The sequence below is a fragment of the Anabas testudineus genome, chromosome 19, assembly GCF_900324465.2.
Source record: "Anabas testudineus chromosome 19, fAnaTes1.2, whole genome shotgun sequence".
NCBI lineage: Eukaryota > Metazoa > Chordata > Actinopteri > Anabantiformes > Anabantidae > Anabas > Anabas testudineus.
Genome location: NC_046628.1, coordinates 16,726,227 through 16,864,553, shown reverse-complemented (window position 1 = coordinate 16,864,553; position 138,327 = coordinate 16,726,227). Strand labels below are relative to the sequence as shown.

The 138,327-nt window shown below is 42.3% G+C and overlaps 9 protein-coding genes across 14 annotated transcripts; all 9 read left to right on the top strand.

Annotated features, from left to right (window-relative positions):
* The first annotated feature begins 3,577 nt into the window (after window positions 1–3,577).
* gprc5c (G protein-coupled receptor, class C, group 5, member C) lies at window positions 3,578–13,531 on the top strand. Its single transcript, XM_026351792.1, has 5 exons — window positions 3,578–3,790; window positions 5,373–6,419; window positions 9,516–9,616; window positions 11,079–11,210; window positions 11,876–13,531. The coding sequence occupies exons 2-5, from the start codon at window positions 5,432–5,434 to the stop codon at window positions 11,906–11,908; spliced, it is 1,254 nt and encodes a 417-aa protein (XP_026207577.1). The 5' UTR covers window positions 3,578–3,790; window positions 5,373–5,431; the 3' UTR covers window positions 11,909–13,531.
* Window positions 13,532–20,004: 6,473 nt separating this feature from the next.
* On the top strand, window positions 20,005–21,829 carry oxld1 (oxidoreductase-like domain containing 1). Of its 2 annotated transcripts, none has more exons than XM_026351516.1 (2): window positions 20,005–20,184; window positions 20,805–21,829. In XM_026351516.1, the coding sequence occupies exons 1-2, from the start codon at window positions 20,134–20,136 to the stop codon at window positions 21,135–21,137; spliced, it is 384 nt and encodes a 127-aa protein (XP_026207301.1). In that variant the 5' UTR covers window positions 20,005–20,133; the 3' UTR covers window positions 21,138–21,829. The 2 variants fall into 2 exon arrangements, with proteins under 2 accessions (XP_026207301.1, XP_026207300.1); XM_026351515.1 differs by having other exon boundaries at window positions 20,763–21,829.
* Window positions 21,830–26,121: 4,292 nt separating this feature from the next.
* On the top strand, window positions 26,122–26,549 carry pde6gb (phosphodiesterase 6G, cGMP-specific, rod, gamma, paralog b). The gene is made up of 3 exons (XM_026351720.1): window positions 26,122–26,267; window positions 26,351–26,391; window positions 26,473–26,549. The coding sequence occupies exons 1-3, from the start codon at window positions 26,122–26,124 to the stop codon at window positions 26,547–26,549; spliced, it is 264 nt and encodes an 87-aa protein (XP_026207505.1).
* Window positions 26,550–28,639: 2,090 nt separating this feature from the next.
* nploc4 (NPL4 homolog, ubiquitin recognition factor) lies at window positions 28,640–40,566 on the top strand. The gene is made up of 17 exons (XM_026351657.1): window positions 28,640–28,809; window positions 29,445–29,525; window positions 31,130–31,239; window positions 31,462–31,698; window positions 31,785–31,833; window positions 31,958–32,052; window positions 32,136–32,259; window positions 33,353–33,532; window positions 33,688–33,774; window positions 34,991–35,062; window positions 35,155–35,281; window positions 37,235–37,395; window positions 37,480–37,551; window positions 37,640–37,732; window positions 38,177–38,293; window positions 38,567–38,669; window positions 38,995–40,566. Exons 1-17 carry the CDS (start codon window positions 28,795–28,797, stop codon window positions 39,153–39,155), a joined length of 1,884 nt encoding a protein of 627 aa, XP_026207442.1. The 5' UTR covers window positions 28,640–28,794; the 3' UTR covers window positions 39,156–40,566.
* A 4,970-nt stretch (window positions 40,567–45,536) lies between these two features.
* rnf213b (ring finger protein 213b) lies at window positions 45,537–71,668 on the top strand. 2 transcript variants are annotated; one of them, XM_026351314.1, is made up of 64 exons: window positions 45,537–45,953; window positions 46,037–46,659; window positions 46,739–46,894; window positions 47,213–47,376; window positions 47,462–47,736; window positions 47,836–48,083; window positions 48,270–48,476; window positions 48,567–48,783; window positions 48,858–48,913; window positions 48,996–49,161; window positions 49,241–49,390; window positions 49,493–49,591; window positions 49,721–49,849; window positions 50,143–50,308; window positions 50,400–50,567; window positions 50,667–50,816; window positions 50,937–51,565; window positions 51,708–51,867; window positions 51,967–52,184; window positions 52,284–52,427; window positions 52,559–52,711; window positions 52,929–54,213; window positions 54,437–54,621; window positions 54,725–54,877; window positions 54,973–58,764; window positions 58,857–58,993; window positions 59,079–59,177; window positions 59,281–59,393; window positions 59,475–59,588; window positions 59,705–59,733; window positions 59,844–60,006; window positions 60,264–60,399; window positions 60,639–60,827; window positions 60,917–61,050; window positions 61,150–61,325; window positions 61,413–61,616; window positions 61,770–61,957; window positions 62,041–62,161; window positions 62,274–62,374; window positions 62,502–62,678; window positions 62,862–63,007; window positions 63,108–63,207; window positions 63,364–63,475; window positions 64,186–64,390; window positions 64,517–64,707; window positions 64,788–64,910; window positions 64,988–65,089; window positions 65,263–65,505; window positions 65,968–66,052; window positions 66,150–66,184; window positions 66,274–66,377; window positions 66,476–66,620; window positions 66,722–66,887; window positions 66,973–67,067; window positions 67,170–67,427; window positions 67,749–67,881; window positions 67,964–68,047; window positions 68,284–68,461; window positions 68,742–68,943; window positions 69,040–69,117; window positions 69,328–69,525; window positions 69,984–70,073; window positions 70,362–70,540; window positions 71,035–71,668. In XM_026351314.1, exons 1-64 carry the CDS (start codon window positions 45,843–45,845, stop codon window positions 71,171–71,173), a joined length of 15,276 nt encoding a protein of 5,091 aa, XP_026207099.1. In that variant the 5' UTR covers window positions 45,537–45,842; the 3' UTR covers window positions 71,174–71,668. The 2 variants fall into 2 exon arrangements, with proteins under 2 accessions (XP_026207099.1, XP_026207098.1); XM_026351313.1 differs by having other exon boundaries at window positions 68,281–68,461.
* Window positions 71,669–71,793: 125 nt separating this feature from the next.
* Window positions 71,794–87,145, top strand: cep131 (centrosomal protein 131). Of its 2 annotated transcripts, XM_026351315.1 has the most exons (30): window positions 71,794–71,975; window positions 72,879–73,075; window positions 73,245–73,339; window positions 75,443–75,554; window positions 75,866–75,993; window positions 76,408–76,512; window positions 76,657–76,836; window positions 76,927–77,044; window positions 77,130–77,246; window positions 77,475–77,661; window positions 77,777–77,871; window positions 77,962–78,072; window positions 78,211–78,394; window positions 78,537–78,631; window positions 78,737–78,916; window positions 79,012–79,203; window positions 79,411–79,548; window positions 79,654–79,779; window positions 79,882–79,998; window positions 80,244–80,273; window positions 80,888–80,990; window positions 81,624–81,825; window positions 82,327–82,434; window positions 83,075–83,192; window positions 83,316–83,390; window positions 83,644–83,786; window positions 84,047–84,224; window positions 84,353–84,549; window positions 84,658–84,718; window positions 84,808–87,145. In XM_026351315.1, exons 2-30 carry the CDS (start codon window positions 72,890–72,892, stop codon window positions 84,877–84,879), a joined length of 3,753 nt encoding a protein of 1,250 aa, XP_026207100.1. In that variant the 5' UTR covers window positions 71,794–71,975; window positions 72,879–72,889; the 3' UTR covers window positions 84,880–87,145. The 2 variants fall into 2 exon arrangements, with proteins under 2 accessions (XP_026207100.1, XP_026207101.1); XM_026351316.1 differs by lacking the exon at window positions 80,244–80,273.
* Window positions 87,146–87,998: 853 nt separating this feature from the next.
* Window positions 87,999–98,909, top strand: st6galnac (ST6 (alpha-N-acetyl-neuraminyl-2,3-beta-galactosyl-1,3)-N-acetylgalactosaminide alpha-2,6-sialyltransferase). The gene is made up of 10 exons (XM_026351655.1): window positions 87,999–88,143; window positions 89,240–89,612; window positions 92,822–93,131; window positions 94,583–94,748; window positions 95,123–95,297; window positions 96,052–96,190; window positions 96,283–96,386; window positions 96,486–96,569; window positions 96,730–96,829; window positions 97,242–98,909. The coding sequence occupies exons 2-10, from the start codon at window positions 89,476–89,478 to the stop codon at window positions 97,410–97,412; spliced, it is 1,386 nt and encodes a 461-aa protein (XP_026207440.1). The 5' UTR covers window positions 87,999–88,143; window positions 89,240–89,475; the 3' UTR covers window positions 97,413–98,909.
* A 2,223-nt stretch (window positions 98,910–101,132) lies between these two features.
* Window positions 101,133–106,439, top strand: LOC113155967 (BTB/POZ domain-containing protein 17). Its single transcript, XM_026350732.1, has 3 exons — window positions 101,133–102,453; window positions 103,581–103,875; window positions 104,432–106,439. The coding sequence occupies exons 1-3, from the start codon at window positions 102,390–102,392 to the stop codon at window positions 105,504–105,506; spliced, it is 1,434 nt and encodes a 477-aa protein (XP_026206517.1). The 5' UTR covers window positions 101,133–102,389; the 3' UTR covers window positions 105,507–106,439.
* An 891-nt stretch (window positions 106,440–107,330) lies between these two features.
* Window positions 107,331–129,641, top strand: map2k6 (mitogen-activated protein kinase kinase 6). Of its 3 annotated transcripts, none has more exons than XM_026350920.1 (12): window positions 107,331–107,682; window positions 115,404–115,464; window positions 116,063–116,111; window positions 116,683–116,796; window positions 117,340–117,459; window positions 118,450–118,566; window positions 118,678–118,729; window positions 119,870–119,997; window positions 120,120–120,197; window positions 121,454–121,593; window positions 123,411–123,456; window positions 123,680–129,641. In XM_026350920.1, the coding sequence occupies exons 1-12, from the start codon at window positions 107,592–107,594 to the stop codon at window positions 123,755–123,757; spliced, it is 1,074 nt and encodes a 357-aa protein (XP_026206705.1). In that variant the 5' UTR covers window positions 107,331–107,591; the 3' UTR covers window positions 123,758–129,641. The 3 variants fall into 3 exon arrangements, with proteins under 3 accessions (XP_026206705.1, XP_026206707.1, XP_026206706.1); XM_026350922.1 differs by lacking the exon at window positions 107,331–107,682 and adding an exon at window positions 107,830–107,846; XM_026350921.1 differs by lacking the exon at window positions 107,331–107,682 and adding an exon at window positions 107,910–108,010.
* The last annotated feature ends 8,686 nt before the right edge of the window (window positions 129,642–138,327 follow it).

The following is a 138,327-nucleotide window of genomic DNA, read 5'->3' as shown; positions in this document are numbered from 1 at the left end:
CAGGCGTCGATTAAAGTTTAATAGAGCTGAGCTGCAGATTTCACACATCTACATCTACTGTTAGGGAGGAGAGAGGTGAGGACACTGAGGAGCAGGTAAATCCCACCAGTCTGCCACCTGTTCCTGTGCCTGTTTAAACACCTGGTTATGCCCCCCCTCCCCCAACTCTGCTCAGCAGGTGTCAGAACACATCAAGTCAATCACCAAAGCACCACATAGAGAGATAAGTGTATCCCATCATGCACTTGTCAAAACACAGGAAGCTCATACTTCATGGACATGTAAAGGAAGTACTTATCTTAGAAAACGTCCTCCCCAGAAAAGGGAACGCGTCGGCCGTCGCTCAAAAAGTGCACATCCTGATATTCTGTGTAAATAATGTTCGTAGAGCAGAGGTAGTTTGTTCAGACAGTTTAAACTAACATGCAGTATGTTTCCAATCAAGTGCGGTGATGACCGCGTGATGTTCCTCCACCCTGACAAGTGAGGGACGGGGGTACGAAGCATCTGATAACACTGTGTCCACTATTAAAAGTTGGCTTTAAATCTGAAAACACTAAATGGAGACCTGTGATTATGAATTAATGCCGCCCACTAACCCTGCACCCTGTGTAACTTCATGATGATTAGGAAGATTCATAACTGAGAAAGGTTGTGCCATCTCATGTTCAGCACTAAATGGTTTTGCAAAGCACACAAAGCTCAGAACTTTGACATGTTGAGTTTACAATTTGTAAAAGGTGCAGACACAGAATTATAAAACAGCTCCAAGAGTGCCAACACAAACAGTGTACTAGATTACATTTACTACTAACATAACGACCACGTGTTCACAGTTCACATAAACGATGATAAACGATCTCAAATACACTGATACTTCACAAATCAACACACAGGAAACTCCTCAAAAATATCCAATCTTGCAGTTTAACATTCAGTTTTGTGACTACAGCATTAATAACATTTCATATGGTTGGAGTCAGACACTCTGAGTTAAGACAAACACAAACCGAGTGATTTCACACCCAATACCTTCATTTGAAAAGCTCTTTCTCTAACCCTAACCACAGTGCTTCTGATGGCGGGACTCCACCTTCCACTCCAACAGCTTCATTCATTTGAAAAATACATTGCAACACAACATCATTTGCATCACAGGTTTTTATAAACATGAGAACTGAAAACTGTCAGGAATGTTCTTTGATTCTGTGTTGAAACTGTAAAATATGACTGTACAGGTTGTTTGTACCAGCATCATCATGTAGAATTTAAACTTAAACTTTTAAGGGGGCGAGGTTTGGGTCAACAAGACCCTCCTACAGGAGGCTGGAGGTTAAGTGCAAGTTAAAACAACCTTGTATTGTTCTTAACCATGTTTGTAGCATTATTGTAGATGATCCATTGTGTTAAACCAGCCTCCATTTTGGTGGGGTGTAATATCAGGAGATGCCTGCTGCCGTGGGGGCGCTCTTTCTTTTGTATGGGTCCCATAAGATGGTAGGGATAAAGTATGTACACGGTAATTTAGGTTGTGAAATAGTCTGAAAAAACAACTGGAAATCAGAAGGCTGGTGTGAAGTGCTGCAGCGTAACCAACACAGTTTGTCGTTTATGGGATAAAACCTTTAAAATCACTGTTGGAAGCCTGGAACAATCTGGTAGGAATCATTTGGTGGGTGTAGAGTCAGAAGACATTGTGTTCTGTGTTTGTGTGAACTGGGAGAAGAGGTCCGGCCTCCTGTCGTTGTTAAAGTGGTTCATGTACATTGTTTACATTATTTTTCAGTTGTTCTTGCCACATGTTGTAACGTGGACTGAACCTGTCTGTAAGCACTGATCACAGTTTTATACAGAGATGAAATAAACACTGAACTGCTACAGTTTCTTTTAAACACTGTGGATCCTTTACTGTTAAACTAAATCCGTTTCTGCTGCTGAAACTTTATCACACTCTACTCCTGCGTGGTGCATAGTGTATTTGGTTATTTTATCTTGGTTCAACATCTGCGTCTGTCCTCTGTTTTTATTTTTTTAAGGGCCCCCTCCCGTAAGAAACATGTTTTGCTTATAAGTTACTTCCTTGTGTCGTCCTTCATCGTTCATTTGTGATAAATGATGCTTGTGCAGATTTTGAGTCTAACAGGCAACTTAATCAAGTGTGTGTGTGTGTGTGTGTGTGTGTGTGTGTGTGTGTGTGTGTGTGTGTGTGTGTGTGTGTGTGTGTGTGTGTGTGTGTGTGAGTGTGTGTTGTTCCTGCTGAACAACCTCATGATGTGAACACATCTGACAGGACAAAATAAAGCAGCTCTTTCCCGCCTTTTGTGAACTGAGGTGAAAAAGTAGTGACTGGGTCAAAAGAAAGGTCGGTCAGTGATGACTCCAGAGTGAAGGACCTGTCTCTAACGTCTCCCTCGGGTTTTGACTTGATACAGAAAGATCCTATAAGACCTCCACAGACTGCACAGTGTGGACTGAACTCTGGAATGAGAAAGACTGGAACTCTGATGAGACGACGGTTAAATCTGGAAACGGACACGAGGATCCAGATGAGTGGAAGAAATGCGTAAATGCAGCCCAGTTACGTTCACGGAGCAGGTGGAGGACTTAATCACAGAGAATGGAGAGCTAAAAGCAGCACTTCCCATCAGTAAGAGCCAGATGGAGGAGCTGAAAACAGAATGAACGTCCAAACAAAGAAGCTGTTCACTGTGCAGAGATCAGGTGGAGGGAAATGAAGCAGGGAAAATCAGCTCTTGAGCAACAAGTGTGAGTGGGAGTCTGAAGGAACATTTAAAGAGCGGGGGAGCTTCTCCGGGTGGACTGGTTCTTTAATCATTGACCATTAAATCATCTCACACAAACACGAAATCCAGATCAGCATTTTACAGCCAAGAGAACAGAGAGCGGTGGATATTTAAAATCCTGTCTCAAGTAGCTTCAAGATCATCTCAGCTTCCATCCATCCGTTATTATTCTTCCTGTTTTTAAGTGAGAGGTGGAATTAAGTCAAACATTATCTCATAATTTCTCTAATAATCGTGACTTTTTATCTCAGATTTTTTAGTGAAACTGAAAAAAAATTAAATGGTAAAAAAGTGTTTCTGAAAAGAACATTAATTAGAAATAATCATTTATTCAAATGAATTGTATCAACATTTGATATGAAAAAGATCAGTACTCTACAGTTTCATTGTGTTTCTATCTGACATTAAGGCCATAGAAGGAGACTTAAATAAAAGTGATGAAAGACAAATACTCCAACCTGAGTGAGAGAAAACACAGCCAGGGCCTGTTGAAAATGGAAACTGCAGCCTCTTTGTGCTTTGCTGCCACCTTGTGCAGGATTTCACACTTTCCACCACCAGATGTCTCCACACGTCCACGTCCACTTCACTCAGACGCTCGATGCTTTGGTTTAATCAGCGCGTCAATTTATTATTATTTATTAATTAAAATCCATAAAACAAGCTGCTCAACACAGAATCATCACCTGAGCTGTTAGATAAAACAGGCAGACTTCTTACAGAAGCTCTTTTATGTGAGAAAACTGAATGTTTGAATTGAGGCGTGTGCGTAAAACGGAGGGAGGGTCCGACGGAGCGGGCACAGCGTGAACACACGCTCGTACCGGGACTGAACCTTCCTTTAATTAGAAGCTAAGTGAGCTGGAGCCCGTGTGCTGAGATGTCCTGTCACATCTGACACACTGGACAAACTTTTTGTCCCACTCTCGATGATTTCTCATCAACTGTGTTTGGAGCAGACGGAGACGAACAACCTCCACCTCCAGGTAGGTCCACAGACCAGACTCACCTGAATGCACTCGCGTTTTTAAACTTAGTATTGAGAGGTGATCAGTTTTTAAAGGTGCATCCTGTGAAGGTCAGTGGTCTCTTCAGTCTTTTCATGGATCAGATACATCAGTGCGCTCCTGTTCACATCAGCCTCAGATAAACAGGAACAGTTCAAAGACACAGCTCCTGTTTCTCAAATGACTTCTTTCCTGGTTATTGAAGTTCACAGCTTCAGTAGCTCCTGCACCTGTGTGTTAGTGTCCTAAATATGGAAACAGTTTTAAACAGAGGAGATAGAAGCTGTATCTGGGGTTAGAAACCAGTTTTAGAGTCAGGAACTGAAGGAAGTCTGTGAATCTGCAGGAGTGGCCTCACTCTTTGTGATTTCAGTGTATATTGTGTTTCAGGGGAAGTAAGCACATTTCTGAGTAATCAAATTACCAGAGTCCACACAGCGGCTGGGACCTGGGACCCTGAGGCAGGTCTGTCCTTACACAGTCGGTTTGTGTGTAGGTGGATTCACGGTGTGCTGTGGTTAGAGGTTAGATTATTATAATGATGAGTTCATTGTTACTTAACCGACTTTGTTCAGTTTGTCTTTGCTCTGATCTTTATCTGTGTGAGGTTGTTGACCTGCTGCTGGGTCCAGTACTTAACATACAGTATGTGGAAACTGGGGCCTCGTTCATTTAGTTTTAATTTAATTAAATTTAACATTGAAACAGTACAATATGCAAAACAGCACCTGAACCTTGAGTTCTCAATAATAAAATGATTTCTATTGAAGAACCGTGTTCATACCAGTGGTGAGAAGTACATTTACTCAATAGTTCAGTTTTTAGAAGCTCTTACTTTTACTTAAAGCTGCAGTACGTAAGTCTTTTTTTTTTCAATATGTTTATAGTTAAATATAAAAATAAATGTGTTTTACTGTTGTTGATGTGTCTCGTCAGACTCACAGTTGCTGGATCAGTGAAGAGATTTCTAATTTTACGCGTTTCTCAGATTTGCGATGAGTATTTCATAAAAACTATTATTTATCAAGGAGAAGACAAAAGTCACTGATATATTAAATAGTTAAACCGTCCACCGCCGCACTGCTATCGATGTGGCTCAGAGACTCGTACTGAATGATTCCATTTTTTCAAGTCCAGCTCAGATGTGATGTTGTTCAGTAGAAACCTCTGAACCAGGTGCCGCTGATGTTCCACATACTGATTTAATAAGTGTTCACAGCTCACAACACTCTCACCTCATTGATTCAGGGGGAATCTCAATGAGCAGAAACAGTATTTGATTTTTGTTAATGATTAACATCAGCGCTGGGAAAAGTTCCTGTAATTCCTCTGATATTTTTGGTGGCTTTCAGCTCAGAGTAGGTAAACAGAATGACAAAGGTTATGGTTAGAATCCTCTGTGTGTACTGTGTGTACTGTCTACTGACTCATGCAAGTGTAATGTTTGCTCCACTGGGTGTAGACTTCAGTATCCTTATCTAACTGGTGATGTATTGAGAGTTCTTGTTTAGATCAACCACCGACAGACCTTTCTCAGACTCTCCCTTTTCTTCCTGAACAGTTTCTGTCGGGATCCCAGAGCAGCGTGTTCAAAGTGAACTCCGGTTTCTCCTGGTAACAATGGCTACCACCGTCAGCCCTGAGGGTTGCGGCCCTAACTTGAACTCCCTGTATTACAACCTGTGTGACCGGAGTGCCGCATGGGGCATCGTGCTGGAGGCGTTCGCTGCAGCTGGAATCGTCTTCTCCTTCGTGCTCTTCATCTCGCTGCTGGCCAGCATTCCTTTCATGAAAGGCGAGAAAAGCAAGGGTTCAGTGGCTCTCAACACCTTCTTCCTGATCTTCACCGCCGGCCTCTTCTGTCTCACATTTGCCTTCATTGTGGGAAAGGATTTCTCCACCTGTGCCTCTAGGAGGTTTCTCTTCGGGGTGCTGTTTGGCGGCTGCTTCACCTGCCTCCTGATGCAGACTGTGAGGCTGAACATCCTCACTAAGAGGGACAGCGAACCCCGGGCTTGGGCTTTGTGCCTTGGGGCGCTGGGGCTGTGGCTGGTGGAGGTGATCATCAACACAGAGTGGCTGATCATTACAGTGGTGCGGTACCCACAGGGGCCACTCAACGCCACAGCAGCAACTGGCAGTGCCACGGCTACACCTTGCAACATCGCCAACAAGGACTTTGCCATGGCTCTGATCTACGTGATGACCCTGATTCTGGCAGTAGTGGTGTCGAGTCTGGTTATCATGTGGGGAAAACACAAGCAGGGGAGGAGAGAAGGAGTCTGTATCCTTCTGACCAGTGTGCTCTCTGTGGGAATTTGGGTGGCGTGGATCGTTATGTACGTCTACGGGAACGGTGTGCACGGGGGACCCAGCTGGGATGACCCTACCTTGGCCATCACCTTGGTGGCCAACGCATGGGTGTTCCTCATCATCTACACCATTCCCAAAATGTGCTGTTTGATGACAGATGATAAAAGCCAGCAAAGCTACAGAGAAGATCTGTATCCAAACCGCGGAGTCGGCTACGAGACGATCCTGAAGGAACAGAGCTCGCAGAACATGTTTGTGGAAAACAAGGCCTTCTCCATGGACGAGCCAAACCAAGGTACGTGGAGTGCGACGTCTCCCTCACTGAGTTTCATGTGTTTGGCTTGTTTACGGATAAGATGGATTGAACGTGGAGTTTCTGTTTGAAATGAGTCTGCTCCAAGGGTCAGGTTCTCATTTATTCTTGGTACAGTTTCCTTTCACACGAGTGGACTAAAATACATCACTGCAGGTCACATGAGAATATTCTGGTCTGTTCATTGGTGAAATGGATCTGAGGCAGTACAGAGGTAGAAGTAGAAGAGAGTTAGTTCTGCACCAGTAAATAATAGTATGAGTGTGAAACATAGAAGTGCACAGTTGGTACTTTCTCATAAAGGATACATTCTGCAACAGACAAAGGAAAACTGGGCAGAATGTTAAACACAACACTGCTTCACACTGTAAAGAAGTTGTGATGTCAGCTAGATATCTAAACCCTGCAGATTTTAACCAGGCAGAGATCAGATCTCAACACATAGTAACCACACATCAGCACAGCACACCGGTGTGAACCATGTCAGTACGAATAAAACCCATTTAACCACTTCACACATCAAACGACTCGTCCACACCTAAGTCAAATACACCACCGTCACCTGTGTTTAGCTCCACAACTTGTGTATTCAGGGACTTATTGGCAAAGTGACAGTACACAGTCAGTGTACAGGTTAACAGCTCTGTAGGTGCTAACACTGAGGTCTACATACAGCAGGGCTGAGTGTTCCTGTGTTAAACATCTGCTTACAGGGAAATTTCACCTCCTAGGGGAACCTACACAACAACATACTGTATTGCTTTTTTTGTCAACTTTGATATATTACACTAATTACAAAACTCTGTCAACTCAGGTACTTTCACATTTGTCCACAGCAGCAATTTCACTGCACCCGACATGAGACCCCAGATTAATTAGAAAATAGTTCAAATCAATGAATTCATACTGTTGTTAGGAATGGTTTAGGATCTGGACACAGTGAGTCCATGTTCTCAGATATAACGAACCGTACTGTCATGGTTTTACTGATGAAGGTGAATGAATCACCATCACTCAGGATTTAGCCCAGAGGCTGGAGTCCAGCTGCCAGAGTGAACTCTCATGAGGAAGAAGGGTCATCACTGATTGACTCTTGCACAAGTTTGATTTATTTGCCAACAAAGGTCTTTGAAACAGCTAAATGTGTTAGAACTGTTCCCTTCAATATACCACACAATCTAATATTGTGCTGGTTGTGATGTAATGACTAGATAGGGAGGTTCAGCTCCTTTGCATGATACATTAGTCTCACACTGACAACATATAACACAAAAAGTCCAACTGAAGTGTAAATTAGTCTTTTTTCCTGCAACGGTTGTTTAAAAATTTCCTCATAAAGTAGTTTTGCATCTGCATGATGATGCTGCAGAAAATGATATGGCTGCTGTTTCAGTCCTGACTAGGATCTGATGTTGCAGTAAAAAAAAAAAAAACATCCAGACTGAACTGGACACCAAGTCCCAGTCTGCAGCCTGAACTGTTGTGTGGCTGCTGAAGTCCTGAACATTACACAGGTTGTGTCAGTGGTGTAGTGGTGAAAGGAACTGTGACAATGTAAGAAACCCTAAACAGTCAATAGTAATCATCAGCTCGAGGACAGGATCGTTCAATCAAACATCTGTGAACTCTGCTTTCCCGGCGTTTCAGCTATCAGAGAGGGTGTGCCTTCAGAATGACCCCTGTTAATGAATATCTACTGTGTGACTGCATCCCTAAGCTCTGTATCACACATGCAACGCTCCCTGTCGCTGCTCCCACTCTCCCTCTGATTCCCACCAGCCACATCACACCTTGTGTTTGCACTGTGTCCATGGCCACTGAGGTGTGGCAGCAGTTTCATCCAGGGGGAAAAATGTTTGACGTTCGGAGCCACAAAGTGTGACAGTCATCTCTCACATCTATGTGTGCAGGGTGTTTCTGCTGGATGCGTCACTGAGGGTGTAAACGAGACAGAGGGCAGGTTTTAATGTGCATTTTCAAAGAACTAAATAAATAATAAATAGATATCTCGTTTATTGGTGCCTGAAAGTCTGATTCACTTTAGACACAAGGCTTTGACTCAGCCCTGAACTGTGGAGTGAATCTATTAGCAGCTTTATAGTTTATTCTTAAGAAGCTTTTACTGTGCGTGTTAGTGAGGTGTGGTTCCACATACACGTAACAGACTCTTTGTAAAAGTCGAGTTTCTGTCATCACTAATGACCAGGACCTGGTGGCTTCAGGATCTCTGACAGGGGAATCTGTGGAACAGTGAAATATGTTTTAGATGCACTATAATATGAACTAATACTAACTTTTAACTTAGTTTGACTGTTTCACACGAGTCTCAGCTGAACTTTGGAGTTGATTTTTGCACATCTTGCCGCGGATATCTCTCAGTCTTGATACAGCACGTTTAACGACAAGAGCTCCTTGTAGCTGCCAACATGTATAAAGGTTCCTCGATATAATATCAAGAACATCTTATAAGAACACCAACCATTCTTTTAATGTGTGTTTTCATTCATTTCTATAATTTAAAAGCTGGTTTGTTGAGGTAGACGGCTGATCAATTATGCAGAAACAAAAGCTCAAACTCTAAAACTATTAATTTCATAATAAAACTATAAAAACTGCCTGGAAAGGTTTCTTAGATAAATGTACAGTGGAAACAGATACGCTAGAAGAAATATTTCATCATGTTGTGAAGTTGTTTACAGTACAAATCTCATTCACCGGCATGCATGCTGACCTTGAGTCATGGATATTATTAGTGTGCACAGCTGTTGATAGATTAAACTATGAGGGACATTATTTCCTAATGAAGACACAGGTAAACCCAGTACACCGGCTCCTTCCTGTGTTTTTTAAAGTGCTGCTAATATGACGAGACAAATATATAAGTTATTTTAAATTTTGAAATCTGAGCCTCAAGATCTCAGGTCACTGTCAGACGTCGGAGACAGTGTGAGGTGGAGCAGTTCACAGAATGAATTCTAATTTTAAACAGTTATTTGTGGTTTGATTATTTAATCTAATAACAGATATTTCATGTCAGGTGACTAATGAATGGTTTTGTTTTTATTTTGTCCCTCTCAGGGTCCAAGCCTGTGTCTCCGTACAGCGGCTACACCGGGCAGCTGCGCAGCTCCGTCTACCAGCCCACTGAGCTGGCTATCATCACCAAAGCAGTGGGAAATGTGAGTTAACGCACATGTGGTTTGTTCACAGACACATTTGCATATGCATTTCCTGTTTTCATTATTGAAATGAAGGAAATTCAAGTAAAAACACACAAATTAGGTTTGTGAACAGGGTTCTAGGAAAATAGGATTGGATTTGATGAAACACTATATTCATCAATAGTTATAGCAAATGTGTTTAATACCAACAGGTGAGCTACTGTATGAGCCAAATGGAAGAGTGCCATGTTTAAAACGAACTACAGGTCTCATAAAATGGTTTATAGCAAAAATTGTCCTCATAACCAAATGAACATTTGGATACCCATTAGATAAAAATGTAAAGTTTCTAGTTTTAATGATCTCGGTGTTGAAGTTTATGAGTTGTTTCCAGGTTTGCCTACAGGTGCACACGTCCATGAAGTTTACTGCTGAACTAAGTGACATGTTTAACACGTAACCATGTAACCTACATGTGAAACCAGGAAAAATATATACATTCAATGTGTAAATTAAAGTAGACATGAAAATAAATGAATATATATAATCAATAAAACTAAACAATTGGTTGAGTCAGACTAATTATAAGGCTGCCTACTTATTCTTAGCGTTGGTGCTCAAAACAACAACCACGTCCTGCACTGAACGTCATTATCAGGGAAGCATGAGGAGTTTACACTAAAAAAGAGAGATGTGGTCAAATGCGTCCCAGACCGTCTCAGCTGTTGGTTTGAGTGATCGGATCACCATCCATCTCGGTGGCCATTGCATCTTAAGACCAGGTGCACACAGGGTCCCTCACATATCATATAGTTGACGCTAACATTAGCAGCTCAGTCTGCTAAACTCCACCCAGACCTGTCACCTGAGAAGGTGCTAACCTGTTTGTCCTCATGCTGAAATCCAAACAATACATGAAAAGTCTTGATGGTTATTTGACAATCTAACCTGTAACACGAGACCAGTGGTGACCCTCGTCCATCTACGTCCTCCTTCCAGAGCATCAGTGCTGAGGTTTCACCTGGGACATATGTAATGTCAGCCTCAGTGTCTTTGTATGAGCATTTACCATTTACACTGTATTTGAGCAGGAATTTCTTACAGCGACAGTGTCCGTGATTTTGTGAAGGACCTACAGACATGTCAACAGACACACAAAAGTAAGAGCCAACTCTGTGGAACTGGTTTCAGCTCCAAACATGTGACTCAACAGACGTGCACAAACGTGGAATAATGAGATATTCTGTTCTGTTATTTTAACACACATGATAGACAGTTATTGATTCAGTGTTAATCTAAACAGTTTTCAGATTTCAACAGTTCAAGTTCAGATTCACCATGAGAAGTCATCAGAGGCTCATTTAAAGTGAGTCATAGTGACTCTGAGCACGTTGAGTTCAAGCAGCAGGTTGTTTCAGATCCTCTCCCTCCTTCGTATGTTGGATGCTTTCATCACGGTCCATGTTATAACTTCACACAGAACCCTGTGGACCATTTTGACATTACCCTTCCCAGAGCTTCCCTCAACTCTGCAGCCAACAGCGGGAGCAGCACCCCCTCAACGCACGCCGAGACCGGGAGCGCTCCATACACACAGGCCAACGGAAACGGTGTAGGTCGTTAGCTGAAGAACCGTGACGTTCCTTCTCATCACTTCATCTCTCACACCTCCAGATGCTTTTCTATCCCCCTGCCTCTGTGCATGTCGACCTGTCTGCTTCCTGTGTTCATAGTAACTTCTTCTACAGGTTGACTATGAATAACGTCTTTGTCTGGATTTCTTTTATTGTCTTGTGGAGCCGACTCTCTCAAGGCCTCGTCATTTACTTCCTCTGGTGCTGTTCGGTCTCCCTTCGTCTTCTCTTATCAAAACACAACAAATCCATTTGTTTTAATTCAACTAATCAAATTTCTCTCTGATTATGGTACTTTCTGTACCAAACATTCATCTTCTAAACCTTCGTCTTGACTCTAAGATTTTACGGTGACTGTGAAAAGTTTGAAGGTCTCAGTCATGGACAGAAACTGTATTCGGTTTGGATTTAATTTGTGTTCAGAACGTTAACGTCACCAATATGAACACTGAAACAGGTTTAGTTTGCTGTAACCGTGCTGATTCACAGCTGCCGTCCTCCATGAATGAGCTGCAAGCTTTTTCAAGTCACCATTCAGTCCTTCACAGGTTGTTGGTTTCATAAATAAAACCTGTTTTGGTGGAGTCGTCTTTTACTGAACATCCTCATCATGTTGCTCTGTCACCTCTCTCTTCTTCTGCAGGCCAATGGTTTGCATAGGACGACCCAGTGGTGAACACGCTACGCCTCTCAACATGCCTTCAACATCGCTTCACGCCTTTTCATTTGCACTTGCTGACTCTGCTGTTCGTGGTTCTCTAAGCTGGTTCTAAGAGGAACTGTCGGCCCCGACACGTGGAGGCCGTCCACAATGGAAAACAGTTAAACCATCTATTGATTGATTTCGCACGTGCCACTGGGTTTCAGACAGTGCAGAGCTTCATTTGGAAGTCAAAGCGAGGGGATGAAGCCGCAGCTTTGCTGCAGAACAAAGACTTTTTGCAACGTCATCGTTCACTGAGTGTGAACTGTGACGTGTGCTCGACCCGGCAGATAAAGAGCGATGCTGCTAATATTAACAAGTGCCCCACACACACCACAAACAATAGCTTTATACCTGGAACTGCGGCGGCCACTGCCCATTAATGGAACATTTCCTACTCGGTTTAACGTGACCACAACACAGGCTGGAAAAAAAACTAACTATGGATAATTACAGATATTTCAAAATATACTGTGCACAAGTGTAATTATAGTATAGTCTATATATATTTTTGTGTCAGGATTGTGAATGTTAATAACCACGAAGTTCACATGTAAAACTATATTAACAATGTTGAAATAATGTATATATGTTGTTAATGTGATTCTACACTGCATGGAGGCCTTGGATGATTCTATTTAATACTATTTATAGTTCTGCTGTATGCTATCTAATTATTTGATCTCATTTCTACCAATCAGACAATCAGAAGAACACTGTGATAGCTGAAGTCCCATATGTGATTAGTTTTCACTAGATTATAATGTACTAGTTACAGGTTTCTTTTGTAATTATTAAAAAAACATAATAGTAGAGTTGTGCATCTATATTCTTAGATAAATATGTATCTAGGACTTTACCTGATCGTACCCTGCCCTCAGAAACGCTCTGCACCTAGTGTTTTATTTCTAACAAGCTCCTCGGACAAATAAAAGAGACGGTTATAAAGAAATGATGTGGTCTGGTTAAGAGAATGGGACTTAGATCTAACTTACTTAGATAAAACTTAGATTTCTTTTTGCAGCTTTGTCTTTTGATAAATGTCAAAAATGTCTGTGCCTGTATAAAGACTGCTGACACATGTATATACTATTTACAACACTGATGCAAATAAACTTTGAATAATTTTGCATATTCTGTCAGTGAACCTACAAGTGACAGACTCTTGCAGGACCAGTTGCTGTTAAGTTTGAGGTGCGGTTTTACATGAGACGAATAACAGGAGACAAACAGTCATGTGGATCAGCCTCACCGACATCAGATGAATTCATCAAGGTCATCAGAGAAGACGGAAATGATTGATCACGGTTTCAGTTTCTGTTTCCCACAAGACCAACTCTTCTGATTATCTCTCCCAGAGCAGTTTGCTATATTTAAATCACTGAACATCCACTCAGTTCTTCAGCACTGAGACTGATTCAAGCAGAGACGTGTCTCCAATCAAGAAAAACTCCAGCAGGAAAATGACCCTAAACACAAAAGTAACTGTACTTTAAGTTGTGCAGGTCTGATTACCCATACAGGAAGTAGTAGTACTTGTTTGAAGTCTTTAGGAGTAGGGAGGAGACTGATTAATATCATTTAGAAAGCGTTTCAAAAGCAAAGGAGAAAAGACACAGAGGGAATATTCTGCAAACACAGTGAGACAGAGAGTAAATGAAATGTTGTACAGATTATTATGTAATATTTGTTACACCATAATAAAAATATTGTTTTTTATTTACACTTACATTCCAGATACTATACTCCAGGTTGAACCTGGACTTTTATTTATAGTCTTTTATTTTATTTGACCTACTTGATCTAAAGACATTTGTCAATATTTATTGCAGTTACGGCGTCATTAGTCACTGAGATAGATCCCTCTGACAATACAAACCTCTCCCATGTTTGTGTCGTGTGTCTTTGCTGCAGAGGCTCAGGCTCCTTCCTGCAGTGGTAAAGAGGTTGGGCTGTGATTGATGACCCGAGTGTTAGGGCCTGATAACCTCTGTCTCCTCAGGATGTGACTCAGCTCTGTTTTAGTGCGTTTTTATCTGTGATTCACACCTTTACGTGATAAACAAACAAGAAATCTGCAAAACTGCAGCTGCAGAGCAGATTACATATGTGAGATAAATGGAACATACGGTAACACGCCTGGTCTCGAGTTACAAAAGCTCTGAACAGTAAAAGGAACCAGTTACAGGACTAATGTATTAGGTTGAATGGCTTCAATTATTGTTAAACATCTAACTTTATGTTCTGCTAAATTTTCTTATCTTAAAATAAACCGTGTTATTTTCCATTTGAGATTCATTGATTGGACTCCAGGTTAATTAACTCCAGTTACAGTTGCTTTAGAATGAGGATGAATTCAATAATAGAGAATCAAGAACAATACAGTGATTTGTGTGTTATAAGTTGTCTTATGTGTTAATAGCACACTAGTTAAAAACTACTGAACCTGTAGTCTAGTAACAGGCTGCACTTCATGATCTCACAGATGTCTGCTGTCTACCCAGAAGGATGATCTCTTAGTCTGAGGCAAAACCAACATTTAAATCCAATGTTTCCTCAGACTGTAACGTCGCCATCTGCTGCTTATCGTTCCCAGATTGTGTGTCCGCTGTGCAATGAATGGTGCAGTCTGGGAAAAATTGTATTTAAAATATCACAAATATTTAATCTCTCCAGGTAGATGAAGGACTCCTACTGGATAACTACTGAGTAACGTGCACAGCTGCTTAGACAGGACAAAACTAAAAAGACAAATCTGTACTTGAGTCCAACTCGAGGTAAAGACACTAATGTAGCTCCACCCAACGTGTTTCCTACATTTACACACAGTCAGAAACACACACTCACATGCAAAACAGAAAATGAGTGAAACTAAGTCCATCTGAGAGATAAACCCTGAAGTCTAATGTGTGAAAACACTTTTTGAGGGTGAAGTGTTTCCGACTCTTGTCTGATTGGAATTAAAATATGTGATGGTGAAACCAGACTGGAGCATTGAGTGACCTGTGTGGGCCTGTTAGTCTCAGCATGTTGTCTCATGTTAACGAAGGATGAACTGTGTCCAGGAGGAAAATGGAACAGCAGCGTCAGGAGTGTGAGCGACGTCTCACTGTGAGCTAATTGGTGCTAGAACCAGTCTGCGTCCTGCTGCTGATAGAGCAGGTGTCTGACACGCAGAGCGCTTCGTACAATCAGTGGCACTAACACAGCGTTAGGTCGAGCCTGAAAACAAACTGCAGTATGCTGTTGATGGAAACTCCCACACCACTGTACCAATGTTCCTTTATGTCCAGCAAACAACATACAAGTACATACAGTACAATAGAAGTGAAGTACAAGAAGTACTTACATGTAGAATTAGTATGTATGTTAGTTATTAGTTATTATTACAGTTAGTTAAAGCTGGAAAACTGAATCCAGTGGTTCTAAACCTGTGGACGAGGATCCATCCTACGATTAGCAAGAGACATTTGGTCGTGAGATATTTCCCCAGTGTGGTCAGGTGTTATTCTACCTCTACCTTAACTTTCAAAGGTGCATATTGTAGCTGAAGTTTAGGAAAAGTATGAAGTAAAGTAACTTAAAGCTTAATTCATACACGTTGCAGCTTTGTGTTAACATGGCTGCAGCTTTAAAATAGAAATACTACTGCAGTAAATGTACCCTGTTATTTCCCAGTACCACACGTTGTTTGTCCCAGTTAGGTTCTGACTGATAAACTCAGTCCAGCACAGTTGGCCGTCAGACCAAGTCCAGACCTCTGGCACTTCACAGTCCAAGTCAAAGCACCTCTGTCTCCAGAATAACACTCACACTTCCAGTGAGGCAGCAGCCGCCCCTGCAGGGTTCACTGAGGCGCAGTCACACTAACACGTTCTTGTTTTTACATTTATGTAAAAACCTATTTTATGATTCCCGAAAGTAAACGGACTGGTTGTTCATTAACAGCTGACGTCCTGCTGAAGTCGGCTCGAGGTTGGAGCGGTGAAGGTGTTTAGTGACTCTGGTGTTAACATCCAGGACCACTGACTTTCTTATTAGACAGTATTCAGGTCCCGTTTGCAGCTGCTCAACCATCACAGACCTTCATGTGACTTTGCCAACAAACGAAATAATGATTCACCAGCAGTTTGAACATTATGTGTTTGAAGTAAACACAGAGTTGGGTGGAAGGTTACGGAGTCAGTCGAGTGTCATAGTTCATCTGTGTGTTAAATTAGGAGTTCACGCTGCATCAGGGGAAACGTTCACTTAGGTTTTGATTTATTTCAACCTGTTTAAAAAGACCTGAAGTTGTGCAGTGGTTCTTTGTTAACAGCGGATGAACTCAGGACTGTTCTCACTGGAAGTTCAACGTACTTCTACTTTAGCAGTTCCTTCATGTTATTGATTTCTTTGAGGAATATTTACTCCACTACATTTGTCTGACGGCTGATTATTGATCAACAGATGAAAACTTGTATTCTTATTCTGATTCTGACAGTACAACTTGACCTCTTACAGCTTTTCTCACACACTGGTCACATAAGAGTAAAACATTTTCTTTGAACAGTTTGGTGTTGTGGGATGTTCCCAGTACAGACCTCCGCGTACTGGGAACATCCCATAACACCACTGGGCTCCATGTGCGGTTCGGATGGTCTGTTGACTTTTATTATATAAAAAGAAAGATAGAAAACAGACTAATAAATATTTCCTTTTGCTTCATGACCTCTGAAAACACAACACCAGTGTCTGTTTTCTCGGCTCTCTCTTTACTGGAAACGATCCTTGTTTTCCTCGTTACTGTCACGTCCTCTGAGGGAAACGCTCTCGTTGTTTTGTCTCATTAGAATCGTAAATTGCTCTGACTGTGAGGATGAAATTTGACTTTCATTTGTTCACTTTTTCTGTTGTTTGTAAAACGAATCTTTTACATTCAGACGTGTTTTGTTTAATCAAGCACAATTTAAATTCATTTATTTTAAACTTTTAGTTTCTGTTTGTGACACACACACAAACAAGCTTCTGCCAGTTCTGACAAGTTGCTGTTTGAGGTGTCATTTGCTTATCATTTTGCAGCAGTGGCTCTGCTGCCGTACACTCGGGGTAAATGAACAGAGGGGTCTTTGTTTGCTCGGGACAAAGCTGGTGCTGTGAGTCGGCCAGAAAGACCTTGAGGAAGGACACCTGAGCACTAAACACCTCCCCGCTTTCTCTTTAACATCCATCCTGAGCTCATCTTCGCAGAGCCACAAATGTAAGTAGTTATGTGACGTGCTACAGCCTCTGAGAGGTTCAACTCAGTTCCCACTTCTCTGCATTTTGTGAAACTCGAGGGAAACAGACTGTTGACACAGCTGCAGCTAGAAAACACCTCTGCATTGACACCATTACTTTACCTGAGGGACAAACACGAGCTCAGATAACTCACAACCATGTGCTAAAAGCTCCCGGAGAGTCAGAGCATGTCCTTTGCCTCTTATTTGCCTCTCGTACACAAACATGTATGACTACAGTTACTATTCTACTGTATTAGTCCACACTTGATACTTTTTCAGTGTCATTCAATTCACAAATTACAAAATGGAAAATGTTCAATGAAAAGTTTGAAAACTGTAAATGACAAAAACTCATTGCTGCTTGAAAGCTTCATTATGCTGTCAGTAAGATTTGTGTCTTTAAAGATGCAGATTATTAGTATAACAGCTTTATAAGTGCAGCTTCAACATGTCTTTCTCTTTAACCCCATCTCCAAGCAGGGGGCCCCTCAGTAAACTTAGAGAGAAACCTAATCCAGCAGTGGGACTGTGGAGGGACCGTGGAGGGAGGCTGGTGGCCCTCAGTGTTCACATACCTGGCATAGTTAGGAAATCCTCTGAGCTTAGCTACTCAGGCCGACACCAAACACTGCTGCAACATCTCAGCCATGACCTAGTTTACATCCCATCGTCAGTGAAGGCAACAGCTTTTTATGTGCTGCTGTTGTCTGTGATCCTGAATCAGAATCAAGTTCTTTATTTGTTTTTCCAGTCAATGTTCTAAAGGAACAAATAGTACAAACACATTTATACAAAAAGGCCACTGAAATCTAAAAATAGCAGCTCCAGCAGTTTCCATGAATGCAGTGCAGATTCATGAAGACACGCACACAGCACGGTCAAAAAAGGCCAACAAGCTGATCGACGAAGTGATGGATTTCTACTCAACCAGTAGATTTAGATGTGTCAGTGTCAGCCACATCACAGCTTCACGTGATGTGGATGTTGTTCTGTGTCCTGCTGACATGTTAACAGGCAGACGTCTGCTAACATTTAGCCTCGTCAACGTCTGTCTCCAAACATCAGCAAATTCAGGTTCAGTCAGAGCTGAACTGATGCTACTGGAAATACCAGCTGCTCAATTCAAGTGCGACACGACTGATGCACTCAGACAGCTGCTTTATTCCCATGTATGGAATAAAATCTATTCATCATCAGACACTACCCATAAAACCTGAGTGGAATGGAAACTAAACCTTTATCATAAGACCAACACTGAATCATTTGGGTTATTCAAACTGAAGCCTGTGGTCATCCTGCCGTCTGTGTACATATGTACCTTCCACAGTCTGTCACTTTGTTCTTTCAGGACAATATCAGCTGTATGTTGAATGGGCTGTTTGAATAGAGGTCTGGGTTTCTATGAGGCGTAGCCGCGGCTGTGGCAGAGCCTCTCCTCAGGACACAGTCACTCTGTGCCTCTGGTGAGATAACGTGCCCCACCACACACCTGGTATCTCCTGCCAGGCTCAGCAGCTGCTGTGTTTCCACACTACGTTACCATGGATGTAGCTTGCAAACATTGAGGTCTGTGGGGGCCTCAGATTCACACTGTAACAAAAACTCAGGCCTCAGTGAACGTGTCAAATAGGTAATAAAGTCACAGTCAAACACAAGAAAAGTTGAATCAAAATGTTTACGTGGTCATGAAGGAGCTGTTTCAAATCTGCTTCAGTGAGGTTGGACCACTCCTTCACTCCTTCACTCCTTCACTACAAATCCTCCCAATCTAGGTCAGTGAGAACAACTCAGGGTTCCTCAGCCTTTAATAATAGTTTCTACTTATATTATGTAAAATAAATGTGACTCCAGCTTCAAGATGAGAAACGCCTCGGTAGCACAGTTAGGACCACGATGTTGTTCTGATGTCCTGAGTCAAGACCAACAAGTTCAAGGTTGTAAACTGTTTTATTTATGAGTCATTATGAGCCAAAACTAATGTCATAGAGGTGGAGATTCTCAGTCGCAGGGGGTTAGGGTTAGCTGGTCCTCAGCTGTTTAAAATGTTCGTGTCTTACTTTCAAATAAACCTCATAACATCATGTGGTTTACCACAGCAGAGTCATTATGTTCAGAAGTGATAACTCAAGTTGTGAGAGCATTTTTGTCATGTCCACACAATACAATGATTTTTATTAGAAACTGTAATCACACAACTAATTAATCCCCAACATCTCAGTGGTGAACATGTCAAAGTGTTGACCTGTGCAGCTGCACAGAAACTGTGTTGTGCTGGTCCCTGCAACTGATGACTTGGCCCTGACTAGGCATGTGCAGTCCCACAGCAGCAAATCAGTGCAATCAGCTGGGCCTGGTGTGTGGTGCATGGCAACAGTACAAAATAAACATGAACCTAAGAGTCAGTGACTTCCTGAGTATCCTCAGTATCAAACAATACACTGTATTCTTAATTAAATCGGGCTATACTTCTTATTGTAAGGACACACGGTTAAAGATACACTGTTCTTATGTACTTTAATATATACGTTCTCTTCCTCCTTGTCGTAATTTAAAGCCTGATGTGTGGTGTTTATATGATCCTGCAGGATTTCAGTCTTTCTTCTTTTGCACCCTGACATTTTAAAAACCGGTGAAATGTCGACATCTGCTGGACAGAGGCTGTAAATGCAGTCAGCCTGTTATGGCCCGCCCAAAAATAATTCTACGCTTTTCATTGGTTTAAACAATTATAAAGTGTCTTATGATTGGACACAGTGTATTCTGTCGTCCAATCAGCGCGTTTGTTTACATCTACGCACCAAGGTCATAGTTTAGGGAGATGAGTGACGTAACGGGGCCGGTCGTGGATTTAACTCATCATAAATTTATCATGGAGAAATATAAAACTAAAAATCAGGTTTAAAAACATATCACCAGGCGCTGTGTGTGTATCTGGAGATGTTGGCTTCAGGTGTAAAGGCGGTGAGGTCGTCGTCATCTTTAAAGAAGGTTGGTAGCTAAGCTAATGGCTAAACTAGCATTCGTTTATCACACATTGGTGAATCAGCAGCTGTGACAGTTTGACTTTGACTTCACCTTTAATTTATTCACTGCTGTTCGTATTATTTAGTGAATATGTGCCCTGCTGGTTTTACTTTACTCTAGCTGTTGTGTTTCAGTCACATATGAGTATTTGGTTGAATGCTGCATGTAGCCTAGCTTGTTTGTTTACGTTAGCACATTTCTGATCCAACTAGAGAAGAAACATCATTTATATAAACTATTAAATTCTAAACTAACCAGACTATTAAAGTAGTATAGTTATAACAATGTTTATTGCAAATATCAATGCCTATTAACCTGGCAGTAAATAAGAATGATGAGTACTGAACAATATGTAAAGTTTATATCTACCATCTTATTCTAATAATCACACACAGCTGACAGGATAAATTCTTCTAGAGCAGTGTCATTGTAATTGATATAATAATATATATGTGAATATAAATGATCTCAGAGTACTCTGTCAAAACATTTAGATATTTCATATGTTTGGATGAACAAAGTATTATTCTACTGTGTTCCAGCTGTGCATCCTCAGACATGGTTTCTGTCATTTCCATCAACAGTCCTGGAGGAGAGGTCTGCACAGTGGGACCGTTCTCTGCCTGTCCACTGGAGCAGATTCAACTCCCCCTGCTATACTGACTGACTCCTCTGAGAGCACTGAATCCAGTCACAGTACCCCTGCCTGGTCTCCTCAGCAGGGTCCGCCGCCTGCACCCACCCACTGCTGCATGAGTGGCTGTCATAACTGTGTGTGGATCGAACATGCGGAGCAGCTGCTGACGTACTATAATGATGGAAGCGAGCGAGCGCTTGCTGCTGTTGAGGAAAACGTCCTCGACGAGAACCTTAAAACCTACCTAAAGATGGAGATTAGACTCTTGAAAAACAAGTGACTCATATGCAAGAGTGAAACACTCTCTAATACACTCCACTAATTTGACCTGCACATTTCTTCACGTCAGCAAAAGACCGATAGCACAGTTAAGGTAGTTTAGTAAATTAAGTGGTAACAATAAAGTCTGACAGGAGAAACCGGAGCAGTCAAGCCAACATTATACCAATATTGTCTAACCCTCTTAATGATCAGGTAAAGATGAAAGTGAGCACTTGCAAGCTCTAAAATTTACTCTACTACTGTTCTACTTCCACATGTTCCTCATAAATAAGGTTTCTGTCTTGTTCAGTTTAACGGAAGGAAGTACAAGTCCCTCAGAATTGTCCATAATTACAGTATTATAGTAAAGTAAATACTGTTACTCACTGCTGATAGTAAGTAATAACGCCAAAAAAAAGGATTATTCCTTAGGTTTCAAAATTTTTCATTTATTAGTTTGAACTTAAGTTTTAAGTCTATTTTTACATGTTTACTGGTCATTTGCTCTGTTGTATTTAATAGTGTAGTTTAATTATTTCGAAGCTGCTGTTTCTAAGTTGGTAAATAAATGTTTATAAAAGGCACAAACTGCTTTGTGACCCGTTTTGAACAAGCATAAGGAAAAGCCACTAGGAGGAGCCACGCACACATACAGACGTGGACAAAATTGTTGGTTTCCCTCTGTTAAGGAAAGAAAAACCCACAGAAGTCACTGAAATAACTGAAACTAACAAAAATTATAATAAATAGAAATGTAATAATCTAAAAAAAAAAGTAACTCGTGAAAATCAGACATAGCTTTTGAGTTGTGTTTCAACAGAAGTTTTTAAAAAACAAACTAATGAAACAGGCCTGGACAAAAATGATGGTACCCTTAACTTAATATTTTGTTGCACAACCTTTTGAAGCAATCAAATGATTTCTGTAAGTGTCACCAGGCATTTTGTTCCACTCCTCGTGAGCAAACTGCTCCAGTTGTCTCAGGTTAGAAGAGTGCCTTCTCCAGACTGTGCTTCAGCTCCTTCCACAGATGTTCAATGTGTTTTAGATCAGAACTCATAGAAGGCCACTTCAGAATAGTCCAATGATTTGTTCTTAGCCATTCCTGGGTGTTTTATGTTTTGGATCATTATCATGGACTTTGCTTAATTCATGCCAATAATGTGACTCTCTGAAATAGATTAACATCTTTTCCACGGCCACAGGATGTGTCTTCAGACATGGTTCTTTAAGAAATGAGAAGCTAGTCACTGCATCAGTGGGTTGAATAACTTGTTACCAGCTGAAATCTAATTATCCAGTGGGAGGCTCTTATCTATTTGCTTAGTTAAATCCAGGTGGTTACTTTTTTGGGCTGAAAGGGACATAAAACAGGAAAATGAAGCTGGTATGTTGTCTGTTTGGGGTCAGTGTGTTTTTTTTTTTTTTCCCTCTTTAAAGTCATTTTATAAATGTGTTTTCTTTATCATGTCTCTGTCATGATCCTCTCTTAAGGATTATTGTGTTTCTTTTAACTGAGTTATCTTAATGTATTTATAATATAGGAGTCATTTACACCTGTAGCTACATAATGGACCATGTCAGAAAAGAACAGCACATGTTCAGCACTTACATGCCACAGTGACATCTTTCTGGCAGCTGAGTCTCAGTGACTGAACGGTCTCACAGTGCCTGTTTCTGAGGTGACTGTGACCCTGATCTCCATGACTGAGTCAGCAGTAGTCTGGTAACAGCGATGCTCGGTAAGTCCTGATTACAGAGGAGCCAGTGGGCAGCTCCTACCTGCCAGCCGCTCAGCGCGTATGAGTTATTCTTTGATCTGGGTTATGCAGGAGATTACAGACACAGATCATATTCAGAACAGCGTACCCAACCTCTCTGACGTGATGGAAAATAAAATTAGACAGATTACTGCTGATGCCACTGCTGCAATGTGTCACTTTGCATCATGCCAACGTAATGTTCTCTAAAGATGAAGCTGTGTCCGGTCACAGAGGTCAGTTCAGGTCTGACAGTAACTTGATTGAATCTATAATACAGTGAATAAATTCAACCAATAATAATGTGATTTACTCTCTTTTTATGTTTGTTTGCTTGTTTCTTTTACGTATTTGCCCACATTTAAACCCTGTGCCTGACAGTGATTATTCACTCCTGTACAGAAAGCTGGGCACGTGCAGCCTCGTGCCCCCGTGCTTAGGGGTGATCAGGAGTGACACGCAGCCCCTACCACTGCACGTGGCCTAAAATAGACAGAAGGAAACTGGGACAAACCAGTTTCTTTTGTCGGGCTAAATCATTATATTAAGCACATAAAACTACATCGCAATGCTATATTTCAAATAATTATTCAACACGCTGTGAAGTCTAGCACTCACTCAGCTTTAGTTACTTAATTCCAGCTGATGACATTTACTGTAGTTCATGTTTCTAGGATTTATTTTCAACTGGTCTTACTGTTCAAACTCAAGTAAATGGCAATATAAGGGTGGATTTGCCCTTTAATGAAAGCATTACACATAAACGCTCCTGTCCTCATCATGAGTAGTACTACTCCACCTGCGAGTAGACATTCATTTACATTACACCACATCTAAAAGGAAGAAACAGAAACTTTTAAAGCAGATTAATCATTTTCCAACGACATTTAAATACCTGCATCAGTAAAAATACTTTCAAAGGAAAGGAACTCTGTGTTGGAGACGAGTCTGTGTTTACCACCTAGTAAAGCTGCGTTATGGGAATTTAGATGCTTTTTTGATCAGATCAGTCAGATCAAGTTCTCCAACTTCACAGCATCAGTACCAGATCACTCAAGAGAAAAAGGATGCTATGGAATAAATCCACCTTAATTAACTAATAGTTAGTATAGGGATTATTTTCTGCCATGTGGCTGATTTAACCCCACACTGTTGTCACAGCTGCAGGGATTTACACTGAAACATACAGTACATAGAGATGATCTAAGAGACTAGTGCAGGATGGAGGAGCGAAGGGTTTTGTCTGTGGCAGGTGGTGAGATGATTGCATAACTAATATGGAGTGGACTACTAGGACTTTCAGGAAGTTTCCTGCTGCATCCGTAATCTGCATCAACAAATTCTGTTGGCTGTATTATCTCTAGTTATCCTATTGTCTCAAATTATTAGTTTGATCAGCAACGCTCAGTGTTTTCATTAATCTTCTTCTTAGTTCTTAGTCAGATTCCAAAAAGTATAATATTTATCTCTTTCATGTAGTGAAGTAAAAGTATCTTTACCTCTGAAGTGTAGTGAAGTAAAAGTATAATAATAATTTTTTTTGAAGAGCAGACGTATGCTCAAACATGTGTGTCCTGTAGTGCTGTAATGTACTTCCTCATCTACCTAATCATAAAATGTTTCTTTATATGAGTTCAGCTTGTCGTCTCTAACCACTACAAGAAATCAGCCCGTACAAACATCCTGAAAGCTGATTCTGGTTCTTACTGGGATTCAGGTTAAATAAATTAAAATATTGGGGACATTTTTACCCCTTAACCCTCTTTGACCCAAACCTTAAACATGTGAACTGTTGACATGAGAGCAGGGAGGCGGTGCGTTCGTAATCTTCTGTCCTGCTCAGCATATAAGAGGGGCCCTAAGCCCCCGAGTGGCCCTCACAGGAAGCCTAGCATAGAACTCTACTCATCTGTAGACAGACCGGTACATCGCTCGCACCCACTCGTCTGGTTGTACTTCAGGTGAGTAGACGCCACCACCACATCAGCATGGCACAAACCAACACTGTTAGTCACATATATTCATGTGGTAGTGATGGAATGGAAGTCAGTGATGTTATGACGACTCTTTTAGCTAAAATAATGTGATTAGAACTGGCAAGATGGATTTTGAAATAACATTTAGAATAAGAAAGGCTGCCAGTTTGACCACGACTCTTGAAAAAAAAAAAAGATTTCAAAGTAGGTAAAAGTAAAACAAAAAGGTTTTTTAAAAGATTAAAAGGGCTTAGTGAAGTGTTTTTTTAATCATATTCAGATCAAGCATATTTAAATATCCAATAAAAATAATAATTATGCTATGTCACCTGACATTTTAGTCTCCTTTGTACCACTGTGGAAGATTTACGACATCAGTTTCTATACAGTAGATGTTTATCCAGGATGTAGTCCGGTGTCATTTTAATTCAACATTAGTACTTTTACCTGCGTTTCTGTAACAATGCAATTTTTTTTTTCTATTCAAGAAAAGAAGCTAAACTTGTCTGATAAAAATAATAATAAGAGAAGGATGAAGAACAAAAAATGCAAAGAATCGGACAAGAGACATGTTTTGGTACTTGATGTATTGTGGTTGGCAGCAAAAAGTACTTTACTATAATTCTATTCATTATTTTATTGAATAATAAGGATGCAACCTTTATTTCAAAAGTGAATACATTATATCACATCAGGTTAAATGGTTCAACGTTTATGTGAAAACTCTTAGAGTAGTTTAAACATACACATCAATTCATTTAAAGCTACTTTTCTCACTAAACATATATTTTAAATAAATGATGTTAACTAGGCGGTCAGTGTTCAGTGGTGTTATTGTCACTGGGACACATTGAGCCGATTGATCATTTAGACCCTCAGTGCATGTTCAGCACATCTGCTCTGCTGTCCTTGCTCTAACGGGATTACCTGTGGACGGCCGGCTTGAAACACAGAGGAAGAGTACTTATTAAGTTGAGCCAGGGATTATGGAAAATTGGGTCATCCTTGCAGAACAGGCTGCAGGGTAGTCCATCTCAGGCATTCAATTACTGGGAAATATGAGAGTAAATCCAGCCAGGTGCATGCCAGATCCGTAAGAGGATTAAGGCCTGTAATGTCACACAAAGGTGACAGAAGCTGCTTGTTGGCCTTTTTACTTATATTTTAGCTTAGAAGACTTATGACACATTTTCTTTCTCTCTCCCTAATTGAGCAGATATCATCACGACTACTCCTCAGAGAGGCGTCTCTGTTGTAACTGAGCACAATGAATCTCGAGCCACCCAAAGCTGAGATCAAGTCGGCCACCCGGGTCACTGGAGGCCCCGCCACCCCACGCAAGGGCCCACCCAAGTTCAAACAGAGGCAGACCCGTCAGTTCAAGAGCAAGCCTCCAAAGAAGGGAGTCCAGGGGTGAGCTGGGAATGAGGCGCAATTTATGTCAGGAGTTGAAATAACTAACCGGTCATGATGTGTCTTTCATTTTGTCTTTGCAGGTTTGGTGACGATATCCCTGGAATGGAGGGCTTAGGCACAGGTGAGTTCATATGAGGGTTTAAATATCAGTATCCATGCTCTGCAGGGGGCTGAGCAACATCACGTCTCATTTGTTTTGCAGACATCACTGTCATTTGCCCGTGGGAGGCCTTCAATCACCTGGAGCTGCATGAGCTGGCCCAGTACGGCATCATCTGAGCCTTCCTGCATCTCCCTGCAATCCCCTGAGGATTACAGGTCATGTACTTCAAACCATCTGCCTCAGGCTCCACACCCTGGCTTTACATGGAACTCTTCCACAAACTACCACAATGAACTGGAACAAACACAAAAAACAGAAAAAGAGAAAAAGAATGTACTAAAACAACTTTTCTATCCTCTTTTACTGGATTCTTCTGATTCTGCAGTTCACACACGACCTCTGCTCACGTTTAGCATCTGTTGATTTGATTGTCATGACCTCACTAGATTTGTCACTTTACAAAAACAGCATCAGTTTCTCTCCTCTTGCTACACTGATTTCTTCTCCTTTCCTCTTCTTTTCTATTCTTCTCACGGATAAAACATGAAACGTATGCAAGCAAGGCAGCCTCAAATCGAGTTTAAGCGATGAACCTGTGAGGTGGGTGCGTTCCCACTTCACGTGTCAACATCTCAGAGGTTTCTTCACATATTACTTCACCAGGACACATGAATCACACATTGTTCCAGTTTTTTCTCTATAACATAATAATGTGTGAATGTCTACTTGTGTATGATACATGCTTGGAAAACCTAATATTTTAACGTTGTTTATAAGATTTAAGAAAGAAATGTTCACCAAACCAAAGTTTCTTCTGACAGTTTGACAGAAACATTCATTATTTGCCCACACTGACAACGTATCTCAGCCAAAGAGGTTCAACATCTTCCACCACTGTGTTTATTTGTATAATATTTATGTATATGAGGATTTGTATTTTATGTTTATCCTTTGTTTATTTCTCTTATAGCTAAACGCTGTTGTGTCCTGTGTGTTTATATTTGTAATTTTAAGCTCATTATTTTAGCTCTTTTTTGTTGTTCAATTAGATGAGGAGATTTTACACTTTCCATCATTGTTGAACCATCGATCTGTCTCATCTCCGTCGTCCTCTTCATCATCACTGATCCCTCAATGTGAATTTAGCTGTCATTTCTCTGATGCGGACTTTGCCCTGATGACGTGAATCTGGTGACAGAAGAATTGGTGGATTTTTCTTCACATGATGTGGTGATTGCCCTGGATGGCAGAGGGTAGACAACCAGACCTGAAGAGCTGTGTAATGGAGCTATGACCTCTCCACAGGATGAGGAAGAAAATAAAGCATAAAAAGAGGAAAATAAAAATGGCTTTGTATTAGTTTTAATCAAAATGTTTCTCATGTAAACATCCAAACATAAAATATAGGAACATTTGCTTGAAATATTCTATTAGTTGCATTTGGTTTTACTGTCCATATATCTGCACTAATATCAACATTTATTCAAGTAGTCCTTAATTTAAGGTAAAAAAAACTGTACTTGAGTACAACTTTGTACTTTTACTCCACCTATTACTATTCCACCTGCAACATTAAAGTGATGACGTTAAGTTGAAGTAATTATGGTACAGTTGTATAACACACTTTATTCTGCACAACAAGTACTTTTCCTTCTGAAATATATTTAGTACATTCTCTTCTCTTCTTTAGTTAAATAAACCTTTCAATATATGATTTTTACTTGTAACTGTCTACATGTACTATCTGCAATGAGGCATTGCAATGTCTAAATTATGAAATAAAATGTCACAATTCTGAAAAAAATTCAAACTTTTGAAAAAATACTAAATTTTGTGATGAAAACTTGAAGAAACTTGAGAAATTCAGGCATAAAAACTAAGTACAGACTTTGTTATTATATAAAAAGTCCAAATTTTTAACATATCCCAATTTTAAAATATAAAGAATTTACAATTTTGAGAAAAAAGTATAAAAAAATATGACAAGAAGCCAAAATTAATTATTGGATACAAATTTTAAATATCAAAAGTCACAATGTTTAAATAAAATTTTGAAACATGGCTTCTTTAATGAAAAAGTCGAATTGTAAAATTGAGATTAAAACTTTTTAAACTTTCTTCTTTACTTTTTTGTTGGCTTAGTTTTTTTGTTTGTTTGTTTTTATTTACTTTCAGACCATGGACCACTACTAAATCAAGGGCGGAACGTGTGTTTTCAGCCAAAAGACCGTGTTTCGGTCGTGCTCGCTTCCGTGTAGGACCGGTGGGGAACGGTCGGTCGCTAATGTCTGCGACACCCGGTGTTTCAGTTGTGGGATGGAGTTTCGTTGACATACAAACTGAAACGCTGCGTGCATCTTGTATTTAGTTTGTCTGTCTACCAACACCGAGGTATCTATCGGGAGAACTCACCGGAGCAATATGGCTGACAATATCGTAAGTATAACGACAGTTTGTGCTAACGACAGTAAGAGGGGTCGTCTCGGCTAACGTTAGCTAGCGCTTTAGCCGAAGTCCGGAGTGATGAGGCAGCAGAATTAGCCTGACAGCTAACCTTAGCTAGCATTAGCAAACAGTAACTGGGCCCCGTGGAGCTAACTAGCTAATCCTAGCTCTGTGGTTAGCTGACGGCATCCGAATAAAAAGAGGCATTGTTGGCTAACGGGAAGCTACACAACCAGCACAAAGTCACGCCAAAAATATCTTGACTCTTGTTTAGCGCGTTCAACTCATTAACCAGACAATAGCTAGAATGTGCTAATAGAAGCAAACATGTTGTTAATTCACCAAAAGTGATCTTGCTGACTGTGAATGAGGTCTCGTACTCTGATAAAATTAACAACGTTAATGTTGTTAGTTAACAACGTCTAGATCATAGTCACCATCATGATACAAAACCCCTTTGTTGAAACGCAGAGCTATAAATTAAGCTAACGTTAACATTACTTTTTTGCACTGTCATCGTAGTCATAATGTTCAGACTCTGCTATCACTGTAACGAGGGGGGAGTAGTGTCCCTGTTTTGACGTTGATGGCACCAAATGTGGTTTTGTTTGTGTCTCATCATTTAGATCATCAGGGTACAGTCCCCAGATGGGATGAAGAAAATTCCTTCCACCAAAAGGGAGACCGCTGCTGCTTTTTTGAAGAAGGTAATGTGCATGAAAAGTCATAAGTCATACTGTCAATTTCACAATTTCATGTATTTTTCTAAAAACATCTGTAAACATATAAGCCAAGCAAGTGTGGGGTATTGGTTGTCCTCAAATACTTACACAAGATTCCTAATACAGTTTTCAGAGGATGGATACAAATATACATTTAGCTAAAATGATCACAAAACTGAAAAATGTTTAAATGAGCTGACGGCAAAAGGTGTCGAAAAAGGTATTGAGTGAGAAATATAATAGGTTATTTTATGTACATGAAGTGGGTTCGTTTGTGTAGTAAAGTAACAAGGCACTTGCCTGAGAAATTTGGGAGTGTAATGATGCATTGTTTTTTTACACTTGTCACCACAGCTGTTGGTGGATTGTGGTTACAAACCAGGAATTACTCCACACTGTTCTGCACAGTTGATGAAAGGGGATAAAGAACATAGAACCTTATTTGGCTGTGCTTGTAAATATAAACCTGCATTAGTTTTATACTTTACACACACAAACACAAAAAGGTAATTGCAAATGGAAATGTGTTTGAATCATTGGATAAGGAAAAAGCTGAAGTCAAAGTGTATTCCAGCAGACTGGTAACAGCAGAACATTGCAGCAGCACCTTATTAAAAATGTATCTGTTAAGGCAGGATGGTGTAGACTGCTGATCAATGGAAAGAGTCGTTTTCATTCCCTGCTCATGTGCAGCCGGTGATGGGTAGAGCAGGAAAAACCTTGGGTCTGAGGCAGACAGTGCAGAGACAGTCTGAGCACTGCAGGTTTTATTTCTGCAGCTGAGATAGAATAAAAGGACCTTGAAGTGGTGTGACAGGGTTTTAGAGTTTCACCCAGCGTGAAGCGGTAACACATTACCAAACAGTGAATTGTGATTAAATAACCTTTAGACTTTTCTCTGTTACTTACCTATTACCTACACTGCCTTTGCATGCAGGATACTGTTACACAATGACAGTTGTTTACTTTTAAATATTCTATTAAGTAATTGTATGATGATCTGTTTAGTTTTATTGGGCTCACTGCAGATATCGTGTGTCCTTATTTTGTACTAAGTGTCTTAATACCAAGGCAACTGTCCTGTTCTTGTGTCAACAGTGCTTCTCAAATGTGTACTAATAGCTGTAGCATTACGTAAACTTCAAGTGATGGAGTACAGGCAAATCATAAGCATCAAGCTGAGTCTCAGCCTGATGTGTGATGTGATGAGAAAAGTGTCATTATACAATATACTCTGCTGCAGTTTGCTCTCTGTTCAACAACCTTCTAGAAGCTTCTCGTGCCAAAAGGATCTTTGCTAATCTGCTTTAATCAGGTGATTGGCATCGCTTGAAGAGAGGACAACCTTTGCCTACACACCTATTTCATAGGCATATATTTCTCTACATTGTTTCTTAGCGTGCATTCCAAAAAGGGCAAATCCTCCGGGACGTTATGCTAATAATACTCACCCTCATTTTTGATGCTGTGTATTTTGATCCTGTCAACATTAAATTCATTCACAGTGAAGAACATTTGTGATTTTTGGGCTGTATGACACAAATGTATGGTACATCATTGTGAACATTCTGCATCCACTTCTCCCACAGGTGGCCAAAGAGTTCGGGTTCAATTCCAATGGGTTTTCTGTTTATCAGAACCGAAACAAGACCGGAGAGATCCTTTCCCAGAACAAAACCCTCAGCCTTCTTAAGATCAAGTAAGTTAACACACATGCCTTTTGAGCATGACTTTTTTCACAACTTGTCTACAATTATCAACAAAGTCAAGTCAAATTTTCCTCTTCATCACCAAGATCTATATAAGCCTATGGCATCTTGTTGAAATCAACATGAGCTGCTTGTGTTTTTTTAAAGCTGTGATGTAGTTTGTAAAACTACATCACAGCTTTAATTATCTTATTTCTCTTTATCTTTTGCAGGCATGGCGACATGCTCTTTCTGTTTCCTTCAGGATCCTCTACCTCCTCTGGGGAGGTGATGGACACAGCAACCCCTCACACATCTTCATCACTACCATCTGTCCCATCATCTTCTGCATCTTCATCATCCTCCTTCATCCCTCGGTCCTTCTCAGCACCCCATGTGCAGGAGGATGAGATAGATCAGTATTTGACCAAGCAGGATGGCAAAATCTACAGGAACAGAGATCCACAGCTGTAAGAAAGAGACAAAGACATGTTGTACACACAATGAACCTCTGTAAAATGTCAGCTCACTAATAATATTATTCCTGTCGTTACAGATGTCGCCATGGTGCTCTTGGAAAATGTGTGCACTGTGTACCATTAGAGGTAAGAATACATTATTGTTTGTGGTTTCTTTCCTTTCAAGTTTATAATGCTAGCACCACCACTGTGACTCAGTTTAAGTATTTACTTATTGTGGATCTAATGCTTTCTTTTTTTTTTAATCCAGCCTTTTGATGAAGACTACCTTAATCACCTCGATCCACCAGTGAAGCACATGTCATTCCACGCATACCTTCGCAAGCTGACCGGTGGAGCTGATAAGTGAGAAGTTGTTTTTTATGTTTTCAATAGAAACATACATAATTTGTTTCTCAGATTCTGATGCTGTTTTCCATCATCTGCAGAGGGAAGTTTGCAGCTTTGGAGAACATCAGCTGTAAGATCAAGTCAGGCTGTGAGGGTCACCCTCCCTGGCCAGAGGGGATCTGCACCAAGTGTCAGCCCAGTGCCATAACACTGAACAGACAGGTACATGAGCGTGCTGTCACATCTCTAATAGTAAATCATTCAGTCTGTTAAACAGTAGAGTTGATGCACATTTCAGGCCTTGTGCACCTTCTGTGGTTCCATAAAACGTTTTTAAAGTCTAAAATTTAAAAGTAAATAGTATTCTAAAATGTTTAAAAATTACCAATCATCTTTAAGTTATGTTGCTTATTTTAATCTCAAGTCAGTGCTTCTTAGTGTTTTGTTAATTTATCAATGCTTTTATGTGTTTTTAATTTAAAATGTTTAGCCTGTAGTAGTCGTGTCTGCAGCCATGCCTTTCAGGGCATCAGTTAGGTTGCCACTCAAGTGTCATCTCAGCCTCCACAGTTTTTGAGTGTTGTGCATTCAGTGGATCTACACTGCTATCAAAAGCAGTGATGCTGCGGACTTTACTAGAGTTTAAAACACAGACCAAAAAGTATTATCGAATTTTGAATTAGAATTGGGTTTTATATTGCATTTAAAATGGTATAAAAATGTCTGTGTAAAGTTTGACTTGTTGAAACTTGCAGAAATTCAGACTTAATACTTGACAAAAGCTAACAGTTAGGTTGATGCTAAAGAGCTTTAGCTTTTTGGTTCATACACTCACTCCAGAAAGGACATCGACAAGATGGCAGTTTTCATCTGGTAGGTTTCACTTTTATTTGAAAACCACCACCAGGAGCTGGTGTACTGTTGGTGACAAGGAAACAAGAGCTTTCGAATACCAGTGTGCCAGTTAATTCCTCAATAAAGTTGATTACAGCACAGGTTGACACAGGTGGTGAGCGACAAATTCACAGACAGTGCTCCCATTATCCAAACAACTAGAATTCTTTGGAAGCTTTTAAAACACAGTTCAGGGAGGATTTGTATAAGCTCATAGCAAAGCCTAGCTGTAGTAGTAGTAGTATGTCCCAGCATTTACTTTGATCAGTTTTTTCAGTGTTGTTTCAATTCCATACATACCATACAATGTTCTGACCTGGTCTGACCAAACGTGAACAGAAAGCGCTGGGGATTGATAATATAAAATTGTGTGTTTGTGCATCTCACGTGTTGCTTTACTAGTTTTCCGTTCTTCTTCCAGAAATACAGACATGTGGACAACATCATGTTTGAGAACCACACCATTGCTGACCGCTTTCTGGACTTCTGGAGGAAGACGGGCAGTCAGAGGATGGGATACTTGTACGGCAGATACACTGAGCACACAGACATCCCACTGGGCATCAGAGCTGAGGTGGCTGCCATCTACGAGCCCCCACAGGTAGGACATTTCCACTAACTCTATTCTGTCATCGTTCCATACTTACGTGTAATCTGTCCATTAATGAGCATTGTTATTCCTCAGTTTGAGAATATTTTTCATGTTCCTGATTATAATTTACTGTAAGTTCAACAGTCTTCCCTGTTGTGTTTCAGAATGCCACTCAGAACAGCCTGGAACTGTTGGAGGATCCCAAAGCTGCAGCAGTGGATGAAACTGCTGCCAAACTGGGCCTGTGCAAGGTTGGCTTTCTGTTCTTCCTGGTCCTCTGTTACATCACACTGTGACTGTCAAATCACTGTCACGTATTTAAATGTGTGTTTTTTGTGAGAAAGAGAAACAGGCTTTACATTATAAGCTGGACAGTGCTGCTCTAGGTGAACATCACTAACTTTCAATACCTCTGTGCTGTGTTTGTGAAATGCATATTAAAGCAAAACAAAATCTATTCATGTAGTATAGTTTATTTAAAGGAACATCCGGTGTCTGCACATTAAAAACTAAATCATGTGTATAAACATTATACCCATAAAAATCATGTGCAGCGATCACAGAGAATGTTTTCAGTTTTTTTAAAGTGATGTGATATCATTCAATGTGGCATAGACTGGCAAAACCCAAAGGTCGCTTCATCGCTTGTTTTTGTTTTTGACTCACGTATGCAGGAACCAGATGAATTAAGACCTATGATACATAAAGAGTAGGCCAGATGTGCTGTGGAGCAAGGCGCTCTACCATCAACAAACTGCTTGACAGGCAAAGCTGTAGTTCTGTGGGTGCGTTGTGTTGGGCAGGTTAAGTAATAATCCCGAAGCTGAGAATGTCATCATTTCCTGGATTTATTTAAAACTCATGTTAGGTAGTAAACTCACTCTGCTTTGGTTTCTGCTGGAATCAAGATGACCCTGATTGACTCTCGCTTGATAGTAACTGAACTCCTTCACAACATATCTGCAGAAAGCTGAGCTTTTCTGAGCCTGTTGCACCACTGGGGTTCTTTTCACTTTTTAGGTGCAGGTTGTACTAAGCACCTACGCTGGGTTTCCATTGACGATGAATGACTGTGGTCACTGTTCCAGGCATTTGTTGTTCGTACAATGTGGTACTACACTGTGAATGCAGCATGAGGCTTAAAAGATAAAGAAATTCATAGTTAATTCAGAAATTAACACTTCTACCAATGCAGGGATCTGAGGATGTGTGATGTGATCAGATTAGTGTTTTCACATCAGGATTAAGATTATTTTATACTTATTTTCAATTCCACAAATGTAAAATGATAGCTGTAAAGCTAACTATATGTTCCAGTATCTAGGTTTGATTGTCCAACAGTTCAAAACCAACTATTTCATAGATAATAGATAAAAATAAAGGCATTAACTAGTTGATGCATAATAGAAATATTTGTTGAGTAACTGTTTAAGCTGTACTCATTTGGTTTCTTTCCGTGGCCAAAAGGTGGGTTGGATCTTCACTGACCTGCTCTCTGAGGATACAAGAATAGGCACAGTTCGCTACTCAAGAAACAAGGTGAGGACGCAGTTCATTCAAAGACGACCTGTACATCAGGAATACATCCTGCCATTTGTTCTTGTTTCATCTTTGTCCTTTGCTTCTGTTAGGACTCGTACTACCTGAGCGCAGAGGAGTGCATCACAGCAGGATACTTCCAGAATCAGCATTCGAACCCTTGCAGACTTTCTCGAGATGGACATTTTGGCTCCAAATTTGTGACAGTGGTGGCAACAGGTAGGTTTTTCTTTTCTCTGAGGCTGAAGTGAAAATACAGTTCTCAGAAAAGTTTAGGGAAAACCTGATTCACACATCTGATCTTTATAAACAAATGAGTTTCAAATCTTTACTAATGTACATTGTAGAATTTGCTCAGAACAAAATTGCATAACAGTTGTCAACAGAAACTAAAAACCATCAACTCGTGGAAGGACTGTATTTAAAATTAAACTATAAATCAAAGTGAAGAATTGAAATCATTTGAATTTCTATTGAAGTACATACAGTATCTGTACATTTGGGCATCAGGTGGATCAGGGCATCAGTGAGCTCTTGAAAATAATCTGTGATGGAACTTTGTTGGATAGACTTGGATATAATGTCCCCTACGTGCTCAGTTGGATTTTGATCAGGTAAATCTCTCCAAGATATAGGTAGAAATGTGTGTTTCCATCTCTCTTGGTTTTCACAGATAACAATTATTTAAAAGAAATGGATTTAGTCGGCTGTATTCTTAGCTTATTTGTAAAGGTTAAAAATGGGTTTTGTTACTTTGTTGTTGTCGTAAAAGATGTGGTATTGAGCAACTAGTTGCTAATTCCACATGTTTTTATCATAGCTAAAAGTTGCCGGATGCATGTTTTCATTTAATTCCTCTTAAGTATCTATACAGAATTTGGAGTCGAGCTGTGCTATAAAAGCCAAATGCTCTTTGAGATGCTGAGATGCACAGTGTGCTCTGTGAGATCAAAGCCTGGTCTCCATTACAAACATCAAAAGACATCCTTCAGGTCCTGAAAAGCACAAAATGCAGCAGTGACCTCATCACTGCTGTTTGCATTAATGAGGCACTTTCACACTGACATCATGGCTTTACATGCCAGACAGGGTGAAATCTGAACATACCATACACACCGACATAGTAATACTTAATATTGTAGTACTGTGCACAAGTTGTCAGTTTGTTCTATATATTTATACTCTGAGGCTGGTTCTGTTTGTATTTGTCTGTTTTTGTCTAGTTTTTGTAGAATATACAACTTGTGTCAGTTAAATAAGTAAATCACTAATTTTTTTTATTGTTAAAACATGAGTCAGATGCCCACATGGTTAATAAAGGGCCTTTAAAAGATGCATCCAAAATACTTCCTATATAAATGGAGCAGAACAAAATGGAATTAGGTAACATAGTCAGAGAGGTAGGATCTGCTGCCCGAGAGATGGACGAGATGTGGTCACCTAAGCTTCATTGGTAATCATTGACGGCACCTAGAGGTTGATGGTGATGCTGTGCTGTCTGAAGGTTCTAGCTGGGAAGACCAGGACTTCTGTCTTGGAAAGATTTATCTGAAGATTTCTTTCTTTCATCCGAGCTAGATGCTGGAAAGATGGGCAGAGAACTGCATGAGACAGTTGAGCCATCTGGTGGAAAAGACATGAAGAGTTGTGCTTCATCATAGCAATGATAGGAAAAGCTGTGTGAGTGGGTGATAGATCCTGTAGACATAGTACAGAAGAAGAATAGGGGCATGAACAGAGCACTGCAGCACACCTGGGTAGAGGCGGAAGAGTTGGATATTTGCCCTTGCCAAGGTACCTTGAAGGATGTTAGGCAGCTGGGATCTGCAGAGAAATCCAGTTCAGAACATAAAGTTTCAACCTCGTACATTGTTCGCCTTAAGTGGTTATTTTATAAACTTGGAACTTTTATTATACAAGTCAAGAGTATTAAATATATTGTGCAATAACAAAAATATTCTGATCTTTCGTTTCCTTGAGAACAACCATAAACACTTCATAGTGCTAGTGAACTGTTGCATCAGCAGCAACAGTAGTGCATATTTCTTCATGACAGCCTGTGTAATGAGTGCTGGTCAAGTTTGTTGACCGAAGCTAGAATTCAGTCAAAAATAAAGTGACTCTTTCCCTGCAGCCAATAAATAGATGTGTTGGTCTGTGCTTTGTGTGCAGGTGGTCCAGATAACCAAGTACACTTTGAAGGATACCAGGTGTCCAATCAGTGCATGGCTCTGGTGAGAGACGAGTGCCTACTGCCCTGCAAAGACGCTCCAGAACTGGGCTACGCTAAAGAGTCCAGCCCCGAGCAGTATGTACCAGATGTTTTCTACAAGGTAAGACTTCATACATATATCTGTGTTCAGATGTTGGGAGTTTTGTTTAAGTCTTATCATTTATTTCCTTTATCTACCCAACAGGACAAGGACAAGTTTGGAAATGATGTCACGTTTCTAGCCCGGCCTCTTCCTGTGGAGTACCTTATCATAGATGTGAGTAACGTGTTGTTTTACTGTGGTCAACACATGTATGGGTTTTGTTGTCTCCTTTAAAAAAACATTTCCTTGTGTTTGTTTACAGATTACTACTACTTTTCCAAAGGATCCTCAGTACACCTTCTGCTCCACACAACGCTTCCCCATTGAGAACCGAGATATCCTTGGAGAGACACAAGTAAACAATCTCTGGATGTTTATTATAATGACACAAGACTGACGTGCATTATATCGAGAGAGAAACACGTTTTAAATTAATTATTGAATAAAACTCAGCTGAACCTCGGATGTTATGCTGATGTGTTTGACATTGGGTGGAACATTTAGAGTAACACCTGCTTGTGGATTCGCTCTTTTCTTGTCTTAAATGGTGAACTTCACAGTTTGAATAATGGAGGGTAATTATTGACCACTTCCAGCCTTGTAGTGAAAGCAGCCAATAACATTTGTTAGTCAAATGTTTTGTTTTTTTCAGTCCTGCTTAGACTTTATCTTTTTCTGCATTTCAACCTGATAGGACCAGTTATAGTCGAGTGCTTGACAGAATTGAGGCGACATCTCGTGTCTTTACCCACCAGAGGTTAGAAGACATTATTAATCTTTGTGAATTGTGTGTTCACAGGATTTCCACAGTTTAGCAACATACCTGTCCCAGTGCACCTCCTCTGCATTCTTGGGTATCGTGTCAGACTTCCATCTGCTCCTCTTCCTCGTCACCAATGAGGTCATGCCTCTGAGAGTAAGTCAACACTTGAAAGCCTTTTCTTCACTAGTTTTCCATTTGTTTTCCATAAATAATGCAGAAAGTCTCCAAGAATATGGCCACATTCTTCCTCAGTCTGGAAGTGTTTAGCAGTGTAAGGATGTTTTCACTCAAATGCTGCACATGTGGATTCGATTTTCAAGCTGGCCCCTGACCCATCGAGACAACTATACATGCTTTTGCTGTTCTCCTCAGTTCCTTGATCGTCATTGTCCAGTGTGAGAACAGAGTTTGTTTGTTTTTTTGCAGGACAGCATCGGGCTGCTACTAGATGCAGTGAAGACTTCTAATGAGGATCTGGCACAGACCTGGAAGAAGTCAGAGCAGTGGGCCACCATCGAACAGTTGTGCAGTAAGTTACTGCCGGTCAAGCGAGGCACATTCTCTGGCAAGCCGTCCATTCTGGACGGCACTGCATTTTTCTTATGCTGATACTTAAATCAGGTTAATAAAACATCAAATCAGCTGGCTACATTAGGTGTCTTATTTTTGTGAAAGCGAAGAAGAGCTCTTCACTTACTGCAGAGAGATAGATGATGGATTTATAACACTACATAATCTAAATATCAAGCTTTAACCAGCTGGCTGTTAGCTTAGCTTAGCACACCTGCAGCACACACACTCCATTTTGTTTAGTTTTTAGCTGCTGTCCTAACGTCCCTCTCTTGTTCTCCCAGGTACTGTAGGTGGGCAGCCCTCCAGCTCTCTGGGTTACGGGGCCATGGGCGGCCCCTCAGTTCCCGCCTCCTCGTCCGCCATGTGGTCCTGCCTCCATTGCACCTTCATGAACCAACCTGGCACAGAGCACTGTGAAATGTGCAGCCTGCCCCGCAGTTAAACCCACCACCACAACTCACCCCACTTCATGCCCTGATCTTACTCAGTCCCACCCAGCACTTCTTCTTCTTAACTCGCAAATGACATCACTGCACCAGGACCAGCTGCGAGATTTGGACCCCCCTGTTGTTTCCCTCCCCCTCACGCTGAAGCCTCTGTCCTTCCCAACTCACAGGCTGCTGTGATGCAAGATTCACTCGTTTACATCAATTCAAAGAGTAAAAAAGTAAAACCAGACTCGTTTTTTTATTATTATTTGTATCCCTCCTCAGAGCAGCTGTCATGAGTGGTGGGCTATATTTAAGTAAAGCACTTGTGACTGAGGCCCTTTTCCCTCAACACACCGCCCCCCCCCAATGAAATCCTGCTGTGGCTCAGGACAACAGCAGCGTGTTTGGATGTTCTCTCACGTCAGTGCCCCTCACTCTCACTACGTCTTCTGGAAATTCTTGCTGTGTATAAATACATTTGAGAAATGATGCTGTTATTTAATTAAGCTGTTTTTTTTTTTTGTTTTTTGTTTTGTTTTTTTATCTGATTGTAGCTTAGCATTTTGAATCTTCAGCGTGGATTCTGCTCAGTCAGGTTTTTATAGGTCTTGGTCTCTTTGACAAGTCCTTTCAAGTACAATCATCGGTCAAAGCTCAGACCTGAAAACACAAAGAGCTCCAGTGTAACTCCACTTTATGAGAAAGTTTATTTTTTCAGTATTAAGTCATTTTAGAAGTGGTTGAAAGTAAGTCCTACATTTGAAAAGGCAGATGCAAAAAGCTCCTCACCTGTAACATCCTCTGCCGACTGCAGAAGTAACGTGTGCTTTTGGTGATTATTAACATTTGGGCTGATGTTCCTCCATCTTAAAGTGGCTCCTGAAGATCTTTTCACTGGTTTGTTTGGATTGTAGCTTTTGGATGTGGTGGTTTGAACTTGAGCAGGCACAATATGTAGCTTATTTTATCACTTGTATGTCGTGTTTCTGATAAAATCGCCCCAGGACTCCATCCATCCGGCCACCATCGTCTTCATTACTGACTCGCACTGTATTAGCTGTGAGGTGCTTCTAGAAACTACTGGTGCTCGCTGCTTTCTTCTCCATCACTCCCCTGCTCCCCCATGATGGTTCTCCTTTTCCTGATGGTGCTGAGCCAAAGGAAGCCAGACCACAACCGCTGCTGGTGGGGACCCCCTGTGGGTTATCTATCACTTAGCCTTTAAACACCCTGCTGCTCAGAGTGCGTGAGGTCATAGGTCAAAGACGCCTAATGTGTCACCTGTAAATGGAAAAAGAATGTTTCAAGCTAATTATCAGCGAAAACCTTGAGCTGTACGAGGATGGTTGGATACTTCTCTTTACAGAGCTGCAGCTGTCAGTACTAAATACAACAGGAGGCCAATTAAAGGATCAGTTCAGACACTTCGATGTTTTCTCACACAGCTGCTTGTTTGTTGCCATGCAGGTAGTTGTGATTCTCACTCAGTTCACTTAAAAACCTCATCTCTTCAATAAGAGAAGGCAGAGATGTCAAACTTCAACACATTAAAAACTATTTACATGGAGGTATATCACCCTAGAAAGATAGAGGTAGGATGAACTAACTGCTGAACACAGTAAAGTCAGCAGTGGGTTTGTCAGGACAGTCGGTTAAACTGGTTCTTTGTGGGGTTTCCTGACAATAACACTGGGACCAAATCTTGAGATCAATGAAGTCATGCTCCACCCAGTGATTACAACACGTGACAAATCCCAACACGTTGGTTGATGTCCGTAAACGGGTCAGCTGCAGGGACCCAGTGTGTTCACCTGTAAATGCTTGTCACGCGTGATTCGGAGTATTCGAGGTATGTGACCAAAACTCCATCTGCATGAGTTGAATGCCTTTACAGTGTTTCTGGTGCTCATAAAAGAATTGTTCAAAAAGATTTTTAAAAGTTGTTATTGATGCAGAAACAGAAAAACACTCAGCACGTGACTCTTTTAATCTACGTCCTCGACACATTTGCTGACGACTGAAGCCGACTGCTCTCTATCACTACTCTCATGTTCAGTTTTTAACGTTTGTGCACTGTTACCCGACGGTCTACAGGCCGTCCTGCTAAAACCATGATCTGGATGGAATCACGAGCTGCGGCTGGTGGTTTATGGGGGAAATGGGCCTGTTCAGAGTTTATTAACGAGACGTGTGCTGCTTGAAGAGCTTGATTGTAATTCTACTGATGAAGTGAGAAAACAGTTTTTAGTTGTAGAATAATTTGAACATGCAGCAGAAAACAGTTTAGTTTTTGTTTTGTTTTTTGCCCAGAGACATCATTCTTGGCCCCCTCCCCATGTGTGAATTATTTAACTGATGTCTAATGGACGCAGTGACCTTTTTCCTTTTCTACTGACCCAGGGGCCGTTTGCTGAGCAAGCACGCTCTTGGACTTACAGCAGGTCCTCACTTTCCACTGAGCTGACCGGGGACCCTGAGAGTTGTACGCTGTTGACCTGGATTTAAACAAATAATAAAAAAACAAGAATTCTTATTATAGTTGATGTCTGGGATTTATTTTCATCAACATGATAATCGCAGCAGATCAAACTAAACCAGTTCTTTTCCTGTTACCTGAACAAGCTGCCGGTTCAAAAATGACTTTTATTAAACATGTACTGTTTGACTTTCACAGAACAGTTCCTACAAGTTAACAACTAAATACCAGCTGACTTAGAGGAAACTATGAGACAGACAGCGAATATTATTTATTATTTAAGATGAGTGGATTTTATATTTCTGTAAGTTTTATATGTTGTAGACAGTTTTATGTACATTTTAGTGTTGGAGCCACTTCAACAAAAAAGTTTAAAAGTTGTTTTAAAGTCTAAAATAATGACCAGCTGAACAGATCAAATGAAGCTTAAACTGTTTTAAACAGAATCAAATCACTAAAACACTAAACACTGCAGTGATAGGAATCTTCTGTCTACTGTACAGTGATGGATGAGACATATTGTTTGTTTCTATTTATGTTTGTCATGTCTTTCTTACTGTTCATCACATCTAATGGACACCGCTCAGTGATCCGGTGGCTGGTCTGGTCATGTCCAGCTCACTGTGTGGATGTTTCTACCACACTGAATCTTTTTATGTGTGATCAGAGCAGGTAGGGTTCAGAGTACGTGAGCTCCATCACTCAACATCCTGTTGTGCAGATGTATAACAGATGGAAGAGCAGCAGTGGAAAAGGTCAAGGTGGAGACATGAACGTGTTGACAGGAAACAGTGAGCAGTTTGTGAAGTGAAGACTTCGAGTGGGTTTAACTGTGAAGTGAAATCCTGATACGTGATACGTGGTCTGTGAAGAACCTCCCTGTTCAGACGGTTCCACTGCTCACAGGCAGAGTTTAGTCCACAGTGGTAGTTGGACCACAGACTCACTGCAGGTATGTTTTACACATTTTATCTACTGCACACAGACGTGTTATCGTAGAGTAACTCAATTACTTCCACATTTAAGTTTGTGTAAATTTTGCACTTTTTATTTTTGATTACTTATAAATGTATTTGAACGTATTTGAACTTTAAACTGGGGAAAATATGACAAAGAAGAAACTTGTGTGGAACAAAGAAAAGTGGAGCTGAGTTTAATCACTAGATGTTTGACAGCTGCATCGCTTCATTTCTTTTATACTGAGAATCTGTAAAGTAACTAGAGCTGTTGAGTGTAGTGGAGTAAAAAGTACAGTTTAAGTGCAAAGTAACTTCAACAGGCTATTTGAGTAAATGTACTTAGTTACCACCATTGTAATTATCAGACTAATCTCTACTTAATAAATTAAGAATTTATAAATCAAACTTTTAATGCAAAATATGTCTGTGGACTCAGACTGAACAATCAAATGAGACACTTAGAAAATAATTCATCCTTTAAGGAAACTTCACCAGTTTTATTCTTTTCAATGTTTTAGTTTGGGGAGTTTAAAGTAAATGTACTGTATGTACTCTAATAGTTGTAGTAATCCTCCTCTCGCGTCTCTAGATTTAAACATCTGAAAGCTGAAAACTCCTCCAGGTGACATCATCCGGACTGTTTCCAGGATACAGGACGTAATAACCAAGACTCCAACCTCCACATGACACAATCAGAACATAATAATAACATAAATCATAGAGTGTGTGTGTACTTTGTATGTTACTGTTCCATATGTTCAGGACCTGGATTCTGGTTCTCGGTTTGTTGCTTTATTACGTCATTGTAGAAGTAGTTTAAAGTATAAAATGCTCCAACATGTCTTTGTGTGATTGTTTCCAGATTAAAAGATGAAGACTGTGTCGGTTCTGCTCGTGGTGTCTGTGGTTCTGTGTTCCGCTGCTCAGAAACAGAAAGTCACCCAGACACCAGAGTGGGATTTCAGGAATGAGGGTAACGACCTTTACTCGTGCTCATATACTCATATTTCCTTATTCTCAGCCTCAGTTATTAACAACAGTTATGTGTTATACTTCATACATACGTTAGATGATGTTACAGAGGTCCGTGCTCTGTGTTTCACTTTGAATCTCCTGCAGCAGACAGAGTGAACACCAGAGGATGTTCTAACCTCACACTGGTTCTAGACAACTGGAAATATGCCATCATAACGCAGGTCAAAGATCTGCTCCTGCACGACCACAGCACGGTGCTGCCAGACTACGGAAGGTGAGGAGGATCATTTTAGCTGTAATCACATCATCACCAGAATCACCTGTATCAGCTGTTTGTTCACACGGACAAACAACAACAAGCATGTTCTCCCTCAGGATCCAGCCGCTGTCAGACGCCCTGGGAGATCTCTACAAGGAGTTTAACGCCCTGAAGGAGCGTCTCGTGGAGCTGACCTCCAAGTTTGAGGGGGTGGAGGCCTTCGTGGATGATGTGCGATCAGGAAGGAACCCCCGCCCGCCCAGAGGTGAACCCAGACCCCCGGGGCTGCTGCAGCCCGGAGAGGCGGAGGCATCTGTGACTGATGCTGGAGGTCGACCTCAGGGAAGGAGAAGCAGGGTGGTGGTTCGAAGAATCAAGAAACCGGCAGGTTCACAGGACTGAGAGTCACAGTCAGAGGATTTTCCTCTGTTAGAGTCACCACTTCACTCTCTGCTGCTCCTTATTTAACAACTTGCTGTGGGTTTTTACACATTCACCTACAGTTTTGTATTTTTATATACAGCATCATCAGTGTCTCCATGATAAAGTCTGTTTTATTATTAATATTTGTATTTATTATGTACATTTACTGTCATCTATTATATTATTGGATAGTTATGATGCATTTTACCATTTAATAAACTGTTAGATGATGTTTATGAGAGGTCACTTCATCTTTACAATTTAATTTTAACCAGCAGCAGCATCAGGACTGAGCGGCTGTGGTCCAATGTTCGAGTTAAGAACCTTTATTAACCTGATGAAGATCATTTTTGTTAAGTAGGTAGTAACTGTAGAGGGACTAATTGTGCGACCACTGGGATCCTAAAAAGATGAAATACATCATTTAATATCTGAAACATGTAACAAGCACAGAAATCCTGAGTCATGGAGTCACAGCCTCTGGGTTTTCACTTTCCACATAAACGAGAGTGAAACATGATGTTTTAAATAGATTTTTTAAACTGAACTTTGTCCTGATAATAAAACAGACTATCTAAGAAATATCCAAAGATTAAATAATAAAATATTATAACAATCATATAAAAACAGAAAGAATATTATATCCTGGTCAACCTTGGAGATAAAGGACTATTAATCCTGTTTTAAAGATGCAGTGCGTCATTTTTCTTTTTTGTGGATAAATTCAGTTTGAGATTCGGATATTTTTACCTGAACGTGTTTGTACTGTTAAGACAATATTTCACTGAATGCAAAATAATAAAGAATATAAAAATAAAACTTTCCTGAGACAACATGATCATTGATACTCTAACCACAACTCTTCCTTGATCCAGGTGAAATCCTGTTAAAGTGTCTATAATCATTAATGAATGGCTGCTGCAGGTGTGCACGTGTTGATGATTTGATCAGCTGACAGACATTCATGTAATTTATTAAATGCACTTATTCTCCTCCAGTAACTCTGAGCTTCAGTTTCTTGTTTGATGAAAAGTCAAAAGAAATGAAACTGAAACGGTGTCTGTCGGTTTGGGGACAGTCGAGATGTTACTCACTAAGCTCACAAAGAGAACTCTCCACCACGCTGTATCAGTAGAGGCCTGAACCGTGTTCTGTGAGATTATTACATGGTGTTATATTTTACCAATGAACACGCTTAAATTCGAGACAACATTTGAGTTTATATCGAGAGTTGAGCTTGAACTGCAGAACAGACGACACATTTGTTGACGCTCCCTTGCCCGAACATTTCCTGGAGTTCTCCAGCTGCTCTTTAAAAGCTGTGAAGTGAGAGTCTGCAAAGGACAAAGGTCAGAAAACAGGACAGGGAGCTTCACATATGACCCTGCTGCACTTCTAACGCTGCATTTAGATTGATCCAAGTCGAAGTGACGTCAGTAAATCACCTGTCGACTGGTTAAGGTGGATTTCAGAGGAACTGGATTTGAAGTTTTTTCTTACTACCTGAGTGTAACACGGCTCTGAGATTTGGAGACTTTGTGGATGAAACTGAGGTGATTTTTAAATTCAGGTAACAGGAACTCACCTGAGACCTGAGTCCCTGCAGATGGAGCACGGAGCAGGAAACCTCCACAGGGGCTCTGGATCCACGGCAGGGGCCACGACAGGGGCCACGGCAGGGGACAGTGTCACATCCAAAAGATCACGAAGAACTAAGGTAGAAGTCTTCACGTTTTAAACTGTTAAAGCATTAAAAACGAAATAAGGGAATCTTAGTTAAAGGTTTTGTTTTTGTTTCAGGAACAAGAATCAAAAAAGAAAATTCACAACAGGAAGAAGAAGAAAAGAGCAAATCAGAGAAGGAAAGAGAGCAGGACACACGTGACAGAGGAACAGAGTGAAAACACAGACTCCATGGTGGTTGAGGAGACTCCAAGCAGGTCTTCAGAGACACAACATGCAGGACAACAAGCTGAAGACAACATGCAAGAAGGTGGAGAACAACACCACCCAGAAGTCAAGATGGTGTCCGCTCAGACTCAAACACAGAAATATAAAGGCAAAGACCAGGGAACACAAACTCCTGCAGCTGCACGGAGCAATAAGGAAACACAGACAGACCTACCTGAGCCAAAACAGGATGAGCTCACACCTGAGGCCACGCTGCAGGACAACAAGCCAGACGAGGAGGGAGCATCATCAGAGTCAACCAGGGAGCAAGATGCAAACCTAAACGACGGCTCAAGGTCTGAAGAGGCGGGTCCCTCCGGAGGAACCTCCGGCGATCGAGACACTCGGGCTGAAAAAGGTGTCAAACCAATGTCGTACGCCAAAGCTGTGTCTGGAGACGGGAAGACTGAGAAACAGTCCAACATGGCTGCTGCTAAACCAGCAGATGAAAGCACAAGAACCCAAAACACATGGTGAGGGTGGTTTTAAGGGGTCTGTCGAATACTGTGGTTCCAACTGTGATGGTGAACATGAACTTATCTTTGTCCACAGCGATCGAAGCCCAGTGAGACCTCCACCTGGTGTCCCCATGTTCACCTTCCACGTCTATGCTGTTCTGGATAAAAGGTTCAAATTCAACCAGGAACGCGATGAGCTCTTACTGTTGCATGAAGGAGGGTATCTACCCATCGAAGTCACACATTTCGTGTGAGTATTTATACAGATAAACACTTTACTACACACTTCAGCCTCAACAGACCACATGAAGTGTCTGTAAACTCTGATTTACACAAAAACACGGCAAGAAGTTAAACACATTTAACGCTCGCTGACAGTCCCGTCACTTCAGTTGATGCTCTCTCAGATTTACTTTATGCTGCAGCCATCTTGACCTCTTTCTTATTTCAAAGGCTTCATCAGTGAAAAGATGATTTTACCTGTTTAACCGGTCTGGACACTTCTGTTTGTGCATTTTAACTCTGACTGACACTTCTTCACTGTGTTAACGGCCTGTTCTGTGTTTAGTGGTAAAAAACAGGGAGGTTATTTGGTGGAAGGAAACTTTTGCATTGAAGCAAAAACCTTGGAGAGAGAAATCCCAGTGACTTATTGGTATGGGGTAAAAAAATCAAACAAAGAAACTCCAGAGGTCGCCACAAGACAGGTTCGGGTTCCGTACAGCTGTGAAGGTAAGACAACAAACCCTTTATCATGGTTTCAAAGTGGTTTCCAGATTGAGTTGATCATGTACCTGTCGGGCTGTGTTCCACGTAGAGCTGCACCTTTATGAAGGCTTTATCAGCTGTCAGGAGCACCAGAGTTTATGGCAAACTGGACTTGGCATGGTCGGCTGGAGGAAACCTAAAGGGGTGGAGCTTTCAGATGCCTGGCAGACTTCAGCGAGAACTTTGCTGGACAGAATCTTCCAGAAATGGTCGCCGTCAGACAAACAGAGCACTCAGAGCCTTTGTGACCATTTGATGCATTTTATGAGGAGTTTCAGTCACAGAGTGTTTTATCCAGATGACTCAAGACCTCCCATGGTTAAGGTTGGTTCAACAGAAAGACTTCTAGTATTTATAAGACCGTATTTTACCTGCAGTATTTCACCAGTAACCAAACTCTCTTTATTTTATCTTTATTTACAGACATATGACCTCATTTCAGAGAAGTTGGTTCAGATCTTAAAAGGGGAGCCGAAGGAAGAATTCCCAGGAAGCTGCAGGAACATCAGCCCTCTTGTTCTGGGCCTGTCCGTTTTCATCATCACCAGAAAATGTGACATCAACCTTGGAGTGAAAGGCTGGGCTGATCTGTGCCTCCTGGTGTCCTCAGAGACAGCGATGGACAGAAAGAACCTGGACACATTGTGCCATTCTTTTCCAAATCCACAGCAGTAAGTTCTGCAATATGAGATACTCTATTTGTGAACTATGAGTTTAAAATAGGTCAAATTACACTAATCCAACAGTAGCTACAACATTTTTTAGCATGTGAATTAGAACTTGGTTGTTCAGTGAATCCAGACTTGATGAACGTGTTTTATATCTCAGTTAGTCCTGACTCTCTTTCCCCCCCTCAGTACTGTGTTGGGTCTGATAAACTGGTGTGCTCAGAACACGGTGTCGGAGCTCGTCCTGCTCGTTCCTCTGCTCTTCAGACTCCGACGCCCAGAAGCCGAAGCAACAAAAGTGGGTCCAACTGTGGAGGAGGAGAACTGGTCAGGACTTAAGGGGGTTGAATTCAACCGGTTCAGACAGAATATACAGTCCCACCCTGACAAAAGAAGGTAAGTCTGTAAATCTCAACGCAGCCTTAACTTTCTTTCTTTCCGAAAGGGATTATTTTTATTTTGTGGATGTTATTTTCTTCCACGCAGGAGAATCCTGTCGTTGATCCAGACGCATCTGCCGACGGCTAAAGAGATGGATCTGGTTCCGATAAGCTGGTTGTCTCTGGTTGCATTTGAGGATCTTCCTGAATTCTCAGACCTGACAGGAATACCTGCAGAACATCTGATCCAGAGTCTGTTGTACAGGCTCCGAGCATGTGGAGAGTCGAGGGATTCAAAGAGAGCACGAGATGAGATTGTGGAGGTGAAAATCAGCAAATTACAACATTTGAACTTTAAATGATTATCTGTGATCCACGTTTGTTTTTCTCCATGCAGCATACTCAGAAGCTCTTGACTCATTTGCTGCCGAAGTTAGACAAAGAGAAGGACAGGTGAGCGAAGCTGAAGTAATCTTCATATTCCAGTGATGTGTTCTGTCAGTGAGCTTCTTTTATTTTTGCTTTGTATCTGCAGAATGATTGAATCAGGAAATATCCAACCAGCCTTCATGAGCAGCATCAGTGTGGCTAAGAGCACATGCAGACTTGTGCTACTTATCCCATGGTACCAGGCAGCAGTCCTGTCCTACCAGCTTGTAACGAGGTTGGCTGAGATTTTTGATGCCGCACTGACAAAACAGGTAATCATCTTTTATGCACCTTTGATGCTTCTCTAAGGACCTTTAACTGCAGTTCATTATCTTTGTTTGTGTCTGTTAGTCCAAAGATGATGAGCTTGAGACCTCAAAGCAGCAGCTCTTGGAGACGCTACAGGACGTGCAGCAGAGAATCAGAGAATGGAGAGACGAACTCCTGCAAAAGCCTCTTCTGACAGCATCAAAATCTGCCAGCTACCCAAAGGAAATCGAGGTACACAGGTCAACACAACAGGCAGCTGTTACCACACAGCTGGAATCACACAAACCAGATTTGTATGTTGTCTCTTTAATGGTATCTGTGTTGAATTGGCAGATGTGGGATAACCTGATCAAGGTGGAATGCTCTGTTGAGGAGGTTTCAACCAGTTGGAAGCTAAGCATTAAAAAAGATCTGCAGAAAAGGATTTCCACGGTCAGTGTTCTCAGCATTGATGAAGATACAGGACATTGTTAGTCCTGATCAAGATGCTTCTCTGGTTCTCTGGTTCTCTGGTTCTCTGGTTCTCTGTGGCTCAGCTGAATTGTTCTTTTTCCTTTGCAGTCAAGTGAGGAGGATCAAGTTCTGGTCTGCTGTCTCGAATCAACAATGGCAGCTATAAGGAACAGTCATGATGTCATACAGACCTGTTTCAACGACCTGTGTCAGTCAGCAATCAAGACAATATGCCAGGTACCTACATAGTTTCATTTAATGTTCTAGAACTGCACTGCTCCAGTTTTAAGTGTAACTTAAAAACTCTACTACTAGATCTCTAAACTAGATTTCTTCCTTCTAACTTAGATTCAAAGTGCACAGTCAGCATTACCCATTAATCCTGAGTGTCCATAGTCTGTTCTGTTGACACGACTTCTGTTACATCAGAGAATTCTTATATTTCTCCCGTCATATAAGTTCTTGGATCTTTAGGTCACAGTATTCGACCCAGTCAGTGCTCATACTGTGTACATTTGTGTTTATTTCAGAAACAGCAGGAAGGGAACCTGATGAGGAGTCTCAGATCTAAGGTGAAAGACCTCCCTGTTGCTGTTGTGTCTGCTGTTGTGGTCGAATCAGCGACAAGGTTCAGTGGAAACTCTGTGTTCCAGCTGCTCAGTCCACAGTCCGCCATGAACCACTTACTGTCTTCTGGTACTTTATTTCATTGTTTATTCAATTATTTTGTGTAATGATTTCATTATTCATGCTTCATGATGGTCACACTGTCATTGTTTTGACACAGGTGATTGGAAGTCGATCCAAGTGAATGACTCTGCAGCAGAGGTTGTTCACAGCTGTGTGGTTGCAGTCCAGTCTCTGGTGAACTCTCTGCTTGAGGGACACATACAACTAGGACACCTACAGATCTGCCTGAAACATAGAGAGCAGTTTAAGAGACTTTATCTACAGTGTATGAACATTCACAAGCTTTAACATCACTGTAACAGTCTTCCACAATGACTAAAAATGTCCCTGAAATAGAAAACTAATTGCATTATGTCTCCGACAGACATGACAAATACCAAATCTGAGACAGTTCCTGTTGAAGCAGATGTTGTTTTGGCACAAAGAGAGAAGGATTTGAACTCTTTCCTTCAGCGTAAACAGCAGATAGAGACACTGATAAATATGATTGGAAAGGTTGGAGAAAGCATCACAGGTGAGTGTAACTAGAAAACTAAATAACAAACGCCTAATTAAAATGGGTAAATTAAGTTTGAACATTTTAGGAGCATGTTTCTTTCTCTAATGTGGTTTCATGTGGTTCTTGTTTTACCAGTTCCTGAGATGTCAACTCTTGAGCAGCAGCACAGTGCAGATCTCCAGACTGTGAACCTGAACCAGCTGGTGCTGGTTCAGTCTTTTGATGCCCAGGGGAAGTTGAAGAAGATTGACCCCCCTCAGGTCCTGTGGTATAAAATCAGTATGAACGTCTTGAAAATGGTGAATGAAATGCACAAACTGCACCACAGCAACCTGATTCTGTCCTCGTGGGTCAAGGGAGCAGCATCCTTAGCATCAGAGTGGCCAAACTCAGCTCCTCGTCCAGTGACACTGACGCAGATCTATGAATACATCTGGGTCCCTCTGATGGCAAAGTTCTTTGAGCTTGGTGAAAGCATTGCTAATGCAAACATCACGTTTGAAGAGCTTGATAAAGTTTTGGAGAAGTCTGGCGACCTGGGTGATGGAAAACTGATGAAAAAGGAGCTGAGTCTGATGTCAGAGATGTTCTCTGAGACAAGAAGGTTCAAACTGGACGAGAACTGGGTGGAACTGAGACTGGGTCAGATCCAGGAGTATCGGCAGCTCCTCGAAGCAGCGACTGCAGCCAGTGTGATCCTTAACATCGCTAAAAAAATGAAGCTTTCTGGGAGCTTTACGGAAATCGACACACTCAGCCAACTGGTACCAACACTGTTATGTGACTGAACTGAAAAGTGATGAATTTAATTGTCAGAAGATTACAGCTCCACACCAACTTGCACACTTTTTCACTTTGATATGTACTTTTCATTTTATGAAAATATAAAACTTTTATGACCAACAGGAAGAAGACACCTTTAGTCAGAGGGTCCTGGGTTCTCTAAGTGATGACCTGTTTCATGCCAAACATCAACTGTCTGCAGTCACCAGGCAGCAAACTGTCTGTCTGCAGGAGTTCCTTGCGAGCCAAACTCTGATCAGCTGGGTCAAAGAGAACCTTAAAAGTAAAGAACTTGCATTAGAGTACATCTCCACATCTTACAAGAACAGAATTGTTTTGTAATTTTGATGCACGTTTGCTCACTTTTCTGGTCCCTTAACAGACATGGGTGATGTGAAGGTCTATGTTGACCTGGCTTCCATATCTGCTGGAGAGAATGACAGAGAGGTCGACCAGGTGGCCTGTTTCCACGATGCAGTGATGGGCTACGCTCCTCTGCTCTACTCCCTCTCCCCTCAAGATGGCTTTGAGGAGTTCAAGAGGTGTGCTCAGCAGGTGTGGGACACCCAGAGCAGAGACAAGAAGCTGCCAGACAAATTGGTATTAACTACTCTTTTATTTATTTATTTATTTTTATTGGCAAATAAAAAATAAAACTGTTGGAAAAGTGACATTGATGCTACTGGATTTATCTTCCAGAGAGAGTCTACTCGACTGCTGAGCTGGCTGAAAGCTTTGAAGGAGACACATGGCTCTGTGGAGCAGTCCTCGCTCTCCCTGGCTTCTTCTATTAATGCTGATGGAGTTTATCACATAGGATGGTCTGATGAAAACACAGAGAAGGTAAATGGGCAATCATCCATTAAAAGAAGTGTCAAGCACAAGTCTAAGAAAAAAAATACAAGGCATCGCTGACTGATTTATGTATTATTATGTAACGAGGGACTTTTTCTACGATGTCCATTTCTTTGAAGAGATGTCTGCAAAACATGGTACAGGTCACAATGAAAAGTTGTAGAGAAGAGAAGAGATACAAGCTTGAAGACCTGCTGGACCTACAGAACAAGCTCATGCTCATGTCATCCAAGGGGGAGCACGGCAGAGAACAAGTGAACAGGTTCACAGAGGTCAGCAGTATTTGTAAAATACAAAAGAGTTTGAATTTAAAGTTGAAGTAGTGTCTGTAGAATGAACAGAGAGATTCCTTCAATGTAGTTTAAACTACAGAAATGAAGCTGTAAACAGCAAAGTTACATTTTAAATATATTTAAAAATTACAAATTTTATGTTACCTGCTGTGAATAAATGTATAAATCCCTAAAACCCTCTCCATATGCTCTGTAGGTCTTTGAAGGAGTTCAGAGACTTGGCACAATCCTTCTTCAGATGCAAGTATCTGGTAACATGCTCTTTAGGGCATGGCAGGCTGAGGTCCAGTGCTGTCCCCAGCAGCAGCAGCCCTGCATCAGAGTCACCTTCTTATCCCTGAAGGGCAAACAGATTCTGTACTACGGTGAGCTGACCGAGCAGCTGCAAATGCTGGCTCACTCCATGGATAGCTGCCAAAAGGAATGGCATTCCTTTATCAGTGACATGCGCTCCATGTTCAATTTGCTAAATCACTACACCTCAGAACAGATGGTGTATCTGTGCCACTGGATACACAAAATCTGTGAAGGGCAGGCATCAGTCCCTCAACAGTTATGGCATTTACTTTTTCCCATAAAGCCTCATTGTACTTTGGCAGATGTCAGAGCTGCGTACACCAGTGCAGCAAGTGTAACGTTGGGAGAAGTGGAAGATTTGGAGTCTGACAATGAAGAGGAAAATTATAAACCTTCTATGGACTTAACAGCGTCTTCACCCATGGACATGGAAGAGGTACATGATTTGATGGAGTTTTCGTCAGAGGATGAAGGAGTTGATAATGATGATGATGCACACAGGAGGCATGTTGGCGACACTCTTGAAAACCTCTGGAGACAATTCAAGAAGGACATGTCACAGTACCTGACTGAGAGCCTGGACATCTCAACTTTGGCCCATTTCCTCTCATGCCTCTCTGACATGAACCAACAACACATGATTAGGAACCTCCCACCAGTTCTTCAGGAGGGGAAACCAAACCTTGTCCTTTGTTCTAGTGCTGAGGTTTTCACCACTGTCCTGTCTTTCTACATGAATAGTCCAGAGCAGCCGCTGCCCTCTACTGACGAAGTTCTAGTTTGCAGAGAGGAGACCTCAGAGGAGGAAGTGGAGATCTTCCTCTGCCGAGCTCTTGGACAGAACTCCCAACAAAACTGTCAGAAGATTTATTCACTCGTCAATCCAGGGCTGCTGGGATATGATGTCAGCGTAGCCTTGGGGGATCTCTTTGAGGTCCTCCAAAGAACTGCTGACCCTCATTATCGTTTGGTTATAGTCAGTCCAGTTGGGCACCAGCACAGATATGTGCCATCTTTTTTCAGCAGTGATAAAATACAAGCTGGTGAGAGTCTAACAGCAGAGACTGCCAGAAAATATCTACGTCACCACTTCTCACAAAACACATTCCCACAAAACTCAGTCGCACTGGTTTCTCCAGATCAGCTCTCCGTCTGGATGGTATCATCTGTACGCCCTGCAGTTGGTAAGGATAAACCACAGAGACAAGAATAGAATTAATGTAAAAAACATTTTGTATATTTAGATTTTTATGTGAATTTGAATGTGAATTTTGTCAACTAGTGTCAGTAAGTGATTCCTAGTGGGCTTAAGGCAGCAAACAGACCAAATTGTTACTGTCATGTAAAAATCTTTAGACTAAGTTGTACAATCATTTTCTTGATAGAGTGCATCTTTTTTATCAATAGGGAAATCCCTTTATGTGGATCGTTTGTTTGAGAAGTTCCAGCAGATCTCTCCCAGAGCCAGACATATTAGGATCAGACTGATTGAGCCAAGCATTGATATAGACTCTTTGATCAAGAATCTATCAGAGAAACTGGTACACTTGAGAGAGCAGGACCCAGTTCTCCTGCACATTGACACCGCTGGAGTAAGTATGAAAGCACTTATTGCTGCACAAAGGTTGTTCTGTTGTTGGTTGTACTGTTTTCTGAATTTTCTTTTTCTTTTTTATTACTTCTTACCTTTTCCAGGTTCGCTCAGGTCTGGAGGAGCTCCTCTTCCATCTGTTAGTTCTGGGTTGTCTGAGCGACAGTCATGGCATGCTCTGGAGAAGGAATGTAGCACATTTGATCACTGTTGAGGTCCTAAAAATAAACATATCCCTGGAGAGCCAGTCAAAAGAGGTAGATAATAACACTTTACGATGATGATTAATGATTATTATTATGCCTATCAATGCAATCATTAAAAAACTGACTCCAATCTCTTGCTCACACAGATGAGGCTTGGACTTCTTGACATCCTGCCTACCATCCATTGTAGATCTCCACGAGAGGTTAATGAGATCTTGAGCTGTCAAAGGGTGTCAACAAAACAGAGCTTTGATCCACTCATGGATGATCAGGAGTTTTGCAGTGAGGGGATTCAAAGACCCTATCAGTACTTGAAGAGATACAGAAATAAACAGAATCTGGATCGTTTTGAATTCCAGGAAGGATCCCAAATAGGTAATCCTATTGATTGTGTCAGTCATTTCCTGCAATACTGTGGAATGCAAGATCCATCCTGGGCTGAGCTGAAGAACTTCTCCTGGTTTCTCAATGTGCAGCTGAAAGACTGTGAGAATTCAATTTTCTGTGATCCAGATTTTCTGGCTGACCAGTTACCTGGTTTCAAGGGATTCATTGTAAAGTTCATGATTCTAATGGCAAAAGATTTTGCCTCACCCTCTCTGAACACACATCATCAAAGTCCCATGTTTCATTTTGAAAACAGTGTGGAAGGGGACATTCTTGCACGTCTGACAATTCGTAAGCATTGGGAAAATGAGTCTCATCCATATATTTTCTTTAACGCAGACCGATTCTCAATGTCTTTTCTTGGCTTTAATGTGAAGACATCTTGGCAAAACAGGCTCAATGCAGTTGATCCTCAGAGCAACAGGGTCTTGATAGAGGATGTGATGTCACAAGAACTTTATCAAGGTTTGGAACGGCAAAGGATCTCGCTCACTGAAGACTTTGATCAGTTGCCACGGTCAGTCAAAATCAAAAGGATTTCATGTGTTGTGGGTGCAGGTACAGGAAGGCTGGATGGGGGATTTGATCCAGACCCAACATATGAGATCACTGCTGACAATGCCATGAAAATGTTGGCAATACATATGAGATTCCGGTGTGGTATACCAGTTGTTATCATGGGAGAGACTGGCTGTGGAAAAACCAGATTAGTCAGTTTCCTTTGTGATCTGCAAAGAGAAGAAAGACCAGTGGAGAACATGGTACTTGTGAAGGTACATGGTGGAACTACAGCAGAGATGATCTACAGGAAGGTGAGGAAGGCAGAGATCCTTGCTGAGAAAAACAGTAGAATGCATAATCTAGACACCATTTTGTTCTTTGACGAAGCCAACACCACAGAGGCCATTTTTGCCATCAAGGAGATCCTGTGTGACCGTTCAGCCAAAGGGGAACCTTTGAAGACAGACAGTGGATTAAAAATAATCGCTGCCTGCAATCCTTACAGGAAGCACTCTCCTGAAATGGTGGAACGTTTGGAACGTGCAGGATTGGGATACAGGGTAAAGGCAGATGAAACAGAAGACCGCCTTGGCAGAGTGCCTCTGAGGCAGCTGGTGTACAGAGTTCATCCTCTGCCTCCAAGCATGGCCTCCTTGGTGTGGGATTTTGGTCAGCTGAGTGAGTCAACTGAACTTTCCTACATCAAACAGATTGTCCAGAAGAAAGTTGAAGACCATCGTTTGCCAGTGCGTTGCAGGAACATCATTGCAAATGTGCTGGCAGCATCCCAGAAATACATGCGGAGTAGGAAAAATGAATGCAGTTTTGTGAGTCTCAGGGATGTGGAGAGGTCTATGAAAGTGCTTGTTTGGTTTTACCAGCATTGCGAGATCCTCTTCAACAATTGCTCGTCTCTCAGTGAGGATCATAAAACGCTGAAGTGCTTGATTCTTGCAGTTGGTGTCTGCTACTACCCGTCTCTAGTGGCCAAAGAGGAGTACCTCAGTGTAATTTGTAGGTACTTTCCAGACACTCTCAACTCTTCAATAGCACTGCAGGATGAGATTTCATCCTGTCAAGACTTCTTCCTACGGAACATACAGACAAGAGAAACCATAGCCAAAAATGTTGCACTCAAAGAGAATGTGTTTCTCATGGTGGTTTGCATTGAGCTCAGGATCCCACTCTTTCTGGTTGGCAAACCAGGAAGCTCTAAGTCGCTTGCTAAGACAGTGGTTGCTGATGCCATGCAGGGCCAGAACTCCCATTGTGAACTATTCAAGAATCTCAAACAAGTTCATATGGTCTCATTCCAGTGCAGTCCTCACTCGAGTCCTGAGGGTATCATAGGGACATTCAGGAATTGTGCCCGGTTTCAGAAGGACAAAAATATGGATGAGTATGTATCAGTGGTGGTGCTTGATGAGATAGGACTAGCAGAAGATTCTCCTCAAATGCCCCTGAAGACCCTTCATCCCCTCTTGGAGGATGGTTGCATTGACAATGACAAGCCAGATCCACATATGAAGGTCGGCTTTGTTGGAATTTCCAACTGGGCTCTTGACCCAGCGAAGATGAACAGGGGAATATTTGTCTCCAGATGGGATCCGAGTGAGGATGAACTTGTGGAAACTGCTAAGGGTATTTGTTCATCCTCCAACCAAATTCTCCTGAAGATCAAACACCTCTTTCCCTCTCTGGCAAGGGCCTTCTTGAGCATCTGTCATGAGACTTCAAAGAATCAGTTTTTTGGTTTAAGGGACTATTACAGCCTAGTCAAAATGCTCTTTGCTGCAGTCAAATCCACACAACAAGAACCAGATGGTGGACAGTTAGTAGAGGCCATCTTACGCAACTTCAGTGGACAGCCAGAGGGTTTTGATCCTGTCTTATTTTTCCAAGATGTTCTCATAAACCTTACAGAAGTTCAGAGACCAAGTACATTACAAATGGTGAAGAAGAATCTTGATCATGACAGCAACCAGGAAAGCCGCTACCTCCTTTTGTTGACCACCAATAATGCAGCTCTCCATATCCTTCAGCAACAAGTCTTTTCCAAAGGAAACTATACACCCCCTGAAATAATCTTTGGCTCAGGGTTCCCAAAGGACCAGGAATATGCCCAAATCTGCCGTAATGTGAACCGGGTGAAAACATGCATGGAGACCGGGCGCACAGTCATCCTGCTCAACATGCAAAATCTTTATGAAAGCCTGTATGATGCCTTAAACCAATACTATGTTTACCTCAGTAATCAGCAGTATGTCGATCTAGGTCTTGGCTCCCACAGAGTCAAATGTCGTGTTCATGCAAACTTCAGACTGGTGGTAGTAGAGGACCAGAAGAAGGTCTACGAGCACTTTCCTGTGCCTCTGATCAACAGGCTTGAAAAACACAGGGTGGATAGAAGTACCGATCTGGAACCATGGCAGCTCAGGGTTCTCCACAAACTGAAGGACTGGGTGAAGGAATTCTTAGGTGAGGCTACAGAGGATTTTAAGCTGTCTGATGTTTTCATTGGCTTTCATGGTGATGCCTGTGCCAGTGCTCTCTTGCAAGCACTAGAAAGGAGCACAGACAAAGTTGGAGACAGTCCAGAAAGCCATCAAAAGGATGACAAACATATCTCGATGGAAGAAGATGAACAAAATCAAATACTTGACTCTAACAGACAGAAAGAAGAAACTATTAAGGAGGATGATAAGTTGATTGATGGAGAAGACATGGACATTTCTGGAGATGAAAAATGTACTGAAGTGTATGATGGTGAGAACAATATGATGTCTGATAGTGAAGAAATGATGGAGACAGAAAACAATGTTGCATCTTCCGGGGAAAATGAGGAGGAAGAAGTCTTTTACCGAGCCAGAGGTGTTTTATTGAACTGTGCCACTCCTGACGCTGTGTTAAGACTGAAGTATTCGGACTTAGCAAGTCAGGAGAAGGAGAGACTCCAGAGGATGTACTTCCAGCAACAACATCACCACTCACTCAGGGATTTCCTAGAACATTGCTTGAACATGCACCAGGAGTCCAGCAGGTTTTTAGAGGTAGGCCACACACCTTTGATCTAATATGGTTTTTAGAATTTCTCTACAATGTTTACAAATCGCTGACATGACTGTTTTGTGGTTTTGCACAGATAACTACCTTCTCCAGCTTGTTAACCAGATCAGATGTCCGAGTTGTAGCCCATGCTCTGGGACTGCACACGGACAGGATCCTCCTGCTCTCACTCCACCAGTTTGACACTGAAGTCTCCTTCTACAACAAGATTCGGTATTAGCTGTTTAGATGACAGAAGCATGAAATTTCTTAGCATTTCTGGTCTTTTGATCTTCTCTTATACTCTCTTTTCTGTCAGGGGCTTCCTTCAAGATGCTGGTCACTCGCTTCACATCCTGTTAATCCAGATGGACCTTGAGGAATCCCACTGCAGTGATGAGCTCATAGCCTCAGCAAAGTAGGGAATGATTTCAGCTGTCACAACATATCTGATTTTATGCATGCAATGATGAAATAGGACAAAAGGACATATTTTAGTTGTCTTTATGACCTGTGTACAGATATTGCACCATGAATTACTTGATGTCACTGGAGGATCAGACCTGCTGGGTGATTTTCATTGTGAAGGCTTCAAGAATTTCAAGCCAGTCTCAGTACATTGGTTTCCAAGGAGGTAAGCAGGAATGTGACTGGTAAGTGTATTTTCTATGATGTCTAAAAAATTAAAAGCCATGTTTTGTCTTTTGCATCAAAGGTGTCTGGCACTCGGTTCATATTGATGACTTGAGGGATTCAGAGGACATGAGTCTGAACCTTTATGGTTTCTGTGGAACTCTGATTAGCAGCCTGCTCAACCCTGAACACTCAGGTAGAAATACACATATTCTGGGAATTTAACAACTCTTTATATTACAAATGTGAAAGAGATACTTTAATTGTGCTATAAATTCATTTTAAATGAACAGTATTCTTGATCTTTACTAGACCACAAGAAAGACGGAGAAACTGCAAGGGTAAGAATAGACCCCTGTGTGAATAAACTTACTAATATATATTTTAGTGTAAAATAAATTCTTTGTTTATCAGATTTCTTTAAATGAAAATGTTTTTTGTTTGCATACAGGCTGACAGAGCCCACCTCCGCAGCATGTCCTTAGTGAGGTCATGCATTCAAAAAGCTGTGGGTTTGCTGAGGGACCCTGATGGTCTGACATCACGAAGCATGCAGCGAATGCACATCCTTCTAAATCTTCTGGGTGGTGCTGCTGGTCAAAAGCACATAGGAAGTAAGTAACTAATATGTTATATATAAAAAGATGAACTACTTGGACAAATTTAACATTTTAAGCTCTTTTGCACAAAACAAACAGAACTGATTGATTGAGTTCTGATAATGTGTTGATTAGTAAGTTAAGTGAATTATGATTTTTAATTTAGTCCGTTAGCCAACACCACTCTCAGTCTCGGATATAAAAACATACTGCTACACTACATGTTACTGATTATTCATATGTTTCCAATAAAACTATGATCTTTATTATAGCTCACTTTCAGAAGGAGTTGTTGAGTAGACTGGCTGATGTCTTGGCAAAGAGAGAAGAGAGGATGGGGTCTCCTAAGGAGTGGGTGAGCATAGAAGCCAAGAAACGCCAGGCTCTACAAGAGGGGGGGACTCTGAGGTAATGTCTTCGTCAGATGTGACGGTAACAATTGATCAGTTTTCTGTGCCGAAAAAAGGAAAATGTGCCACGTGACCTAAAACCGTGTAATTCTGCCTAATTAGTGAATTTCAATGCAAGTTACCATCCATTCCTTCATAATATTAATGGACAATAAGTTGGATGTTTCTCAAATCTTTGTACAGCGTTAGGCTGTCTAGGTGCTTGATAGTTGTATCTGTGTGTCTTGTTTTTGGCAGACATACCCTGTGGCGCTGTCTTCAGTCCACCGTGACTCCAGTATTGGCCAGTATGTTGGAAGTAATGGACAGGTATGCCAATATGGACCTACTCTCTGATGAAAGGCTCAGTCAGGGACTGATAACGCTGTGGTTGGACATTTTGGCAGATCCGCAGATTTTAGACCTAACATCTCCTCAAAACACAAGGTATATAAAAGCATCTTACGTCTTATTATTACCACAGTGATTTTCACCAAGAAGATCCATCATTTTCCTTTTAATTATTATATTTCTAGTGAGTCAGACCAGGAGGTGCTTGTGCAACATTACTTCTTGTTGGATGGTGAAGGACAGGGCTGTGCTGCCCCTTTCAGTTGGCTAATCAAAATGCATCTTGAAAGCCTTTGGGAAGAATCAGAGTTTATGCCAGGTTTGTCTTGGTCTCACAGAGTTCTTAATGACTAAACACACAAACACTCATATGCATGGCATTGTTCAAGTGTTTTTGCTGCTTTCTCCTGTTCCTTAGTAACAAAAGAGGATGGCACTGCCAGGATACTGCAGCTTGTGAGCACCTTCAACAACAGCAGGGTGGGCAGTCTCTTACAGAAACTCTCAGACAGGGTGCGATTGGAGTACGGTCACCACTACCTGCACGACTTTTTGCTGCTTACTATAAAGATGAACTCAAAGGACGAGCTCAGGGTATAGATGCACAGTCATATATGTAGGTGAAATATTTTTTCATGAACAGCCAGATGGTCTCAACTTTTTCTGTGTCATGTACTGCAGGTGTTCACCAAAGCCATGCTGGGCTGCATCACTGAGCTTCAGACGTCCATGGGTGTTGATCTTGACCTCTCTCCTGCCTGGATAATGGCTGCTGCCAAACATTTCGTCCAACGACTGGACACGCTTTGCCACATATTTTTGCTGCAGCCTGACCTAGCCACCAGTATTGTTCAGCAGGGGTCAAAGAGGGAGACCAAAGAAATGGTGAGAACTTTGGACTGAACTTCTAAATGCTAAAAGGCTAATGTCCATTTAGGAGATCCATTTTGTAAAGAATGATTTTGTTGAGTAGGTTAATACATTTTATTGATACTAAAAATGTAAATGAGCCATTACACGATTGTTTGTTTCTGGCAGGTGGAGGACATTTTGGCTCTTGGTAACTGTGTTGAACAGACTAAACTTCTCACTGTGAATTCTCTGCAAGAGTGTGAGTCGTTTGTGAGCAGGGTGGAGTTTCTGCAGCCGTGTTTGGACAGAGCGTTTGGACAGAAGTACAGTGTCCTCTGTAGTCCTGCCTGTCTGCAACATCTGGACTCCATCAGGTGAGTCTTAGAAGACAAATGGTAAAAAAAACAAAGCTTTGGAGGTGTTGTGGGTTAATTTATAGTCTCATTTCCTCTGTCAGGTCACTGTGGGAAGGAATGCTGGTTGTTGCATCGTTTGTCCAGCATGTCGTTTTAAAAGTTCAACGGGATGACTTGAGATTGAAAGAACTGGCTCTTAAACACTGCAACCTTCATCTGAACGTACATAAAAGCGTTTTTGTCTTGAAACTATGGAGCAGTATATGATGATTGAACTGTTCAAATTAACAAAAAACTAAAACGGAAGCATGTTTTCTGTCTCATTTCCTAACAGCTGATGCGGGAGTCACCTGATATAAGAAGTGTGGACACCCTGCAGCAGCTGATCCGCATCCTCAATTCTTTCCACAATGAGTGCATCAGCAGGGATCTCAGGTTAGACTGCATTTAAATATATGTATTCAAGAGTCTGTCAACGTGAACATCTGGACCACAAAATAAGATCATGAACGTTTCTTGACTCACTTTCATATAATCTTTTGTTTTATTTCTTTCTGTTAAGGTTTGGCATTTGTTGTGCAATTTGCCTGTTTGAGCTCAAAGAGCCGTGTGTCCTGCCCTGCGAGCACATCTTCTGTCTGCCGTGTCTCAGGCGCAGCATCGACACAAGACACTCTTGTCCTAAATGCAGGGCAGACGTGCCGTCCAACTTCAAGCCGACTGTTTGTCACAACATCAAGTGAGTTGTAGAAAAATAACATATTCAGTGGAAATTACAGATGTTTAGGTTATTTTGGACACATTTCATTGTTGGACAGTGGATTCTGAAACATTTCTCAAGAAGACATTATGCTTATGTTGTGATGCTGGGTGCCCCTATTATAGTTATGTCGTCTAAAACACTTTGCTCTCTGTGGCTCAGGGCAGCACTTGAACAACAAGCAGCGGTCAGGAACTGCTGTAACGCCTTCTTCCTGGAGGTGGTGTCCAGGTTCTGTTTGTCAGAGGGGCAGAAGCCCGGAGAAGAGGTGGTGGAGCTCCTCTTCTCTTTACTCGTCTCTGCTAATGGTCAGTGAAGGATATAGTGCATGACGACAGCTTTATACCATGTGATGCTGCAGCACTGATTGTTTACCCCTGGATTACTGGATGTTTTTGTGTGATGCAGGAGATGTGTACAGGACCAGAGAGCTCACTCCATTCCTGGAGTGCGTAGACAATAGTCCGGTGGTTCGATCTGTGCTGCCCAAACTTCTGCTGCAATACAGGTACGGAGAAACTTTATTCAAATGATATTTTAGAAATAGTTTAAAAATTTGCTAAATGAGTTAAGTTAGCTAAGTTGCTAAAATCCCTCACATTTGCAGCTGCAGTAAGACACTTTCTAGGAACTGCATGTTGGTTAACAGTGGTGCATGAATCAGTTTTGACCAGGTGAAGGCTCACATTCAGACCTACCTGAGGAATCTGGAGGAGAATCTCCTAGACACAGAGGACCGCACTGAACTCTACCTGCTGTTTGTCAACTGCTTCCAGGTAAAAAGCACCAGCTTCATTTCCCACTGGTGCATGAACATTATCTTTAAATTTATATATACATTTTTTTGAACAGGACATTGTCATTTCATTCTGGACCTGTTTTCACCATATATCAGTTGTTTGTTAAAACCTTTTAAAGTCTAAGAGCCTCCATCTCCTCTTCCTGTGATCTTTCTTTGCTGGTGACCAGATTGTGTGTTGCAGTGTCATCGCTGACAAAGTCTCATTCTTATGTGAAATGGACTTTCTGTGGTTTCTCTTCTCTCCCAGTGGCCTCTGAGCTGCTTCTGACTTCCTGTACTTCAGAGTCTTTCTCCTAGAGCCTCTTCTAATAGGTCCTCTGAATTGAACATTGTGTGTTCTTGCAGTGTTTCATTAACATTATTAACATTATGATCAGAGGCACAGAAGCAAACCTTTCACAGAAAAACACCACCACCATTTACAGTGATCTAACCAGATTTGTTTGTAGATGATGCACGTTGTTATATATGTAATCTTAATTTTCTGTTTATTTCAAAAGATGCTTGTTACTGCTGCAAAAGGACTAAACACACATGACTGAAGTGGTACCAAATTAGTGTGAAGTTGGTTTGACATAATTACAATATGTTCATAAAATTGTTTTAATAGTGCACGAATTTCCAGGTAACAATTCAAAATAAGACTGTTTGACCAGAAGTTGTTTCTTTCATTATATTTCTCAGGACTCGCTGTTATGCTCCGAAGCAAGAGAAGTGAAACAGAGTAGTGAACAGCAAAGGCAAGCAGAAATCAAATTTCTGAGCAGGATGGCCAGGAAACAGACTCCAGACAGACAAGAAGACCCGGCTGAGTACCTGCTCAACATAGCCAGGCTGAGAATATGCCTGAGCAAAGCTGCCCGGCTGCTGGAGGACGCCACAGGTCACGGTGTGTTTGACCTTTAATCACAGCTGGATCATACAGTAGCTGTGCTCTGCCTAAAAAATCACACATTTAATACATGGTTTGAAATAAATGACACCAATGTTTTCGATGCTGTTTCATGACATGCAGGCAGAAACGGAGAGGCGGAGGCTCCGTACCTGTGCCAGGTGAGAGCGCTGTGTGAGTACTGTGGAAATGACTGGTACAGAGTTTACCTGCTGCGAGCCCTTCACAGACGCTCTGGTATAGACTGCATACTGTCGCTGATGAACATCCCAGCCTGGAGATGGGTGTTTCCTGGAGAACTCCTTCGACTTCAGGTAAAGGCACACGAGACAATACATTTAGAGACAAGTGATGTAATTTCCACACTCACATGCTCTGTTTTGTTTCCTCAAAGAGAATGATTTCGACCAGCGTAGACCAGTTCCTCTGCTGTGGGACGTCTTACCGAGTGATGAGAGACACTGTGGCCCAGGCTCTGATGGGAAACAGATCTGACAGCTTGATGTCTGAGCTACAGGTCAGAGAAAGTCCAGAGCTAATAGACATCATGAGTTCAGACCAGGATTTGAATGATGTTTCATTTTATGTCCTCAGAAGCTGAAAGGCGGTCAGATCAGTTTCGTGGCCCTGGCTCTGTTCAGACACATCACCTGTCGCTACAGGTCACCGGACGTCAACATACATCCTTCCCCACAGGTCACTGAGCAAGAAATGTTCATATATAACAGATATGTTTATATTTAAAGGCCTATATTACATGTATTACAGCATGTAGGATCTACCTCGCAGTAACACACTGAGATAACAATATATACTCTACATTTAAATCTGATTTTTATTTTACACATTTACACTAAATGAACTTACAGGAGACAGCGAGACTTCAAGAACTCCTGAAAAACATCAGTTTGGAGGAGTTCAGGGGGTTCTGCACTTCGCTTCTGTCCAATCAGATTGGCGGACCGGGCTCGAGTCTCCACATTGATGTGAATCTTTCAGCTCAGAGACAAACCCTCCTAGAGCTGCTGGTCCATCTGGACTCTGTGCTTCTGAGTGGAAACTCTCTGCTGCTCCCTCTCCACCAGATAGCCTCCCAGCCTCAGAACGTCACAGTAAGACACGTTACGTTACCTCTCTGCCGATGCTTCATGCTGTCTCTTAGTATTCCCTTAATGTAATTCTCTTTCAGCTGCTTTCTGCTGCTTTCAGCTGCGTCAGACCATTTTAAATTCATAGTTGTCTACATTTCTCACCGACATGTGCTTTAGCTTGGAAACGGTAGCAGCTTTTCATAGTATAACAGGATCTTTAACAAGTTTCTGAGAGAAACTCAAATTTTAAACATTATCTTCTTTATAAATTCAACCTAATAATCCTTCTTGAGCAAGCACCTGGTGACAGTGGGTTAGTAAAAGTCCCTTTAATGGAAGAAACTCTGTTAAAGGGAGTTTACCTTCCTTTTCTGTGGTACATCACCACCTGGTGGAGTTACGCTGCCAATGTTTTTTAATCTGGCAGGTGACAGAGCTCTGTAGTACCTCAATGAAAATGTTAATTCAATTTATTCCTCCAAGAACTCTTTCCTGCCAACGATGGCCGATGATCACACAAGTGAAGCCAGGCAGTGGTTGAGTGGTGAGAGGAAACTACAGATGTATAGTAAGTATTTGACATGATGAAGTTTCAGGTTGGTTCTTTTTATTATGAATAAAAAAACAGGATACACACATTATGATGTCTTTTTCATTCTTTTCAGCCTGTGTCAATGGACATCCATGCTTTGTCGGAGAGGTGTGAGCCTTTTGTCTTTTTTATTTCATAAGCCAAGCATTGAAAATAACATGTAAAGTAAATCAATCTGCTTCTGTATCATCCTACAGTGTGGTAAACCAGTGGTTATCTCAACATGTCCAGAGTGTGGACATGAAATTGGTGGATCAAACCATAACCCAGTCCACGGGTTTACTCCCCAAACAGTCTTTAGGTATTACCTTGTTCAGTTTACCAGCTCTGTCATCATCATCATCATCATCATCAGTCGCTCAGTTGCTTTTATTTAATCAGTGTTCATCCTCTTGTCAGAGATCAAACCCGACCCGGACATATTCTGGGACAGGCTGATCGACGGTCCGAAGCCCCTGAAAGACAGATGACGTCTGCTCAGTCCTGCATCCTGAGGCTGCTAACGCACCTCGCCATGCTTCAAGGCGCCATAAAAAATGAGAGAGTGCGACTTCACTTGACACAGCATCACCTTCACCTGTAACCAGTGTTTCAAAGATCAAAGCACCATTTAGCCACACTCCTGTATGTTTCTTTGTGTTTTAGGGACTTTGTGACATGATCCACCCCAGGCCGCCTGATGTTTTCAACTTCCTGTGGAGCCACCTTGAGAAGGACGTGAGCGTGTTGGGGCAGACTTTGAATCAGAACATGGACAACACAGCTGTCACAGTTCATTTGATTCTCAACAGAAGCACAGAATTCAACACAGGTGGTTTTTAACCTTACATAAAACTCAGCTGCTTCTTCTGTTCATGTAAAAAACAGGACATTAACTCTGCTGAATGTTGACAAAGGTTCCCGTGGTGCAAGACCTGATCTGTCCTCCAGGCAAGGACGGCAAGAGTGGGAGAAGCTGGTCTGTGATTCTGTCATCAACCCAGTGCTTCGTGTACGGAACAAACATTTTTAAAAGTAGAGCACTGACTGTTTGAATGTCTTCATAAACCTGAAGGACACAGTCGTTTAGTTTCTTCTATCTCCATCTTTTCAGCATTTGAAGAAGAATCTGGCTGAAGCTCAGAACAGGATCAGTGCTGATGATGGACTTGGTGGAAGCCCCCTGATGAATCTTCTCTATGGGGATCCTGGGAAGATAGTGTCCCTCCCCCCCTGTGCCTCTGACTGCCCGACCAATCGCTCCTCTTTCTGGACTCTCCCTGAGATCATGACAGTGGAGCGATTCTCCCAGTTGCTGGGAGAATCGCAGGGACGTGAGTCTTTACCTCTGCTGATCCTGTTCCTCAAAAAGGTACCAATCTTCATCTGGGGAATTTAAAATCCCTTTTCTGATAAAGAAAATATGGACTGATAGTACAAATAGAGAGGTCCTAATCGTTCTCCTTACCTAAGAACAAACAAATTCCATATGAGACAACATTGGTGAATAATAAACACTTTGTAAATGAGGCCCAGCGATGCTTCTGAGAGGAGGTTTCTACTGAAGTCTACTCACAGTCTTATGTTATTTCATGTTACTTCACCATGTGTTTTATACTGTATGTTGCCTAAAATGAGTCCTGCAAGTTTTTTGAGCTAATGTTCAGTAACTTTCCTTGTGTGTTCGTCCCAGACCCACTGTGTGAGACAGTTACATCACCTACCTGAGCTGGCAGCTTTACAGTCTGACCTGCTGAGGGTGTTCCCTCAGTCGACTGCATCAATACCTCAGACTATTGCACAGATGTTGCAGCGGATACCAGCAGGTATATCAACACTGAAGTAATAACTGAATGTACAGTACAGTAGCAATGAAACACACTGACATGTCCTCCTTACCTTTGCTAGGATACCAGAAGAAGATGCTGCTTGAGAGAGTGGACAGATTCATCAAAGTGTGGAACTGCCTCCGAGCGGAGGTGGCAAACAACTGTGAGCATCATCCTGTATCTCTCATGTCTACATGTGCAGTTGTAAAAGCGTCCCAATTCAGCATAATCGGTCATAATCAATATTATTATTATTATTTAATAATAGTATCATTAAATCTACTGTTCTGTTTTTCAGTGCATAACAACTGTAAACTCTAAAAATCCGACTGTGTGGATGTTTTCTTCCTTCACTACATGACTTCCTGTACTATGTGTTCCTGTGTGTACATACAGCAGCAGACCTCGGTGTGGACAAGTTGTATGAGACGGAGGTGACAACCGAGAGCTCCGGGGAGTTTCTGACGCCGTGCCGACATGGGCCCGGGTCGTGTCTCCAAACCCTGGTGCGCTTTCTGTCAGAGACTCACAACAGCCTGGTGGGAGCGGCCAGGAGAGTGAGCCACCAGGAGGACAGGTCAGTCCACTCAAAACAACTGACAGCTGACAAACCCTTTAAACTAAAGGTGACATTCTTGCTCATGAACCTGTGGTGTTGAAAGTGTTTGATCACCAGCTGTTATTTTTGTAAGTAGAGGTTCATCTTCTAGTCAAGTCCTGTGCACAAAGCTTCTCGTTTCTATCATTTACTATAGGATCATCGAGACCAAGGATCTCTCTCCTGATACTTGTGTTATGATTTTAATCCTGTAATTTATAGGGATGATGATGGACATGCTCCTGTTTTATTTCCCCAGTGATTACAGTGTTCCTTTAGAGAAGTTATCAGAAACCCAACTGGCCCTGTGCCACCCAGAAAGAGAGCTGCTACCTTTGGTTTTAGCCCATTGCCACTACACCTTAAAGAAAGGTGGCGAGACAGACAGCAGCTACGACCTGCCAGGAATTCAAACGCAGCTGGCCCGCTGCTTCCTGGCTGGAAAACCACTTATCCAAGAGGTAAAAACCAAAACTAATTGCACAACTGCAGACAGATGTCCAGTAAAACCAAACATTCTGCTAATCAGCACAGTTTTCCTCTTTTATCCCAACCAGGACACTTCGAGGTACCTAAATAGACACTTACAGGATTTCTCTGTGGTTCTATCTGAGGTCAGGAAAAAGATTTGCCAGGTAAGACTTTTCGATTTCTTGTAGTCCTGAGTTATTCTACTACTACTACTACAGTACTAAAGTCTTTACCTGGAACCAACTAATGCCAGACAAAGAATGTTCACAGTAGTTTAACGTGTAGGATTTAGTGAGGCCCCTTTGTTAGCGGTAAATTTCCTTCGTCACACTCGTCTCATTGGCCTGATGACATTTTCACTGTCTGTACTACAGGAACCACTGAAGGGCTCCGTGAGCAGCACCATGAGAACTGTGCTGCGCTCATACACAGATGTTTGTGATGCTGTGTTTGTGGTGGAGATCGGCCTTCGCTTTCTTGGAAAGACGGGTGGGGATCCTCAGGCTCCACTTTTGTCCTACCTCACTGATTCTCTACAGATGGGCCCACAGATTTCCAGCACTGTAGCCAAGGTAGAAACCACCAGACCCACAGCTATTTCCACTGCAACAGTGCTATGCAAAAAATCTAATGGCGTTGATCTCATTTTGTAATGTGTTTGCAACACCCCTTTCCCAATAGTCAAATACTTCAAATAACAAAAGCTTTAAAATGTAAGCTGTTTATCTGGAAATAAGTCAAATTAAACAACTGGTACTGTACTGTACTGTAAATCTGATCCTCTCTGTTGCTGTGTTAATTAATGTTTAATTCTATTTACTGCATACAGTCCTGTAATTCATCGTCTGGGGCATATGTTAAGAGATCCTTTGCTTTTCATAGATGTAGTAAAATATGAAAATCTATTAGCATATTGATTCTTAAAAATCTTAAACTGTTGACCCTCAAAAGTGGTAGGTTTTAATTTTAAGTACATACAAGCTGCAGTTCAGAAACTAAATCAAACTTTTCTGTTTCAATTGTATTTTAGAGTCTTGGAGAAAGCAAACTCCAGCACAGCATATTCACCTGGCAGCTCCTGACTTGTTGGAAATCTGAGCTTATGCTGAACAGAAAGCAGGCAAGTATCTATAGAATCATAAAATCACAGGGATCTAATCACCCAAGTCTCTTTACAGACCTTAAAGCAGCCATGGATTGTGAGTCATTATTTGCACTGATGACCTCTGGCTGCTGACCTCCAACACCGCAAAGATAAATTTTGTGGGCTTTAATCTGTTAAAGGTGTCACCAAAGGGGCTCATAGATTGACCCCAATAAAAACAGTTGAAGGAATTCAGTGTCATTTCTGATATAAAGTGCATCAGACTTAAAAAATGATTGTAACTAACTCATGATCATATCTCAGGATCCATTTCAGAAACTACCCTCTAAGTTCCAGCAGAAGCTGTCAGAGGAGGAGCGGAGGAGCCTGAAGGTTTTCCTAGCTGCCACAGATACTGACACTTTCTCTTTGGAGCTGCATGAAATTCTGCTGCTGAAGACGAGCAATGCCATTCCTGACGAGGGTTACCATCCACACTGGGAGTAAGCACACTGTTTGTGTAGTGAAAACACAACTAATTTACCATTTGTGAGTTTAGTTCTGGAGAAGGTAACGGACCAGATGGTAAAACAATCCAAAGAGAGATGTTTTTATTCTGCAGTTTCTCTATAAGGTGTTTTTAGAATTTTTGTAAGCTCATGAATGAAGAAGTGTGCCTATTGTAGCTTAAAGAAAACCACCCCAGTGTAAAGGAATCCATTGATTCTAAGTAGCTTCAATCAGGGTAAGTGTGGAGGTCCCACCCGGGGGTGCCCTCTGGGATTTGGAGCCTTTTGACTTCCAGGACCAGAGCGTGACCCCGGGCAGCCATCTGTCAGGAGAACGGCGCTTAAGCTGTATCTCCTCAGCTGCACGTCGTTTCTATTGAAGCAGCAGCTGGGCAGGGAAGTGAATGGGAATGCTTGTGGTGGCAACAATGGATGCAGTGCTAACAGTTGTTTTCTCCACTCCCTCCCTGACTCCCTGCTGTCTCCAGCATCAGGTCCACCTTAGACGTCCACTTGGAGCAGAAAGACCTTCCACCTCTGCTGGAACTCGAGTCTTTACCAGAGGAGATCACACTGGGACAAGGAGCTGATGTGTGGAGGGCAGCTGTAGAGTTTAAAAGAAGATAAATCATTTCTACGTGATTTCAGATATTTTTCTTCTATGTAATTTTTGCCATAACTGTTTAATTAGAATATATAAATCTACTAAATTACTACTAGGATGTAGTAGTAATTACTAGCCTACAGGGGGCAGATCCTCTGTATGAAGTGTTTATTTCACTTTAGTGACTAAAGTGACACTAAAGACAACTACAAATAGACACAAAAGAGCTTTAAAAGGACCATAACAGACACCTGATAACCACAAAATAACTACAGAGAGATAAGAAATCACCATAAAGAGACACAAAACTATACACAGTAATTACATGTCTGTCAATTACACTTTTAGTGTCCATGATAGGATGTATTCCAGTTAATTGTGCCTTTTTCTGATATACATATTGTAAATGTTTAAATGATGTCTTCATTGTTAAAGGTTCAGTAGAGATGCTTGTACTCACTTTGTTATGTTGATGAATGATGTGTGAAGGAGCATTTCATAAATCTTGTTGTCACCTGGACGTCACTCCTCCTTTTGCAAAGTCAACCAAACCACTGATTGGGCCACACACCTTGGAATCTCCACACTAGACAGGCAGCCCCGCCCAGCCAATCCGATGCACGAACGAAGGGCCAGCGTTCTGTCTCCGCCAATCACAGACGTGGAGAGGCGGAGCCTGTTTGTGTTGTTACCACAGCGATGGTGTTACGCGTTATTTGGTGTCCCGTGTTTTGCGCGGAGCACTTTCACTGATCCGACAACTGTCCGGGGAATAAAACACAGCTGGACCGCGTCCTGAAGCAATGGTGGCACTCAGCTTCTGAAGTAAGTAGTAATCGCTAACTTAGTTGAATAGCAACCCACATTTTAGGGGTTTATTTCGATAATAGTTAGCTAGAAATGCTTGCCCTAACAAGACTTCATTTGAAAAACAACCGATTTTATTTCACCCTGAAGCCTGTTTATAATGGGAGTGTAACACTTCATATAAGCTCTAGCTAAGCTTTCCTGTTGAAACCAAACTGTGATTTAAAATCAGTGCAATTGAACGTTATTGTAAGATGATGTTTCGTAACCAATTTGCATCCACTGGGAATAACTTGTCCCTCCATGGTTCTGTTACCGTTAGAACCGTTGTAACGACCCGTGTGTTAGCTTACTGTAACGTTAGTAACGACACCCAGCGTTAGCTAGCTGGGAGGAATCACACTGTTTTAAGTTAACATTAGTCGACGACCGTTGTCTGTTTGTTTGTTTTTTTCAGACCCGTTATGCTACATGAGATAGTTTATTGTGATGGGAAGATGATAAGAGTAGGTTACGGTTAGCTCTGTTAGCTAACGCACACCTGCCACAGTAAAGTGGCACAATGTTAAGTTTGCTTTACTGTTTGAGACAGTGTCTTGTAACATCAGATCAACACTGCATTATTTTTAGTAGTTAGTTTAATCACCTACTTACTAACTAATTCGCTTGGTTTTATTGTAGCTAACATTAAAACCTTTCTCTGTTAAAGCACAGAACAATAGTAGAAGTTAAGACTGTTAGTTAGTTGTGTGTGCTGGTTGGTTTTAGCTCATTCACCTCCTGTCTGATTAGTTAGTAAGATACTGAGTGGTTTTGTTGTTTGTAGCTCAGGGAGACAAAACAGGAGTGACTGATATTTCCTCATATTGTGGTCTTGCACGCAGAATCTCCAGGTAATTAGTATGTGTTACTATATTCCAGATTTGCAAAGGATGCATACAACACGGAGCCCCTCGTCCATCTCCACAGGTGTCTCAGGAGATGCCTTGGACCTCAGCTTGTCAGGCTCACAGCTTTCTATGTCCAAAAGACCCAGCAGTGCATCTCCTGGGAAGTACTTCTCCAGGTCTGTTTCTGTTTCTGTGGCTAGTGACAGCAGAGGAAAACGCAACACCCTGGTGAGTAACCATGCACTGCCTCACGTGTGCTTTTGTAGTGGCAAAGGAACTTGAACTGGAAACTGTTTATGAGTAATAAGGTGATCTGTTCAAGATGTCGAAAAGGACAGAATGAATCAAACAATATAATTCTTCTTCTTATAATTCAACACACCTTTTGAATCCACAGAGCGATGCCAGCCATGGTAGCTCCCGATCCATCAAGAACCTGAGGCGGTCCAACAGCACCACACAGGTCAATCAGCAGGCAAACATCAGTTTAAGGTACTAACTCAATGCTAGAAAGTAACTAACTACAGTTACACTGTGCTGTACTTAAATACTACTACTGACTTCTCTACATCTCAGAGGCAAATATTGTATGTCTGCTCTACTACATTAATTTATTAACTACAGTTACTAGGTACTTCTTGGAATTAGGTTACTACTACAACATAATCATCAATCATCAATCAAGACTTTATTGATCCCTGGTGTGAAATTCACAAACAACCCAGTAGTACCCAAAGTAAGTCAGACGATGGATATTTGACTGAAGCACAAATGATTATCTAATCATCTCCATAGTTAAAGTGTTATTTAATGTCTCGCCTTTGAATATAATCCATTAATATCCTGTTCTTTAATGTGAAATGAGCCATTCTGTACAAACAGTGCTTTTACATTTGACACTTAAATTACACTTTGAGCTCATACCTCTGTACATTTACTTAAGACTTAAAAAGTAATTTGAATATAGGATTGTACTTGTACTGTCTACTTTGTGGTGTTGCTGCTTTTACTTAAGTAAATAATTTGAGTACTTCTGGAAATTCAAATGTTTGTGTACACATGTTGATGTAATAACACAGAAACTGTTTATACTTCTAACACATTGCGGTATCCTTAATTATTTCTCTGGGCTAACTAAAAAGTTTATTTTCCTCATTCCTTATCTCTGACATTGCCCTACTAAACTTTATATAGTACAGTATGTGCTGATACATGAACTCAGCAGAGCCTCAGGAAAAATGTTCAGTTAGATCAACAAATAGCCTTTTTGGTAACATGAACATGAAATAAGAAGGCCATGTTTTTAATAATGACAGAAAAGAATTTGTGCATTTGAGATAATGTGGGTCAGACAGTCTTGAAGCTCTGCTTGTGCTACCAGAAACACGCTGGCTTCTTTTGGAGTTTCTGCTATTTAAACCAGAGCACTTCTCTTTAGTGAGCAACAGCTGGCAGCCTTGAAGCAGTTTGGACAATGGGAATTGTGGCGCGCCAGACCCTGCATGATAAAGAGTAGAGGAAAGCTGGGGAGCTGTTACTGGGGCCGCGGGGTGCGGGGACTTGCTTTGTCATAGGTTAGAGGGGGAGGGCTGGGACCTCGGGGTCAGGTTACCCTCTCTACTATGAGCCAGTGAAAGAAGAAGTGTGTATGCACACTCTGGTCCTATTGTCGGGCAGCTGCCACCACCCCACCCTTTTCTCCCTGTGAGGATGCAGAGCAGAGGGGTTTTAATTTTAAAGACCTTCTCAGTACCCCTCCCAGTCTCTGTGTCTTTCAAGGCTGTCATTAGGTCACTCACCACCACTGCTTCCGCCACTCCATGCATCGCTCTCTTGTAAAGCAAAAGCAGAGGAATGTGCTGCCTGAACGGTGTTGTCAGATTGCTTTTCATTGAGCCAGCTGGCCTCGTCCCCCTCCCCTTAAAGACACACACAATCTCACACACACACACACATTCATTTATATACTTACACAGCACAGACAGGCTGCAGCAGAGATACCAGCACAGGCCAGATCAGACGGGGGGTTACCCGACATCTGTGCCTCTTGAGCCTCTTGGTGGAGGTGCTGGTGTGTAAGGCTATTTGGAGGTTGAACAACAGGCCATCGGGATCAACATATGCATGCATGTATTTACAAGGAATCCATAATGAAGTTTCTCTTACACACCGTCAGCTGGTACATACTGAATTCCAGTGCTTGGGGGGATGAAGATATAGGGATGAGCCCCATTTCTGCAGCTGTCGTGACAACATTTAATCACAAAAGCTGCCACAAGAAACCATGACTCGAGGTCACCGCTTTGTGTGTTGTGGACTTCTAAGCCCTAGTTACATGAAAACTGAGTCCAGACGTGCTTTTCTCTACTTCATAAGCATTTTAAATAATCATCTTGGTGTACAGCTACCGTTCTGACATTTTAAAGAGTCCCTAAATTGCAAATAATAAACCTCTAGTGTGCAAATAGGTTGGGTTTTCTTCTTCCAAGTGTAAGAGCAACAGTCTGCTGTTTATTTAACTTTTTACAAAAAGTATATTGCAGTATTGTACTATATAAGACAAAGATCATAACATGTATGTTCTATGTTTTCCAGTCAGGAGCAGAGCGAGGACTACCTGGCCTTGTTTGACAGCAGCTCAGATGGACGCAAAAAGCTGGCCAGCCTCAGCAAGGCATCGTCAGACAAAACCACATGGAACATTTTGGTATTTCTTTAAGCACATTGGTTTGTTTGTTATGTCTTAAAGATAGTTATATTCTGTGCAGCATATCACCTGTGTAGAATACTGTACATGAAGAAAACAATTAAAGATCATTTTACTGTAATCCTGAGGTGTGCTGCTTAGGGCTGCAAATAACCATCATTTCATTGTTAGTTACACTTTGGGTAATTTTCTCTCTTCACCGTCATGTGTCAAGTGTCCAAATAAGATTATATAAGATCATTTTTAAGGAGTAAAATTGTACATTAGTTGAGTCACGGTATGGTGCAAAACTGTGTGTTTTGTTTCTTAAGGACGATCAGCCCAGAGTTTTCCCCCAGCACTCGAGCTCCCGCAGCACTGGCAGCATGGATTCTCCCACCAGCCTCAAGAAAAGAGAGCCTGGAGTTGCTCTGGCCGCCACCTTCACCGCCAACAACAGGTGGGCAGTGTCTTTGACACATCCGCACAATAATCCAGGTAGAGAAGAAACACCAGGTGAAATTTAACACCACCTCAGTGACTGCTCGTACAGCTGCATTCATGATCTCTACCTGCATATCATGTTTCATACCAGTTGATCAAGGTAGCTGATACTGCCTTCAGGAATTCCACCCACACACTGAGACCTTTTCTTCTATAAAATTTGTTTAAAAAAAGTTGGCTGCTTGGTTTGTTCTATCATAAGAATTTGTGTCAAAGCATGTTCAGTATCAGTAGCTGAAATGCCTCAAGGAGGTGAAGTGAAAAAAGGTAGCAGTGGCATTCTGATACTTTATACAGTTTCCAACACATATGTTTTTGCCCAAGAAGAGTAAGAGATGTTCTGGAAAACATTATGCTTATGTTTTACCAGGAGCAACAAAGGAGCTGTGGGGAACTCTGTTACCACCATATTACACAACAACTACTCTGACAAGCCTCTCACGCCTAAGAGCTCCAACCAGAAACCATCTTTTAAGTATGTTCTGCACTGAATATTATCACCAACCTGACGTGTTTGTGGAAAATGTTTAATATGACCAATCTAATATGTTAGTCTGGGATGGACTGTAATGTGTCATGTGGTTGCCTTTTTTGTCTTTCAAATCATTCTATCTTTCAGTAACATCCTGAAGGCCACAGCAAATGATGAGGTGTCACTGGAGAATGGCTCCCTCACCAAGTCCCAGAAGAATTTCTCTTCATCTTCCTCCACCTCCAACAACAAGTCTCCAGTGTCAGCCCAGCATGGCAGCCCTGTCCTGTCTCGAAGGAGGGAGGTCACTGAGGAGGAGGCAGAAAGGTTTGACACACTAAAGTGTTTAAAGGGGCTGCTTCCACTGTGTTTTACTTGGCAACTGGTACTCATAGCAGTTCCTCTGTCCTTTAAAAGGTTTATTCAGCAGGTGAATCAGGCAGCAGTTACTATCCAGCGCTGGTACAGACGCCATGCCAAGAGGCAACACACAAGCCAGGCTGCACTCAAACGCATCCTAGCTAATAAAAGAAAGGTATCTGATTACCTTTTAAACCACTGGGGTTTATCTCACTCTTTCTGTTGCTTCTGCACTAACACTCTGTGCCTTTCCTTTGTAGGAGTGGGAAGAGAAAACAGAAGATGACAGTTGTTTGGATCAGCAGCAGAGGAAGGACGAAGACAGGAAACGAATTCGTGAAGAGAAAGCTCGTCTGGCCCGTCTTGCTGCCATCGAGGTTCCCAGATTAACTTTTAGTATAACACTTCCATAAATGGACTTTCTGTCTCTTCTTGCTTAGTCTAATTAAAAATCTAATTTCATTCAAATTAAATAACTATTAAGCTTTTAGACCCAAATAAAAACACAAACAAGACTAAATCATTTGTTTTAAGTCCCTCTGTGGATGCTTTCTCTGGCTTATGTTAAGTTTATTGTGTTGTGTCTCCCTGATGGTGTGGAACAGGAGCTGCAGCAGAAAAAAGCCCAGAGGGCAGCAGAGAAACAGCGTGGAGCTGAGGTGGAAAACCTGAGGCAGACTTGTGCAGTTGGACGCAAGAAGCCGTCCAAGATTTCTCCAGTCAACAAAAGTCCAGCTTCACCAAGCAATAACAGCCCAATGTCACCCACAGACGTCAAAGCTAAGAACACGGGTCTGTTGGTTCTTTTAAGTTATGATACTGGTTGCATGTGTTATAACTTCATCACAAAAGGTTGCGACACAGATGTTATTTCTGACAGCAACTGAATGTTTATGTCTTTGCACAGACTCCAATTTGAATATTGTGGCCGATGTAGGTGAGCTGAGCTTCAGAGCAATTTCTCCAGCTTTGTCCAATCATAGAGGATCTCCTTGTTCCCAGGTAAATAACTCACTCAATGTCTTCATCCCTTAGCTCTCCTTCATTCATTATTCTTTGTTTTAAAATCCCTCTATTTCTTTTACCTTGTAGGATCGTGGGGACAGAGCAGAGGAGGATGTTTGCCTGGAACAGCATCAGGAGAAAGACAGGAAGTTGATCCGTAAAGAGAAAACTCGTCTGGCTCACCTCTCTGCCACTAAGGTGAACAACCCATCTGTACTTTCTAGTAGCCTTTTTTTAGGGTTATGCCCTGATTTCTAAAGTGAACATCAGTTACGTTTCAGAGTTCTGTGTGCTCTTGTCTAAAGTCTAATGTCTCCCTCTGGTGGTGTGGAGCAGGAGCTGCATCAGAAAAAGTCCCAGCAGGCTGCAGAGATGCAGCATGGAGCTGAGGAGAGCCTGAGGCAGACTGGTGTGGTTGGGCGGAAGAAGCCGCCTAAGAGCTTCCTGATCAACAAAACTCCAGCCTCACTGAGCAACAACAGCCCGATGTCACCCACAGATGTCAAAGCTAAGAATACGGGTCTGTATGGCTCTGTATCATCATATTGTAGCCAGAAGAGCATTAATCGGCACTAAAAACATATCCATATCTAGTTCGTTCAAAAGTGAAAGAGTATGTGAGTGAATCCTGTGATAACAAGACTGTTTAAATGTTTCCACAGACTCCAATTTGAATGTTGTGACTGATCTGAGTGAGCTCAGCTTCAGAGCTGTTTCCCCAGCTTCATCCAATTGCAGAGGGTCTCAGTGTTCACAGGTGAGTCACCAAAAACACTGCTGAAATGGTTAAAATGACTATAAATGTCCATAAATCTAACTACAACATTCTGCTGTTCCCTGTTCTGTTATGTCTGTGCTCCAGGAGATCCTGCAGAGATCAGTGAGTGTGGAAGACCATCGGCAGGGAGCTTTGTCCAGCAGGACTCAGTCTAAAACAACCCTCAATGAGCTGCTGGACAACCTGAAGCTGTTAGAAGAGGAGCCAGAGAGACTGTCCGAGCCAAAGTGCTACCGCAAAGAGAAATACGCCTGGATAGATGACGTGAGACCCATAGTATTATTGTCAAAGCTTTATACTGCTCCTCTTCAGCCAGCATGTACTTTTGTAACATGCATCTCCACCGTATCTCATTAAAGGATGGAGACGCCAATTCTCTGACCACGGACAACCTTGAGCGTCATGGGCAGCTGAGTCACCACCCCATACTGCCAGATGGGGGGGCCCTGCTCTCTGAGGCCAAACTGCAGAGCATTATGAGCTTCCTGGATGAGATGGAGAAGTCTGAACAGGAGAGACCTCGTTCAGTCACCTCAGGATCCCACAGAGAGGTCAGGGTCTGGGGCACTACAGACCTTTCTTAGTTTAGTTTTTATGACCAGTTTAATTTCACTGTTTAGATTTAGCCACATGTAATAAAATATTGTGTTTTCAGCTAAAAGATAAACAAAGATCATCTAGCTAAAGCAGTTAATGTGAAAATGTCATGATTATTAACAAAAGACAAAAACCTAACTTGTAGATTTTTGTATTCTCAGGCTGTTTTGTCTGAGGAGGAGCTGACAGGCGTCGACCAGGCGTCTGCCACTGCTGCCGAAATCACAGGCTCCATGATGAGAATCAAGCTGGAGCTGGAGGAGAAGAAACGCACAGTCAACATGCTGCAGGCTGCACTGGTGGGGAGATGCACACAGATTTTAGTGTAGAGGGAGAATAGTAGCTGCTGAATAGAACTACACAGAGCTCAGGTATGTCTTTCTTCCTTGTCTCCTTTCCTTCAGGCCCAGCAGAGGGAGCTGACGGTTAGACATGTGAAAGAGACAGAGAAGGAGCTAAACAGAAACTTCCAGCTCCAGAAGGAACAATATGAAGCCACCATCCAGAGACATCTCACTTTCATTGATCAGGTAGGTGCACATGATTTAAACGCAGCTGCAGCCTGCTTAAAAAATATCAAAACCCTTTCTTCTTCTTTCTGCCCAAGTTTTAAATATGCTCTTTTTTGTCAGCTGATCAATGATAAAAAGGCTTTGAGCGAGCGCTGTGAAGGAGTCGTAGGAGAGCTGAAGCAGGTAGACCAGAAGTACACCAAGAAGATTGCACAGATGCAGGAGCAGCATGAAATGGTAGGTTTTCTCCATCATCACAAAACTTGAGTCAACATTAATTTAATGTTCCATGAAGAATTAAAAATCTGCACCGTGCGTATATCCATTGCCACTCTACTTCTGCTTTACCTGTTTGTGACCATGTCTTGCTTTCTCACAGTGCTGCTTTTGTTTAACCAGCCTTATTTTCTGTTTTTTCCCTCTCTTCCTTTATTTTTTCTTTCTTTGTCCTTATCTGTATATCTGTTTTTTCCTGGGTTTAGGTGTGGCAAATTCTGGGTCCCTTGTGCGAGGTAACTTTTTTCCTCTCTCCTGTTCATTCTTGGCACGTTAATCTTTCTCATTCCATCATTCTCTTTTTAATTTCATTTGTTTGTCCCACATAACATCTCCGGGACAGTCTGTCTGCATGTGAGTCTCCTCAGTCTTTTCTTGTCTCTAGTCTCTATTTACAGCTTAATCTTACAGTGCTTTCTGTTATTAGGTGTGACTGTGGTGTTCTGTTCTCCCCTTCCTTTATTTAACTGTGCATTACTTTTCAGTTTATTGTTTGATCTCCTAACATGCCCATCCTTTGAGGCTCTCTTAACTTTGCGGCCACTTAGCTGCTACTGAGCTGGCGTCTCATTGTCGTCACCTTTTGAAAAAGCACAGTTTTCCCCGTACACACTGAAACAGACTAACCATGTGAGATTTACTCACTCTGGAGGCTTTTTTTGGAAAAGGTCAATTTTCTGGGACTAATCGGGACCCAAGAGTTAAAGAGAGAAAAATATGTTTACATATGTAACGTCAGTGTGGATGTAGTCAGATACAAATATTGTGCTACATGTATCAGCATAATCCTCACTCTGACACCACACCACCAGAATTGACCCTCTTCTAAACCCACTTCCTCTTTCCACAGGAGATCAAGAAGTTAAAAGACCTAATGAGCGCCACAGAGAAGATACGCAGAGAGAAGTGGATTGACGAGAAGACCAAGAAGATCAAAGAGATCACTGTCAAAGGTAGTGAAGGACAGAGCTGAAATCTAACATCAAAACATTTTTACTAGTTCTCATAAGATCAGGACATAAACAAGCAAGATGTGTGATTCCACCTTACGTATGGGATAGCTATATATTGTGTAGCTTACATCTGTTATGTGACATCATCTCTGCCACTGTTTATGATGCACAACAGTGACAAAATTATTTAAAGGCACCATCAGATGACACAAAAATATCAGCTTTGAAACTTATTGTTTTTGAGGTTTCAGCTGATACAGCATATTTTCACTGCTCCTATAGAACAGCAGCTGGACACTGGACAACCATCTTTTAAATGTTCCACTGTGTTGTTAATGTAGATTAACAAACTGAATTTACAAATCCACCAACAATGTTGTATGCAGCTGCTGGTTTTGTGGATTTTCCGGCTTGTTAAGCAACATGAACAAAGAAGCACAGTTCAGTTTCCAGAAACCCACCATGTTGTTCCAGGTTTTCTGTCTGTGATGATGTGATGATTCCATGAAAAGTCACAGACACTTGTCAGCCAGTGCTGATGACATGTTTGTACAGTGCTTGAGAATTTGTTTGTTTTTGCCAGGATCTGATCAGCCAAAGATTGTCAACTGTTTTCTGTTATTCTGTCTTCAGGTCTGGAACCAGAGATCCAAAAACTGATTTCTAAACACAAACAGGAGCTGAAGAAGCTGCGGACGCTCCACGAGGCGGAGCTGCTGCAGGCGGACGACCGGGCGGCCCAGCGCTACGTCCGCCAGTGTGAGGAGCTTCGTCAGCAGCTGGAGAAGGAGAAGGAGGAGCAGTGTCAGAGAGAGAGGGAACTAGCCAAACAGAGGTATGCATTGTCACATTATACTCACACTGGCCACCTCTGACTTTCCATGTTTCTGTTATACTTGCTTTGAATTCTTTTAAGAAACTTTAAATATGAAAACCCTACAAACAAGCAGATGAGAGCTAAACATCCAACCACACACCAGAAATGAAAAGTTACATAGAAACCTGCTTCAAAGCAAAACCTCTTAAAAACGAAGCAGCATTTATGGAGCTTAATGCATTCAAATCTCAGAGAGAGCGCTGATCTTCAGTCTTACAGTTTATTCAACATCCTATTCATGACTATTTTTGGAAGCATTAAAATCACACCGCCTGCACTGCAAAGCAAAGGAGGCCAGAAGACGGAGTGAAAGACTGAAAGGCTGATCTTTGCAGGAACACACTGTTATAGTTAATGAGTTTAGCATTTGAAACATTTGTTAATTAGTCACTCGTGTGCTCTGCTGGTGTGTAATGATTATTGTTTGTGTTAATTCACATGTGTATGTGTGTGTTTTAGATATGAGAAGCAGCTTCAGGAGGAGGAGCTGTCCCTGCAGCAGCAGAGGAGGCGTCTCTACAAGGAGGTGGCCGACGAAAAAGAGAGGCTGGCTCAGCTGGCTGCAAGGTGATGTCATAGGTCACCGGTCATTTCTCTAGCTGCAGTGAAAATCAAAATACTAATAAACCAGAGCCTTTATTTAACAAGAGACAGAGAATACTGTGCAAACTGGAAAATCAAGACATATCCTCTGAAAGTCACTATGTACAGTGGCAAGAAAAAGTATGTGAACCTTTTGGAATTTCATGGTTTTCTGCATTAATTTGTCATAAAAGCTGTTCTGATCTTCATCTAAGTCAAGAGTATCATCATGTTATGTATGTTTTACTGCAGTCTAGCAAATGTCTGTTATGCAAAGAATATCTAACAGTATCCAACGTTTATTAAGCACGTGACCTTTAGACTTTTATTTTACTATTAAATGCCATTAATAGCAAGATAAACTGCTTGAGGTGAAGCAACCTAAAAGCAGATGCTGTTCTGAACGTTGCATATGGCTGAACAGAAGACATTTTGTGCACATCGTAAAACCCTAATAATGACCGGCCTTTCATATTTTTCATGGTCAATTCTTCTCACTCACAATGCTTTCCCTGCTCTCTGCATCACTGTTGGGCCTTGAAAGATCTTTATCCCTTTCCAATTACAGATTTGTTGTTGGATGGAAAATAGCTTTTAAGAGCTTTTCTTTGTATTTCCATTGCAGGCAACGGGCTGAGCTGGAGGATCTGCGCCGGCAGCTGGAGGAGAATAACTCTCTGGCTGGACGAGCCCTCAGACAGGAGCTGGACAAGACCAGAGAGGACCAGGAAAGGAGACACCAGGTGAGTGTGAACTGTGCAGAATCACATCATTAAATTCAACAGTTTAAAACCAGCTCTCTCAGATGTTGGTCTAGGGTATGCACACTTAGCAGGTCTGCCGCTAATTGTTTTCTTTTTCTCTAGATGGAGATGAAGGCGTTACAAGAACGTTTGGACATCGAAAAACAGACCTGGGAGGAAAACTACAAGAAAAAAGAGGTTTGTTGATACGTCAGTCCACAGTTTATACCTGATCTCAGTGCGTGCTTCATTTGTTCATGTTCAGATGTAAAATTTCTAGTGTTCATAGTGCAACTGTTTTAAATTCAAGAGCTGAAAATGCATGTAGTGTTGTAGATGTCAGATGGCATAGAGACCTGTAACCTCCAACTCTCTGCTTAAGTGGAATTTGGATGAAACGTTTGGGGTGTCTGTGCTGGAAAGACAGCATCTGTGCTTTTTGTGTCCACAGGAAGCATGGCTGCTGAACCGCGAACGCGAGCTCAAAGAAGAGCTGCGACGAGAGCGTGACAAAGAGATCGAGCTCGCCATCTGGAAGCTGGAGGAGGAGACCAGCAAGGACAAAGAGGAGTGTGAGAGGGCAGCTGATAACAGGTGTGTGTGTGTGTGTGTGTGTGTTTGCCCTTTAAGACTAATAAAGAGAAAGTGACTCTGACTTTGCACCGTAGCTGTACCAACGAACAAATGAATGATCTCTTCAAAAACTCTGGAGCTCCGGTGTTGTAGACATTTAGAACATTTTTCTGGATTCATCTTTGTCTTTTGCAAATCCTGGCTGGATAATATTTCTTCTGTGCAAAGTAATGTTACAAAAGTCTGTATCAACACCAACCCGTGATGCACACTGTTCTCAGGGTGAAGCGCGTGAGGGAGAAATATGAATCTGAGCTGAGGGAGCTTGAGCGTTCTGAGAGGGCGGCCGTGGAGAAACAACAAGAGCTGAGAAAGCAGCAGATGGAGACAGAGGGAGAGTTGATCAGACTACAGGCTTCGCTCAGACAGAAAGAACAGGAGGTTGAGGAGATCACACAGGTGAGGTGCACATCACTGACATTTGGCATGTGGCGAAGAAGCAAACGCAAAAATCACAAAATATTATATATTTATAATATTTTATAAATATAATAATACATTAGAATCCGACTGACCTGTCTCTTCAGACCAGAGACAAACTGGCGAACGAGCGGCGCAGCCTGGCCGAGGTGATAAGGCAGGAGTTTGCCGACCGACTGGTGACAACAGAGGAGGAGAACCGCAGGTTGAAAACGGAGGTCTCAGAAGTCAGAGCGAGGCTGCGGCTGGAGGTGGAGAGGATCACCAGGGAGAAGGAGGAGGAGCTGGCTGAAGTTCATCAACGGTAACAAGGGAATCAAACAAAAAGACCAGCAGCCAGTGGGGGGGTCACTGAGTCATCTCACTACAAATAAACAAAACTCAAAATGATTTTTTTTTCTGTGATTAATAGAGTGAAGTCGGCCATCTTGAAAAAGGACGAAACTGTCAATAATCTTCGGAAGCAGCACGAGGTGAGAGGCGGGTTCTTTCTGTCGGCGCTCGATAAATATTGTCGCTGATTTCGAGAGATGATTGACACCGTTGCTCTGTCGTTTGATAGGCTGCTCTGAAGAGAGCCGATCACCTGGAGGCTCTGTGGGAACAGCAGAGGAAGCAGCTGCTGGAAAAGTGACGGACAGGAACTCCTGGTCCTATACGACCCCCTCCCCCTCCACCCCCAACTCTTTCCTATGGATGTTAGTCCTGTGAGCAAGACTGAACCTGTGGAGCTTCAAAAGGTTGAACAAGTGACTGAACCTTGTCCTACCTCATTTGAAAATAATACAAAATGGGAAGATGCACCCCCCTCACCCAGGCATGAAGGAGCATGTTGTGTTTGAACTTCCCTAATTTAAATGCCACAGACCTGGCGGCACCACATGAAAAGGCTGCAGATGGACTTTCCTGTTCTTCCCTTTCCAGAGGGAGAGGGCTTTTTTCTGACTGTACTCCCTCCTCATGCAGGCAGCAGGAATGCCTCCACGTTCCCCAGCGAGCTGCCACAGAGAACACTTCCAGATGTTTCTGAAACCAGCTTAGGCCCGTGCTGGTGTGAAGTGGGAGAGGGTGGAGGTTGCTCCTTCTAGAAGACCACATACAACAGGACTCAGCTCAGTCAGCTGCACAGCTACAGTATGAACAAAGCCTGAAACAAGTCAAGCTCAGAGTGCCCCCTGTATGTGTTGAGTCATGTGTTTTGTCCCAGTGTTCCTCAGGGCGTGGGCTAATCACATGGTCTGTAACCTCTCCCTCTCCTCTGCCCTGTGACCAGCTCTTAACTGTTTGTTTTATGTGTCTTAAACCAAATTTTCTAACAGAGAGCTTAGAAATGTTGTATTAACACTGGTTCATACTAAAGATAGAGTGCAGAATGTGTAGAAAGAGAAATAGGACATGTAGGTAACTGAAAGGAAAAGGAGTGAAGGGAAATGGAAGGTTTGATGATTTGAGTGGCTTTGAAAGATTCTGAATGTAATAAAAGAAAGATAGGAGGGTGAAGGGAGGAAAGAATGCACATAGAAAATGTTTGTAGGATTAACAAAGCTGAGCTGGGACAGAGCAGACTGGTAGCAGGGCTGAGGGGGCACGAGGCATGTGACCAGAGCTATGTTAAAAGCCATATCCGGGTTGTGGCCGCCCTGATCCAGAGGCTGCGCAGTGACAAAAATGCCCCCCAACCGACAGGGGAAGGAGACACACATACGTTAACTGTCTGTGTTTGGATGCTGATTCTCTCTCAGCAGCTGTATCAGTTTTTATTTGTTGTGTTTTATGTTCATAATCCTGTGTCCTTCTCAGACACAGACAGTCTTTGTGGATAAAGTTTCAGTGCATAGCCTGAGTTAGTGATGTGTGCATGTGGGTGGGTCCTGTAACAGAGAGCAGAAACTCTAAACCTGGAATTAAGGCCTGTTATTTATGATGTGAAAGACCACCATCTGGTGTGACTGCGAAAGCCTCAAACGTAGACCTCGTATCAAACTCTTATTTATTCTGACTTTGTTCTTTATTTATTGTACAGTTAGCGCTCCACAGAAGAGTCAAAGAGTTTTCATTCCTTTTACAAGAGCACTAACAGTTACTCAGCTCTGCTGACACCTGTCAGGTGACTTTATACCTTTGCCATTTGTAGATGGTTAAAATTCAGTATGTTAGGTTTTTCTGACATGAAAGTCGTATGAGCCACAATGAAAAGGGTTCATATGAAGTAACGTAATGATAGAGTAGGTTCAACATAGAGCAGCTTTCTGACTGTCCCAGTTTTTAATGATGCCAAATCCAACTTTTCTCATGGAGCAAACATAAAATGAAATCCAGACCAGAGTCTTTCAGCAGGGACAGGAGTGCGTGATGTGTGTCACACGTCTCTGTGGGTTTCACGGTCACTAACCGAGATTCACTGTGAGTCACAAGGACTTTGGTTTGGAGGCACCGCCGTTTGCTTGCAGCCTCTCGCCGCTTGGCTGGTGTTGGCAGAGCAGACTGACCTCGGAGCCGAGAGGAGAGGGCGGCAGTGTGAGTTGGCATTCCTCACGCATGCCTGTCCTACCAGTGCCAATAAGCCTTGCCTTTGTGTGTTTGTGTATGTGTGAGACAGAGAGAGATACCATTCCTCCCATTTCGACCTGAGATGACCCTCGTGGTGTTAGATACTCTCACACTATCACAAAATACACTTTTGTGTTTAACATTTGTAACTTTGCATACGACCCATTCCAGCTGTCTCGGTTATTATCTTGTGTCCAACTCACCATGTGTAAACCTCTGTGCCCCCACACTCTTGAACGCACCGTCTTCTTTTCTGGTTCTAGTTTTTACTGATGGTTCGAAAGCTGAGAAGGAGACAGTGAGTGATGTATGAGCAAACTGAGAATAAACAAAAAGCTGTTTGGACGACACACTGTGTTCCTCGTTTGTGTTTTCTGTGGGGAAACAGACCGTTGTTTGTCTGTTTCTGACTTCCCATCATCCTTCGCTCTCTCAGGCCATAACTCACAAGCTGGAGACGTAGAAGTGTCTCGTTGAAACCCTCTGGAGTCCACGCTGTGAGATGATTTCAATTCCTGAATCCATTTGTTGATTTCAAACTCACATGTTGTCATAATAGAGCTCTAGTTGCAGCGTGCACCTCTGGGATGTTTCAGCCTAAACATCTGGATGAATGTCCAGAACCCGCCCCCCCTCTCATTTAGTTCTTTCTTTCCCCCTCATCGCCCTGCAGCTCGCTGACTCCCTCAGAGTAGCGGTGCGTACTGAAACGTGTCTCCCCTTTCAGAGTACTTCCTGTCTTTTCACTGAAGAAACCAAACCCGGGGAGGCACACACTCTGTTGCCTCTCACTTGGCTCGCAGGGCCCAGCTGAGTGACAGGCTGCCGGGGGCCTGCATGGACGGAGAAACGGATGGAGGAGTGACTGTGGAAGTGCAGAGAGTGAAGTGTCTTCCTCTCTTGATTTGTAAAAAGCTGTCAGCTGTGTGGCCGACGTTCACCCTTCGTGTTCCTGCTTGTCACCGACAGCTGCAGAGTGTTCAGTGTGTGTGTGTGTGTGTGTGTTTTCTGTCTGTCAGTGCTGGGGTGGGATCCATTGTGAGCCCAGCAGAGCTCTCCGAGCTGCCTGCTCATGTCTAACTTTATTACAGCCTGGAGTGGGCTTCTTTCTCTTCCTCCCCAGCCCTCCCCCAGCCCTCCCCCAGCCCTCCCCTCCTCATGCTCTGGAGTTGAGGGGGTTGACCAATTGCCAGCAGCTGTTGCTTATTTCACAATGGTCCCGCCCATACAGTGCCGAGGCTCCAGTCCACACTGCAGCAGAGCTCTCCCCACTCAGAGGCAAATGTTCATGTTACAACCATCATGAAGGAAGGACTGAGACCACGGATCACAGGAGACTCTTTTACTGGTGAGAGGAATTTCTTTGTGCTTGACTCGGTCGTTCTGTCCTGTGTTTGTTTTTTTTTTGGTTTGGTTTAGTTTCTCTGTTTCCGTTAGATGAGAACAGACGAGAGAGTAGAGACCTCTGACTAAAGGAAGTCACTGTCTAATGCATGGGTTGTCTTTTCCTGTTATATTTAGCTCTGGTTCTTTGTTAGCCATGTTAGATGATAGTTAATGACTTTTAAAGACATTTATTTAAAGTGAAATCTGCTAAACGTTTAGTTTTTTCTTAAGAAAAAAGCAAATTCTCTCAGTTTCCCTGTTATGTCTGTTATCAGACACATGGAACGGAGTTTATCACTGAATCAAGGCAACACATTCTTTCCATTCCCCGTTTAACCTCGGCCACAAGTCTGGGAAACTCTAGCACACACGTCTGTGCCGTTATTATTCCCCCACTTTATCTGGAAGTTGAGTCCTGGCAACTCTCCTCAGACTGAAGAAGCTATTTGGACGAACAATGACGCGTTACAAGTCCAGTAACCATGAGTCAACTTCCAGATAACTTCACTTGGATGATGAGGATCTTCACCGTCACCCCCCCACTTATGAAGACTGAGTGTCTTAAAGAAGCAGCTCCAGACTTTAAAGAGCAGATTTCTGAGGCCTTGCCTCTGGCTGTGTTTATTACACCACTTACAAAGAGGTGAGAAGTGGAGAGGGCTGGTCCTCACTGTGTATGCTGATGCCTTTAACTCTGACCTCTGCAGAGTTCTCTTACCCAGGACAACAGTTCGGTTTGGGGTGGATACGCTTCCAATTCAGGCTTCCTGCTTTTTGTGTCGACCATCAGCTGCAGCTGACACCGGCTTCACCAACGTTTCCTATTCAGCTCCTCTCAGCGACAGTGTGATTCTTCAACATGCCGTTCGTGTTTCTTCCTTTGTAACGTGAAAGAAGTGAAAACAGAGGGGAGATAACCGGGCCCCTGCACTTAGTGTTCAGAGGCATGTGGAAGGGTTTCATTAAAAGAGGATTATTTGTTAAAGCTCAAAGATAAAGTTTCCCCTGAGTCTTTGCCTCCATTCCAACTCTCTCTTTCTTTCTCCTTCTGACTATAGTTGTGTTGAGAGAAGCCCAGAGTGCAGCCCAGATCCTGTTGTGGGTTAATTAAATCCCCCACCATCGCATCACAGACACTCAGCTCTCCCTCCCCTGGTTGGCCAGAGAGAAAGACAGAAACCTATCCTGAGCCTGACGGCATCCTCCTCAGCCTCCTCATGTTCCTCTCGGTGGAGCGGAGGGCAGGGCGAGCACATAAACCCTGCAGGCCGGGGTCACATTCTCCGTGACGGAGATGGCACGCCGCAGGCTGCTTTTTGGCTTGGTCATCCTCCTGCTGTGTGTGTACGTCCTGTGGTGGCACCTGCTGGGGCCTCTGTCCTCCATAGTGCCTCTAATTCCTTTCCAAGGCCTAACGCAGGAGAACAGCAGGTGAGTGAAGTGTTTCTGAATAGAGGTAGTCGGAGAGTTTAAGCAGCGATGTGTTCTTCATTATAGCTTTCTGACACTGGACATGATATAAAATGATGTCCGAGGTTCCAGTGCAGACTGTCAGCATCAGATCTGTAGCTTTTATTCAAATCTTCCCTCAGTTTGAGAACATTACATGTTAAAATGTGTTTTCACCGGAGGAACTGGAGACAAAGCTCCAGGACTGCAGGTCTGCGCCTGTAGAAGTCCTTGATGTAGGTGTAGTATTAAATTAATGGTCTAAAGGTCCAGGAACTGTCCAGAGAGACCAGTGACAAAGAGGGTCTGAAAACAGCGTCAGGTAACCAGAGGAGAAGTAGTGAACGTGTTGATTGAAATAAAAGTACCAACAAGACAAAGTAAAAATACTTTGGGGGGCAGCTGAGAGAGTTGTACTGCAGCATTTACTTAAATGCAGTACTTCAACCACTTGGTCATTATTTCTTTTCATATTTAGTGTGTTTCAGTGCAGAACCTCACAGCAGAACATCCTGCTGTTCGTTTGAGTGGTCAGAGGAGAGAGAGTCAGGACCAGGTCAAAAGGTTAAACTCTGCTATGAAAAGTGTTTTGTGAGCAGCACTTCTTCTCCTTCCAGTTGTATCTTTGTGGTTTTAACAAAGATGCTGCACAGCTAATGAAAAAAAAGCCCCCGGAGTGTTTTTTCCTCTGGAGGGGGTCTCGTACGTGCTTACTGTATGTGAAATGTAGGCTTTGTTAGAGCGGGCAGAGGGCCAGCTTTAAAAGCCAGCAGGTCCAGATACGATGCATTAAGTCGGGGGGAGAAGAAATGGATAAGATGTCTGTACTCAAAGGTCTGTTTCAGACACCAAATGTTAGGTTTGGGCATGTGGAGCTCTCCAGCCTTTCATTTTAAAAGCTGTTCTTTAATCTGCAGCCTGTGTAAAAATAACCCTGTGAACGCCGTCACGTCCCGGCTGAGCAGTCGCTGCTGTTTGATGCTGTAGACACCATCATTTAATGGACGCTGAACTCTCTGCATGTGGATAGTTTTATTTTTAAATCAGACTGAGGGAGAAGGAGCGCGTGTGAATATATGTCTGTGTTTTATAAAGACGGAACAACCTGCAGCAGGGATGGGGTTAACTAACCCATAAAACTTCAACAAATTATTACATTTAAATTAAACAAAAGTAAAAGTTAACAAATCAGTTAATACTTTGTGACTGTGAAATTTAAATGTTTCCAACAAGGTAAACAAAGGGTTTCCTTTAGGTTTTTCCATTCAGGCGAGAGAAAACACTGCAGCACTGGACACTGGAAACCACAAGAGGTTTACTCAGCTGCACACAGCACGGAAATCACTATCACAGTTAGTTTTTTAATTAAAACCGTCTGTGCAAAAAGGATCATTATGTTTATCATGTGCAGCGACACAATTCATTCAGTCTCTAAGAAAGTTGGGACTCTTAGATGAACACTGACTGCAAACATATGCAAATCATTTCTAATGTGCATCTCACAGCTGATCAGGTTCATTAACATTCCTTATGTTGAACTGTGATTTTCATTGTTTTGTATTTGGTTTTTAAGTTTATCCTGACTTTTAATTTACACTATGGTTGAATATTCAGTCGTGTACAGTAATCCAGTATCAACCTGGATCATCCTCTGCAGGATGTGTTTTAGTCTCTGTAGGAGACAAGTTGTTTGTGCTGGAAGTTATAGAATCAGATCTTCTCGTGTTTTTATTCTCGTTGCTCGTTTGCTGCCTGCGTGTGTTTAAAATGTTCTTGGCTGCTGGCTGCAGCCAAACCAAGCAACCCAGAAATAAGGGACTGGACTAGGTCAACACAATAAACCGTACAGAGGAGGTGACATAAGATTTGACATAAAGCTGGAAGAGTGGATGAAGGTGTCTACAAGCTGCAACACGTTCCACATATCAATGGAAATCTGTTTTCACTGTGAACTCGTCCTGTTTTCCTGAAAAGAAAGAAAAGTAGGAAGTGGAAATAACAAAACTCCATAAGGAATAAAAAACATCTTTTATTCTACATCCCTCAAAACAAAACCTACAGCAGCGAGTTCGTCGTGTCGTCTCTTCCTGCCTGTCACAGACAAACCTTCGACCTCTGCTGGACATTAACGAGTTCCAGTTACACTTTAATTCAGCTGCGTTATTACATTTTAACCTTGTTACTGAGGTTTATGGGATTTGTTTTTCCTGCTGAGAGCAACATCAGCATCCGGTTAATCAGAAGGAGCCAATCAGGGCGAAGCAGAGCGCCATGGTTACCACTCTTATCTGCAGAGCGGTAAAAACTGTACGTCACGTGCTGGAAAACTAAAACAAGCCGTTTTTGACTTTATCTTCTGCTGAAATATAAAATACTCACACGTTTGTGTTGTAAAAGCAGAAGGTAGAAGTTTCAGTGTGACTTCTTCTCTTGATCTGATTCGTTACAGCAACAACTCATCTTCTGCTTGTTGTTCTAAACAAGTCGAGACGGCGTCGCCGTGAAAACATAAACCAACATCTTCACTCACAGTTTGTTTGTTGCTTTAGTTTCTAGTTACTTTATAGTCTTAAACTATAGTAACTAATAAATGCTGATGTATTATGAGGAACGAAGCCGCTGACATAAAGACATTTCTGTTCTGTGTGAGATGACAGCTGCTGTTTTAACATGTTGGACTCCAGCTCATAGAAAATAGTTTTCAGCATCTTTAAGCCTTTAATAGCTCAGAGCAGCCTCCGCCCTTTTCTTCCTAAGTTTTCCAAGTTCATGCTGCGTGAACCTGAGTCATAACTCAGACCCTCCCTCTCATTTCTGTGTAATTCTGTGGAAATTCCCATAATTCAATTCCCATTTCCCTGCTGATGTTACGTCATGACTGGATTTCATTTGGTCTGTTGACTGTTCAGAGCAGCAGATGCTCTTTGTAAGGAGAGATGAGTCTGATCCCTCAAAAGAAGACGGGTAATAAAATAACTGAAGGTAAACGAGGGAGTAGCCAAAAACAACAAGAGCAGGATGTGCTTTATGATCATCGGGGGGGTCACGTATTTCTGTGGTGTCTATCAACTATTTAGTTTGAACCATAATAAAATAATGTAGAAGAACTCGTTTTAAACTCTAGTTTAATATTTAGTTTTTAGCCGGTCACTTGTTAATCAGTCACAACTTCTTCTTTTTTTCCACTGCAGCTCCCAAGACTTTCCAAAGCCTACTTTAAATCAGAGCTATGGTGCCCAGAGGAGTTCTCCACCTCCTGCCAGCACCCTCCACCCAGAGCTCTGGGTGGAGGGTGCCACGCCGACCCAAACACCGACGCCTGTTAGGCAGCAAAAAGCAATAGGGAACAGAATCGGTGTCCGTTCTGATTTCCTGGATGAAACAAAGACCAGAACCAGAGGCTCCACACTGCGGCCTCCACAGCCCACACAGGCCGCCCGAACAACAGAGCCTCCCTTCATCGGAGACGAGTACATGAGTGAAGACATCTCTCCACAAACGGTACGTGTCACCTCCCTAACCTCCATCTGCCTGTGCAGACCTGACAGCTGAAGTCCTTATGTGCACAATGTTTATACAGTGTGTGATGAGAGCAGACGTCTCTACTTAACACACAGTGTGCTGTTTTCTGCTGACTCAGCACTTCCAGCAGGTAATGCTGGGGACTATTTCCAGCAGCGGATTAATCCACATTTGATACTGACTGTCCACAGGAGCTGGATGATGATGTGGAACTGAGTCAGAGCAGAGTACGGTGTGATGAAGGGATGTGTCACTGAGTGCAAAGTTTAGCTCACTGGGCTGTTTTTAAAGCACAAAGTGGAGCTCAGTCTCTGAGGATCCACACTCAGTCTGCCCGTTAGGAGGATCAGTTCATTACTTGGTAATAATAAAAATCAGCTATTTAACAGCGTTACACTGGGAGGAATCTTTAATAGAAAGAGTCATGTGTTCCCTCAGTGTCATCAGCACTGATCCTTCAGTGTCTCCTGACAAAGTTTTGTAACAGTGTAATGAAATCATGCTTTCAGGGGATAAATCACAGTCTGTCCTATGAACGTTTCCGTCGTGTTCATGTTTTCCATCATTATTGATTGAACTGAGAACCCACAGTAATTAACTCTAATGGGCTCTGTGCCATTCCTGCGTTCGTGTTTGTATGTGTGCAACTTCTTCATGATTTCTTCTTTAAATGTTTTAATTTGTGTTGATCCTCGTTCAGAAAGACCGATGAGACAGAAGTCTGCTTGTCTTTCTTTGCACACATCACATGTGGTGCATGATAACTCTTAACTTGTCTATGTGAGCTGAAGTCCACGACGGACTTTCAACCAATTTCCTCATTTTGAATCGACTCGTGGTTTGTTGCAGGAAGAGGAAAGTCACTCGTACATCATATCACCCAGACAATGGAGTATTGTTAAGTGAAACCGTTGACAAACTACAAACTTATCTTGGTTCCCAGAGTTTCCTTCTGCACACACACGGTTTCATAGATAAGAAACATGTGTTCACTTTGGGGTTCAGCTGAGTCATCACAGAACGTCACAGGTTTCTTCTACATGTGCTTCTATATTTTATGCATCACATCAATGAGTGTGATCATACAAATTAGTTTGACCTCCAGCTTCGTCGAGTCGAGTGAGGTTCAAAACAAAATATCTAAGGAGAAAAGTAAAGTGTTGTAGGAAGAACTGTTTCTGTTTCATGAGGTCATTGAGAGAAATGACTCCGTCAGTACGACACTGCAGACGTCAAGACCCGATACGAGCAGAGTAATTAGACTCTAGACTGTGAGAGTCTGGAGGTTAATGTTGAACTTGTACAAACTGTCTAATGAAGCTTTGCAATGATGGAAATACAGCAACAGTTTGTGGCTGCTCAGCCACAGAGGGTGGGGCTGCGACTTTCTGTATTTGACAACAACATGTTCGTGTTATCTGCCCCCACAGAGCTGCTCGGAAGGCGTCAAGAGCCAGGTTGAAAAAACCGAATTTGGTGGACAGTTCCTGAAAGATGTTCCAGTCCTGCAGTGGGCCAAACACGTGACACCTGAACAGTACGAGCGCCTGAGCAAATACCCAGGAGCACATGGCTGGGGAGGCATCGATTACAAGTGTGAGTTTCTACAGATTAAAATGTTTTAATTGATTCATTTTCTGCCAATTTTAAAGCTCAAATAACATTAATGACGATGTGAAACATGGACACACAGCTTCAGGAAGTATTTATGTCACATCCAAATAATAAATGAATATAAAATAAATCAGTACAAAGTCCTTAAAATATCAATCAACACGGGTCAGTGTTGGTGTGTATAACCTGGGTTAACTTGTAGTAACTAATGAACTTTAGGAGGAAGTAAAGAACGACAGTGAGTGTGAGTGAATGGAACATTACTCACTCATTAACACACGGTTTATAGCACAGAGCAGATCACAGGTGAGTCTCTATCTGTAAAATAAATCATCAAATGTTTTCTGTGTGAACAGCACTGAAGGAAACTCTCTCAGTCCTCAACTCCTCTGCTAACGGCCAGATGTTGGACGACTGGAAGGATCGTGGCGGCAAATTCAAGTGTATCCGCTGTGCTGTGGTGGGAAACGGTGGGATACTGAAGGATTCAAAGAAAGGGCAGGAGATCGACAATCATCACTACGTCTTCAGGTTGACACTGTTAACTCGTTTTAGCCAGAGGAAAATGCTGCTAAAAAACCGAATGTCTAGATCTAGAGCTGGACGTTTGCAGGAGTCTGATCCTGAAGCAGGTTTTAAAAACCACACGAGCCGAGAGAAAACACAACAGAGGTGGCTGCAGTCGTGCAAACTGAAATACCTGGTAATGGACAGATCTTAAAGTACAGATGGATACAACATACAGTCGCTCTGTTTGATCCTGAAGCAGCGGAGCTCAGGTAAAGGTGTCAGGGATGGATTCATAACGAGCTGAAGCCAAAGAGCAGGCGACAGATCAAACATCAAAACAGAAAGAGATCAGATGATTAGTTGGAACATTTCTCATCTTATATCTGCAGCATTCTGCAGCATTTGAATTGAAAAATATATGAAGAATAAAACATCAAGTGCTGAAAAAACTGCTCCAATCTCCAATAACCAGAAGAGTCTACGAGTTCCTGTGTAGAGAAGCTGATGTGTGGTCATCGTGGAGCAGACTACGTCACTACTCATGATTTAATCACATGTGGCTGTAAGTAATGGTCCAAACCTTTGCTTCTATCCATCATCAGATACTTCAGTTTGTATGACTGCAGCTACCAAGTGCGTGGTTTCTCCTTCTGAACAGTAATCAGCTTTGAATACTTATCACCACTGTGTAGTGTCACTAGTTCATCCACACAAGGTGTTCTGTCACCACCTACTTCAAGTTTATCATTTCAACTTCTCTGTTTTGTGTTTTCAGAACCAATGGGGCAATAATTACCGGCTTTGAAGAGGATGTGGGGTCTCGGACCACCCATTACACATTCTCCACCAACACGTTAATGAACTCCATGAGGAGCTATGCAAAATTCGGGTATAAAGGACCCCCTTTGTCTAAAGTGAGCACCGAGACTGAAAGTTCAACCTCATCATAATGTGACATGAAGGCCGGAGTCTCTCTGAGACCACACTCTCTTCTGCTCTCCGACAGGAAACGAGATACATCTTCCTGCCCGATCACGACCGGGATTATCTGCTGATGAAGGCAGCGGCGACACACTCTACAGTAGAGAGAGGCCGTGAGCAGGGCAAAGAGTAAGTCCCTGTGGGTTAGTGGCTGCTGTTTGATCACTGTGTCATATTTATGTCTGTCTGAAGAAACAAGTGCTGAATCATGTTGGACCTCCTCCACAGTCCATCCATGTACTTTGGAGAGGATGTTTCCAAAGAAAAGCTGAAGATGTACCACCCGGATTTTATCCGTTACCTCAGAAACAGGTGAGCGAGTCGTCTGCAGAGCAGGTGAACTGAATGAAAGCTCACATTTCAAATACCTGGAAATGAGATGAGAAGAAAAAGCTGCTGAGGGAAGTTCCCACACAATAACACACACAGCTGAACCTCATCAGACACTGCACGTGTGTTTGTTCTGTTTCAGATTCCTCCGATCAAATGCTCTGAAAACCAAATACAAGGACATTTACCGTCCATCCACGGGGGCCGTGATGCTGTTGGCCGCGCTGCACACCTGCGACCAGGTAACGGCCGTCGTCACTGTTCTGCGTGTTTCTGCAGGCAGCTGGTTATTTACTGTGGAACGAGGCTCATCTCGCCTCATACTGTGGGAACGTTTTGACTTGTAGCACTCGGCCTTGTTGAAGCACGTTTGTCTGATGTTGTGTAGCTGCCAACAGTGACGCAGGTGAACCACAGCACTGTAAAACTCAGGGACACAGGGAGCAGCTGTGCCAAGTTTGTGATTTATTGATCGGATGCCCAGCAGATTCCATCAGATCATGTCGATGCACGTCACCACAGTCGAAACCTGTTGTTCAACTAGTGGGAAATGATTTAGTGAGAAGGGGTCGAGTCAAAACATGAAATACAGGAGCTCGTACACTGACACCTGCATCATGTGAGTGTCTCTTCCTGTTTCCTGTTTTACTGAAGGTGAGCGCGTACGGCTTCATGACCCCAGACTATAAGAACTACTCTGACCACTACTACGACACCAGCTACCACCCGGTGGGCTTCTTCATCAACCATGACCTGCGTATGGAGATGAGTCTGTGGCAGAGGCTGCACGAGGCTCGCCTCATGCAACTGTACATGCACAGGTGAATCCAGGTCCACCGGACACGATGTCATCCGGTCTGCATAAGAGTTTCCAGCATGATCCTGAGGCAGGAAGTCCAAACCCCGTCTGCCCGCTCTCGAAGCGACTGTTAATGACTCTCTGAGGAAAAAGTAGACGAGGTTTTCTTTTCATGAAGGAAACGTTTTCTTTTGACAGCTGCTGTGATTTTATTTCATGATTTCTTTTAACAATAAGCAGATTACGTTTATTTATCGAAGTGTTGATTTCAGTGTTGCAGAAATCGTGGTTTTGGTGATTTGCAGATTAACATCCTGGGTGAAACCAGGCTAAACTGGTCAAAGACATTTTCACATGGACAACGTGACCACTTTTAGCTTAGCAGTGTCTTTTTTCCATGACTGAACCAGATTGTTAATCTGAATAATTTACTGTAATTCTGGTTTTGCACAGCTGGGGGCTAAGTTATACTTTTAATGCATGGTTTAAATTACACCACTCCCTATTAGAACACACATTAGTGAATGTTAGCGAACTACAATGGAGATTTTATTTTATCTTCAACTTAAATCAGTTTTATAACTTCTGAGAATCAAAATCAAAGTTTGGACTTTAATCTTAATTTAATATTTAATCTGAGGCGCCTCACGATGCTGCTACAAGCTGAAATAGTCAAAGAAAAGTTGCAGAAACTCCCCAGTTTAGCCCAGTTTTCTTCATTTGAAACTGCAAATTACCAAAAACATGTTTACTGTGAGGTGCAGTGAGGTGACAAGGGACAAGACTGCAATTAAGTCGGCCACTCGCAACCCGTCTCCCGCCCTAAATAGACGGTCGGAACACTGCTGGCAGTGGCCAAGGTCTATTCTGACATTGACTCAGATTACGTTCTGAGTGTGTGTGTCTGAGTGTGTGTGTGTGTGTGTGTGTGTGTGTGTTTTACTGTGGGCAGTAACAGAACGCCTCACTGTGTAACTATAAAACTCTCACTGTGGATGCAATTTTCAAACTGAACTTAACTGAAACTTAATTTATTTCTTCTCCATTTTTATATCTTTTAAGCACATATGCAGTTTTTTTTGTTTTTTTTTTCACAAGCTGCCACGCTGTGACAATAAGAGCGCTGTGAGGGCTCTACCACACGTTTCAGTGCCTTTTTAATGTGAATCAGCAGCTTGGATGAAATTTACTAAGGTGGAAATTCAAGAGATGATTCAGAGCATCTTTACGAGGCATCAGTGGCCTTTTCTGTGTTTGACCATCACCTAGCACTGGTCTCGAGGAATCCACTTGTTTATCCTCCACATCTGGACTCCTCTGAGCCTTGACAATGAAGAAGGGTTTACTGAGATTTAGTGTCGCCCCTCATCTCTAACAGGACTGAAGCATCACTTCCTGAATACTGTTAACAAAGAGGGCAACATACTGTAAGAACTGAGATCGAGAGAAAAGACGCCAAAGACACACTGTAAATCAGGGAAGATGTGTATTTGAAATCTTTTTGTATAATGAACCAGTGCATACTCAAATAAGCGATCTGCTCATATTTTTTATTTGAATTTGTAATAATAGTGATTTATTGATTTAAGCAATTTCTGCTTCAAATTGACTTTTTTAAAATGTTTATAAAATAACAGATGTTTTCTCTGTGGATTTGTGATTCTTCATTGTTCTCTGAATTCGTTTCTCACACACATTTGTTACGTTATGTGGATTAAATTTGTAGTATTTTATTTTACAGGTCCTATAGTTTTGTGTAACTAAACCTGAAAATGAATTGAGCCCACATCAGATACATGTAAAAGCTGCGTCAACAAGCTCTCAGCTCTATGTACAAATATAATATCAATGTTGAATAGTTTGAAAATCACAGCTTCATACAAACTCAAGACCACACTGCAGCCTTATAGCAGACAAACTCCGACCAGGAGTTAATGATCACAAGGTCATGTTTTAAACATCACACTCTCTCAAGTCTTGATCTACAGCAGGCCACGTCGGAGAACTCTGTGAAACAACGTGGGAGACACATGGACCCAGATGTGCATGGATTGGTGTGAGCAGGGTGGGGTGCATTAAGAGGTTGCTGCAGCCATGAGTCAGACTTTGCAGAGTTGCCTGATGGTGGTATTTAGAGCCTATTTACATACATGAGGGAGCAGAAACATAGAAACAACTAAGCATAACACATCCAGTATGACCACCACCCACTATACCCTCTATAACAGTTTATACCTGGTGTTATGCTGTAGTTCTCCGCACGCCGCCAGGTGGCAGTACGGAGCCTTTGGGTTTGTTTGTGATCAGGAGAGAAATAAAAGAAGAAGAACGAGCCCACTGTTGGTAAAATAGAATCTTTACAAACTATAAACTTAATTTTGTTCACGTTGTTGATCATGATGAAAATCTGGATTTTGATCTTTTGCCTCAGAGTTTGTTAATAAAGGAAATGTTTTGTTGACGGAATGAAAAAAAAGGCGGAACTCAAAGCGACAGTACGGCGCAGCACCCGGACCGTTTACAGCGCGGACACAGTGGAGTTAATCCGCACTTTGTATTTAATGATTTAATAATTAATTTAAAATAGAAATTCTTCTTCCAGCACCAACTGATGAACACGGGACTATCCTATCAAGGTTTCTTTCATGTTTATGTCAGAAATCTGTCTCTCTCCAGTCCGTACAACATACTACAGCCCTGTCTTCAGACTCTTTGATTCCCATTATTCAGAGATTCTACTGGACAATTTGGTTGAAAGTTGTTTTATTAAGTCTTGAAGTTTAATTTCTGTCATGGAGGTTGGATTAACAGATCTCAGAAACACACAGTGTGATCCAGTTTTCTTCAGGTGGTTTTCTCAGACCTGCAGAGTCACCAGCTGATGACCCTCAGTGGTGAGAACAGGTCGGTGCTGCAGGAAGCCGCACTTTGAACTTTGACACCGAGCTGTAGTTTTCCTTACAAATGCACAAAATAATACACTATAGACTTAATCTGCTGTGATTTTATTTGCTTCTAAAGCCAAAACCAAGAGTCTGCCTTTTAATATTTTATTACTTCCACATCCTGACCACTGTAGTCAAACAAGGGGAAATTGAGAATTTATAGGACACTAGTGTGTGTGTGTGTGTGTGTGTGTGTGTGTGTGTGTGTGTGTGTGTGTGTGTGTGTGTCTTTTCCATTCTGCAGATGATAAATAACATTGATGGTTTATTACCAGTGCAGACGTACTTGACCGGCTGAACCTGAACTAATTAGAGTGACCCTCTTTATTAAACTTTCTTTTAAACTGTTTCCTTTTCACATTTTTTCTTCTTCTGTTTTTATTTTATGTTGTTTTTTTATTGTATTTTGAATTTTTCATGTATTTCTCACTGTGTGAGGATCATCTCTTGGATGTAATTCTGCTGCTCTCTAGTGGACATCACACTCTAATAACAGTGTCAGTGAACAGCTGTGTGTGCTGCCTTCGTCTCTCGCTGTTATTAAAGTTATGGTGTCCTGGTGCTGTAGTAGCGAAGGTTTGAGGACGTTAAATAACAGTAATTATAATAATTGATAGTTTTTTAAAGCCCTTGGCAGCCATATTTGAAGTCAGGGTTCAGTATCTGCAGGCTGGGCACAGTGTGTGTGTGTGTGTGTGTGTGTGTGCTGCTTTGAATAAATGACAGTGTGCTGTTTTTGTTCTACATCGAGTTGCTATGGTAACAGAAATCTTTGGCCCTTACAAGAAAACTTTTCAGATTTTTCACCTGTGTAAGAAGAATTCACTTCAGTAATATTTCAGATTATTAATTCTTCCTTCGCGGTTAAACTGTCGCCTGTGGAGTTTGGATGTTCTCCCCGTGTCTGCTGTGCCCATGCACCCCACCGGACCAGGTCACAGCTGGATTAGCTCCATCACCCTTATAACCCTTAAGAGGAATGTGGTTAGAATAATGGATGGATGCTTTGTTGGTGGAGTACATATCACTAACACTCATACCTCTGTGCTTTAAGTAAATATTAGAGCAGGTATAGAATTCTGGAACTCTGGAAGTGGTACTTGAACTTAAAGTAAAGTCAATTTCAGTCAAATACTTCAACTTCAGTACTGAACTTGTGTACTTCTGCCACCTCCACTGGCTGAATACTATTGAATCAACCTAGAAAACGTGTGTTTCCACTAAAGACGAACCAGAACATCTGGTGCGTGCACACTGAACAGCACTAGATAAGCGTCTAATGAGGATGAAGGAGCAGTTCTGAGGGATCATCATCGAGATCAGAAACATTAAAAGACAGGACTGATCCCCTCAGTCAGCAGCAGCGCTTGTTCTTTGGTTTGTGTTTAGATGTTGTTATAAAAGTGATCGGGATCATTAAGAGCGTTTTATTGATCGTGTAATTTACTCCCCCTAAACCAAGCGTGCTACAGCCTGAAGCTGTGAATAAATTGCTTGTGTTGCTGTGTCACGCACGTGTGCTCAACTGGGTGAACACACTGACACACATACTGTATCTGCATGTGGAGTCTGTTACTACAGCATCAATTCTTAATAGTGCTAGTTCACTATCAGGCTTCACTGCTGGCCCACATCTCTAACCTACAACAGCTGAAAGGATCCAAATAAAAAGCTTCTTGATGTCTCACCTTCATACCTGCAGTCGAAGCTAATAACAGTGTCAACTTCAGCATCCCAGCTGTTCTTCACCCCCCCTGCAAGAGTCCCTGTGGCCTCATCGCCAAATCAATGTCATGCAGCAACACCGAGATCCAAGGATAGGAAAGTCAGAATCAAAGTGGTAGTCATGGAAACAACCCAGGCCTGTTTTACACCCACTAAATCGATGAGGTTGTGTGTGTGTGTGTGTGTGTGTGTGTGTGTGTGTGTTCGCGGGCCGGATGTGGTGAGCAGAACCCCTGTCCCACATTCAGACACAGACCCCCCTCGCCCTCCGCTGCTGAACAGACAGAAACAGAAACCTGGTGAGGACGAACGGAGGAAGACGCCGAAGAGAAGATGGTGAAACTAATGCTGCTTCTGGTTCTTTGTCTTCAGCTGGAGGCTGCTGCTGCTGCTGCAGGTGAGTGAGGATGGATCATGATGCTGCTGTGCTGGAGCCTCTGTAGTTACATAATAAAAACTTTAAAACTACTTAATATGAACAGATTTTGTTAAATAGAAATAATCAAACTGATGTTAGAGGAAGAATGTTTGAACATGAGAATAAAAAGGATTCAAGAGAGCAGGGAGGATCAGAAAAGGTGGAATGAAGTCTGTGGGTTTTAAAGAGCAGCCTGGAAAATTAAATATTCACATTGTAGTTTACATCACACCCTTTGTTGTTGTTGCATCAAGATATTCAGGTTTAAACTGTGTTAAGATAGAACTGAATATGTTCAAGTCACTGTTACTGGTTTATTGGTTCTAACTTGTTCTGTTGGAGTCTAAAGATGAATCCAATGGAAAGTACATTTTATTATTATTTTAGTTCTTCATGAAGTGATAATGTTCAGTTTTCACACCTTTTCATTATTTTGCAGTTTTTGTTGCTGCTCTTAATTTACTGAAAGGCGTTTCTATTATTTTGTCCACTTTATTCATACCAATGTGAGGGGGCACCTCTCTAAAATGACGGCTTCATCAAGAACTGAACATTAGACCTTCACGAGGGGGACTTTCTTGCAGGACGGACTTAGTTTCACAGCTGTACCTAATAAACCGGCACGTGAAGGTGTGAACGCTGCTTTAGTCCAGATTCACTTCAAGTTCACACTTTGTTCTGGGAAAGGAAGTGCCAAACATTTACCAAGACTCAGAAAGAGGAACTGCACTTTGGCAACGTGAATCAGGAGCAGCAGTTGCAGTAACAGTGAGGGGAGGGTGGAGGGTGGAGGGGGGTGTTCCAGCTGCCTGAGCTGAGACAAAGCTTTAATTAAACGTGACCCACAATCGCTCATGTGCAGCTGCACCGATCGATGACATGGATCTGCATGATGCTGCCCCGCAGTCTGTCCTAATAAATCACTGACATGCAGCTTCTGCACATTCCTCCAAGAAACTTTCCACTTTTCCATTTAACCTCTAACCTGTAGTTTGTTTCAAATCTTTTTTATATTTAAATGGTTTCATCTTTAAATATACAGTTTCTTTAAAGGAGTCTGGAGCTGCATTTCAATTCCTGACTCCATCTTTTTCTTCTTCAACCAGGCACTCAGAAAGTTGAAAGTGCTCAGGATGGAGGTGCCGGCGGAGCCAACACCATCAGCCACTCACTGGCCCTGGTGCAACGTCTGGAGGCTCTGCTGCTTCAGGGAAACGGCAGCGACGTGTCGCTGAGGGTGGAGACGCCCAACGCAGAAGAGGTGAAGGTGATCCAGGTTCACTCTCTGGTCCTCTCGCTGCAGAGCCCCGTGTTTGAGGAGATGCTGCTGAGCCGCAACGGCAGCACGCTGGAGCTGAAAGAGAGCTCCGACTGTGCTGCTGTGTTCGACAAGTTCATCAGGTGAGAGGACATTTATCCCTCAGCTGGGAGGTCACAGACAGATCAATCGAAGTCTCATCAACCCTCTGCCTCACCCTGAGTCACTAAGCTGGCATGCCCTCTAGAGGGAAGAACTCTGCAACTGCAGCCGTTCTGAAACAGACCATCAGTCATGAATACAACATAGAACAAAGTGATCAATCAGAGAGATCTCAGAGAGATGTCACCTCTGCTGTTACTAGAATATTCAGATTTAAATCACAGACAAGACTTGTCAGAGATGAACTGATCAATATTTTCCTATGAACCATGGGTTATGGGTTTTTAGCCTTTTTCAGTTCATTGTTTTGGTCTTATGGCCTGAAACTCTCCGAGTTGGTTCAGTCTTGACAGAAATAAACCCACAGAACACTACCTGCACAGACAAAGTGGAGCATTTAGCAGGTTAAGATCCAGATGGGAGACGACAACAGAACCCAAGTGACATCAACATATTTAGAACAGCTGTGTGCCTGTTGTTGTTTTACAGAAGTAAATTCAGAAGCTACATGTTGTTCTGCTTCCTCTCTTTGTGCAGGTATCTGTATTGTGGAGAAATCTCTCTGCGTCTGGACCAGGCCACACCTCTGCACAAGCTGGCCACCAAGTACCAGGTGCTGGGTCTTCAGCAGGGCATTACCCAGTACATGACCCAGAATCTGGCCCAGGACTCCCCCTCGGGCCACGTGGCGGGCTGGTACGAGTACGCCCTGCAGGCCGGGGATGTGACTCTGAGGGACAGCTGCCTCCAGTATCTGGCCTGGAACCTGTCCTCGGTGCTGCAGAGCGCAGAGTGGCTGACCATGAGCAGCCACCTGCTCATGTCCCTGCTGCAGCGCTCAGACCTGATCCTGCAGAGTGAGATGGAACTCTTTGCAGGGCTGGAGGCCTGGATAATCCAGAATGAGCCAGACGGCTTGACGGCAGAGAACGCTTTGAGAGCTGTGCGCTACGCCATGATGCCTCCTCGAGAACTCTTCCGCCTGCAGACCCACTCGTCAGTGCTGGCTCGCTATCAGGAGTCGGTGCGTGACCTGCTCTATATGTCCTACCAGTTTCACTCAGCCTCACCCATGCACATGGCCAAATACTTTGACGTCAACTGCAGCCTCTTCATGCCCAGGAACTACCTCTCCCCACTGTGGGGGTCGCCCTGGGTCATCAGCAACCCAACGCGAGACGACCGCAGCATCAGCTTCCAGACCCAGCTGGGGCCCAGCGGCCACGACGCCAACAAGCGGGTGACCTGGAACGCTTTGTTCTCGCCTCGCTGGCTGCCCCTCAGCATGAGGCCCATGTACACAGAGACGGGCGCCATGCAGCCGACACGAGTGGAAGGAGGCCGCCCTCGTGTCATCATCACACCGGCAACGTCCAGCGCCGACTTCGCTGGGGTGAACTTCCAGAAGACGGTGCTTGTGATGGCTCACCAAGAGGGGAAGGTTGTGGTGAAACACGTCTACAACTTCCACCAGAGCACCGAGGAAAATGGGGATTTCCTGGCTGAGGCTGACCTGTACCGCCGGACGTCTGAATACCTCATCGACAGCTCCCTCCACCTCCATATTGTGGTGAAGCCCCTGTACCAGACCCTCATAAGCACCAAGAACTGACCCTCCATGTGCACCCCTGAGCCCCCATACCTAACTGCACTCATATCCCATCATGGGGACACGGATCCGAATCCTCCTCATCTGTGATTTGTCTCGTACAGCTGCAGTTTTTAACCTGACAATTAAAAACCAGGAGCTTGTTTCATGTTTGTCTGAGAGCATTTTGTAAAAGGAAACGTGTCTCTTAAAGTTTTAGTAGGAAGAAACCTGGTGCTGTCTGTGTTTCTTACCGTCAACAAACTCCACAATAATTCATGCATTCAGAGCTGATAGGACAGTAGTAGGTAGTTATAATAGTTTATTCCTCCTAAAACACGTCATGAGCCAAAACTAAACATGCCGTGCACACTCACCATGTGTATTCATCCTCAGGAGTGAGGGCACTATTCTTCTGGTTTTCGTGTTTGATAAGACCTTCGGCCTCCTGCTTTAGGAAACTAGAGAGGATTTAAAAATGAAACTCTGAAAAGTCTTTAGGAACTAGAAGCAGGGTAGAGAGGAAGGAGAGGGTTTGTTGACAGAAGAAATATCTGATTCTCATTTACCAACATTATCCTTTGACCTTTGATCCCTTTCTCATTTGATTTGTATTGTTTTTAATATATTGGTGCTATATTACCCCGTTAACTATTAAGGGGTCTCTGTTGTCATTTATCACCCAGTAAACACCGACTTGATGATTTAACTTCAAAATCGACTCTCACTGAAACACAGTCATTAAAATCTGTTTAATCTCTGAATGAATAAGTGCAGATTTCTACATGTGTGGATTTTGAATTATAAATCATCAAATCGTTGCTTCCCGGGCACCAAACGTTCGTCCTGCTGAACGTCACGTTTTACAGGAGGATTTTCACTTTTTACTTTGGTCATTATTTATTTACTGAGCCTCTTCTGAACCTCCACCCACAGTAGATTCACCCTGACGTTAGTTCACTGTTGTGATTGAAGCCTTTAGATTCACTGTTGCATTAATCACTGTTACCTGATAATAAAGATGTTTCTACAGATTTCACACTTAACGTCACCTCACTGCTCTAAAAATTATTTAAAGCTGTTGTCTGATCAGAGGATTTTCAACATTTTATAAACTTCTGGCATCATCAACATCTCTGCTTGATCTAAACTGTGCGTTTCATTAAGTCGTTCAGTGTTTGCAGAATATTTCTTCCTCTCTGTCGTCCACTGTTTGTCAGCTGTCCTCCAAGGCTCCGATGCTTCATGAATAACTTTTATCTTTACTATGATCTGCTTTTATCTGTGGGTGAAAATTCTTAGAAAACGTCACAGTTCTCAGGCTTTTCTGAGAATTTCTTCCCTCTTTGGACTCAGGAAGCTTTGTGAGAACAGCTGCAGGGTTTTTTAGGGTTTATAATGTGTTTATGTGACTAGAAAATATAGTAAATAGAAATATGAGCAAAGGTTCTGCATTAACAAAATAAAAGCCCTGGGATGTGATATATTAATTAGATTCCAGCCACATGCTTCAAACCCCTGGTTTTCTCATCTCACTACTAATTAAGATGAGTGACCACAGGTCAGGGTCCTGACAGCTTTAAAACATCATCTCAGAGTGTGTGAGAGTGATGATCAGTCAGTAAATCAGTAAAAGTACAAAGTGCTGCATGTTCCTCTGAGAAACGTAAAGTGGAAACTGAAGCATCTGAATATTACAACACAGCCTTTTACATTTCCACACAAAGACAACAGCGAGGAGTCTGGAAACCTGCACTCACAGGTCCATTGGCTGCTATAAGCTATGCTACCGCCAGGACTACATTTCCCAACAGCCCTTGCGCCCCAAGCAGGAAGAACGTTCTCTCGCAGGGGCTCATACTGATCCAAGTTAGGAGCTTTCAGCTGCCAGCCTTGGCCCATCATGTAAGTGCTGCGGAGAATTCTTTGCAGTGCAATTGCAGAATTACCTCTTTCCCCGACGCCTGCGGGGACTGTGCACTTGGAACAGCGCAGTTTGCACGGACGCGCACGCTGCGGACGCAAAAAGACTCAAAGTGCATGAAGATCGAGGCTCGAAATCTGCATCTTTGTTGCAAAGCGAGCCGCTGAAGCTCCAGCGCGAGGGCGATGGAGGGAGGGAGTGAGAAAGAAGGCAAAGTCTTTTGTGCTTCCCCTCCCCCTCATCAAAGCAAAGGGGAAATGTCTCAGCCAAAGGGAGGTAAGAACACGATCTGTGCAAAACTAGCGAGGTGCAATCACTGCTGCACGGTTTGCAACATGCACGGCTGCAGCTCGAGCACGGCCGGTGCCTTTTAAAGTTAGATGCTTTAGAACGGTCAGTTGCATTTCCTGTTTGAGATCTTCCCCTCTGCACAGTTCCTGGTAAGACGATGCTGTGTGTACTCTCGTATTGACGTGAGAGCAGCGTAGACGCAGGGATGTTGAGCACAGGGCGCCTGTTCTAGTCACGAGATAGACAAGGACACTGCAACTCTTTAGAATCAACTCTGCAGGAGTTGATGCACGGCCCATGCACATTGCTGAAGGTAAATAACGAAGCCATCTTCAATCCCAGACGTGGTTTGGTGCAGCAGAAACATGACGTGACAACCTGCAGCTGTCAGTGGTCAAGTTTGAGTGTTTATTGGCTGCAGATTTGTTTCTGCTTATGGAATAGAAAATGAAAATCTAATAATAGAATTAGTTGTGAGCTTTATGTGGTGGTGAGTTCATGAACATGGCCTTCTTCAAGTCTCCAAGCTACAAGTCTCTGTGCCTGCTTCTGTCCAGGCGGCTGGATGTGTGTCGAGCTCCTGTGTGTTTGTGCTCTGATGTGCAGCTTTTTCCTCAGCACGCATTCACAAGCTGGCGTGTCACACTTTGACCCCGACTTTATCACTGTGCAGCAACAACAGCAGCTGTGGACCAACGTTCCTGCAGCTCTTTAAAAGAACATCGGTGAATGCAACTTGCAGGAAGAAAAAACAAGCTGCAGCTCAGGCGATTCCTCCCCTCTCCCTGTTTTCCCAGAAGTCCAAAGTGAGGCTGGTTCATTGCACAACATGCAGAGCACACATGCACGCAGGCACACTCAGAGACTGTGCAGGATGTGAGCAGGTAGCAGAGCGAGCCCCCGATGGTCAGCCTCTCACTGTTTATCTGGTACAGTCAATTGTCCGCCCACCTACACAGAGGAACTGTCTTGTTGCAGCCTGTTCATCTTGTGATGAATAATGCACACACACATTTCTGGTCTGTAGATGAATGAGTCGGTTTGGGACTTTCCTGAGAGCAGAAGTAGCTTTCGGTTGTCATTCATTGATGTTGCTCGGTGCAAAGAAAACTCACTGATACAGATCTAGTGTGAAAATCAAGTCGATTAGTTGACTGGTCGTTTATTCACTGAACCGAATTCTTCTCTTGATTTTTATTATTGCAAACGAACTGAAAGGTGCTGAAACAGTCGCCAGAGAAAAAATAAATCAATAAAAAATGTGACAATCAGGTTTCTCATTGATCAGCTGAAAAATAACAGGCAACATTTTTAAAGAGCAGCGTGAGGATGTGACGGTTACATTCATCTTGGGCCTAAACAGACTGTGTCAGATATGTTTGAAGGTTTTCTGGTTATGAGATAATGAAAAATATATAGATGAATCAATAATAATAATAATAATAATAATAATTATTATTATTATTATTATTATTATTATCATTATTATTATTGTGCAGTCAGTTAATGCACTTCTTTTTCTTCTTCAGCAGAAAAAGTCAAAATGCTCTGTGTGTTTTTAGGAAGAATGAAAACAAGATTAGAAACCTGAAACTTTAGCTTCGTGTCAATTTTGTGATTCCAGATGCTACAGAAACGTTTCAGATATTGAGGTTTGACTTGCAGCTTTAAGACGGGCCCAGATTGTGCAACACAGCATTAGTGTAGAACTTATTACTACTGAAGGAAGTGACCAAACTAAGCTCCATGTTCTTGTGTTTTATTAAAACCATGTCAGTCTGCGTGACTTCACGCTGCCTCTCGGTTCTTTCTGTTCTCACATCCTTACGTTCAGATCGTGTTAAGTCTTGCGTCTCCTTCTCCAGAGCCACTTTTTGCCCTCACCTTTGTGAGCTGTGCTTTGCTGTGTTCTGTGCTGGCTGATGGCACTGTGACAGAAGCCCTCCCAGCTCGCGTGCCCCTTCAGCCTCATCCGACCCTCATGCCCCTGCACAAACGTCCTGTTTGTCATGCAAATGGAGGCTGCACAGATACTAAATTTGCTGTTGTGACGAGCCGATTGTTGGTCCAGTTCCATGCCTATAGTGGCTTCTTTTCTTACTGCAATAATGGTAGAATTGTTCAGATGATCCACTGTCTGTACTTCTCTTTTTGAATGGGGGGGGGGCTGACTAAGTCAATGTGCATGGATCCAGACTGCAGCCACTTCTCTGATGGCAGGACCCAGCAAATAATTCCTGTTCTAACAGCTTTGCTGTAGGCTTGAATTGAAGCAGAAGTGCATAATGCATTTTCTTGGCAATGGAATAAGAGACTTACATCGTGTTCTCGTGTCGGTTCAACCTGGAGTAACTCTCCTGCTCCTGATCCTGCAGACGTTGCTGCCTAGTGGATGCAAATATATGAATTTGCTACAGATGGATGCAAATATTCAAATGATCAAGATTCTTTTTCATCTGAGAAATATAAGAATGTAGAATTTACAGTTTGTTCTCTGCACTCTGGAGGAAAATCTTCCTTTTCCTGCGAGGAGCTGTCTGCAGCTACAGGAGACAGATGCGTAGCTTTCTATTCAACGGCCATCTGGATTTGAGTGTCAGCCCAGTGAGAATCGAATCATTCCCAACGTTTCACTCTGCATTTGGACGACGATTTAGGAAAATACCTGCACCAGTATTTTCACAGTATGTGAAAGTGGTCTGGAGGCACGTTACCCAACAGTCAGCAGTTTTTACACCACACAGTTTTTAAAATGTTATTTCAAGTTGAATAAAACAACTAAGCTGTGATTGGAAAGAACAGCAGCTTCAGTCGATTTATTAGTTTAGTGTCTTTGAATAGTACAACATGTGTTTTAAATAGAGAAAACCAGCAGGACGTGGAATCATAGATCTTTGATGAATGAACTGATGGATCTATTGATTCTTTGATTAAACATTTCAGTCCTGTTAACTTCTGTTCAGCAGGTAGCTGATGTCTTTATGCTAAGCTAACAGGCTGTTTTGGTTTTCAGGTGTAGAAGTGGTATCAAAGACAGAAAGCTAAGAAACGTCCATCACAGCATCCAAGTGATGATAAGTGTCATCGTACGACCCGACACGCTTCACATTGGTATCGTAGCGTCTGACACAGCAGATCAGATCAGGTCTCTGCATTAAACCTGCAGGATGTGACTTATCTCCAGTTTATTTCTGCCTTTGTGTCGGTGTCTCGTGTATTTGTTGTGGATTCATTGCTCTGAGGCGACCTGCAGCTGATACTCAACACTCCGGCCTCCTAGAAGTATGATTGAAGTTGAAGCTCCCAGAGGAGCGTCCAGCAGCTGTGAGCTGAAGGAGCTGCCATCTTTGGAAGCACAGAGTCTCTCACAGACTGCCAGAGCGGTCGGAGGGGGCCAAACAGCCGACGGCTCACACTCGAGTTATTTTCAAATCCCTCTGTGCCATCAGCCGGCCGCGCCCCCCGTCTTTTCCTTTCCTTCCTTGTGACGGGCCTTGTGGTTTGCAGCCTCCCTCTGTCTGATTGATCTCCCTGGAATTCCATTGAGGAGTGTTTGGGATGCCTGGAATTCCAGGCGGCGTGTGTGCGTGGGTTAGACGCGGGCACCGCGTGTCCCCATCATCCGAGGCTCATTATCACGCAGGCCAGCCACCGCTCGTCCTCACACACTGAAGCTTTTTGTGAGCACACTCTTCAGGGGCGTGTGTGGATATTTGTGCACCCACACGCCGTCCTGCAAATCTTCCTGTCAGCATTATTTTTCTTTTCCCTGCTCATACACTGACATGCATGACAAGGCTGTTTGCATGCTCGTAATGGGTGTGGCAGAAACTGGAAGCATTGTCTTCCTCAGCTGGTGTCTTCTCACTGTCACTTCTTGATAAAATACGGCGATCACGCATGAAACAGCGACGCCAGTTATTCTCCTTCCTTGTTCTCTCTGGTTTCAGCAGGAACAAGGAGTGTCCCGGCACAGCCACCCATCTCCTGTGGCCTCCCTGTGGCATTTCACTGCATACTTGAGCTCATGTGCTGCAAATGACTAGGAATGATATGTGTGGCTGCTTTTAATTAACCCACACAGCCGACCACAGTATGCGAGTTTAATGCTGAGCTCAGCAAGAATAAAGGAAAGAGTAGCTGAGCTGAGTTATGCAACATGATGTGAAGAAAGTCTGAAACTTGATATTTTTAGATCACTCGTCGTGTTTCCTAGTCAACTTGGAATAAAATACTTTACATAAGGACTGTGCTTAAGTGGAGATTATGAGAAACTTGAAATTGACTGGAGTGTTTCCACTTGATGATACATGAACACATTCAGTCAGATTTCATTTCTCACCGTGTGTTAATGCATCAACAAACACGCTTCAGGACCATAAACAGTGTTTGTGCAGACCTGTCGAGAGGCGATCCGTTTGTTTTCGCTCGACACTGATGACAAACATTTTTTTGACAGACTCAATCGATCAACGACTCATTATTTGCCTTGGATTTATTATTATTTCCATCTTTTCTTTGTTTTATGATACACAGCAGAGCACTTGTTCGTTCTTGCCTGCCAAATGCATTACATAATCCTGTGCCCCTCTGACCCCCACCACCTCCTCCTCTCCGTTCCTTCTTTACACCTCTGTTTACTCTTCTCGTCGTGTCGTTCCCTCTCGTTCAGCAGCAGCAGGTTTGGAATCCAGCATTCCTTTTAGTTGAGACACGCCGTTGTACATGTTGCACTGTGCTGCTTGTCAGTTTGATTTGGACCTTCGCCCGTTGGAACACCTGCATCACCACAGCAGCACGCAGCACGCCACTATCTGCCTCTTTTGACCTGCTGTTCTTCACATACAGACCTGTAGCTGCAGCTCGTAGGGGGACATCTTTGTCTTACCTGTGTGTTGTCCTCCTTTAAATTCACATTATCAGATCAAACATCCAGGTCTGGTCAACGTGAAGCATTCATTTAGCATTTGTCTTCATGTGGGACCTGTATCTGTTGTTCTGCTGAAGAGGTTTGATTTTTGAAGACCACCGGGTTTAAAGGAACTACTTTGTGTGCACACATTATTTATATCCACACCTATCCCTTTGGGTGTTGAGTTGCATACAGTGACTGAATTCCTTCATGAATATTGTGAGTTATCATATTCAATTAAACTTCCAATGCTACATTTACAGTGTTTGAGTAGCTGCACATGAACCAGTGTGTAGACCAATGTTAATGTGGTGCTGAAGAATCAGTGGAAGTTGTCAGAACAGGGACTTTGTGATTCCACTTGAGGAGTGCACATTTGATTAATCCACACATTTAATTCCATTGTTCTAATCCTAAAACTCCCTGAATCAGTGGTGATTCTTTCCTTCAGTGCTCAGTGACGCTGATTTGTCAAATACCAAACAACATACTGCACATTTGGCTTTTTTAAAACCCACTGCATGCATCAGCGTTGACTGTCATGCTTTCGACACATCAGTGAGATTAATTGCTTCATTTCTTTCTCTTCTGTGGAAATCACATTTCCCTCGAAAGGACTTTTACATCAGGAAAAAGTTACTAAGAGAGAAAAGTGCCAAGAAAACGTTCCAGTGGAAAAATACTTTTTAGACCAGAGGATAATGAAACGTGTTGATTCAGTTTCTGTTAATTAATCAGCTGAAAATTGAAGAACTTAAAGTTTTCTAATCTATATAATTCTTAATGTTCTTATATGAACCCTGATTCTTGCAGGTGAGCCGTAGATGCACTCTTTGATTTGATGCAGGTGATTCAACAGCAACATGATACATTTAAAGAAGCTGTAAACTGGTGGTCCTGTTGTGACATAAGCATGATTTTCTACTGATGCAGATTCATCCAAACGTCCAAATGTGTGTCGTAATTCCTGCTGCTACAGTGAAACAGTTCCAGAGCTGTGCAGCCTCGGTGCAGGAGATCTCTTTCCAGTTCTCAGTGTGTTTGTTATGGACCTGTTGGCAGAGAGCTGGTTCCCAGCTACTATTGTTGTCTGTGTAAATGCATGTAGGAGGGGCTCAAAGTGACATTTTAGTGCCACAAAGCTGCTTTGGAAAGTGGAGCCGGGGAAGCAGGCAGCCAGAGGCCACCAGTGGAGGGCTGCATAGCACAGCACTGTCACACCCTGCGCTGTTTGAACAAACCAGGACACAGTGGAGCGCATATGTGTGCATGATTTGCCTTCAGGACAGCTTTTTGAATGACAGCTCGGTCCACAGCTCGATGTGTTGTGTGTGTTCTGCCGTCAGCAACGTGAGACATTCCAGTTATTCCTCTGGAGCTGTTCCACTTCTTTTGAAGAGACACACCTTCAGTTTTCTTTTAATAGCATGTTATGGCAGAAGAAGTGCAGTGACCAAAATATTACCTGTGTCAGCTGCTCCGAGCGTCACACTCACAGTTCAGATCCATGATCACTGCCTCTCCCCCTACAGTCACCTTTGTGAGAACAGGTCTGCTCTGTCTGGGTTCAGCTGCCACAAGCCAGTCTGAGGAGGTTTGAGCCAGATGCTGTGTGCAGGAAAGGCAGCAGCTCACACAATCACACGCAGTCACATCCTCAGGAACGCTGTGACACCCCGTTAACGAGGTGCCCGACCGTTAAACTGTCAGTGCAGCACCTTCATATGGAGCGAGCACACCTGGGCTGCCAGACCTCCTCCTCCTCCTCGTCTTCTTCATCTCACTCTGAGCGCCTGTTACATTCAATTAGGATCTGGAGTCACTTACCCCATCCAGTCGTAAGTGTGGATGACAAAGAGATGGAGCTTCTGCAGTCGCTGCATCAAGAGGAAATGTAATAAAGTAGACGGGATGCAATGCAGAAGATTTAGATGCGATCTAACCCTGGCAGGAACCAGGAGCAACGGCTGCAGGACATTTGAGTCATTTAGCATCAGTGGGTGTTTCTAAGTGCTGTCATGGCCGTCGAGTGCTCTGGATGGAATCTTTCTGAAGTTCATGTTGCCTTAAATCGTTTTGACCAGTTTGCTCATTTCAGTTGTAGCTAATAGAAAGTGCATGGAAATAATCAGGTGCACAGGATCTGCTGTTGTTAAAAGGCCAGGATGTACTCTGATCAACTGATCCCTCATCCTGAGCTATGTTAAGAAGTTAAGCACGCTTTCATCTCCTGGTGCTCGGCTGCCAGTGAAACATCCTCTCTGGAGTCTCACCCGTCGACGCTCTCCTGCTTTTACATCAGTCAGACACAAGTGTTACATAAGTTTGAGATGTAGAGCGGACGATTAGGCCACAGCTGAAATAATGAGTTGATTAGCTCATTTATCGGCAACATGTCCATTTGCAACCAAACGGGTTACAAAATGTTCCCGTTCCATCTTTTGAAATACTTCTCACATCGTTGTAATCTGAGTGTATCTGTATCTGTCACCTTGAGATTCTCACAAAAGTGAAAAGAGTTGTTAGCTACAGATAATTTTCCTGCTCATTATCCCTGTTTGATGGTGAAAGAACAGGAGAAAACAGAAAGCAGGAGTCGAACCAATGACTGTTTGCATTTGTGATTAACTACCAAATGATGATCAATTATTAGTTTAATGTTAAAATGTTAAAGAATAGTGGAAAGTGTCTTTTCTAAAATTGTTAAATGACATTGAGACATAAATGTATGATACATGTATTTATTTAACTTAATTGTTGCACATATCTGATGCTGCCTGTGTTTGTGTTTCAGGAAGGAAGAAGCCGTTGCTCAAGATCTCCAAGGAGGTGTTTGATCAGCCTCCTGCTGCAGTGTAAGACTCTTTACTATTTCCCTGCATCAGAGCAAATGCTGAATATGTAAAAAGAAAAACTTCAGTAAACAGGAAGTGAATAATAACATCAAACTTGGGTATGGCAACGTGAACCCAGACGTGAACGTAGAGGTGTTGATTTCTTTATGTTCCACTTCTGATAGTAGACATAAATAATTGTACACGTAGTTTCTCTCAGACTGCAGCTGCCTGAACGTCGACAGAGCCCGAAATGATTCTGAGCCACAGAAAAACGAAGTGCTCAGTTAGTTTGAAAGTGAATCATCTTCATTAAAGAACCTGCGGCAGCCGAGGCGTTTTGGTTTCAAGCCAACTTCATGTGAAATGTCAGACGTATCACACTGTTATTGATCTCAGGACTGCGTTTTATTAGATTCTGTTAAAATAAGATTTGTATGTATTAAAATATATGTATTTTATATAAAATGTGAGTTCTTGATTTTATTTAACATTTAGTTTTATTTATTTTGCTTAAATATTTAATATGAATCTTCATTTTTTCCATTTACTTCACTCCGTTGTCGTTTCATCCTCTCAGCAGCTTATATGTAATAAGACATCTGTCTGTGTGTTTCAGACCCCCGAGGGATTTGGATTCGAAAGCCCATGTAACCATCGGAGAGAAGGTAATTTTATATCTCTGGCTTGTTTTTGAATTTTCCTTTCATCTTTGCACTTTCTCTAAACCCAGTCAAGGTTTATATTTTTTCCCTTACCACACACTCTTACATAACTCCTCACTGTTTACCTTTTTTCCCTTCTCCCAGTGTATTTTTGATTGAGTAATCCTTCACTCTCAGTCTGCAGAGGTCACTTTAGTGAAGGCTCTGTTCGCTGGAACTAATGCTCCGCTGAACATTACAGCCGGAATGAACACTTGTGATTGTGGGGACACTGGAATGCCTTTTATTGGCCATCGGGCAGTAAAAATATTTATTTTAAACTCATCAAATAAGTGGAATTTTCCATTGGCAGAAGTTTCTGCCTTTGCTCCATTTGGCCAAAAGTCAAAATGAATGATCTTGTTTTTATTTCTTTGCTTTAATCATGTTAAAAAGATGTTTTGCCTCTCGCTGCCCCGTGAGAGCGACAGTGTTTCAGGATTCAAACTTCCAGTGGAAGCTGTGCATTCGTCCTGTGTTTGTCTTTGAATTCAGCACTCGGCCTGTTTTGTGTTGTTGTGTTTGTCCGGAGCAGAATTTCGAGGTGAAGGCAGATGACCTGGAGCAGATCTGCGAGCTCGGCAGAGGAGCGTACGGCGTGGTGGACAAGATGAAGCACGTGCCCAGTGGCCTCATTATGGCCGTCAAGGTGGGTGAAGGAAGCACAAACAGACTCCATCCTATTCAGAGCATACATACATAACCTACAATACTGGGCTCAGCTCTTTTTAAAACACACACGACCTACACTCGGACTGTCCCTGAACACTTCACACGAAGCGCATCAGAGCTGCAGCTCACACATTAAAGCCACGTTAGACTATATTCTCCAATCAAACTTATAATGTCCTGTTTTTATTAGTATTTCACACAGCGTCCCACTTTTTATGGAAAAAGCTTCATAAGGAGACTAGCACTGTCTTTTGGTTTTCCCACAGTTCCCGCTGCTGCCCGCTGAAACATCATTAGCATTTAGATGACTCTGTTAGATGACTCTGTTAGGCAGCTCGAACAGTTCAGGTCAGGGCAACTGGTTAAATATTGAAAAATCCACTCCGACTTTTACAACCACAGTTTTCTTCACATTTTCTGAACTGAAGAGAAGAAAAACAGCTGAGAAGCTGCAGTTAGAATAAATTAGAATAAAACTCTGCTGCTCTGAACATTTCTGTTTCCTGTTGTTTCCTCTCAGCGGATTCGGGCCACGGTGAACACTCAGGAGCAGAAGAGGCTGCTCATGGACCTGGACATCTCCATGAGGACTGTGGACTGTTTCTACACAGTCACCTTCTATGGAGCGTTGTTCAGAGAGGTAACGTCATCAAGTGAAGATGCCAAATATCTGATGATTTCAGGCTACAGCATGTGGAGATTTGCTGTTTTTTAATGGATTTATTTTAGAGTAAAGTGAATATTTAGATCTGTAAGATATTTAATGGCCTTTAGGAAGTTTTGATCAAAACTTCTTTAATCAACAGATGAATGAGTGTAGTGAGTGTATTCTTGGTATAAAGGTAAAGACTGTTGTATTAAATGAAGAACATGATCCAAGTGCAAGTGTTTGACTAAAAAACCTTAAGTATTAAGGAGATTCTCTAAAATTTGAAGTATAAAAGTACAAGTGCTCCACTAATAATGTCTTTTAAATGATTTTGAAAATAATGTTGTTGATGTCTAGTCCAGATTTATTGTCAATAAGAGCTGAATCTTTCGAAACTTGTAAGACCTACATGCTGCACCTTCCCTGAATGCCTTACAACACAGATGACCTATACTCTTTGTTGTCCCTGAAGGCCACATACTGCAGAACTTGAATACATTTACCTAGTTCTGTACTGCCCCTGAACACATCATCATATAAAGTTACATGTTAAAATAAGGAAACAAAAGAATTGTATATTAAATGCACAATATAAATAATATCAAATATTTAGATATCAGGCTGTCAAATGTTTATTGATGCAGCTTCCCCATGTGTTGGAGAAGCGATCATTTTGTAGTTTGTGAGCTGATTCTTGCTAATATCATCCACATGATTGTAATTCCAGCGTTTCATTGTTGACATACCGAGGAACTCGTCCCACCACTGAGCACTAATGACAAACAGGCTTGTAATTAGAAAACACCTCTGAAGATTTTTGGCTGCAGATAACTTCCTGCAGCGATGACTGGATGTTCAGGATTTCCTCATCGTGACTGAAACACTGGGAAAATCTGTCACTTCCTGTCTGATTGGAATCCGGCCGGTTGCTTTGTTGCTGTTTTTCCTGGTCTCTTTCCAAACTTCACTGTCTGTTCCCAGGGCGACGTCTGGATCTGCATGGAGCTGATGGACACCTCCCTCGATAAGTTCTACAAGCAGGTGATCGAGAAGGGCATGACCATCCCCGAGGACATCCTGGGAAAGATCGCCGTCTCAGTGGGTCCCCTCTGAACACTTTGAAGCATTAAAATCAGTTTCAGCTCATGTTAAGTCTCATGACGGACGATTGTTGTCTCATTAGTTCATTAATGGACGTTGTTCTTACAGATAGTGAAAGCTTTGGAGCATCTGCACAGCAATCTGCAAGTCATACACAGAGGTAAGAGCCTGAGTGGAAACCCATTAAACCTCTCAGAGATGGTGTCAATATCCTCTTCTGTGATGCATCATCACTCAGCTGCACCGAGCTGCGTCCTTTGACTTTTTTTCTTTCTGCTCGATTTAGCTCTGTTTAAAGGACCAGACCAGAGTTTTGCATGTTTTAAAGCTGTGACAAACATCCAACAATTAGAGCCAGGCTGCTGCATTGCTTCGCAGCGTCTTCGTCTGGGCCATAAAGTAGAAGCAGGAAATAACTCTTCCTACCAGCAGATGGTGGTAGTTTCTGTTAAAGCACAAGAACACCTAAGTCTGCACATACACATATAAAGTGTAAAAGAAGCAGTGTTTGCTTAATTCTATTCACCACAGATGGTCTTGGCTACTTCTAATCCAGAAAATGTCTGATAGGAAGTTGGAAATCACTGATGAGGGTTCCAACGAGTGCTAATGCAACACAAAAACTAGTCAGACAGATGCTCACTGATGGTCCAACTGCTGGCTCGTTGGGTCCCAACCTTAAATCCATAAATATCACCTCACCTGTTAGACAGCAACTCATCAGACTCATCAATCCATCAAGTCTGTGTGCACTGTCTCTCTCCTTTTATTACCATCATTCCTCCTGTGATTCACCAACCAGACAGTCATAGAACATCAAACGTAACGTTTATCACCCAGGAACCAGTTCATACAGGAGAGAAACTGAATTAGCACCAACAGGACAAATGTAAATAATCCACCATCCCTAATGAATCTGCATGTATCTTCATGAAATGGTAGAGAAATGACTTCCTTCCATGTTCAACTGTACAACAACAATTTGAAAATGGTGATTGGACATTTTTCTCATTCATGATTTGCATTTTAGCAGCTCGACGTTTCCAGTCACTGTATTCTGGTCATTAAAGGGTAAAACTTCCTGTGTCAAACCTCTGTGGCTCGGCTGTGACCACTGTGCAGCTCTGGTTGCATCAAAGCTTCTTGCAGTCATTTAGAAAGATCAAAAGTGACTAAAATGAAGTCACACAGTCGGTCGACCAGCGACCGCAGCGCCATCCTCATGACTGCGGCCTGCGGAGACAAACCAGTGTCTGCACAGTGGCTGCACTAAACACTTGTCTTTGTCGTCTTATCGTAGACGTGAAGCCGTCCAACGTGCTGATCAACACTCAGGGCCAGGTGAAGATGTGCGACTTTGGCATCAGCGGCTACCTGGTCGACTCCGTGGCTAAAACGATGGACGCTGGCTGCAAACCCTACATGGCGGTAAGCATGAAAACAAAGAGAAGAGAGCAGATGACACACTTAATGAGCCTGGTTATATTTTAGTGGGTTCTGTGTGTTCAACGAGTTAAAGAAGACACATCATCTGACTTTCTGTTCCACAGCCGGAGAGGATCAACCCCGAGACGAACCAGAAAGGATACAACGTCAAATCTGACATCTGGAGTTTAGGAATCACGATGGTAAATCAGCTTTTATGATGTTTTAGAAAACCTTTCATCTCCCGTTCTTATTACTTAAGACTAGAAGTGAAAATCAATTAAAAAAAGGATCTGGCACTAGACAAAGAAGTGTCTAGACATTTTAAAATATTCATAGATTTCTCATTTGCACATTTGTAACTCAGATCAGAGAATATTTTGGCATCAAGGACTCTGCAGTTTCCCGTCGGTCCCTCTTCCACACTGCTTATTAGCTCGGCTGCATGTTCTGATTAGAATTAGAACAAGAGCTAAATGTTTGGTGTGTAGAGGGGAGAGGGTTTTGACTTGATAAAGGTGAAGGGGACTGAGCTGATTCATCAAGACATCAGGAGCAATCAACGTGTTGAATAAGAGACTTGGTTGATTTCTGGAGCACTCGTTACTCCCAACAAAAGGCACTCAGGAGCCACCTGGAGGAGAAGAACTGCTGAGAAGTGAAGCAGCCGATGGCCCTTGAATCAGTCAGTCTGAAGGCTGAAGGCTGTAAAACGGGCAGTTTTCATGAACGTGCAGTAGAATCGAACACGTGAATGATTAGTGAGATATCATTAACTACAAACGTGAGTGTTTGTATGTAAGTGTTTGCAATAAGACACATTTGTCAAATCTGAATGATCTCATGAAGAAACAACCAACCAGAGACGTGGATTCACTCTAAACCTGCACAGTTGGATTGTTATTCAGTTCTGATCAATTCAGTCTTTGTTATGATCAGAAAGGTCAGTGTGCTCCGCTCCTCCAGGACCTTCTCTTTACTAACTCTCTGACATTTAAGAGTCATTTAAAGTCAAAGGACGTTTGACTGATGGAGTGCAGAGGTTTTAGTTCATCAGCTTTTGGGAATAAAGACATTTTATCAGGACATGAACTTCTACATTGTTCTAAACTGGTGAAATCTGCAGACGTGATATTAGTTTTTAAGATATTTATCAGTCAAAGCAGACACACAATTAACATGTGGCATGTTTTAATATCATTTATTAAACATAACTTTTCAGTTCAGCTTCTAGAGTTTAAAGTGCCTAAAGTAACTTGTGCTGATGCAGAATGTGGCAGCTCTCCTTTCTGTGTGTGTAAGTGAGAATCTGGAGTGTTGTTCTGATTCTTGTGTCTGATTCCCGGCACGTTTAACATCAACCTGCCGAGACACTGAAGGAGAAAATGAGCCTTTTGACTCAATCTGACACATTCACATGGTTTACTCGAACCTGTCTTTCTCCCTCGGTGCGGCGCAGATTGAGCTCGCCATCCTGCGCTTCCCGTACGACTCGTGGGGCACCCCCTTCCAGCAGCTGAAGCAGGTGGTGGAAGAACCTTCACCCCAGCTTCCTGCCGACCAGTTCTCCCCAGCGTTTGTGGACTTCACCTCTCAGTGGTACGTCTACCTCCGTCCTATTTGTCAAGCAGGCAGAACGACTTCTCTGGAAACACACATTCCACATTTTTTTCATTGTGTTCAAACAACAATCGCCCACTCATGAAGAGAAGAAGCCAGAGTCGCTGTGCCCTTCAACAGAGCCGCACGAAATCACACAAAAATGTGTATTGATCCCAGCTGAGTGGGCTTCAGTTCATTTCCCTTTATCAGATTGACTCTTTCTCAGGATGCAGGTCTGTTCTGACATTATGTTCGACGACGTGCCAGAACTCTGCATAGAAACTGTCTGAGTCTGTGGTCTCGTCAACATGTGGTGCAGAGCTGTGATCACTCTGCTCGCACATCCAATGAAACACAACAGTATAAAGACATCACAGCAGCAAATATAGACCTGTATCCGCTCCCAGACTATTTCTGTTATTTACACAATGACAACTATCCAACTATCAAATGTGCGACTCCTTGGACAGAGAATCAGTCGATCTATTTATAGCATTCATCCTTCTGTGACCAACAATCTGAAATCATGAAAACTGGGTGTAAATGCGTCCAAGGAAGCGACACAGTGTGAGACAGACATGTGATTTTGGAGTGTAGGTGCAGATACAGAGAGTCTTTCTCTGTGATAGCAGCAGCTAAAATTAAACAGTTGCAGGTAAACTGCAGATGAACAGAGAACGTTCGTCTTGTGTACCCGTCTGTGTGGAAATAAGAGCTCATTTAATCACGTGGGCCGTTCACCTGGATATGAGACACTTGAGGCCTGTGTTTCTGACTCCTCTACATAAGGTTTCATTTCCTGCTGCTGCGTTTGTTGTGTACATCGCCCGCTGCTTACTTACCTAGGAGGTGACAGTAATTCACCTGGATACACTGGACAGAATTCACAAAGGTACACACCTGTTTACATACAGTGTGTAGAGCAGGGTCCTGCAAATCACACTGTAAGATTTAGTGGTGAGGAATAGTCCAGGACAAAGATATAAAACCATTTAAAGTGTGAGAACAGCAGCATCAGGTATTGTGAAGAAGTCAGAACCCACCAGGCCGATAAAGACCTTGGTGACCAGGAACGATCCCATCGCAGCAACGCTCCATCAATCAGACCTTTATGGCAGAGTGGTTAGATGGAGGCCAAACAGTTGGTGGGGGGGCACTCAGCAGCAAGGAGACAGTGATCAGAGAGGTTCATGGACACAAAAGGCAAATTTCTTCACAGAAAATTAAAACTATAATTCAAATCGTGCAGAAAGTGACGTTATTGGATAATCAGACCTGCGATGAGAAAACATTAAGAAATGATTCTACCTGATCGTAGCTTTGATGAAAGCTTCTGCCAAATGACTAAATGAAAAGCACCGAGGTAACGACCTCCTGTTGTAGCTCCAGAGCTGCAGTTTGAACTCATAACAAAAACAATATTATGGTTTCATTCCTGGTAAAAAGGATTTGTCAGGTCTGTTGAGAACCATCAGAACAGGTAGCAGCTCTCATTTCATTGTTTTCTCCACTATTCTCTCTAAAATGTCTGTGACTCATGATGTTTGGCCTCGTCTTTGCTCAGTTGCTGTGAGTCCACTCAGTCTTGATCGTTTCCTGTGATTTTCTTCCTGGGAAACCAAACACAATCTCCGATCAAAGTCTCGAGTCTGTGATATTTACTGCTGGAGCAGCTGCTGAAACAAAAGCTGAGCTGTGAGACTGGAAGCCTGACGATCAGTTCCACGCAGGCTGAGGGGTTTTTGACCACTTTCACTTCACTTTATGTGAATAATTCATGTTGTTGTTTTGTTTTTTGTTTTTTGCTCCTGTAGCTTAAAGAAAGTTTCCAAAGAGCGGCCGACTTACACAGAACTCATGGTGGGTGATTCATGTTTTCATTTAATTCTGTTACTAAGAGTAATTAATGTGTGTTTCAGCCGATCTGATTCATGCACTTTGTAATAACCTTAACCCGACACTGGAGGGAGCACTAAGACCAGTATTTCTTTATTACTCACCTTGTTTGTTGTAACACACAGAACTGATGTTCAAATTAAATCTCATCACATTCAAAGTGAATTAATTGGATTTTCCTCCTCAGCAACACCCCTTCTTCACCTCCCACGAGGCCAAAGAAACCGACGTGGCTAGCTTTGTGAAGGTCATCTTGGGAGACTAAGGTGCAGCAGTTGCAGAGAAGTGGGGGGAGAAAGAAAAGAAACATACAACAAACAAACAAAGAGCACCAACCGCAGCCCCTGTTACCTGCAGGACCCCCTCCTTCCTCTCCAGAAACCGACAGACGGAGCCCAGAGGAGAATCTGACGAAGCAGCGCGAGGAGTTTATCCCTGTCCCCACTCGGCCTCCATGTCCTGTGTACATTACCTACATGGGGGGGTGGAGGAGACAGGTGACTCACACATAATCTAATTTAATGTCTGTATGCAAGAACTCCCTCTTTGGTTAGATTTGTCCCACCTCTGTGCACCGCCTACTACTCAAACATTGTTAGTCCACATTTATTTTCCCCTTTTCGCTGAAAACAAGTGAAAAGAGGTGCAGATTATATAAAATATGAATGATATAATGCTATCTATGTATAATCTAAATGTTTGTATACTCCAAGCAAATGTTGCATCAGTTTATTAATTGACTGCATGTACAGAATATATCTACCGGGCTCAGATGGCCAGTGAGGAACAGTTGTAGAGACCTGCAGACCTCACGTCAAGGCCCTCCTAGTGGTCACAATTAGGTACTGCACTTCGACTGCTTTCCCTGGATTACAGTGGAGGTCTACTACACATTTTGGGCTCTGGCTGCCTGTGAGTGCGTTAAAGTGTGTGTATATGTGTGTAACCTGGTGCATGATGTGTGTGAGTGTGTGTTCACAGGGCTGCACGACTCTGGGTAAAGCTACAACATCTCAGCTCCGCCGTAAAAGAGAGCGACATACACAGCAACAACTGATGCTCAGTGTGCTATAAACAGAATTAATCCAAGAACTGGATAATTACAGCTTTTGAGCTTCTGCACTAAAATGAATTTCAGCATGATTGATGCAACTAGTTGAGGTTTTGCATGTTCCAACCATTCATCCTGTTAATATTGTTTTTTAAAGGCGCCCCAGCAAGATGAATCGTATCTAAGTGATGGGGACAGAATTCACAGTCCTCCCTCTGTGCAGCAATGTCTTATATTATTCTGAAGACAGTATAAAGCTTCGAATTAGTCACATAAAGTGGAAATCTTCCAAAGAACTGGATTTCATTTAAGTCACTGTAACTCTTAACTTCATATCCACTTTATTTGATGAGCTCTGGTTGCAGAAACCCCCCAGGTTAACTTTTCATATGCATTTACATGTTTGTTCCCCATCACCTGCATTGAAAGGGCTTTAGGAAAGGATCAGTTCATGGTCGGTATGACCAGAAGAATTAAAGAACCTCGCGTTCTCTTCGACTGTCTGAGTCCTTTGTTCGATGCACACTGATGCCTTTAACAATATGCCTCAAACTCTCAGACGTTACTTTCACTTACTTACTTTATCTTGCAGTTCAAATCCAGAGCGTCATGCAGCCCTGTGTGACACTATAAGTGATGTGTGTGTTGACATTGTGGTCAGTTGTGGGAGATGATTGCCCATATTCTCCTTGTTGTCTGTACTGAGCCAATCACAACCCTCTCCACTCCTTGTTCCACATGAAAAAAACTGGATATTATTACTATTATTAATAATATTATATAAATTATTGTTATTATTTAGATCCAGGTTTTTTTCCCCAAACATATTTACTGCAGTTTTTCTTATTTATTACAACTGCTGTTCCCTCTGGAAACTTGACCGATCCATTTCTTTTCTTGTGTGTGTGTGTGTGTGTGTGTGTGTGTGTGTGTGTGTGGGCTGTTTTTGTCGTGTTCCTCTTGGCTCAAACACGTAAATGCTTTTTAACTGTAACTTGCAAGCCTTCTATGTGCCTCTCTTTACAAAACGACTAAGGAAAGTGTGCTGTTTTACTGGTGATGCAGGGACCTTCCTCTCTCCTCACGCTCTGCATGTCATCGTGATTCCACTTCATGCTTTCATTACTTTGTGTTTTCCTGGTTGTAGCTCGAGCTCAAGATCGTCACACTCACTTTCTGTTGTTGCCTTGGTTCTTGACTTTTCTTCATGGTGGTTTCTGATGGCTGAAAACCTAAATGTAAAGCTGACACCTTTAGTTGTTGGGGGGCTGGTCCAGTGTATGTGGCAGGATGACACGCTATTTTCACAGCTGGAGAATTCACATGGTCTCCTGGTCTATAAATACTTTGGGTTCTTAATATCTTCAGTTGAGTCTTCAGTCTCTTCTGTTGTGAAGCAGTTTGTTGTTTAGAGGCCCAATCTGAAATCTGCTGACTCCAGTGGACTGATGTGCTACCACTATGTAGAACTTTGACATGAACATGAATGTGTCAAATATATGGATGAATTGATTCGACTCAGCATTTTAGTCAATGTGGTCATTTTCATAACATTGTACGTTTCGTGGTACAGTCCAGCTCCATCTCCTACCTCCCAGATGTCGCAAACATTTGTGCCAAAACATCAGACATGGAACCCATCCAGTTGGGAAGTGATAAATCCTCTGAGTTAGAAATAGTCACCTGCTTTACACGATATCTGGAGCTTTAGCACTGTTCGAATGTGTGTAATGCTACATGAGAGGCACAAGCTGGAGGACAGTGTAGTACATAACTGAAACCTGAAACCTGAAACCCACGGTGCCTCACAGTCCCACAGTGTAAATAATACTTGAAAATGTTTATTACCAGAAGTGGGTTAGTTTAAGTTAAATGGTCAATATAGACAAACACTACACAAAAGCTTCATTTAAAGCTGCATTAATTGATTTTCTGGCCACATGGGGGCAGCAAAACAAACCATAAACTAAACATGAACACATTATCTTCTTGTTAGGGTGGAAAACGTAGGAAAACAGTTCATGCATCCTGCACAAGTTAGCAATCAGTTGATTGATGAGAGAAGTGAGATCAAAACCAGACCAATGAGCTGAAAGATGGTAATACAGGTGTGACATTTCTAAAGCTTTTCTACAAACACAATCTTACATCATAAATATTTGTAACATTTAAAGATGTCTAAGTCCTAAAATATCATAATTTCTTTCTTCTTTTTTTATGATCATGAGGAAAAAAGGAAACCAGATGTTTTTTAGACTCGAACAGTAGAAAATCCAGATACAGTGACTTTAAACCTTTTAGCTACACAATTATTATGCAAATGCACTTGAACCTGCTGGAAACTGTCACAGATTGGGCTTTTAACAAACGGCTAAATGCTAATGTTCAGTACGATCATCATTCAAAACAAACACTGTGTACTTAGTGCAGAACAGTCCGAGCTGTCAATCAGCATGTTGACCTGGGAGCAGGCTTCACACCATAATCTGCTGTCGTCCTTTGACTGTGCACTTGGTAACTCCTTAAAATTCCTCCTCATGCTTCATTAAGCTTCTCTGTCTGTACTAAACTGTTACCCTCCTCCCTCAGTTCCTTCCATCATGGTTACCACTGCTGCTCAAAGGCAGTTGACGCCTGCTAGATGGTGATGATTGCATTTTATTTCTATATGCATCTGGTTTTCATACTTCCAGCCATCAGACAGAGGACATTAAGCCACACTAGAACATTTCTGTACTAAAGATGGAGACACACTCCTGAGAAACTCTAATTTCCTTCAGTGTTTTATTGCATGATGAAATTAGCTAAATTCAAGTCACACTCAGCACAGTTTAGATGTTATTTGTGTAGCCTGTCGCAGGTCTGTTTAAATCCCCTGTGTTTATCCTGCATGCTGGTTTCTTTCCTCTGGAAAAGCCTCTGGCGAGTGCCTGAGAGTCTCATGATGAGCAGGGTCCTGTTTGTTCATCAGATCATCAGCATACAGTAATTCTCACTAATTTAGCAAATGTGACCAAAGATATATCAGCAGATGGGGAGTCTTGGAGGAGGGGGACAGTATGTGCAGACCTCCTGCTGCTCAGCGAGCATCTGGGAGAGAACCAGTCAAGACACTCTGACATCCCAGCTGTTGAAAATAACTCATTCATCATCACGTGCATGGCTGCATGGCAGTGGTTTAGGTGTGTGTAGTATTGTAGGTGTTTTAAGTGCCTAACAGTGCGTTTCTCTGGTGTACATTTCCATTTAAACACTTTATCGTCTTTGTGAATGATGCTTAAACACTGTTTTTGTCCTTTGGTTCCTCTCCGGGACACACTGACGATGCATGTTGCTGTGATGTTTTGCACTGTACTGAGGAGCCATATCACACAACACATAAAGAGTTTATTACTGTAAGAAAAGAGCCTAGTCATTTATCCTAGGAGAGGGTGCAGTCTGTGTGAACATTATGTGAGTTTAAGTAAAGCTTACGAGGTTCTGAATGAAAGTGAAATCACAAAGCTGTAAATTCTCAAATAGAAACTATAACTGCCTTTTTCCCCTTCGTTGGAACATGATCGCATTTCTTGGTGCATTACCACTTTTGTTAGCCGTACCACTAAACGTAGACAAATGGGAGTCGAGCTGAATTAGCTTCATTTGTAAGTACATTTCTACAGATATTGGAAACATTGAATTAAGCAGAAAATCACGTATCAACACAGTATAGATGTGGTGAGTACAACACTTGAGCACTGCAGGACACTGTGCTTAATATACTGTACTATCAGTACCAGTCTTTACTGAACTATAATTTGTGACCTGAAAATATACAATATTCAACTTTTGAGGTTTATTTGAGAATTTACAGTCTTCTGAGAGAACTGCTCTCACCACACTCATTGTTTATTTCCTCTGCTCTTCTGCTCATAGTCGACTCAGTTTTCAGTAGTAATGAGTCCGATCACGTCACTCAGCGTTTTCCTGTGTGTGCATCAGTGCGCTGGCCAGAGGGCACTGCTGGCTCTGTTCCTGTCTGGGAAGATGCTGGAGTGAGTGTCATCGCTCACAAGGCCGCTTCTCAAAAGTTGCATCTGGAAAATGTGTTTTTGTTTGTCTCAGCTTCTCTCACATAGAAGCCCGGTTTCTGTTTCCTGTGTGAGTGTCCGTTTAAGTCTGCTTGCATGTGGGAATTCCCGTCCAGTCTATTTGTTGCTCGCTCTCACCTGCTGAGTAAACCTCGGTCGCTGGGGGTTATCAGGGGCAGGACGTCCGAGTGGATACTGTCGTCGGACGTTTCTTGTCACGTCCCATTATGATTCACCTCTCAACCCCTGAGTCTATACGAGTGCCTGACAACAGGCACATATTTCAGAAGGCTTTTACTGGAACAACACACCTGTTCTTTTTTAAGTCCAACAGAGATGTGAGGCTCAGAGAGAATCAGAGGAAATTTTGCTCACCATCCTCAAAATGTGTCAGCAGATTAATCAGAAGGCCTGTGTACAGGGTCTCTTCCAGCCCTCTGCAAAGTGTGTTTTGCCAGATTTTTAGCACATTATATCGAGTGTAACTCTGTCGTTTGTGTGTGAACCGTGCTGAGGTTTCCTTGTTGTTTTTCCACCTTTTGCACAACACTTCTCACCTCGAGCGCTCTCGAGGTCCGATACTACAACATGACTTGTGAACCGTGGAGCTTTCTGTTTCTCTGTTGCAGGTGGTAAACTGCTGGTACACACAGCTGTATGTGACTTCTGATGTTGCGGTGTTGTGTTCTTTTATTCGGGGTGGGGGATGTGTTGGGGCAGCGCTGGGCCAGTTTTTCAGAATAAGACGTATCCAGAGATGCTACTGTACGTGGAAGAGGGTCTCTTTTTGTTGCTGTTGGGTGGGTGGGTTCAAACGGCTACAGCTCCTTGCCCCATGGGAAGTGAAGTTCTCAGTATATTTACACGTCTCTAAAGCCTCTGCTAAAGACTGATGACTGTTCATTTAGAGCTCAATGAATTTCTATAAATATTTTAGATTGCTCAAACTGATTGTGTGCAATTGTAATGATGGAAATTCAAATAAAAAAGAGGTATTTTTACACAATAAAGCCCTTGTCTGCTCTATTGCTTCGGCGTGGCTTTTATTTTGTAGGCCATTGAAAGATTCAGTATGTTTTGAAAGAAGAAGGATGTAAAAGATGTGTAGTGTAAAGATAAAATAACTCAGCAGGGTTCAGTCTCTTCCATGTTCACTTCGACCTAACTGCCAGTCCAACTACCATCCCTGGGGTAGCTACCGACCGATGCACAGTGACCCCAGAATATTAAGCTCTGTACATCTGAGCTTGATGAAAATGTAATTTCCTTTAAAAGGTATTTGGTCATAAAGTATAAAGAACTCAAAGCCACATTAACTAATTATTTAGTTCATGAACTGTAAACCACAGCAGCTGCTGTTCACTTTTTCATTTTCAACAGAATTTAGCTACAACTCAAACTCCAAAAGTCGCCAGATGATGTCACACAGACTCATTTAGAGATGTTTGATTTGTATTTTACATAAAAAAACAGGGTTCAGTTATTTTGAATGTACATGTTGAACTTCAAATCACCACAACAGGTCTTATGTGGTTCTTTCTGTGTCTTTGTCTCTTTCTCTTCTTTTATTCCCCTTGTGGCCTGTGTCCGATTTGGTTGTAAACTCTTTGGAGGCCAGAGAAGTGTCACGTAGTGCAGCAGCTCCAAAGCGGAGCGCTTCAGGGCTGGGAACTGGACCCGTTGAACTTCCGTGCACGTACAGTGTGAGGATATAGCGTGCAAAAAAATAGAAAATAAAAACACAGAATCTCCTGCGCACCCTGACAAACAAACTCAAGATGAGAGAGCAAGGGGCTCGTTACAGCAAAACAAATCCAATAAAACCTAAACAGTGAGCCGAGAGGCGATTGGACGCGTGGGTGAGGAGACGCACCACAAAGCAAACTACCTGTGACTCCTCATTTTTCACACACCACCTGCTCCTACATACGACGTGTCTTGACGCACATCCCTCCTGCTCTGAACTCACTTCTTACACACAGACTTTTAACTTGTAAGGTGGATATTTTTAGCCCTGCGCTGCACCACACAATGTCTTCCTTCCCTTCAAAACCATCTCTCAGACCTCAGGGAGCAAAGTTCACCTTACAGTTTGGAAAACCTCCATCCTGCATTCGTAGAAATTTAAATACAAAACCTGCATGTGACATATTTATTATTTATGGAGGATGGTCGGTCAGTCTACAGTACTTCACACCCCTGAACCCGGCCACTTTTTGAAAAGCAGCTCACCACTCAGGGCTGAGCTCAGACTCCAGGAGATTCTTCATCAGGTGTTGCTGGTTCTTTATTTTTAACACCTCTACTACAGGTTGCTTTTTATTTTTCAACAGTGTTGATCCAGAGATCAGCTTGTCCGGACATGCAGCAGTTATAATACACAGTATATTATATTATAGATTATTGCACGTTTCTAAATTGCATGAAATTGTCCATTTATTTAATAGTGAATATTTTATTTAAGGATTTACACAACATTATAACATGTATAGGTCAATAGACAGCATAAATACAGCATAAGGAATTCTGTAGTGGCTACAAATCCTCAGTGCAGTAAAGAAACAAATGTAATGTGAAGATATGTTCATTCAGTTTTAATTAAGAACGTCTTCTTAATCAATGGAGACATTTTAAAGCACCACGTCCAGTCCTTTAGGTGGATGGAATATCTCGAACAGCACCTGAGCACATTTAAATAAGGTCTGGAGCATGTTTAGACAAAAGTAACTGTAGCTGTAAATGGATGATTTTACATTACGAGTAGAGTTAAAGCAGTATCTGTGTGAACAAACAGGAGCCACACCTCTGAAGTCAATAAACATTTACTATGGGATGTGTTGCATTCCTGATGCTGTTACTTCCTTTTTAAACTTTTTTCCCCCCCTACACACACTTAATATTTTTTTTCCACCGAGCCTCCTTCCTCTTCACTTTCATATATTTATATTGTGCCACCATTTATACACGGAGCCCAGCAGGAGATTCCTTGCTGCACGCCTGCTTTGCTGCTGCGGCTGCTGCGTGCCCTGGTTTGAATTTCAGAATATAAGCGACTGGCTTCCCATACTGACAGCTGATGATGTCATGGAAACTCTTCTGAGCAGCGCACTTAAAAACTGGAGAATGATTTATAATGAAATGCAGCCCCTGACTTTTTTCAGGGGGATGTGAGGCTTGACTCGGGGCACGAGCGGGGAGTTTTTATGTTCATTAAACTTTTGACATTTATGCTTCTAAGAAATCAAATGCAGCCACTACAGTCCAGCAACGAGATTTCTTTTATGTTGTCATACTTGGTGGGGAACTTGTGGGGCCTTAATGCCTATTTTGCCACAGATTCTAACTGTAAACATCTCTCAACCAAACCTCACTTGACTCGTTCCTTTCTGTGAGAGAAGAGCTGAAGAAAGCTTCTGGAGCATATGAGCAAACCACTCAGGCCTCAGGCTTTGCAACTGCACGATACGACTGACAAGTGGATATTTTCAATCCTGTTAAGAGGAGAGTAGGTGTTACATAAGGCAAAAAGTCCTGACGAAAATCCCTGGTCCGTCTGTCCTCCTTCATCCCCTCAGGCTGCTAATACACCAGCGATGCCAGAAATTCCAAACAACAATGAAAGGCTTTGTGAGGAGTGGAGTTGCCACTAAAAAGGGGAAGAGCTGCACTTATTTGGACAAAAGGGAGGGGAGAGAGGGTCATAGAGGTGGAGATGGTGGAGCTGGGGGCTTGGGGGTTGGCTGCTTGTGCACCTGCACAAGTGTAGCTTCTTGGGAAAAAGGAAGCAAACAGGATCTAAAACTCAAACAACATCCTGTAAACCCCCCTGCTCCCCCTGTCCCACAAGTGTTTATGCGTTTTTTCCTGCTCCGCTCTGCAGAAAAGTGGGAAAGAGATGAATCAGCCGGAGTGAGGTTAGTGCAAGGATGGGATGGGTGAAGCGAGCGAGGACTTCCTCCGCTCGCCGGCCACTGCTCATCTACATACGTGTCATCTCCCCCTGTCACACAAAGATTTCCTTTCTGATTGTAATGATCAATGTGGGAATAATTAGATATCAGATCCTGTTTTGGTGAATAAAGGTGTAACACATGGTAAACCCTCTTAAATATTAATTTACCACTGCTGACTATGACTAATATTTGTGTCGCCTTGTTGTATAGTACTTAAAATATTGTGGGAAATTTCGAAAGAGAGGAAATTCTGTGGGGAAAGACACTATTTAGAAATCATGTACAGTAGCTCACACACATCCTTTTTTAATCTTTCCTTTATGTAGAAGTTTTTATGCCCATGGAGGAAAGAAGATAAAACATCTTCTGCAGAATCCTGTCACATAGGTCATCAGCTTTTCTAACACATAATCAAATATAACATCCTTAATAATATTTGTTCCTACAATCAGAGATTTAAAAGGTGTCGCCTTTGTCATTAGGAACAGTGTGAAAAATTATTGGGATGGGCAGAAGTGACCATTCTGAAAAAAGAAAACAAGCAAAGAAGAAACTAAATACTAAAATATTATTTCTAGTTCTGCTCTGTGCATTTTGTCCAAAACATCATTAGTACACGGCCTGTTCATTTTAACAGCAATTCTAACAAACTGAACTCTGCAACTGTTCTCCATCACTTTTGGTGACTAAAAAGCCTTTCAACATCCACGAGTCCTGTAAATGATGCGTTTAATGTTGGATAAAAATATTAATGTGTATTCTGAAGGCATGTTCTATTTAAACTGATTGCTTGTCTCAGGGGAGATACAGCTTGCACAGCACAGTATTGCTGTACTTGACTGGTCTGGCCACACACTCAGAATGAACATCGTGTCTGCTGACCACAGAGGAAGTGAGTGCCAAAGAGGAAGTGAATGTCCAGTATGTGTGCACAGCCAAGGGGAAGAAGAAGTGTTATAGTTGTTCGCCGAGTGGGAGCGGCGCATTTAGGGGTATCCTGTGCACAATAAATGCTTCCGGCTTTAAAACCACAAAACAACCAGAGAGGGAAGGCAGGGAGAGTGCATGGAGGGAAACTGAGATTCTAAATCCCCTGACGTGTGAACCTGCCCACCACAAACTCAGGTGGAAACTATACAGCACCCGCAGAAAAACACAGTCACCCTTACAAGGGCTGGCTCCCAGTCGTCCCTATAGAGCGAGTTCCTATAGAGGTTCAGGGACTCCACAATGGAAAATTGATGTTTTTCAGTTTAGCAGGCACATTCCTGCACACACATGCACACAGACGCAGACATGATGGGGCCCCTCCTGACGTGCAGCATGGATAGCTTATTAAACTTACGAGAACATCAGATTACTGGGCATTATGAAATGATTGAACAAAATCTGTGATGCAATGGGGCAGCAGGATCGACAAAGCCTGTTCCTGGCTCTCAGCCTGCACTTATCTGCAACAGGTTGTGCATTACCTGAACCTGACAGTGATCTGATGAGGCTCATCGGAATCAAGATAATAAGAGCAGGATGTTTTCATCCCTCTTGCAGTCTGGACAAACACACCTCTGTGCACTTTACTGTAGCTGCAGATTGAAGCGATTCAGTCTGATGGCCCAGTTTTTGGACTAAGGATGCTATTGTTCAAGTTTCAAAGGATTAAACACACATTTTTTTACATAAGCTAGACAAGCAAGTTTATTTAAAGTAAAACATAGTTTCTGCATCCTACATATCACAGGATGGAGAAATAGATTTGAACAGTCTCAAAACAGAGATGGAAACAGGAAAACAGGCTAAAATGGCAAATTTAAAGTGGAACTTAATCCAAAATGAGGTGGTATTTATATAAAATGTAAAAAAGAAAAACACCACGACATCCCATTCACGGAATATCAGTCACACCAGCAACAGTGACAGGTTACAAGTCAGTTAAAGAATAATAAATAGAAAAATTACATTTACTAAAGCGAATGAAGGAAATGTCACTTAAAATTCTTTATATTTCATTGTAACGAAACAAACTGAGTCGTCCAGTTCCAAAGATTTCAGGAGATTGTTACAGCATAAAAGGTCGACTCCACCTGTAACGATGAAAACTACTTTGCAAACAGACAGCAAAATGTAATTTAATGCAGAATAAATAAATCTGCTCATAAATAAAAATATAGTGAAACTTGATGTCAATGAAACCTCCATCATGTTCTGACTCTTCTTCTGATTTCCCTCTTTGAATGATGAATACAGACTACTGCCACCTGCTGGTATAGAGAGTTATTTCCTAGTGCTAATATTTCACCCAAAGGTGACGAATGGCGACACAAGTTAGTCTTGGTTGGTGTTTCAAACCTCCTCCAAGGAAACAGGACATGTTAGGAAAGTGTTTTCACCGCTTGTCAAGACAAGAACTTTGAATAAAAGCACCTGACAAATGACTAAACAAACGTCTAAATGTCACTGTTAGTTTAACTGAGTACTGTGACCCCACCGCCATTTATTTCTTACAGCCGTCCTCTAGTTTGTCTATTCCTGAATGTCCGATCAGGTATGTGTGGACCTGTGGAGTCTGTTACAAAGTGGGTGTAGGTGCCTACGTGATGTACCCCACTGCCAAACTTGTGCCTCACCCCTGCCAAAAGCAACCGCCCCTCTGCTTTTTGTTTGGGCAACTCACACTGACAGGTTCAGCTGTTATTAGCCATCTTGTGGCAGTCTCACCTTTGGCAAAGCCCTCCTTACAGGCTCTGAAGAGAGAGGAGAACACACACAACACATACCAGGTTTACCCAGAGTTATGCCCACTCTCACTGTCATCAGTCACTTGTTTACTCTTGGTAAATAACAGCGAGTGCGTCGCTGGATGCTGCAGCTGTCTGAAATCGCAGTGGGGGCCAAATGAACTCTGGGTCCACAAGCTGGAGTCTGTCACACACCCATAGGCAAGTGTACACCCTGTTTAAACAAGCATCTGAAGTTGTATGTAAGTAATTAATAGTCGCCATATCACACCTAGACTGGGTCAACATGTAATTTACAATATCTGGACTCTCCGCTGACAAGATACAATACTGTGCTGACCTTTCTCAGGTTTGGAGAGAATGACGTGTCATGTATGTTATCTATGTACACTAAATGTGCATTATCGTGCACTCAGTCTTCTGTCAGTAAATAATGATCTGTAGCATCTGGAAGGTAAAGGTTTTTATTCTGCAGAGTTACTGTAGCTTCTCTCATCACTACAGGCCAGTACAGCCCCAACATGTTGTCCATCTAATGAGAAACACAGTGTTATGGACATTGTTACGCCCGCCTCAGGCCCTTTTGTTTCTCTTTTCCTTTTCCATGTGTTTTTACTGCGTGCCCCTGATTGGTGGGTGAACCAGCAGATCGTTGGTTACATATTGTAACCACGGCTTCTATGAGTACATTGATGATACATTACATGATTCTACAGCGACTTCACAAACAGTTACGGACCAGCTTCACAGACAGTACTATAGCTATCTTCTTCATTTAAGAGTTAAATCAGGAGTAAGTGACATTTTATCTGTCTATACAGGAGAGATGCTGACAATTATGTTGGCAATGCAGTGTGTTAAAGACGAGAGACCGTTGAGAACAGTAATATGTTCAAATAACACGAGAATAACTTACGTGTTCTAGATACAATACTGAGACAAGGGGACTAATTCAAAACTTTCATGACAGGAATTTGATATTAGAGCTGGATGAATGGAGATAAATATAAATATATCTGAAGAGAACAAACTATTAGAGAGAATCAGGTTTTTATTTTTACCGGGAGTTCCGACTCACACTCTTTCCGGTAGGTGGCGGTAAAGCCCCACTAAGTTGTTTCCAACCGTAATAAAGGAGAAGAAGAAGAAAAGCGCGGGGTTTTTAAACCTCGTGCCCCGCCCACTTCCGCCAATTAGCCGCGTCTGGTTCAAGTTTCTGGAACAAGCTAGCTCCATAAATGTGATAAATGATATTTCGCTGCAGGAAGATTTTCTGGAGGTTTTATTGCTGTGTGGCTCCCTGCTGCCTCTTCTACCACTTGTGTAGGTGGTTGATGTTTGTTACCTGCTCTTAATGGCGGACACGGAAGTTCACCTGTGCCGTGGTAAGTGATAAGTGCGGACTCTGATTAGCTTGTGTGTTTTGATCACTTGGTTCTAATCAGGCCTGTTTTTGACTTTGCTTCAGTAACAGATTAATAAACTACCTTATGAGGCCTGTGTTGATTTTCTGCAGGCTCATGTGTGATTGTTTTTGCTTCTTCTGGGTCATTTCTGCCTCTCAAGCTTCTGGTTTATCAATCCTTTTAGCTAATTGTGCATTTTCTGCTGTTTGGCGCATTAATTATGTTTTCACTACGTTTTGCTTTCCTAGTGTTGACATGTAGTGTTACTATTATGTGGTGAGCTGATGGTTTCGCAGGAGTTTGTTGATGTTTGACTAACATGGAGGTTTTTGATTCATTATAAGGAAAACTTCCATCAGCTGCCTAATTGGCTCAGTGGATGTAAACATGATTTTCTCACACAAAACCCATTCTTCTGGAAAATACCTGGCATGTTGTTTTAGTACTTCACTGTTTCAGTCAAACCTCTTTCTGAGTTTTCATTTATTCATCTGTTGTCTTGATGTTTTCTTCATGTCCACCTAAACAGTGGCTAATAGACCGTTATTTGTCAACATAAGTCCCCAGTTTGTTGTGCTGAGCTTATTTCTTTTATTGATGTTATCAAAGTCTGGCCTCCTCTGTTGTGACAATGACATGATTAAAAACTTGTACCACACAGGATTTTCGCTTGCATTTGATGGACTGAAGCACTTTATTAATGCTGCATACAGAACATAAGCAAGTTTCCACTTTTTTGGTGCGTAGAGGGGATAAATGAGGGGAGAAATAAGGGTGGGCGATATAACTTTGTCTGCAGCAAGACAGTGGAAACAGCTACTGTTGTTGTAATGATTTGGTCGGCCTACTGGACTGTGGCTGGTTTGTGGGTTTTGACTCATATCGTTAGGCAAGAGATGAGAGCAGGCATTTAAAATGACTGACAAAGGGGAAACTTATGCCACAAGATTCCACATGTTACTTCCTTTCTTTGTTGTCGGCTTTGTTTTTGGTCACAGTATTTGTTAGTACAGAGTGGAGGTACTGTGCATTGGGATGGGCAGTGCATGCATCTAGAACCAAGTCAAAGCTGCATAAGAAGAGTGCATTAGTCTGTTAAAAAGGCTTTTTAACCATTAACATGGAAGAAAACCTGAATCTACAGCTTTTCTGCCTATGCACTCATTCATGTTGCATTCAAAATGCTAACCTGCTTTTGTTTCTCAGTTTGTAGTGGGAGCTAATTTTACTTTGTGAATGAAAGCTGGATTAATATTGTGATAATTCCATTCATCGTGATATTTCTGGCCTCAATAGTAGTAGCATGAAAACATGATACGGCACGTCCCTGATGTGATGAGTGATGAAGTCCAAGCCTGGAAGCTCAATATCACCTCTCCACAAACTCTCAATCATGATAAATCACAGATATGTTAATGCTCCTTTAATACTGTGTAGCTGGTAAACAGTCTCTATCAGTGTTGACCTTCACGCAGATGATTTACACACCAGTAGCTGTGACCAATCTGATATGGTCTGCTGTGCCTGGCTGACACGCAAAGAAAGCTTCAGATTCATCAGCTCTCGCAGCCACTACTTCAAGGTTGTATCAGTTCAGGGCTGCTGCAGAACTAAGGATTA

What these genes read in the sequence shown, in the direction of transcription:
- gprc5c (XM_026351792.1), top strand. Translation starts at nt 5,432, where the DNA reads ATGGCTACCACCGTCAGCCCTGAGGGTTGCGGCCCTAACTTGAACTCC. An exon ending in CATGGACGAGCCAAACCAAG is followed by an intron (nt 6,420 to 9,515) that starts GTACGTGGAGTG and finishes TGTCCCTCTCAG; the next exon opens with GGTCCAAGCCTGTGTCTCCG. An exon ending in TCACCAAAGCAGTGGGAAAT is followed by an intron (nt 9,617 to 11,078) that starts GTGAGTTAACGC and finishes AACTTCACACAG; the next exon opens with AACCCTGTGGACCATTTTGA.
- st6galnac (XM_026351655.1), top strand. Translation starts at nt 89,476, where the DNA reads ATGGCACGCCGCAGGCTGCTTTTTGGCTTGGTCATCCTCCTGCTGTGT. An exon ending in AAGACATCTCTCCACAAACG is followed by an intron (nt 93,132 to 94,582) that starts GTACGTGTCACC and finishes CTGCCCCCACAG; the next exon opens with AGCTGCTCGGAAGGCGTCAA. An exon ending in GGCCGTGAGCAGGGCAAAGA is followed by an intron (nt 96,387 to 96,485) that starts GTAAGTCCCTGT and finishes CCTCCTCCACAG; the next exon opens with TCCATCCATGTACTTTGGAG.
- cep131 (XM_026351315.1), top strand. Translation starts at nt 72,890, where the DNA reads ATGCATACAACACGGAGCCCCTCGTCCATCTCCACAGGTGTCTCAGGA. An exon ending in GAGGAAAACGCAACACCCTG is followed by an intron (nt 73,076 to 73,244) that starts GTGAGTAACCAT and finishes TTGAATCCACAG; the next exon opens with AGCGATGCCAGCCATGGTAG. An exon ending in ATCTCACTTTCATTGATCAG is followed by an intron (nt 79,780 to 79,881) that starts GTAGGTGCACAT and finishes CTTTTTTGTCAG; the next exon opens with CTGATCAATGATAAAAAGGC.
- pde6gb (XM_026351720.1), top strand. Translation starts at nt 26,122, where the DNA reads ATGAATCTCGAGCCACCCAAAGCTGAGATCAAGTCGGCCACCCGGGTC. An exon ending in CCAAAGAAGGGAGTCCAGGG is followed by an intron (nt 26,268 to 26,350) that starts GTGAGCTGGGAA and finishes TTGTCTTTGCAG; the next exon opens with GTTTGGTGACGATATCCCTG. An exon ending in AATGGAGGGCTTAGGCACAG is followed by an intron (nt 26,392 to 26,472) that starts GTGAGTTCATAT and finishes TTTGTTTTGCAG; the next exon opens with ACATCACTGTCATTTGCCCG.
- LOC113155967 (XM_026350732.1), top strand. Translation starts at nt 102,390, where the DNA reads ATGGTGAAACTAATGCTGCTTCTGGTTCTTTGTCTTCAGCTGGAGGCT. An exon ending in GGCTGCTGCTGCTGCTGCAG is followed by an intron (nt 102,454 to 103,580) that starts GTGAGTGAGGAT and finishes TTCTTCAACCAG; the next exon opens with GCACTCAGAAAGTTGAAAGT. An exon ending in GTGTTCGACAAGTTCATCAG is followed by an intron (nt 103,876 to 104,431) that starts GTGAGAGGACAT and finishes CTCTTTGTGCAG; the next exon opens with GTATCTGTATTGTGGAGAAA.
- map2k6 (XM_026350920.1), top strand. Translation starts at nt 107,592, where the DNA reads ATGGAGGGAGGGAGTGAGAAAGAAGGCAAAGTCTTTTGTGCTTCCCCT. An exon ending in ATGGAGCGTTGTTCAGAGAG is followed by an intron (nt 117,460 to 118,449) that starts GTAACGTCATCA and finishes GTCTGTTCCCAG; the next exon opens with GGCGACGTCTGGATCTGCAT. An exon ending in CGACTTACACAGAACTCATG is followed by an intron (nt 123,457 to 123,679) that starts GTGGGTGATTCA and finishes TTTCCTCCTCAG; the next exon opens with CAACACCCCTTCTTCACCTC.
- rnf213b (XM_026351313.1), top strand. Translation starts at nt 45,843, where the DNA reads ATGGAGCACGGAGCAGGAAACCTCCACAGGGGCTCTGGATCCACGGCA. An exon ending in ATCTGTACGCCCTGCAGTTG is followed by an intron (nt 54,214 to 54,436) that starts GTAAGGATAAAC and finishes TTTTATCAATAG; the next exon opens with GGAAATCCCTTTATGTGGAT. An exon ending in ACTCCCCAAACAGTCTTTAG is followed by an intron (nt 66,378 to 66,475) that starts GTATTACCTTGT and finishes TCCTCTTGTCAG; the next exon opens with AGATCAAACCCGACCCGGAC.
- nploc4 (XM_026351657.1), top strand. An exon ending in CTGACCGGTGGAGCTGATAA is followed by an intron (nt 32,053 to 32,135) that starts GTGAGAAGTTGT and finishes CATCATCTGCAG; the next exon opens with AGGGAAGTTTGCAGCTTTGG. An exon ending in TGTGACAGTGGTGGCAACAG is followed by an intron (nt 35,282 to 37,234) that starts GTAGGTTTTTCT and finishes CTTTGTGTGCAG; the next exon opens with GTGGTCCAGATAACCAAGTA.
- oxld1 (XM_026351515.1), top strand. Translation starts at nt 20,134, where the DNA reads ATGTTGGCTTCAGGTGTAAAGGCGGTGAGGTCGTCGTCATCTTTAAAG. An exon ending in CGTCGTCATCTTTAAAGAAG is followed by an intron (nt 20,185 to 20,762) that starts GTTGGTAGCTAA and finishes ACTGTGTTCCAG; the next exon opens with CTGTGCATCCTCAGACATGG.